At 39.2% G+C, this 144179-nt stretch overlaps 1 protein-coding gene across 1 annotated transcript; it reads right to left on the bottom strand.

Moving 5' to 3' along the window:
* Positions 1-22416: 22416 nt before the first annotated feature.
* On the bottom strand, positions 22417-115709 carry LOC149175308 (uncharacterized). Its single transcript, XM_089419593.1, has 2 exons — positions 115163-115709; positions 22417-22767 (listed from the first exon to the last, which is right to left on the bottom strand). Exon 1 carries the CDS (start codon positions 115599-115601, stop codon positions 115164-115166), a length of 438 nt encoding a protein of 145 aa, XP_089275719.1. The 5' UTR covers positions 115602-115709; the 3' UTR covers positions 22417-22767; position 115163.
* Positions 115710-144179: the final 28470 nt, after the last annotated feature.

The following is a 144179-nucleotide window of genomic DNA, read 5'->3' on the forward strand; positions in this document are numbered from 1 at the left end:
CGGACTGTTGCCAAAAGGGCCAGTAGTACCAAGATTTGCTTGGCTAAACTCATTGCTGAACCTGGGTCAGGCCCCACGTAGCCAACAATCCACCTCTGCACACAGTCTCGTAAATGGTGATATCAGATACCTATATGCTTGGATAAATCATGAAATACATGATTCTCAGAGAGCTTAGTGTAACTCTGATTATCATAGTATATCATAGTTGGATCCATCATATGACCAAAGAGTCTAAAAAGTATCTTTCTCGTCCATATCGCCTCGCATGTTGCTTGACTTGCAATCATGTATTTTGTTTCTGCCGAGCTAAGCGCCACAGATCTTTGCTTCCTGTTGTACCAGGAAACAACTGCAGACCCAACACTGAAAATTCCACTTGATGTACTCTTTCAGTCCTATGAGCTACTTGCCCAATCTGCATTTGTGAAGCCACACAGCTTCACTCTCTCTATCTATTTGTACCATAGCCCAAACTCGATAGTGCCTCTGAGGTACCGTAAGCATGCTTAGTTGCCTTCCAAAATAATTTGGTTGGCCTAACCATAGTTTTGCTCAAATGGTTGATTGCATAGCACATATCTAGTAGTGTGTTCACAAGATACATAAGTGAACCCACTAGTTGTTGATACATGGTATCATCCACTTCTTCACTTGAAGTGGCATCATCCTTCCTCTAGTTGTCTCCATGGGTTTGCAACTCTCCATGTGGAACTTCTTTAGTATCTCATTTGCATACTTTCCTTGAGAGACAAACAGTTCCCCATTGCCTTTCCATACTTCCAACCCGAGGAAGTAGTGCATGAGACCCATGTCCTTCATTTCAAATTCCCTTGTAAGGTCCTCCTTTCAAGATCTGATCAACTACTCATCACCAGTTAAAATTAAAGCATCGACATATAAGACAATAATAAGCAATTTACCTTCAATCAAGATATGATAGAGGCTTGCATCCGCTTCACTTTTAGCGAAGCCCAAACCGGTGAGATAGCTATCGATCCTAGTGTACCAAGCACTAAGTGCTTATTTGAGACCGTAGAATGCTCGCTTGAGTCTGCACACATGAGACTCTCGATCAAAAGTCTCGAAAACTTATGGTTGCTCAATATACACCTCGTCCTCAATAACTCCAACAATGTAAACTTTGAAACGGGAACTATAAGCTCAAAACGAGAACTCTGGCGAAAAAACCCTGTAAAAACATCAAAAACAATGCTAAAAACGAAAAGTGTTGATGCTGGAATAACACTTTTTTTTTCTAGGGTAAATTTTCAACATGTTTTAAAAATGGCGGTGAAAACCAATTTTTTGGGCAAAAATTTTCCAAAAAACACCCTCAAAACAAAAAGTGTTGATGTACGAGTAACACTTTTTTTTTCAATGGTAAATTTTCTGTAAAAAAACACCCTCAAAACAAAAAGTGTTGATGTTGGCATAACATTTTTTTTCAATGGTAAAATTTCAGCACTTCGAAATAATGGCGTAAAATATTTTATCATGACCCAGAAAAACATTAAAATTTCAAAAAAATAATGAAAACATAAAATATAATTAAAAAATTAAAACAATGGAAAAACACAAAACAAAAAAAAAAAAAGTTAAAAAAAAATAACAAAACATAAATTAAATTATATACTAAAAAAATAAATCATAAAAATGTAAAAAATAAATAAATAAATAAAATAAAATAACCTATAAAAGATAAGAACTAAAATACTAAAAAAAAGTTAAAAATTATAACAAATAAAAAGTTAAAAAAACTAATCTTGTAAACCATTAAAAAAAATTGGCAAAAGAAAAGAAAAACAAAAAAACAAAAATATGGAAAAATAAATAAATAAATAAAATAAAAAATAAAAAAAAATTACGTAGGTAAAAATAGAAAAATTTAAAACACACTAACAAAAGCCCACAGTGAATGTGTGCACTGTTAAAGCACTCCTTGTGATAGGCAACTGATTCAAATCCCCCGTGGGTGCTTACCTACCAAAAATAAAAAACATTAACAAAAAAAATAAAAATTAAAAACAAACTAGATTTAAAAAAAAAAAGAATTACTAAAATTAAGATTAAAACGTTGATTACTTAAAAAGCAAATATAAAAATATATAAAAAAGACAAAAAAATGTTTTATATATATATCATAAACCATAAAAGAAGTTGGAAAAAAAAAAACAAAAACAAAAACAAAACAAAACAAAATTAAAAAAAAATATATATATATATATAATTAAGTAAATAAAAATAGAAAAATTAAAAATAATAATAATAATAATAAATAAAAATTTAAAAAAAAAACAAAAAAACTCAAATATAAAAATATATATGTCTTTTCAAATTAAAAAATAAAAATAAAAATAAAAAGCATTTAAAATTTATAAAGAAATATGTATTTTTGATTAAAAACAACAACAAAATATTTTTTATTAAACTCACATTTTTTATTAAAAAAAAAAATTGTAAATTATAAAATTATAAATATTTTTTTAAACAAATTATATATATATATATATATATATATATATAAAATAAAAAAAGATAAAAAAGAAAACAAACAAACAAAGATTCTTTTATTAGAAAAAAAAACATTAAAAAGAAAAAAAAAATTACACCATTTTATATATATATATATATTTTAAATTTTAAATTTTTTTAAACAAACTTCTCTTTTTTTCTTTTTTTAACAAAAATATTCTTAAAAAATTTAAACACATTTCTTTTTTTTATTTTAAAAAATATATATTAAACTAGTTTTTTTTTAATTATTAAAAAAAAATTAAAAATCCTCTGGCCGCCCATGGTAGTGCAGCTGCCCAGCGTCGCGCCACCATGGGCGGTCGAGCGGGCGGAGGGACGATTCTACGGGCCCTCTGCCCACTCGACTGGAATCGCCAATCCACCTACCCAGCAGCCCGTGGTGGCGCGGCCCTAGGCGAAGGGTCTGCATGCAGGCCCTCCGCCCAGGGTCGCGCTGCCACGAGCAGCTAGAGGAGTTTTTAATTATTTTTTTAAACATTTTAATTATTTTTTAATAATTTAAAAATAAATCAATTTTTTAAATTTTTTTTAATTTTTTAATAATATTTTTGTTAAAAAAAAAAAATAATAATAATAATAATTAATTAAAATTTAAAATTTTTAATAATTTTTTTAAAATAAAAAAATGGTTAAAAAAATTAAAATTGTTTTAAAAAAAATTTAATTTTTAATTTTTTTTGTTTTTAAATAAAAAATAATTTTATTTTTTTTTAAATCAAAAAATACATGTTTCTTTATAAACTTTAAATGTTTTTTAATTTTTTTAATTTGAAAAGACATATTTTTAAAATTTAAATATTTATATTTATATAAAATTTGAATTTTATTTTTTTTTAGTTTTTTTAATGTTTTTAATATTAATTTTACTAGTTTTTTATTTATTTATTTTTTTGTTAATCTTCTATTTTTTTTTAATCTAGTTTGTTTTTATTTTTATTTTTTTCTTGTTTTTGTTAATGTTTTTTTTTTAATTTTTCTATTTTTACATACTTTATTTTATTTTGTTTTTTATTTTGTTTTTTTTTTCCAAATTCTTTTATGGTTTGTGAGATTATTTTTTTTAACATTTTATTTTTTTTTTTCTTTTTCTTTTTTTTTTTAACTAATCAACATTTAAAAAAAAAAGAAAAATAAAACAACCTGAAAATTCATTAAATAATCATAATTTAAAAAAATATTGGACATAATAAATTTTGAAGTGTGAAAAATAAGTCCTCTAAAAAAAGGGTATGCTGCATCAACACGTTTCAAAATTAGCATGAAAATCACGAACATTTAGAAACAAATATTTATATTTGATACATAAGAAAATTTAAATTGTCAAAAATATGCTCCCAAAAAAAAGAATTGTATTATGCGTCACCACTTTTCAAAATCGGGTCATGTTTTTACCACCCCTATGAAACGGGTAATCGTATTGGTTATTTAAAGTGCCAAAAACTATGTTCTAAAAAAAATGTGTTTTGCATCGCCCCTTTTCAAAATCAGGTCAATTTTTTGCTATCTCAACGAAACGAGTAACAGTATCAGTTCCCGTTTCAAAGTTTACGTTGTTCTCCATTGAGAAATATTGTTTTTACATCCATCTGGTGGATCTTCCACCCCATCTGCACAACTAGTGTAAGAATTGATCTAATGGATGAGTACCTTGCTACAAGAGCAAATGTCTCCTCATAGTCAACTCCCTCAACTTGAGAGTACCCCTTGGCCACAAATCTGGACTTATACTTCTCTATGTTTTTGTCTCCTTCCTGCTTCATCTTGAAGATCCATCTTGAACCCATAACTGATTTATCTGTTGGTCCTGGGATCACTTCCCAAACATTGTTCTTTACAATGGATTTATATTCCTTCACCAGTACATCAACCCATACATGTTTCTCTATTGCTTCCTCGAAAGAGGATGGCTCAGTCTCTACAAGCTCATTCATTAGAGCCATGTAGCTAGTTTATCGATCAGGTGACCTTCTCTGCTTGCGTAAATTTGAAGGAGCAACCACATTCTCCCTTGCATCTTGCCCAAGTTTATCATCTTCCCTGGTTCTTTTTCTGCCTTCTCTGGATGGTTAAATATGAGTGGATGTCTCCACTCTCTGCTCCTCAAATTGTGGTTGTTCCACAACTTCGTGAGGCTAATCCTTTGGAGCTAAAAGATCCTCTTCTGGTGGGATCTGAAGCTCCCTCTCAAGAGAGCAACGCATGGATAACTTTACATCCCTTCACACAAATGTCATTCTGAGAGATGGTAAGTACACATGGTAGTTATGGGGAGTTTCCTTGCAACCCAAAAGTACCCCCAATTCTGCTATCAGCTCAAGCTTCTTCCTATATTCTTTGGAGACATGGTAGAAAACAGAGGCTCCAAAAATCCTGAAGTGTGACACATTTGGCTTTCTCCCTGAGAAAGCCTCCTCCGGTGTAATCATACCAAGAATCTGATGAGGACTTTAGTTCTGCAAATAAATTGTTGGGTTGCATGCCTTAGCCCACAAATACAAAGGTAGGCTTTAGTCATGCAACATCGCTTTCGTTGCTCCCACAATTCTATGGTTCTTTCTCCCAACCACCACATTCTGCAGTGGGTTATGGGGTGTTGTTAAATCTCATTGAATGCATTTTTTCTCATAGAAATTTTTGAATTGATTCGACATGTACTCACCTCCATTATCACTCATGAGATCCTTCACCTTCTTTCCAATTTCTTTCTCAACCAGTGCCTTGAATTCTACGAACTTGGAGAATGTCTCATCCTTCTTCCACATGAGGAAGATCGAACACTTCCTTGAGAAGTCATCAATAAAAACGACAAAATATTTGTGTCTGGCAGTGGAAGCTTCGAGAAAGGTTCATAGACATCAGAGCAGATCCTTTCTAGGACTACATGTATTTTTTTGTCTCGATCATGGAATGTAGATTTTGTGTACTTCCCCAAAGTACATCCTGCAACTCAAGTGCTCATTTGGGGAGTCATGTGGTTATTTGTTGCATAATCTTCAAGGCACCATGATGCAAATGGCCAATTATTTTGTGCCAAATTTCACTGACATCGTGGCTTTGCACATTCTCTGCCTTTGTGCTTAATGCAACACAATCTTCCACATCTAGATTATAGATGTTCTTCACATGAACCACGATCTGCTTCACCTGTCTCCTAGCTATGTGTCTCAAGAATTCCTTTCCTTTGCGGAAGATAACATCATAACCACAGTCTTCCAAAATTGCAACAAAGATGAAGGCTTTCTTTAGGCCCATAATGAACATGACATCCTTGAGCCTGAGAAGGGAGACCGACTCCTTCTAAAAGGTGATTGTACCAATCTCAGTCGCCCTGCACCTTCCATCGTCCCCCATCTCAATGGGCATCTGCAATTCTTTCTCCTACAGGTCACTGAAAAAATCTCTACACCCTATCATGTGGAACGATGCATCTGATTCCAAGTACCATGCGCTCCCCATCACTATGTTGTCCATGCATGCGATAAGGGTAAAGTCAAGATCGAACTGTGACGCCAAGGCTTCACCTGTTGTTCCTCCTGAGGTCTTATTGCTTGCCTTTTTGTGTGGACATTTCATGACATAGTCCCTGAATTCATGGCAATGGAAGCATTTAATTTTGTACAAATCTTTCTTCTTGCCCCCTTAGCTGGACTTTGGCTTGGATTGAGATTTCTTCCCTTTTCCTTGCTTTCCCTTTCCAACTAATGCAAATCTTTCTTCATCCTCGCCCTTGGATGAAGTCCCATTTCTAGTATTCGGCCTTATTTCCTTCGTGTACCAAATCAGAGCATAAGCATTCCCAATTTGGTAGTTTCTCCCTCCCATTTACCGAATCATGATACCTGTGCCAGCTCTTGGGAAGGCCCAGAAAGGCTAGGCTCACCAAGTCATCTTCTGCAACATTAACACCAACCCCACCAAGTTCATCACGAAATTGTGTGAACCTGCTCAGACACTGTGGAATAGTGTCATTATTTTGCATCTTGATATTTCAAAGTTTATCCTTAAGCACCAGCTTCCTGTGGTCACTACTATTCTCGAACAATTGTGCCAATTCTTTCCACATTGCAAACGGAGTTTCTTTCCCGTGGAGATTTGAGACAATGTGATCCCGTACCCCCTCCAATATTATTCTCTTCACCTTGGCTACATATTTCTTCCATTGAGCAAGGTTCTAGGCATCAGTTGCTTGTGGTTTTGCAACATTTGTCTTGATGTATTCTAACAATCCATTGTCATCCAATATTGCCCCCATGAAATCCTTCCATGCGATGAAATTAGAGGTGCCTTCCAAGGCACACTCCAACCTTTACCCGTTGAAGGTCATCTTCTCAACTTTGAATAGATCCTACTACATTGAACTGCAAATTCGATCCTCTTGATAAATAACTTCAAAATTCTTGTTCTATTGTGAATCCTGCTTCGATACCATGTCGAAATTATGGTGTATATTTGCAACTACTCATGAAGTTTTAATCAAAATCACAAGACTCAAAACTAATCTACGACTCTGCAGAGGTTAATTCATAATTCAGAACAAAAATATCAAACATGCAATAAGAAATATCACACATGCACACAATATTTTTCCTGGGGAACGCAATCTGCTAAAAACCCCATTTCCTACTTGCATTAATCTGATGAATATAGATGTATTACAATTGCTTTGCTCAACTGAACACAACCTGCAAATGAATAATCTATCTCTCTGCTCACTAAGATGCTCTGACCTAGACTTAGTCAATTTCTTCCTCTACTTGAACCCCCATTTCCTTGCGCAATTCGTGAGAAATTATGCCCGTATTATTTAGGAATTTCTCCAAAATGCATTGCGCAATTCCCAAGGTTGATCATTGGACTCCATGCAACACTTGTACACTCAAGACTAGTCTACAACTGATGTTACACTACCTTAGAATCTCCACCATGGCTAGGGAACTCAAATTCTCTGCATGCACTAGCTATTTTGGGTTGATTGATTAGTTAACTGGATGATCATTTAGTTTGACTGAAGTCCCACTACACAGCTAACCTTCCACTAGCTCCTGCAATAGTTGGACCCAGCTTAACTGAAAACAACTAGAGGTAAATGACTTTGATTGCTACAAATTAGCAATCACACATACTTAACTGAACTCTAACTCCTCCAACTCGAATTTAATGAGTAAACTAGGTGACACAAGCCATGTCACACAAGTTAACTGCATCCAAGTTGTTTGTTGATGTGGAAATTCGAAATTTCTCAATTTAATCAAGGAAAAATCAAATTGAGAATTTCTTGCTGCATTTTTCAACATATATGTATAAAGAATATGATGGGAATATTAATTGATTATCAATACTTCATATTAATTAATAAATAATAGTATATTAATTAATTGATACAAGTTCAATATTATAATTAATATGTAGGTGTAGGAAAGGGATATTAATTAATGCTAATTAATTATTAGTTGTTCTATTTATTAATTAAGGGGAGGAAAATGATAGACCAAGACAGAGGTAAGCATAAAAAGAGGAAGGAAGAGAACCAAAGAATCGGGAGAAGGATTAGTTGGGGATTGTTCTTGAGGTGAAAGTGGGTATCCAATTTTCACTAATTTTCCATCCACCATCCCCGTTGAGTTTGTTGGGGTGCTTCTTGATTTCAATTTCCTCCCTAAATTTCCTACGATGATATTGATCAACCTGGCTAAGAGACTTGTATTTTCAATAAAAATGTGATGTTTCATTTTTACCGAATGTTCAACTAAGGCTAAGGAGCAGAAGCGATTGTGTTTTATGTTAGCACAATGTTCTTGTATTTTAACTTTATGGAATGATCAGTTTCCCCAACACAAGATTTACCACATGACCAAGGAATAAGGTATACACCTTTTTTATCTTAGGGATCTTATAGCTAAGATGTTAAGAACACCTATTTTCTGGGTGGGATGTTGGTTGTAATCAGCATGGATATATTGCTTAGTGTGTGTTTGTTTATAGTAAACTTATTGAGAATTGGAGCCATCATGATTCCTAGTAATAAGAATGCCCCTTTGAGACCCATTGTTAATACCATTGGGAAACCCACCTACCTTCTTGCCAAGCAACTAGCTAGGAAACCCGAGCCTCTGGCGGGTAATACCAGCTCCTTCATTAAAGAATCTATCCATTTAATTAATTAAATTAAATATATAAAACTTGAACAATGTGATCTATTGTTTAGTTTTGATGTAGTTTCCATTTACACAATGATTCCCATTGACGGTGCCATGGAGGTGATCAACAAAATTAATGATCCTAAAACTGCTAAGTTAATTGAAATCTATTAAGATATGGGCTCCTCTCTCTCCCTTGCGGTTGTCAACCTATTTATGGAATACCTCGAAACCAAAGCATTAGAATCTACACCATTCAAACCCAGACTTGAGAAGATATTTGTTGATGACACATTCATCAGTTGTCCCCATGGACGTGAGGAATTGGAAATCTTCAAGTAACACCTTAATAATCAATCTAATGTTATCAAATTCACAATGGAGATTGAAATTGATGGTAGCCTTCCCTATCTTGACGTTCTATTTACTAGGAATCATGATGGCTCCATTTCTCATAAAGTTTACCGTAAACAAACACACAGAGTAATATCTCCATGCAAATTCCCAACACCATCCCACCCATAAACTAGGTGTTCTTAACACCTTATCTACAAGAGCCCTGAGATCAAAAAGGTGTATGCCTAATTCCTTGCACTAAATCTTATGTTGGAGAAATTGGTCCCATAAAGTTAGAATACAAGAACATTGTGTTGACATAAAATAAAATAAATCCTCCTCCTCAAGCCTAGATAAATATCCCATAAAAACAAAACATCACATTTGTATTGAAAATGCAATTACTTAGCCAGGGTTGATCAATATCACCATATAAAATTCAGGGAGACAATTGAAATCAGGAAGCAACCCAACGACCTCAACAGATAAATGGATGAAAACTTAGTAAAAATTAGATTCCCACTCTCACCTCAAGAATTATCCCCAACTAATCATTCTCCCTATCCTTCCGTTATCTTCCTTCCTCTTTATATGCTTACCTCTATCTTGATGTATCTTTTTCCTCCCATTAATTAATAAATAGAATAATTAATATCCCTTTCCCACACTTACATATTAATTATAATATTGTACTTTTATTAATTAATTAATATTAATTAATATTATAGTAATCAATTAATATTCCCATCATATTCTTTATGCATAAATACATTTACTAATATGTATATTAATATTTATTTCTTATAATAATTTACCATGATTATAATTAAGTAGTACACTATTACGTTATAATATTATAATAATATATTGTACTATTATATCAATTATAATAAAGTATTATTATACTATTAATTAATCATTAATATGAAATACTAATAATCAATAAGTTTATTTTTCAGGAGGGAACCCCCTGATTCCACTCACCGTTGGACACGTAGCAAGAGGGTGGAGTGAGAATACCGCTTTATTGGGCAGGTATTCTCCACGCGATTTGCCCACCCGAAATCCCTGATAGTCATTGGATCTATCACAAGTCGATCGACGGTGGTGGAGTGTCGTGCAAGTTGATTGATCGGCATTCAGTGGTGTCCGTCAGATCTGAAGGAGGAAAATCTACGGTGGAGATTGAGCCTAATAAAGGTAAGCTTTGAAAATCGCGCCAAGGCTATGGAAAAGCGGAAAATGTTATTTCCCGTGTGTTTGTGTTTAAGTCTGATTTATCCAAAGTTAAGTGTGGGTTTATGGTTAAGTCCGCTTTATCCAAAGTTAAGTGCGAGTTTGGTTACTACGCGAGGCTTAAGGAGTTCAAGTCAAAATTTTGAAAGTTATCCCATAGCTTAGAACCACGACATCAACACTATAGTTTTTGAAGTTGTAAAAGTAGTTGTGGTGACTGCGCTCCCATTTTGCGCACTACTTTGAACCAACCCTCCTCTGAATGTACAAGGAACTAGCTTCCTTTCCCTTTTTTTTATTTTTTTTTTGCAATATATAAAAAGTAACCGACTATGCTAAAAAAAAATAATCAATAAGTTCCTTCCATATTCTTTAAATACATATACATTTTTTCCCCAAGGAAAAATCGTAATTTTCATTAAGATATTTGAAAATTACATTTTGCATATGCACTGGAGTGCATTCATGATTAGGTTGTTTTAAAGTACTCAACAATCCATCAAAAATAAATAAAAAACAAGTCTGAGAGCCTTTGTCCATATCGTTGTCAATCTTCATAAAAATATATATAAGAGCATAACCATAACTTATAAGCCTCCTTTCATCCAGGAGAGAGTATCTCATAAAAATATATAATGCCATAAAATGTTGTGCAAAAGAAAAGGATGGTTTTCAATCATATGCATGATCCACCTATATGCCTTCTATGAAAGGTTTAGGTGTTGAAGAATCTAGGGCATCTAGGTATGATGATATTCTTCTGACGATGATAACAATTTGTGAAGTACTTTTTACTTTTCTTATTAGCACAATCTTCTTTTCTTATTATTAGTGTGTGTTCTCTTACTTCATCAAAAAGTTTTCAAAACAAAAAAGACACGAACACAAGATATTGGCTCTCAGCGAGGGCAAAACCTCTCTCTCCTAGAGAGGAAAACCCTTCTGCAAATTTCTCTTATTGAAGCTTCAATTGACAAATGTCAAACCATAGACCCTTTACCTATAGATCCTCCAAGCACAAGACATAGTATCTCTTCCTTTTTTCCTTTAATCAATGCCTTCTTTTGTTGTACACCTTGATCTCTTCCTTCGCACTTCTTCCGACAACTGAGGGCTCTTTTCCAGCGACTGTAGAAACCCTAGGTCTTCTTAGAGACCTCTTCTTTGGAGTCTTCCTTTCCTTCTCTTCTTCGCTTGGAAATATTCCCTTTTCTTGGCACTTAGACTAGAGAATGAGACCTTCCTTGAGAGATACTTCCGAGTTGAGAGGTTGATCCTCTTTCATTCCAGAAGGTCAGAATTATTTGAACGTGTGGCTTATCTAGGGCTTGAAATGAGCCTTTTCGCTTGCTTGCTTCCTTCACTTTAGATGTCCTCTTCTTTGCTAGAGATGAAGGCTACATTCGATGTCTTTTCTTAGCCCAAACAAACTTGATTATGTTGCTGCACTTGTGGATCTGATGTGACTGCAAAACTGCCCTCCTTTCTTCGCACGTGTGATAGAATTAGGCCCTAAAACAACCCCAAAACTTCATATTTCTTTCTTCTCTTATTCGTTGTCCTAGAAGCACCTTTCTTGCTCTTTTTCGCACCTCTTTCTTGCCTCTTCTCTTCGTTGATTTCAAAGATCACTTGATGATCTAATGGCGAGGTCGTCCTGTCCTATATATAGGAGTTTGTCCCTCCTTTTAGGCCGACTTGAAGAGGAGACTTATCTTTGCTTTGGAGGATCATCCTTGCATAGATTTTACATAGTGTAACATGCCCACATGGGTCTTTTATAATTACATTGATTCTTTGACTTTCCTATAGCACTTCAACATGTGCTAGACCTATGCAAATGGGCAAGAAACCCATTCATGGTAATGACAAAAATAATAATTCTTTTCTTTTACAAGTACAAAGATCAAGAGTACATTTATGAAGACCGAACCTAGTTACACTTTCTTCAACACTCCCTCTTAACTAGGTAGGTATTCATAAATCATTACAAGGTGTTTGGACATTTTCAATATGAAGAATTCTCATAAGAGAAATCGGATTGGAAATCCATCTGTTATAACGTCATAGTAACCAACATTGCTTCCACAACAAGGCCTTGACTGACATCTCTATCTCTCAATAGATTAGAGCACAATGTTTGTGAGACCAATGACTATAGACACCTTCATCATTGTCTCTCAAGGTACATACCCACCCGGGTGCTCACTGAGTATGACCTTCTAGGACTATTTTTATCTTGGATTCCCAGCCCTCAAAGAATATCGGTCCTCTTGCCTACTCTTATCTTGGATGCCCTACACATCCTCAAAGAGCATCAGATGCCAAATAATTACCCAATCCTCCATTCTTTCTTCCCAAGTGAAGACAAGTATGTTATGTCTATCTCTCCCTCTCAATTAGGGAAGATATTCCCATTCTTGTGAAGGAATGTGCCCAAGCTCCCTCTAACCAGGAACTTGCCCAAGCTCCCTCTTAATTAGGGACTTGTCAGATCTCCCTCTCAAACCAGGGACTCTACTTTCCATCAACACCTTCTTCTTTGTGGGTCCTTCAGCTACTTGATCACTTTATTTCCTTGATGTGATGAAATTCAGTTAAGCTTCTGCTTTGTAGGGCATCAGCCATCAATCACTTTCCTTCTTAGTTCATCATGTCATTTCTTTCTTCACGGAAAGTGGCCTTTTTGATACATATCTGTAACCTCTGTCATATGGCTACTTCTTTATCATCATGTTTCTTTCAGGCAATTCCATCCACCACATGAATGCTAGTTGTACTTGCACTTACAACCCTTGTTTCAGTAGCCCTGCATGAATCCACCCAAATATTATTCAAGAAATCAAAACATAACATTAAATCAAATAGCACCTTATGAGATGGATTTCCATCATGACATCTTGTTGGCTTGGATCATCAACATCTTCCATTTTCACATCTCTGAGGCCTTTCCAGGTGTCAAGGGTCCTTTGATCTTTCTCTTTCTTTGTCAGAGTTCTCGTGCCTTCTTCTGACAGATGTCTTAAAAAATCAGTCAGATGTTTATTCCTAGTGTTCATGGTGTCTTTTTATCCCTGATCTCTTTTCCCATATGCTTCTTTATGGGCTTCCTAGTCAATGACCTCATACTCCATATCAGGTCATTTCTCATGTTGACTTTTATCAGTGTGTGAACCATGCCTTTGTGAATATTCTTAATGAAAGAGATCTACCCTATTCTTGACCATGCTTCTAGAGCAATTCCCCACGCTCATTAATACAAATGATGACATGACTTCCTGAAAAACATAGATGCATATGTACCTCATCTTTAGTGCTTTCCTTGATCATCTAAGCGTCCTTTGATAGCTTCCTAGATTAAGATTACCTCAATCCCCTTTGCTTTGCCACATATTTTCTTGCCTACATATCATCCTTTCTTGAATCCCCATAAGTGGAATTCCTATCGAGACATTTGTTTTTCCTGAAAGTCAAGAACCTTATATTGAAGATTCTACCAAAGGATCCTAGTAGTCCTCATCCTGCAAATGCTCCTTTATGTTGATGATAGTGGCCTCCCAAGATGATTCTTCTTGATCATGACCATTCCTTTATTCCTCAATGAGGTTGTCCAATGGATACATCCTTCCTACATGAATATCTTTATCTGAGTTATCTCTACATAATGCTCCTATATTCCTAAAGATACCATTCTCATAAATCATGCATTCTATCCTACTGCTGCATGTTCCTATGATACCCAAAACTTTAAAGAAGACTTATGTGAAGAAGTTGATCTCAATCATAGTAGAGATCCGGAGGGTCTTCTTTTCCCTGCTTCTTATCTTCTTCTTTCACTTCTTGGGTAATGTGGGCTTCTTCTCGTTTCCTCTTATTGTTATCCTTCTTGAACTTAGGACAATATTTCTTATAGTGTCCATACTTTTGGCAGCCAAAGCATTGGACTTTGGACATATCTCTTTTACCCTTTCTTTGTAGACCAAACTTGCCAAATTTCCCTTTTCTTTTGGCCATAGCAGCAAATGCCCACTCCTTCGATCCCACATCATCTTTGGCTTTCACTCTAGTCTCCTCAATTTTGCATGGAGACCAAATTTCATTCAACGGGGTAGCTTCTTTCTTGGCATATATACTTGATGTGAAGTTGCCCCATTCCTCAGGGAATGCATTGAGCACCACAGTTGTCATCTCCCTGTCTGACATAACTTCTCCTAGTTCTTGCAGTTGGTCTCTCATCTCAGAGACCTTCATGAAGTAGGGAGTTATTCCTTCTTCCTTGGATATCTTCATTTTGTATGGTTTATTGCACAACAATATCTCTTCTCTAGTTGTACTAGCTGAGAATAGCTCCACCATCTTATCATATATTTCCTTAGATGTTTCAAGTTTGGAAACATAAGGAATGAGAGGGTCTTTGATGGATTCTATCGGAATCCTTTGAGCCCTTGTTTCATCCTTATTACACTTTTCTAGGGCTTGAGTTTGTTCCTCAGCATGAATAGTGACACTCCCTTTGACGTAGTCTAGAAGTTCATTTTCTTTGAGAATTAGATCAGTGCTCTTTTTCCATGCAAGGAAATTAGCAGTCCCAACCAATTTGTTGCTTTCCTTGCAAAAAGACATTTTGATATTTTCAGAAGAGGACATAAAAATACTTACTTGAGAGTGTTAGTGATGAGGAGATATTGATGCTTCCTTAATGAATTGAGTCTTAGCTTCTTGGATCTTGTAGTTCTTCAAGATTCTTCCTTCAAGGTGCCTTGTGATAAATTTGCTTGATGAGGAAAACTTCGCAATGTGTAGATCTAGATATCTACAATGATGAGTCTGGATCTAAATACCTTTTTTTGAAGATGATGAGTTTTTTGATGTAAACCCTTCTTGGATGAACCTTCTTATAGATTCCTTTTGATGGAAGGCCTTCTTCTTTCTTTTTTCCCAGACTGGTAGTTCTTCTTGATGGATCTAGGAGAGAAGATAGTAATCCTTCTTGTCCTTGATGGATTTGGAACTCTTGCTTGTAGATCTGATGCTTCAATCTTTGTGTGCCCTTGGTTCTTGATCTAAATGCTTCAATCTTCTATGTGCTCTTGAGATGCCCTCCCCTGATGTGTCAAATTAGCTCTGATTCCATGTTGAAGAATCTAGGGCATCTAGGTATGATGAGATTCTTCTAATGATGATAATAATTTGTGAAGTACTTTTTACTTTTTTATTAGCACAAACTTCTTTTCTTATTATTAGTGTTTGTTCTCTTACTTCATCAAACAGTGATCAAAACAAAAGAGACAAGAACACAAGATGTTGGCTCTTAGCCAGAGCAAAACCTCTCTCTCCTAGAGAGGAAAACCCTTTTGCAAATTTCTCTTATTGAAGCTTCAATTGACAAATGCCAAACCTTAGACCCTTGACCAGTAGATCCTCCAAGCACAAGACACAGTCTCTCTTCCTTTTGTCCTTTAATCGATGCCTTCTTTTGTTTTGCACCTTGATCTCTTCCTTCGCACTTCTTCTGACAACTGAGGGCTCTTTTCTGGCAACTACAGAAACCCTAGGTCTTCTTAGAGACCTCTTCTTTGGAATCTTCCTTTCCTTCTCTTCTTCGCTTGGAAATCTTCCCTTTTCTTGGCATTTAGACTAGAGAATGAGACCTTCCTTGAGAGCTACTTCCGAGTTGAGAGCATGGTCCTCTTTCTTTCCAATAGGTCAAAATTCTTCACACGTGTAGCTAATCTAGGGCTTGAAATGAGCCCTTTCACTTGCTTCCTTCCTTCACTTTAGATGTCCTCTTATTCACTAGAGATGGAGGCTACATTAGATGTCTTTTCTTAGCCCAATCAACTTGACTATGTTGCTATGCTTGTGGATCTGATGTGACTGCAAAACTGCCCTCCTTTCTTCGCACATGTGACAGAATTAGGCCCTAAAAGAACCCCAAAAATTTGGATTTATTTCTTCTCTTCTTCACTACCTAGAAGCACCTTTCTTGCTCTTTTTCACACCTCTTTCTTGCCTCTTCTCTTCGCTAATTTCAGAGATCACTTGATGATCTAATGGTGAGGTTGTACTGGCATATATATAGGAGTTTGTCCCTCCTTTTAGGCCGACTTGGTCAACTAGTGATGCTGACTTGACATTTGTGCATAAAAATTCATTTCTTGAGCCGACTTGAAAAGGAGACTTGTCTTTACTTTGGAGGATCATCCTTGACATATTTCTTTGACTCTAATATATAGATTTTACATAGTGTAAAATTGCCACATGGGTCTTTTATAATTACATTGACTCTTTGACTTTCCTATAGCACTTCAACATGTGCTAGACCTATGAAAATGGGCAAGAAACCCATTCTTGATAATGACAAAAATAATAATTATTTTCTTTTACAACTACAAAGATCAAAAGTACATTTATGAAGACCGAACCTAGTTACACTTTCTTCAACATTAGGTAGTACTCATAAAAAGTGTCACCATTCTTTTCCTTGATCTTGCATATTCCCAATGTTTGTTGTGCACCCACTTTGGAGAGGTCATCTACCATGGAGTTCCTCTCTCTATAAATGTGAACACATGAAATCTGGTCAAACCCCCATTTCAACTGCATAACCTCTTACATGATGGGTAAATATGATCAAACCTCCATTTCAATTGCATAACCTCTTACATGATGGGTAAATATGATCAAACCTCCATTTCAATTGCATAACCTCTTACATGATGGGTATGAATTAGTGCACGTGACGTCTAGATACTTCATTAAACCAATTCGTGATGATCAAGGAATCCCCAAAGATCTATAACTGCTTGCGTCCCTTTTCCATAGCAAATAATACTAGAATATTTAGGCTGAGAAATTATGCATAATTATTAGAGCCCCCTACCCAAACCGCTTTGAAGTTTGAAAAAATGGTTTTCATTTAAATATAGGATTGTTCGTCCCCCACATTCGCCTCAAGCCAAGGATGCACCATCGAAATAATCCCAGGGAAAGAAATAATCCACTTCTTCAGGAGAAAAGCTTCTAGCACTATGTATAGAGTTTACATCCAGGATCAAGTCATACATGGCCAGCGAATGAGCAACCACCCTTTAAGGGGTTGTAGTTTTTTCTTGAAATATATCATTATTTTGTGTTATCCATATCGCCTAACTAATGATGGGTGGAAAGTTTCTAAGCGTTCTTGGAGAAGCATTTTCCCACCAAGATTTCCAAGCTTCGACATAGGATATACCCTGCCACAAGAAGTCTAATGACAAAGAATTACCAACATTGTTCAATAAAACACTAACAAAAGGGCATACCAGAAATAGATGGTCCACTGTCTCCTCGACAACTTTGCAAAGTGAGTACTACCTTGGCCCAAAGAAACATCTCTTTTGTAAATTTTCACTCGTGGGAAGCTTGTTTCCCAAGATGCACCATTGAGAAACTCTAGATTTTGCCGGGCAACTTAGTTTCCATAACTTCTTCCACCATTAGTCTAAGTCTCTAGGATCTTTGTCAACTATAATGAATAAATAACATGTCTTTGGTGTATATTCCTCATGAGTGAAATGAACCCATCGCAATATGTCTACCCTATTCCTCGGTCTTACACGGGATATATTGAGAGAGGTTGTATAATTATTCCATGACCAAACTAGGCATTTGGTAAGTTCAAATGATTTGCATCTAGCCATCCTTGAGCCTAAATTGTAGTATAGTTTGAGTCTGCCACCTGTTTCATTTTACTCATCCCATTTGCATTGAGGAAATCAACCATCTCCCATGACAGGATATAATTATCTCCACATATGATCCATGGGCTTAGCCTAATTCTAACTTTTTCACCAGAGCCAACTTTCCACGCTAGCCCCTTATCGATCACATTGAAAGACTCAATAACTACTTTCTAAACCACATAAACATTTGTCTTATGCTTGATTGGGCTTCTAGTCCAGTCTTCAATAGGGGATAAATGTATTTTTCGTTAAGCACTTATGTCCATAGGCTAGCAGTGGATATCAATCTCCAGCCTACCTTCGCTGCCAATGACTTTGAGAAAGAAACCAATTTTTCAAGTCCCAACTTCGCCAATTCTTTGGGAGAGTAATTTTATCCCATTTTACCCATGGGAAAACTTTGTCATCCTTTTAACCCAACTAAAGAAATCTGCAACAACTCTTACGAAAAAAATTAAGGATCCCTTTTGGAATCCAGGACAAAGACATCCAAAAAACTGGTGTGGCTTCTAAAACTAATTTAATGAGCACAAGTCTACGTGCCCAAGGGAGCCACATAAAACTCCATTCCTTTAATATTTTTTTGATCTTTGCTAAAATCCAATGCCAATCCACCTTTTATAATTGTTGGGTTTAAGGTGAAAACCAAATATTTGAGCCCTTCATAAAAAAATATTTGTATGGAGAGGAAAAAGATTTTGGGAATGTACATGCTCCTCTCTAGATAAACCCACTTCAATCAGAGTTGATTTCTGAAGATTTGTTATCATTCCTATAGATTTTTCGAACAGAGACGACACCGATTTGATAGATATTAGATCCCGCATGGACCCATCATAAAACAACATGATATCATCAACAAATAGGTGGTGTGTAATAGCCAAATCACCTGCTATTGTAGCACCTTTTAGGTCACCAATCCTTTTGTCTTCCACTAACAATCTACATAAACCTTCATCTACAAGAAGAAATAATAATTGCAACAACAGGAATCCTTGAGGGAGACCTCTCTCAGCATGAAAGAAAGCAGAAGTTGACCCATTTATAAGCATAACAAAAGATATTGATGTTATACAACATATAATCCAATTGATGAATCTTACCTCAAAGCCTAGGTGAGTCAGTAAAATTATGATGTAGATCCAGGTAACCCTGTCACAAGCCTTAGACAAATATATTTTGAGCACCATTCCTTTTAATTTCTTTGTTTTTAGACTATGAAAGCCCTCCTAAGCAACCCCAATGGCTTCATGTATATGTCTACCTTCCAAGAAAGCAAATTGCTCCTTTGATATATTCTGAGAAAGAACCAGCTTCAATCTATTTGCAATGATTTTGTAAATGTTGTTGCATAAAGAGATTGGCCTAAATTCATCAAGAGTGTGAGGGGAATTAGTCTTTGGAATAAGAGAAATCAAGGCAAAAATGAACGCATCATACATCCTTGCTGATTTTCTACAATCATCCACCACTTTTATGAGATCATCTCCTAAAATATCAAATAACTTAGAGAAAATTTTGACCAACCATCCATTGAGACTTGGACTTTTGTCCCATTTCAAACTATGTAGTACCTTCTGAAGCTCCTCCTTAGAAACCAGCTCCATGAGCGAATTATTTGTAGCAACATCATTGAAACTGGGAAAAATACCAACAAAGTCTATTACCTCAGCAAAAGAAGCTTCATGTGGTGCCTTAAACAAGTTACTGAAATGATTTATCCCTAACCTAGCAAGGGCTTCAAAATTTGAGGCTTGGCATCCATTTGGATCATCTAAATCCCATATATTGTTGATAGCTCAATGACCCTTTGTGAACTGTTGGTAAAACTTTCTTTTCTCACCCTCTCTTCAACTGTAACAATATACCTTTTAGCCTTCATGTCTCCTCCTTTTCCTCCAAAATTCTCTTTCGGGAGACTTCTAATAGAATCATCCACCACTTTTATGAGGTCATCTCCTAAAATATCAAATAACTTAGAGAAAATTTTGACCAACCATCCATTGAGACTTGGACTTTTGTCCCATTTCAAACTATGTACTCCTCCTTAGAAACCAGCTCCATGAGCAAATGATTTGTAGCAACATCAATGAAACTGGGAAAAAGACCAGCCAAGTCTATTACCCCAGCGAAAGAAGCTTCATGTGGTGCCTTAAACAAGTTACTGAAATGATTTATCCCTAACCTAGCAAGGGCTTCAAAATTTGAGGCTTGGCATCCATTTGGATCATCTAAATCCCATATATTGTTGATAGCTCAACGACCCTTTGCGAACTGTTGGTAAAACTTTGTTTTCTCATCCTCTCTTCAACCATAACAATGTACCTTTTAGCCTTCATGTCTCCTCCTTCTCCTCCAAAATTCTCTTTTGGGAGACTTCTAATTGAATGATCCATTGCTTGGATTATGTTGACAAATAAACCCCCTCCCCCTCCCTCCCCTTCAGATCTTCTAACTGCTATAGTTCATGCTCTACCTTTTTAAAGTCTCTTCATCCATTTGTTTTTAATCCTTTGACCACTTTTGATTGTTTTGAAATTTTCATCAAATTGCACCATAATTTATCCTTCCCCATCAAGGTTGAAGGGAATACAGTGCTTCACCATGAGGTTATGGAAATATTCATCCTTAAGCTAGACCAAATTGAATTTGAAGGGGGGCCTTGGCTTTTTTATTCCTCCTTTTAATTCAAGGAAGATACGTGGTGATTAGAGCTACCCCCCATACCAACCCACTACTTGAAAACTGAAATCCTTTCCAACAAAGATTCAACAACTAAAAAATGATCAATCCTTTAGGAAATCATCGTTTCTTCGATTCTTTGGTTTTGCCAAGTGGGTTTACACTCAATCAGATCAACATCACACAGCTTGTGCGGCTCCAAGAGATGGGAATAGAAATCATAAAGGGGATCGGGGTGAGTGTGCTAACGCCAAATTTCTAAGATGCCTAAGGAGAAATTCAAGTCACCCTTGACCACTATATTATCTGCATTCTTAAAAGAATGAGCCATAAGACTTTCCCAGAAATCATTTTTGTCTTGACAAGGCCCATAGATATTCACTATCATAATATCCATCGCCAATTCAGCGACAAAGATATTAGCGCCCAAGACCCCATTTAAGCCCCAAGAACTCAATATTTTTACAGATCTTTGGTTAAAACCCACCACTAAGCCTCCTGACCTCCCTCTAGCATCAACTGCTACAAATCTCCAGCTGAGAGTCAAACACTCCAATATCTTCACCATTATATCTCCATTTCCTTGATGTTCTCATATTGCAATAGACGTTTCACGGTAATTCTTTTCAAGGGTCCAGACAACCCTCATAAATTAAAAGAGAAAAATCATAGGGGTCTTAGGACAAGGACTTGCACTACTCTAAGAGTTGCGATGATGGAATTTTTTTTGCCTGCTACAACATCTTAGCAGGATTTCAATTTTTCTCTAGATATATGAGATTGGCGGGAAAATCTTTTGATTAAATCACCATAAATCATAGCTTTTAAATTTTTTAGGAGAGAAATTATAACTATAGACAACATTTTCAATTCTAAGATGTTGTAATGGAATGCTCAATTAGGAATTTATTTGTGTGACCAATATATGTTAAGCCTTACATTAAGGAATCTAATTTAAGGGTTGTATGTGATAGAACCCAATGATGTCATATGGCATAAAGTGTAAGAGCACGCAAGAGGTGCAAGTGTAAGGTATTGGGCATTCTCTTTAAAGTTAAAAATCTGGGGAAGGGCCCTCAAACCCATCGGTTGTCAAAAGACTTGTATTTGTATGTTTTTTGTGTGGCAATTTAATGAAATGATTTATTAAAGTTTCCTTTTGTCATGTTAGGTTGTAACTTGTACAGCTTCACACCAACATCGATATTTACATTTATAAATAAAAGACCTTGGCTACCTTCTTATCAAGTAAGACTATCCCTAAATTGAAGTGCATCATTTTATAAACAAGTCAAACTTCTTAATATGCAAACAATCTCTTCTAGAGATTAAAATCATCATATATTGCATCCAAGTGAAACCTCATTTCAATAGGTATAATATAGAAGTTTATAGAATTGATAAAGTCCATATTCAAGTGTTGTGGCATGAAACTAATACAACTTTTCCTTGTATATTTAAAACATATTGTAGACTTTCTAAACACTCTAATCTTATATTATATTATTGATTAAGCAAGGCCAAGGAGGATTTCCGTCTTATATTAATCTATATTTAAACTTAATTTTAACAACATGGTATTTATTCAGTATGTCTCTATCTTCCTCCAGTATTACCTCTAAACCCTCCTTATCATTTCACTTTTTTAACAACCATTAATTTATCTATAACAATAGTCTCCAATTTATCTATAACAATAGTCTCCAGTACACGCGGGTTCATGGAAATTTGCATGAACATTCTACTGATAAACAGGACGAGTATAAAAAGAAACCTACCAAATACAAATGGTATTCATTTCGAATTAGATATCAACCAGGTATGGTCCACACAAAATACACCTTCAAATTTACAAAATAGTAAAGAACATGATCTATAAAACTTGATCCATTTTTATAACAATTTGATAATTGATTAGGTGTCAACCCAACATCCTCATAGTGGTAAAACAAAACAGATCATAAAGCACTTTTTGGTACTACACTGACTTCTCTCCCCTACCATTCTCAGTATAGGAGTAATATGTCTGATGTTAGCAACATGTAGGCATGGTTATGTGCTAACAGATCCTATGACGAATATAAATCTGTCGCTACCAATGGCTTCCAAGTAGCCTGCATTAAAACATAGAGAAGGTCAAAACTAAATAAATGTAGTTAAAAACATTTTAAACAAGTGGAGCTGCAAAGCAGCAAGTCCCTGCCAGTGTCAATAAAATGTTGAGAAACATCACATTAGAGCTAAATGTCAATAAAACGTCAATAAAATGTTGAGAAACATCACATTAGAGCTAACTGAGGGCTCCATATTATTCCATAAGCAAGTCATAATTTGGGCATCATCATGGATCCATTCCTCCTCATAATTAGACGAACATTCTTTGGACTTATCTTTGGAATGATACGCCACTTTACCATGGGTTTTTAAGAAAACCTTTACAAAATTCGCTCAATAATTAGCCCCATTCAATTTGATACATGTAATTTGTCCACCAAAGGTCTCATTGTGGTATTGCACTCCAACTTTCGATTCCATTGTATTGATTCAGAAGATTCGATTCCATTGTATTGATTCAGAAGATTCAGAAAGACAAAGAAGGGTTCTCAAGAAATTCTGATATATCCAAAGAAAACAGTGGCTTACTCCTTTCATGACTCTGTTAACAGCTTTACCCATTTATCATACTAATTATATACAAAATGTTATGGGATATACTTCATGGCATACAAAGAAAATGTGCTTGGCATGCTTCTGTAGTTGCAGAAGATATTACTCTGGTCATTTGTGTCTATAATCACATTCAATATCAGAAAGACAATACGTAGGAGACTCCCAATCATTTTGCAAATCCGGTGGATATTCTCTTTTGTGCAATCAATTCTCTCCTCTCTAACTGATATCAACTCTGTAGTTGCATACAGGGAAATATCCACGGATGCATATATAGATTTCTTCACTTTATTATTATGCCTCATTTTGTTCTGTGTTTCTATTCGAGGAGACACTGGCATATACAGCTCCACATCAGAGCTTGAAGAACCACTTTTGGGTTCCACTGCAGTGAAGCATGCAGATACAAAGCCAGAATCACCATATGCCAAAGCGAGTATATTTGTTCTTGTCACATTTTCCTGGCTTGATCCCTTATGACATACCAAATGTTGCAAAGGACTTTGCTGATGATGTTTATCGTTCATTCCATGAAAAAAGTAGATTTTCTGAAACAAAAACATCCCTCAAAAAAACCATCAATGTCAAAAGCTGTTGTCCTGTTTATTTGCAACTCTGGATGCAATTTTTGCAGTTATAAATGCAACTGCATCTTATGTTGGTCCATACTTGATTGATAATTTTGTAAAAAAAATTACTAGAAAGCAGAGTTCTACACATAAAGGCTATATGCTAGCCTGTGCGCTTTTTGGTGCAAAGCTTGTTGAGACTATATCACAAAGGCAATGGGTTTTTTGGGCAAGGCAGCTTGGAATGCACCTGCGAGCAGCCCTTACAGCACATATACATAAGGAAGGCATTCATCTGTCAAGTCAGGCTCGTCAGGGTCACAGTAGTGGGGAAATAATCAACTATATGAGTATAGATGTCCAGCGTATTGGAGACTTTTCATGGTATTTAAACTAAATCTGGATGCTTCCTATACAGATTCTGCTTGCAATGTATATTCTTTATAAAAACTTAGGCATGGCATCACTTTCAGGATTTGCGGCTACATTGCTTGTGATGGTGGGAAACCTACCACTTACAAAAAGGAAAAATCACTTTCAGACAAAAAGCTACATCAGAAAAATTAAAAAGCATGAAAATACTCAAACTGCAAGCTTGGGAGATGAGATATTTGGAAAAATTGGAGGATTTGAGAAAAACCAAGTATGGTTGGCTTCGAAAGTCACTTCTTCAAGAGAAAGAATTACAAGCAGATGCAGTTGAAAGCATCCGTACACATTAAACTGAGTTAGAAATTGATATAAAAAATGGACATTTCAACTGGGATCCTTCTTTGGAACAACCAACTCTCAAAAATATACATTTGCAGGTCAAGAGATGGATGAGGGTGGCAGTTTGTGGCACTGTTGGATCAGGTAAGCCAAGTCTTTTGTCTTGCATATTGGGAGAGATTCCAAAAAAATCTGGAACTGTCAATGTCAGTGGCAGTAAGGCTTATTGTTAAAATTGGCAACTAGGGTCAAACTCCATGTGGGTCACCTTATTTATAACAGCTGACAATTTTCTTGGATTCCTCTCTCCGAGAGGTGTAGGATCGATCTAAAGATCATCCAATTCCAACATGTACAAATGAAGTTATGAATTTATTTGATTATGGTCAAATTATCAAGGTCAGCCTCTTCTATATGCCGCCTCACCTAATCCAATAGTCACGTCTTTTGACCCCCACTGATTGGTTTATATAGGGGTGCTTTCTCCTCATTTGACATATCGAAGTACTCATCCATGAGTAGTACGCAATGAAGCAAAAGGAGCTCGCTGGAGAAACTCAGATTAGCGCATTCATACTTCTGTTTCGGGCTGTAGGAAGACAGGTACTTCAACGAGGTAGAGAGGCTGTGGTTGGAGCCTTCGCATGATTATTTGAAGGGCAGTTGCACCTACAGGAAGGCCAAGAAGGAGAGGTATAACCACAAATCTGTTGGGGCATATTTGTAGGTGAGTATCCTTTGTCTCATGTAGGCTGCAGCACAGAAAGGAGATGTAGGTAGGCCGCAGGCCTTAATCACCTTATTGCAGGGATGTGTGGGTCTGTTTGAGGGCAAGAAGTGCCCAGATCAATCAGTGTGGACGAGAGAAGGGAGGCCGCAATAAAAGAGGGTTGTTCTGGGATAGTTATGGCTGGGAATTCTTCCAAATAGGGGACATACCTATGGTGAACTTGCCGCAGTCCTGTAGCAGTTGTTTAGAGGTCTAAACAAGCTTAAAAGGAGTGCAGGAGTAGTCTTCTAGGAGAGCGAGTTCCCAGATGTTATAAAGGGAAGGAAGCCGCATCAGATTATGTGAGTTTTGGTTGGGTTAGTGAGCTGCTGTAGGTTTCAGTAGAAGCCCTACCAGTAATCAAAACTCACTCCATGAACAACTGTGACCTGTATTCAGAACTGCAGTCCTTGGTGCCAGAATTGCAACTTCATTGTGTCATCTTCATGGTGAAGATCTTTGATGTCAGATCTCCTATTTTGGCAAGTCAGTATTGACTTCAAATCATTGTACTCTATCTCTCTCTCTCTCTGCTGAACTATTGAAGAATATATAAGAAGAATTGATGAAGGGTTTCCCCACATTGGGGTTTGGCCCTGGCTGGTGCCACATCTTGTGTCCTTTTGTCTTGGTTTGTCTTCTACTGTTTATGTTTATGTTCTATCTGCATTTTACTATCATATTGATGTGATTGCTAATCTGGATATGTATATTGGGCTAATAGAGAATTTGAAGTAAAATTGCTCTAAAGCATAGAACATACCATTGTTTCCTAAATTTAACATGGTCTCAGAGCCAGGTGAGGACAAGCCCAAGCAAAAGAGAATGCAATCACTGAACCAGAAGTAATTGACAAGTAATTTGATCTCCTCTTCTAAGGTCTGGCATGATATTTTCAAAGTCAGTTCTGTGGTGAAATGTGCTAAGGCTCAGTTGGATTCAATCCTTAGAGCTGCAAGGGATTGAATGTTGAAAAATCCCTTTCTCCCTCATTTAGAACATCACGATACCTCTGTGTTGGAAGCGCGGAGCTGAAGCAAGGATAAGGAGACAGGCAGTCAAGATTGGAGAGGGCTTTCTCTGTGTTTTGGTGCAGATTTCTCTGTGGAAAAGGCCACAGCCCTGAAGCAGCCAGGAGGGTGACATAAAGGCAGTTTGTGGACAGCGTGGCTATGTTTCCTTAACCAGATCAGGCCGCAACAAAACAAAGGTATGTAGGAGTGTTTTCTGTGCTATTCCGTAAAGAGTTTGTCTCTGTTTACAAGGCTGTAGGGAGGTGCAGCTACAGCAGCATGTGGAGTATTTCAAAGGGCCGAGAGGCCTAGAAGGAACCTCCCGCCCTAAGCTGCAGCCACCTCAAGCAGTAGCACTGTCACTCAAGCTAGGAGCATAAGTAGTAACATATCCAGCACCATTAGCATCAACAGAATGCTCCGTTTTCTATTGGATGGAATGGATAAGGGGAGCAAATTAGAGTTTATCATCGAGGACGATGTGATCAATGAAATTTCCATAGTCGAGGAAGATCTTCCAGATGCTGATGTGGAAGGCGAAGATGTGCAAAGGAGATTTAGACCTGTAGTTTCTTCAAGTCTCAGAAAACAAGATATCAGAGATGATGGGTATCAAGATTTGTATATACTCAATCTTCTTTACTGTTACATGCACTCTACATTACATATGACTGTCTCTGCTAAAGCAGCTCCTGTATGGTATTATTACATTCCAGCTATGTTTGATGGTCTCAGCACAATACGTATATATATATATATAAGGGCATGTCAGATACAACAGTACAGTGGATATATACTTCACTGTTTATGTACTGAGCTGACTCTGTACTCAGAGCAGTGAGAATCTCTTTAAATATTCAGGCTGCTGAGCTCAAGTTGTATGGCATCAGGAATCCCATACAAAAATGACACAGTGATGCTGCCATTATTGATCACTGTATTGCATGAGCAGTGTTAATTCTGATTCATTATCATGATGTATTCCTTCTACAGTGTCAGCACTTTGATCTTCATTCAGTTTTAAGGAGAATCAGTCATTTACCTTGATGCCCTAAAACAAGTGTTCTGAAGATGCATAAATCTGAAAATTGGAAGTACTTCAGTACATTAGCAATTATATTCAGAAACTCAACATCAAGCATGGAAGGTCATCAATGACAGAAGCATTGGCAATGGATCTTGTTCACAATCGAAGTTGTGAACAAGATGTGTAAGTTCAAGATAGTCTGATGAACTTAAGGACAGATCTAAGATGAATTACAAAAGTAGCTGCGTAACAAGTTTCGGGAGGAATACAACAAAACAGAATATCCTGGTTAGGAATGGCTTCATTTCATCAGATGATTTGAAACTGGATATCTTTGATATAGCAGCACTGTTTATCCTCGTGCAATAGTTGATGTTATACTTCCTCAATTCAAAGGAAGATGATGAAATCCTTATTGAGTAGTTTCATGCACATGGCAGAAATCATTTAACAATCTCATTGTTGAAAGACCATTTGACGTATGGCCTCAGAGGGAGCCATAGAGTATTTCAAGAAAGATAACCATGTCAAAGGGTGCTGATTCATGATAGCTGATATGATATCTGGTGACTCTAAAAATGATATCCTTGTTACTTAAGAGGCAGCATGTTTGGCTGACTTTGATGTACAGACCGAAGGATGAATAGCAGGGTGCAGATGACTTGATGGATATACCCTGAACAAGCATACATTTCCAATGTTTAAAGGGAGCCATGATGATTATTGAGATCCTCTCATGCAAGAGAGAGTTGACCTCTGAATTTGAGATGAAGGATCTAGGCACTACTTCCCAGGATTAGAGGTCTGGCAAAAGCCAGGAGAAATTTTCCTATCTCAAGGAAAATATGTTGTGAAAGATTTGGATGGTTGACTACAAGCCTGTGACTACCCCGATAGAACTTAACTTCAAGAAGTTATGTGATAGTGCTGCTGGACCGGAATTGAGAAATGCTTCTGAGTAGTCAACTCATAAGAGCACTGATGTTCTTGGTGAACTCCCTTCTGAACATATGCTTTGCAATTAACACATTGAGCCAATATATGGTTGAGCCTCATCACACACATTCAATTGGTGCCAAGAATCTTTTGAGATATCTTCAGGGCACAATCACTCATGGACTGAGATACACTATCGGAGATGTAAGACTGCATGGTTATTATGATGTTTCGCAAGAGCACTTCTGGGTGTTGTTTCTCTTTGGGTTCTGTTTCGATATCCTGGATGAGAAGGAAGTAGAAGTCGGTTGCTTTGAGCACCACTGAGGCCGAATACATAGCTGCAAGTATGGCCTCCTGTGAAGTTGTCTGATTGAGGAAGCTCTTCAGTGAGTTGTTTGGACATGTACTAGATACCAAAGTGATCCTCTGCGTCAACCAGAGTGGGATCTGATTATCAGAGAATCCCGTATTTCATAATCGCTCCAAGCACATCGATATTAGGTACCACTTTATCCAGGATATGGTACAACGAGGATCAATAAAGCTCCATCACAATGGGACTGATGAGCAGGTTGCCGACATTTTGACAAAGCCCCTGGGAAAGATCATATTTTGAATTTCCGAGAACGACTAGGAGTCGTGGAGAGACCCTCTTATGAGGGTCCTGTATGATATGGACATTGAGCTCTGGGAGCTCCGGGGGGCTTGGGGTACTTCTTGGAGTGATGAGCAACCATAGGGTGAGTGGTTCAACCTTCCCCTAGTGGTTTGTTGTGTACAGGGTGAGTGGTTCAACCTTCCCTTGTGATACCCCATGGCGACATGTAGGCAGGATGAGTGGTTCATCCTTCTCCTACTGAGACATCCTACCCATGCAATCTGGGACTCATGGAAAGTACCTCTCATCTGGCCAATGAGTAGGGAAGTGAGGATAGGGACCATAGTACTACCAATGGACACATCGTGTACTACTGTACTCCCTATGCTAGGATGATATTGATCTGGGATCAATTGGAACTAACATCGGGTCAGTAAGAGTGGTATGAGACACTCTCTTTTATCTGGGACTGACTTCGGGTCAGCAGAGAATGGTATGACACATTCTCGATCACTTTTTCTTCATAACTTAACAGAGCAATGCAGAGCAGTGCATTGATGACAAAGATAGTACCGACTGGCAGATGGAGTTCTCCCTAGTTGAGAGGGAGTGTTAAAATTAGCAAATAGGGCCAAACTCCATGTGGGTCACCTTATTTATAACAGCTGATAATTTTCTTGGATTCCTCTCTCCGAGAGGTGTAGGATCGATCTAAATATCATCCGATTCCGACATGTACAAATGAAGTTATGAATTTATTTGATTATGGTCAAATTATCAAGGTCGGCCTCTTCTATATGTCGGCTCACCTAATCCAATAGTCACATCTCTTGACCCCCACCGATTGGTTTATATAGGGGTGCTTTCTCCTCATTTGACATTTCGAAGTACTCATCCATGAGTAGTAATGCATGGAAGCAAAACGAGCTCGCTGGAGAAACTCGGATTAGGGCATTCATACTTCTGTTTTGGGCTGTAGGAAGACAGGTACTTCAACGAGGTAGAGAGGCTGTGGTTGGAGCCTTCTCATGATTATTTGAAGGGCAGTTGCACTTACAGGAAGGCCGAGAAGGAGAGGTATAACCAAAAATCTGTTGGGGCATATTTGTAGGCGAGTATCCTTTGTCTCATGTAGGCTGCAGCACAGAAAGGAAATGTAGGTAGGCCGCAGGCCTTAATCACCTTATTGCAGGGATGTGTGGGTCTGTTTGAGGGCAAGAAGTGCCCAGTTCAATCAGCGTGGAGGAGAGAAGGGAGGCTGCAATAAAAGAGGGTTGTTCTGAGATAGTTATGGCTGGGAATTCTTCCAAATAGGGGACGTACCTATGGTGAACTTGCCGCAGTCCTGTATCAGTTGTTTAGAGGTCAAAAAGCTTAAGAGTGCAGGAGTAGTCTTCTAGAAGAGCAAGTTCCCAGATGTTATAAAGGGAAGGAAACCGCATCAGATTTTGTAAGTTTTGGTTGGGTTAGTGGGCTGCTATAGGTTTCAGTAGAAGCCCTAACCAGTAATCAAAACTCAGTCCATGAATAACTGTGACCTGTATTCAGGACTGCAGTCCTTGGTGCCAGAATTGCAACTTCATTGTGTCATCTTCATGGTGAAGATCTTTGATATCAGATCTCTCAAAGTGTTATTCAGCACCAAATATCTTCAAGGGGAAATCTCACCCTTTCCTCGGTGGACCACAAGTGCCACCCTAGGGAGGTATTGCCATAATTTCACGGAGGCTTGGGGAGCAATTTGCAAGTGGTACGAGTTGCCTTTGCCTTAGTGGGAGAGCATTCCGGTGACAAAAGCACTGAGCCTTTGCAAGTCTTTTCCTTGGTCAACTTGCAACTTGCAGTGGATTTCCAAAGAATTTATATGTTGGGAGAGTGTGCTTTGCTTAGGTCAAAATTCCCTAGCAAAGGCCTGCGCAGTAGCTATCCTGGGCTGTGCAGTTCATGGTGAAGAAATTCGTGGGGAAGAATTTTGGGGTAGAATTGAGCTGGGGGTGTAAGAAGATTGATTGGGGATGATTTCTCAATATTTTGGAGGGGCTGCAGAGACAGAATTCCTACAGGCCGTAATTTTCTAGCAGTGGAGGAGTCCATAGGATTTGGGGGTGATTTTGGAGCGTCAGAACTAGATCAAACCCTTTCTGGGTTTTTCTAGGTTTTTGGTGGAGAGCCCAAGATTAATTTGGTAGAATTTTCTGGGCATTTTTGGAGGCTCAAATAGGGGTTCCTTTCCACTAGCAATGCAGAAATTCCAAGGCAAACTTAGTACCTTTTTGAGGAGTTGTTCCCTCTACATCCAGGCAGCATTTTCTCACCTGGGATTGTCTAGCTTGCCTTGGCAAGCCCAGGTGCACACATTTCATGCATTGTACTCCTCTTTATATATAATAAAATGGCTGAATTTTGGTGCAGTTCCGATGCAATTCTGGGTGTTTAATGGTTGTCTGAAAATTTTTGTTTGCATGTGTATTTTTGCTTAATATCACTGTCAATTTTCCTATTAGGAATATTACAGTGGTATCAGAGCATGTTCCTAGCCAGGGTGGGGAACAAGAGCAGGTGATGCCACCCAGATACCAAGGAGTGGTTTTCTAGAGGGGTCGTGGAAGAGGAAGAGGCAAGGGTCGATGTAGAGAGGGAGCTCCGGACCTATTTTCTGATACAAAGGTAGAAAACATAAGAGGAGACATAGAGAACTAGGAGAGCAACGAACAACCTAGATAGGGAGATAAAAATCGAGTCCTAAAGGAGTTGTTGAGGACCAACCAGCAAATGTTGAGGCAATGGCAGTTGATGATGGATATGATGCAGCAGGTGATGGGCCTGCAGGAGAATGGGAGGCCAATGGCAGAACCCCAAGGTGATGGGAGTTCCGAAGCAGGGTGAGGCAATCGTACATTCGAGCCCCCACACAACCCCCTGCGTCGCTAGGTAGGTCATCCTACAATGCCTCATTTTGTGGACGAGCTAGAGCATGAGAGGGAGCCGAACCCAGTTGCAGATTTAGTCAACTCAGTTGCATCAGGTATTGATGAGTACGAGGGACTAGACCCCAGGATCAAGAGAGTGATGTCCTTTGGGGAGTACATTCACCTCAAGGAGAGGCATACCACTGGAGCTGGGACTCACTATAGAGGGGGGCAGTCTAGTTAGGAGGTGCAGAAGATAGCGGGGAAGGTTACACTCCCCAACTATGATGGGTCGGCAAAAAGTTCAGCCAGGGCATGGGTTCAGAAGCTAGACACCTACTTTCACCTGAACCCCATGCGAGAGACAAACACAATCCGGTTTGCTACGCTACATCTGGAGGGAGATGCACAATTATGTTGGGGCACATTCACATCACCTCTTACACCGAGTTTACCAGGAGACTGATTGAGAGGTTCGAGAGGAAGGACCCTGAGCTACATTTCAAGGAGTTGGCCCACCTAAGATAGACAGGCAACATAGAGGTCTATATTTCAGAGTTCCAGAGGTTGGCCATGATGGTGTCGGATATCTCGGAGGCCCGGTTGATTATGTTGTCTATGGAGGGGCTTGTCGAGCCATTGTGTGGTTGGGTGAGGACATACAAGCCCACATCTTTATTGGACGCTATTTCCAAGTCCTGGGATATGATTGATGCAATGCCCAAGACTAGGGCCTTAATACCAGCGATTTTATCGCGATGTTTTGAAAAAATCGAGAGTTTTTCAAGAGAGTGATTCTATTGGCCGATGTTATCGAAGATTTTTTCAATTTCAAAAAATCGCGATCTGATCTTTAAAAATCGCGGGGGTGGTAAACAACAAACTTCTATAGCTAAATTTGGTTTCTTTTGCTCATTTTGCAGACAGAGAGCAAGAGTGAGAGCTAAGGAGGAGGAGAACTCATCTACAAGGGCAAGAGAGGAGAAAAGTGAAGGAATTTAGCATCCCAAGCAAAAAAAATCAAGTTTGGACCAAGTTTCTTCAGCAAAGCGTGGTTTTCAAGTATGGGCATCAAATTTGGCCCCTTTTTTTTGTTTTTTTCTTGTTTTTCCTTGGGTTTCTATCACCCATTTATTTTCCATGATTTTTTTTGGATTTGAGTGTGTTTTGTTTTCACTTTTGTTGCATATAGTGGAGAGGGTTTTTTTGGTCAAAAATGCAAAATCTTGATTGTTAGATTTATTTGTTTAATTTCTTCTTGTGCCCTAGTTTTTTTCCATCATTTTTGCTTGGGTTTGAATGTGTATTTTTTGCCATTATTGTTGCATTGAGTTGAGGGTTTTTTTTGGTCAAAAATTCAAAATGTTGTATGTAAATTTTAATTTCATTTGTTTAACTTGCAATTCTTCTTGTGCCCTAGGTTCAAACTTCAAACTTCAATATTACATTAAAACTCAAGATTCAACAAAGTTACAAACATGCCAAGGAAATTGGACCCTCTGTAGGAATTTGGTGAACCTGATAGAGGGTTTGATAGATCAAATTTGGCTTGCAAGTTATGTGGGCATCATATGATGGGGGGGTATACAGATTGAAGTACCACCTTGCACAAGCCCATGGACATAAGGTAGGGTCTTGCTCAAATACAAATCCAGAAATCATCCGAAGAGCCCTCAAATCATTGGAAGAAACAGAAACAACCAAATTGTCCAAGCAACTCTGAAGAGTCAAATAGCAGGGAGTAGAGTGTCAGGATTAGGAGGTGGTACTTGTTCTACTTCACCATCAACATCTTCACCCATATTAGAATAATGTTATTTAGTGTTTAATGCTCATTCTTATTAGTTGTTTCTATTTTTATCATATTAGCAGTTTCTTAGAAGAAACTGGTTGTTTCTATTTCCTAAAAGAAACTTGATGTTTCTATTTTTGTAAATATCTTTGCATTACTTATTGAGCCTCATTTGCTCATGAAAATCAATTCAATTCATTCATTCATTATGGTATCAGAGCTTAGGTTATTTTTCGAAATAAATTTTTCATAGGTTGAAAAATTTAGCGCTTTATTTCGAAACTGCTCTTCTGTGGAGGATTTCTTTTCTTCAGTTTTCATTGTGGTTGAATTGAACAATTCAGCGTGCGTGGAAAGTAGACAGCATTTACAGCATTTAGGTAACCTCCTGCTTCTGGAATTTCACGACAGCCAAGAGGCACGTAGTGGACAGCGTGCTTTGAAACGCTCGGCCATACCAGTGGACAGCGTGCCCTCAGACGGCAAGTTCCAAGTCAGCTTTGATGTCAAGAAATTTCTTGACGCATGGAAGGATACTGCATTATTTCACGTGTTGTATATATACTTGCATTTTTTTTGCGTGCTTTCCTGTCTGCCCCGAATAGATTCGAGTGATCCGAGCTCTTCACCTATGACGCGCGACGTGTAACCCGAGCAAGTAAAGGCGCAGAGAGCAATTAACAATTCGCAATTGCAGTTGCAGATTTCGATTCCCTTAAGCTCTATCTTGATCCAGCCATGTCGTCCGAGTCGAATCACCAGAATGAAGACACTTAAATACATGGAATTTTTCCAGGTTTCCGCTCAGAAGGTAACTACCCGCCTCTCTGTTATCTACGATTAATGCCAAGGACGCAGAATTCTTTTCCGCGTGAAAGAATTTGTTTTTTTCATGGATTAAAAGGTTACTCTGCACGTTGTTCTCCGGTTCGTTTTTGTCGTATTTAAAATTAAAATTTTCTTCTTGGCCGCATTCATTGCTTATTGCACCCGGACCAAAGTTTCTGGCAGTAAGTTTTCACCCACAGGTGGGTCTGAGTTCTCGTCAAAAGGGCCACACAGACTCATTTCCAGATTTTTTTTAGTGTGACTCATTTCCAGATTTGTATGGTGGGTCGTGTTATTTTTTTGTAGTACTGTGATATTTTTTCCAGAAGCTCGTGGAGATGGACAGCTACCAGGAAACAAGATATTAGTTCTTGTGACCATTGTTTACTTCCCAATTAACCAGAATTGGTGGTGCAACCTCAGATATTCCAATTCAGTAATTATCGTGCTTCTCAGTATTCGATCCTGCATTTGACAGATTTTTACACCAGCATCTGTCAGATTTTGTCTGGATTAGCGGGAACTCCTTTATTGTTTTCTGTGCCTTGAGAAACGTACAGATGGCCTCACTAACCAATCTGATGTTGGAACGCAGTCAGGGCTTTAATGGCACAAATTATAGCATCTGGAAACAAAGAATGTTGACCATTTTCGAGTATAGGTGTCTTGACCAACTTGTTCTAGGAAAAGAACTCAGTCCTAGTACACCTGGTACAGATCAAGATAAGTTTGATGATCGAAATCGATAAGCAGTCATGCTTCTCAAACTCTCCGTGACTGATGATCAGTTACCACAAATCCCTTCTGGCAAGACAGCTGCCGACATCTGGCAACATTTGAAGGAATTGCATGAGACACCCGACAAGAGCAGAGCTTTTTTTCTAAAAAATTAGTTGTTCTCCATCATGATGGAAGAACACATGTCTTTACAGGAACATCTTAACAAGATTAAAGACATTCGAGATCAACTCGAAGCCATTGGTTGGACCATGGAGGAAGAAGATATGGTAGTCATTACTTTGAAAAGTCTACCTAAACCTTATGAGCATTTCATAGAAACATTGAACATTACCTCCACTAATGTTGATCTCGAGTTTCCAGAATTATGCACCAAACTCATGCAGCAAGATCATTGGAAACAACAGTTTGGTAGTGGTGCTTCATCAGCCTCCTTAGAAAATGCTTTTGCTGCCAAATATAAGTCCTCTCAGTCCTTTCAGCAGAAAGGTTCTTCTCAGCCTTTTGATCCTGCTAGGAAGAAAAATGTGCAGTGTAATTACTGTCACAAGTTCGGCCACATGAAGAAAGATTGCCAACAGAAGATTGCTTCTGAACAGAAGAAACAGGGAGGTCCCCATCAGACAGCGAATGTTGCATAACATTCCGAGCAGACAGAATCTGCCTTTTACGCCTTTATGGCTAAAACGTCTTCAAATCATGTCCCGTCTTCGACCTAGTACATTGACTCTGGTGCATCACGCCATTTCTCTCACAGGCTGACTGGTTTATTAAATTCTCACCTTTCAGTGATTCTGTGGTATTCGGCGGAGGTGAAGAATACACAGTGGTTGGCAGAGGTACAGTTCAGATCCAGTCTGGTGGGTGCACACTCATCTTCCTGAATGTATACTATGTTCCTGGTATGGAAATTAATCTATTGTTTGTCAACCAGATTATGAAGAACTCTCCTCAGCTTGATGTAGTGTTCAGTGTGCACAAGTGCTCCATTATCGACAGGGAGACTAGTCTTACGGTTGTTGTTGGCCTAGAGGATCATGGTCTATACAGGCTTCTTGACATTGGTGATTCTCCAGAAGTGGCTCTAGCAACTCGTGTTTCTCCCATCAGCACTCTGTGGCATCAGTGATATGGGCATCTAAACATGCAGTATCTCTCTCAGCTCTCTCGGGAGGGACTTGTGTCAGGGTTACCTGATATTCAGACTCAGCAGTTGGGAGTATGCGACGCCTGTCACGCTCGCAAGCAACATCAGTCTTCATTCAAGGATGGAGAATCTTGGCGTGCATCTAAGGTACCCCAGTTAATTCATGTTGATATTTGTGGTCCTATGAATACATCTTCTATTACTAGTTGCAAATATTTTTTGCTTATTGTAGATGATTTCAGTAGAAAGATGTGGGTGTATTTTCTCAAATATAAATCTGATGTATTTAGTATCTTTCAGAAGTTTAAATTCTCAGTTGATAAAGAGTCTCGCTGTAATATCATAACTCTTAGGACAGATAATCGGGGGGGGGGGGAATTTGTTCTTCTGCTTTCTCCAACTTCTGTGATACTCATAGCATCAAACGCCAGTTAACTACACCCTACACTCCTCAGCAGAACAGTGTTGTCCAAAGCCGCAACCGTACGGTTGTTCGAATGGCTTGTTCCAAGTTACAACACAGGAGTGTTCCGAACAAATTCTGGGCTGAAGCAGTATTTACTGTTGTCTATCTTCTTAACCGATCACCTACTCAGGCTGTTAAGGGGAAGACTCCCGAAGAGGTTTGGTCTGGTTGTAAGCCTAAGATCAGTCACCTCAAAGTATTTGGCTCGGTTGCATATGTTTGGATTCCAGCTGCTAAGCACTCTAAGTTGGATTCCAAAAGCCAGAAACTCATGATGATAGGGTACAGTGATCATCAGAAGGCCTATAGGCTAATAGATATAGCCACTGGTCGTCTTAGCTTTAGTCGGGATGTAGTATTTGATGAAGACAGAGGATTCTTTCAGTCTCCTCCTTCTGAGCAGTGTTCTGAGGATCAGCCTCACAGTGTTCTTCTTCCAGTAGGTCCACCTAATGGGAGGGATGATGCAGCATCAATGTTTGATGATACACTACCTGAGCTTCCTCTGGAAAATAACCCTCCTCTTGCTGCTCATATTGTTCCTGAGCCTTCTCCACCTCCTCCTGATATTGGTTCCTCTACTCTCCGGCCTAAATGGTGGGCTAAGACCATTGGTGATCTCCGAGATAATGAGCTCCTAGAAGGTAGAACTTCTAGACATAAGAGCAAACAACAGTCTACCGTAAATTTTGCTCTTATGGCTAACCTGCACAGTATTTTTGAGCCTCAAACCTATTCAGATACTAAGGGTACATCTGAGTGGGAACAGGCTATGGAAGCGAATTCCAGAGTCTGAAGAAGAATCACACGTGGACCCTTTCTGATCTTCCTGTAGGGAAAAAGCCCATTAGCTACAAATGAGTGTATAAAGTGAAATACAAAGCTGACGGAACCCTACACAAGTATAAAGCTCATCTTGTTGCTCGAGGGTTCTCACAGAAGGAAGGCATCAACTATGAGGAGACCTTTGCTCCTACAGCTAAGATGAGTACCATACGGCTTGTCCTTGCCCTCGCAGCTCAGTTCAATTGGAAAGTTCATTAGATGGATGTAAAGAGTGCTTTCCTAAATGGTGACTTACAAGAAGAAGTCTACATGACGCAGCCTCGAGGATTCAAGGTTGCTGGTCAAGAACAGAAAGTGTGTAGATTAGTTAAAGCACTCTATGGATTGAAACAGGCTCCTCGGGCTTGGTACATGAAAATTGATCAGTACCTAACAGATCATGGCTTTCAACGGAGCCCATCTTATGCAAACCTGTATATCAACTTTCAAGCATACTAGTGATGATATTTTGTTTGTGGTTGTCTATGTGGATGACCTTATCATTACTGGCAGTTCAGCACATTTGATCCATGGGATCAAACAAGATTTGTGCAGCACCTTTGATATGACAGATTTGGGACTCCTTCATTACTGTCTCGGGGTTGAAGTTTGGCACACTGAGAACAACATCTTTCTCTCTCAGTCCAAGTATGCCAAAAATCTTGTGGACAGGTTCAAAATGCAGGATTGCAAACCTGCCACAACTCCTATGGAACCAAGGCTCAAACTTTCAGCTCAGTCAGCCTCACCCCTTGTGGATGAAACTTTATTCAGGAAATTAGTGGGCAGCCTCATCTTCCTTATTGCCACTAGACCTGACATCAGTTTTGCGGTGAGCTATATTTCTCGCTCCATGTCAGCTCCTAAGGCTGATCATTGGATAGCAGCGAAGCGTGTGCTGCGTTATGTGTGTGGCACTCCTGATTATGGACTTCTGTACACTCGAAGTTCCGATCCTATACTCAATGGTTACACAGATTCTGACTGGGCCGGTTCAGTTGATGACCATAAATCTACAACTGGGTATGTGTTTAGTCTAGGATCCAGCGCTGTCACCTAGACTAGTAAGAAGCAGCAGGCAGTGGCTCTCTCCTCAACAGAAGCAGAGTATCGGGGAGCAGTTAAGGCATCTTGTGAGGCAGTTTGGCTTCGACGTATGCTTGTGGATATGCATGTTCCTAGACAGGTCCTACTCCCTTGTTCTGTGATAATCAGGGAGTGCAAACTTGCAAAGAATCTAGTCTTTCATGAATTAACAAAGCATGTGGAAACCCATTGCCACTGCATTCGCCAGCTTGTTGAAGACGGATCCGTTCAGTTGTGATATGTTCCCACTACGGAGCAGCCCACAGAGATCTTCACCGAGCCCCTTGGTCCTGATAAATTTGTAAAATTCGGAGGGTCTATCGGTGTTGTAAATAGATTAAACATTAAGGGAGGGTATTAGAATAATGTTATTTAGTGTTTAATGCTCATTTTTATTAGCTGTTTCTATTTTTATCATATTAGCAGTTTCTCAGAAGAAACTGGTTGTTTCTATTTCCTAATAGAAACTTGATGTTTCTATCTTTGTAAATATCTTTGTATTACTTATTGAGCCTCATTTGCTCATGAAAATCAATTCAATTCATTCATTGATTAACCCAACCCTGTAGCTACCTTATTATTTTTATTCCTAGAACCACACTTGGTGCACAACCATCTATCTCGTCATTTATTAAAAAAAGGGAGAAGGAAGAAGTTGACAAGTTGTTGGGCAAGTTTCTTCTTTGGAGTGATATTCCTTTCAGCGTTGCCAAGAACAATCCATTTTTCCAGCCAGCGGTTGATGTTATTGCTATCGTTGGCCCGGGATATAAAGTCCCCTCGTATGATGACTTTAGAGGGTGCATTCTTCAAAATGAAAAGGTTGACTGCACTAAGAGATTGGAGGATTTTAAGGAATCATGGGCACACACAGAATGCACTGTGATGTCAGATGGTTGGCCCGATCAAAAGGGTAAAAGCCTTATTAACTTCTTAGTTAATTGTCCCAAAGGGACAACGTTTATGAAATTTGTTGATACATCTGCAGATATCAAATATGCACGGTTATTATGTGATTTCTTGGATGTGTTCATTCAAGAGGTGGGTCCACAACATGTTATCCAAGTCATAACAGACAATGCTGCAAATTATGTTATTGCTAGCAAGATTCTTATGGAGAGGCATCCTAACTTATTTTGGACACCTTATGTTGCACACTACATTGATTTGATGTTGGAGGACATAGGAAAAATTCCTTTTGTCAAGGATATTGTTGAATCATCAAAAAACATTACAAAATTTATATATAATCATGCATTTGGGCTTCATTTGATGAGAACATTCAACAACAACAAAGAGTTGGTGCGCCCTCCCATTACACGGTTTGCCACCAGTTTCGTATCTCTTCAATCCCTCTTGAATTCTATGTGGGATGTGAAGAGAATGTTTCATTCAAATGAGTGGCGTGCTTTGGTATATAGCTGCAAACTAGAGGGAGAGGCCATATGCAGGTTAGTTTCATACCTGGAAAGCTTCTAGGCAAGTGTGCAGATGGTGTGTAACATTACTGAACCTTTGGAAAAGGTTCTTCAATTAGTTGATGGAGACAAACCCACAATGGGCTACTTGTATGAAGCCATGGATAAGGCCAAAGAATCCATTTGGAGCTATTATGTTGATAGCGGGGATGATGGATTTAAGAAACAACTCCTATGGGAAGTGATTAATGAGCGATGGAACAATACACTCCATCGTCCCATTCATGCTGCAGGGGTCTACCTGAACCCCACATTTTCTTACTCCTATGGTTTCTTATTTGATGTTGAGGTCATGGATGGATTCTTCACTTGTGTCACAGGATAGTGCCATCTCCAACAAAACGTGCAGAAATCTCCAAAGAAATGGAGATATACAGGATGGCAAGTGGCACATTTAGCTTCGACATGGCTGTTGTGGATAGGAAGAATAAAATGCCAAGTAAGCTTTAGTTTGTTTCAAATTTCATTGCCTCTTCAAGTTCATATTTTGTTTCAACTTTCAAATTTCATTTTTTTTCTTATGTTTATCTTATTTGTTATAGATGCATGGTGGAGAAGCAATGGTGGCAAAGTACCCAATCTCCAAAATCTTTCCATTTGAGTGTTCAGCCAAACATGTAGCTCTTTGGGATGTGAGAAATACACACCAAGAAGCGCAACAGATTAAAATTTAAAATATTCCAAATTTCTAGTTAATTTTTTTAATTCATTAAATAATATTTTTATATAATTATTAATTTATTAATTTATGACCCTTGTACAGGTTGGAGTCCCAGCGACTTAATGACATGGTCTACGTATACTACAATCTTCGATTGGAGGTGAGGCAACTTGAAAGGACACCTGATGTGGAGGCCATCTCATTGGATGGGATTGACACCACTGCTGCATGGAGGGTTGAGGCCGAGAGGCCTATCATGGAGTCGGCCCCTGATTGGTTAGAGCAGGAGGTAGTGAACGGGGTAGAGGAGGAGGAGGAGGAGAAGACACCACCTAGCCCTGTCACCAGTAGAGGATGTGGTCTACCTCCTATAGCTCCTAGTTCTTCAGCTTCTAGAGCACAGCAGAGTCCACTGCCAGCCCCACCGCCTTCTTCATCTAGAGGGAAAGTTGTTACATTTTCTCGCAAGAGAAGACAAAGGAAATCAGTAGTATTAGTTATTTGGTTCATTTCATTGTATATGACATTATGACTCATGATATGAGATACATTATTATATTTTTGTTGATATTTTGAGGCTGAGTTGGGACTCAAGACTTAGTATTCAGGACATGATTCACCGTCATGTGTGACGTAGCACTAGACATGATATTACACATCTTATATATTAGTTCTCTTTTCATATTTATGTGTCAATGCATTTATTTTATGTTGTGGATGCTTTAGATATTAAAAAAATTGAAAAACAAATAAATATATTTGTGTTTGCCGATTTTTACCAATTTTTACATTTTTTTTCCGATTTCGAACCGTCATTGATTTAATCCCAATTGTGATGTTCACAACATTGCTTAATACCCACCAAACCCATTGCCCCATAGGAACTGAGACATTCGGCTACCTCAGAGGGATAGTGGACGTGGCCATTTGGATGAGGAGACTAGGAGGGATCTCAGGAGGAGGAAGCTATGCTTCACGTGCCAGGGGTTTTGGGCACCCGTGTTGAGAAAGGGCATCAAGTATTAGGTGATTTCTCTTCTTATGATAACTGCTTGTGAATGCTTTTTATTTTCTTAGATTAGGATCTTCTCTTTCTTAGATTATTAGTGTTCTTCATCAAATAGTTAACAAAGCATAAACAATAACGAGACAAGAGACACAAAATATAGGCGATCAGCTAGGGCCAAAACCTCTCCCACTTGAGAGGAAAACCCAAACGAATTCTTCTTCTTATAGAAACTTCAATTGATGAATACCAAGACCAAGACCCTTGACCTACTTGCCACTCCAAGACCAAGCCACAAAGCTTCTTCTTCCTTGAACGAAAGTCAAATTTCGTCCTCCTTTATTGCTACCTTCCACATCTCGGCTTCCTCTTCTTTGTTTCAGATCTACAACTTCTTGGCTTCCTTCAGAAATCCTAGCACATGTGAAGTGTCACCTTTGATCCCTTGATTCACTTCGCTTTAGGTGGAGATTGCTTGCTTGACAACTCAGATTGATGTCACCCTTGTTCTTCGCCTAAAATAGTCTCCTTATAGTGACTGTGATATTTCGGCCTTCTTCCTGCAATAGACAACAGAGATCTCTTGCACGTGTGGAGGTTTACAACCCTTAAAACAGACCCAAAAATGACCCTAAGGACTTCGCTCTTCCTTCTCTTTACTTCGTTGGTTGGGAGACTTCTTCCTTGACCTTTTTCGCACCTTCTGATTTTAGACTTGCTTCATCGAAATTGTTGCTATGAAATAAGGTCAAGCTGCCCTATTTATAGTTGTTTCCCAGCATAATGAGCCGACATGAGTGCATGTGAGCCGACATGTCCTTTGAGTAGGTTATTTACTCCATTTTGTAGCCGACTTGGAGGAGTTGTTTTGTACTTGGTCTTGGAGGGCTTACATATTGATTTAATGACTCATACAAAATGTAACATGCCCAAGAAGGGTCCTTCATACATGACATTGACTCAATTTGACTTTATGACCAATCCTAAGGACTCACAATGGGAGTCATACTAAAAATAAAATTCCTTGCTCATGAAACCCATGAGACAAGCATTACAATAATAATTTTATTTTTCTTCTTTACATCAATTACATAAAATCACAATAACACATGTCATTATGAAGACCGAACCTAGTTACATTTTTCAACACTCCCTCTTAACTAGGGAGGTATTCATAATGGTACTTGGTCATTCTCAATCTGAAGAATTCTCATAAGAAGAGTCGGATTGGTAACCCATCTGTATAGCATCATATCAACCAGCATTGTCACATAGCAAGGCCTTGACTAACAACTCTATCTCTCCACAAGATCAGAGCACAATGCTGGCGAGACCAATGATGTATAGACACCCTCATCATTGTCTCTCTCGGAACATACCCCGCTCGAGTTTTCAAGGTGTGATCCACCAGGACTATTCTTATCTTGGATTCCCAATCCCCAAAGAATATTGGTCCTCAACGACTACTCTTGTCTTGGATGTCCCAATACATCCTCAAAGAGCATCGGACGCCAGATGCTTACCCAATCCTCCATTCTGCCTTCCCAAGTAAGACAAGAATAATGTGTCTATCTCTCCCTCTTAATTAGGGAGGAAATATCTATTCCAATAAAGGAATGTACTCATTCCTACGAAAGGAATGTACCTAAGCTCCCTCTTGGCTTAGGAATTTCCAAGTTTCTTCCAAGTAAGAAACTTGTTTCGAGACTCCCTCTTAATTAGGGGCCTACAGTAGCTCCTCAGGTGAAGATGATGGGACAACCAGCTGCTTGAAGAACTCCTCTTCACGATGTCATGAATTTATTTTCGTTATCTAGGAGTCTTCATGTTTGGGACTTCTACATAGGGCACCAACCATCCATCACTTTCATCCATGAGTCAGTCGGATCATCATCGGAAAGTGATCCAGCAGTTCGTATTTGACCTTCCTTCATGCCATCTTTACTTAAGGATCTTTCATCCTACTACATGTGCATCGGTGGTGGAAGACATCCATAGATCTTCCCTTGGCAGCCCTGCGTAAACCCATCCAGATATTTGTTCAAAAATAAATAAATGAACATTAAATTCAACATTACCTTTGTGATGGTCCTTCATCATTACATATTCTAGTTTGCATCAGCATCCTGCATACATATCGACACATCTCCCAAAGATATATATTGTCAAGGGTCTCTTTCTTTTTCAGACTCCATTGTTGAAAAGTGTAACTAGGTTCGGTCTTCATAATGACATGTAATTATAATTTTTATGTAATTGACGTAAAGAAGAAAAATTAAAAGATTGTATGCTTGCTTCATGGGTTTCATGAGCAAGAGATTTTATTTTTAGATGGCTCCCATTGAGAACCTTTAGGATTTGTCATAAAAGTCATATAGAGTCAATATCCTGCATGAAGAACCCTTCTTGGGCATGTTACTAGTGTATATGAGTCAATAGAATGGTCTAGTAGCCCTCCAAGACAAGCACAAGGTATCCTTCTTCATGTTGGCTTCAAGAAGAAGTGGAGAACCCATGTCGGCTTCACCTAATGGAAACACACTTGTTCATTCACACATGTCGGCTTATTTATGTAGACAAGCCACTATATATATGCGTGAAGGGTCTTCGATTTACTACAGGAAAACAAGTTCAGAACTCTCTGAATTCGGGTGGGCTAGTGCAAGACAGGTTCGGATCTCTCTATGATTCGTATAGGAGGCTACAGTGACACAGTTCGGTGAAGAGACTACAGCTCGGTATTGAAAGGAGACTACAGTTCGGTGAAGAGTCAAGGGTGAAACTCTATTTCAATACAGCAAGGAGAAATTTGGTGAGATCACTGTGATCAAGGTTCGGTATTATCACAAGAAGGGTCTCTCTGTCTCAGTGTCATAACAAGTTTAGAAATACAGTCTTGATCACAATCCCTTGATGATGCTATTATGTTCCAGTACCATCTCAATGAAAAAGGCTTTGTAGGAATCAGTGTTATCAAGGACTTATAGAAGTAAGGTCTTGGTAATATGACAGTGAAGAGGTCTCACAGTAAAGGAGATCTCGGTGTCAAGACACTGATAAGATCCAGTGGAGATAATGTCTCGATGCTAAGAAGGTCAAAGTGGAAGAGGAAGAAGAAGGTTGACTGTCAAGAGAACTTGTGTCTTAGTCTTGGAGTGGCAAATAGGTTAAGGATCTTGGTCTTGGTATTCATCAATTAGAATCTCTATAAGAAGAATTTGTGCGGGTTTTCCTCTCAAACACTGAGAGGTTTTGGCCCTGGCTGATAGCCTACATTCTGTGTCTCTTGTTTATTTATGTTCATGCATTGGTAGTTGTTTGATGAAGAATAACATTAATAACTTAAGTGAAGAAGATCCTAATCTAAAGTTGTAAAAAGCACTCACAAGCAATTACTAATTAAAGAAAAATCACCTAACTATTGATGCCCTAGATTTCTCAACATCCATCAGAGTCTTCATATCTTTCATGGAGATATCCTAGTCAAATCTTCTTGGTCTTCCCGATGTTGATTGCCTTTACCATGGTTGCATATTCCATGATCTCTTCCTTCCTTTCTTCACAGAATTCATTCCCAGGAGCTTTTTATCAGAGTTCCACAATTGTAGTCAACCACCTCATACTTCATATGAGGACACATTATGTTGATTTCATCTAGTGAATGTGTAACCCATGCATTCCTGCATCCCTTTGAGGGAGGAGATCCTTTCTTTTGATCATGCTCTTAAGATAAAGCATTGGCCCATGTTACCTACAACCATATGACATGACTTTTCAATATAGACTATAAGCATACATACCTCATTTTCCTTTGGGTCATCCAAACTTCCTGCAGCAGTGTCCTTGATTGAAAGAACTTCAATCCCTTGATCTGCTTCATTTTGAAGTCATTATACCATCATCCCATGATTTCCACAAATTTAAAATTCTTAATGAAACACTTGCTTCCCCTCATGATTGGTGAACCTTTCAATGAAGATTCCATCAAAGAATCTTGAGGATCTAAAGTATCCCCATCAGCAGAGGTTTCCTTTTGACAGATGTATGATGAACCTTGTATTAGATGACCTTGCCACTTGTGTTTCCAATGAGATTCCCAAGACCTATATCCTTGACTTCCATAGATTCTAACCATCTTTCATGCTTCTCTTTGATGATGTCCCGCATTCTTGCTTTCAATGCTTCTATGATGCCTTGATGCATCCCATCATTTATTATAGTCATATCTTATAACAGAAGACTTAGGAACTAGGAAAGAACTTAGGCGAGGAAGACTATCACGGTCGTAGTAGAGATCTCTTACTTCCTCTATTTTGGATTTCTTCTTTTCAGCTTCCTCCACTTCTTTTTGGTGATATGAGATTCTTCTCTTCCTCTTTTGTTATTGTCCTTCATGAGCTTAGGACAATCTCCTATAATGCCCATATTCTTGACACCCATAGCATTGTATTTTATCCCTGTTCTTCTTCTTTTTCTGAGGACCAAATTGTCCCTTTCTTTTTGTCATTGCAGCATAAGCTTGATTTTGCTCACCTACTCCCACATCAGATTTGGCCTTTAGTCTAGATTCTTCAATCTTGCACAGTGACCATAGATCCTGGAATGGAGTAGCTTCTTTCTTCCCATAAATACTTGAAGTAAAGTTACCCCACTCCTCCGGTAGTGCATTTAATACAATTGTAGTCATTTCTCTATCAGACATGACATTTCCCAAATCTTGTAGTTGATCCCAGATTTCAGATATCCTCATAAAGTATAAGGTTATTCCATCTTCCCTTGACATCTTTAGCTTGTAGAGTTCTTGCCTTAATGAGATGACTTCTCTAGCAGTGATTACGGAATACAACTCTACTAGTTTGTCATAGATTTATTTTGAAGTTTTGAGTTTAGATACAGATGGGATGATGGAATCCTTGATGGATTCGATGAGAATCTTGAGCCCTAACTTCCCTTTTCATATACTTGGCAAGAGCTTGAGCATCTTCCTTTCTTGGTTTTTTTGACATGTTCCATAACCTCATTTTCAATGAGATTCAAATCTATCATTTTCTTCCATGCAAGATAGTTTGAAGCCCCAACCAATTTGTTGCTTTCCTTGCAAAAAGACATTTTGACAAATTCAGATGTGGACATAAATATACTTACTTGATAGGATGCTCCTTCTTCTCACTGCTTCCTTGATGTTGATGATTGTTAAGTTTAGGTATGTTCTATGCTTAGAGCAATTTATTTCAATTTTCATAGTAAGTTCAATATCTTTTCCAGATTAGCAATTACATCAGCGTTAAAGTAAACTGTAGATAGAACATAAACATAAATCGCAAAAGACAAGCCAAGACAAGAGGACACAAGATGTGGCGCTAGCTAGGGACAAACCCCAATGTGGGGAACCCTTGATCAATTCTTCTTATATGTTCTTCAATAGTTCAGCGCAGAGAGAGAGAGAGAGAGTACATTTACAACTGAAGTCAACACTTTGACTTATCTAGATGAGAGCATAGATCATCTCTAAGAAGATGATACATGAGATCAGTTGAAGACATGTTGCTTCAACTAATTTCTAAGGTGACTCCTTCACCTATCGTCGTGTTGCATCTCGTCATCATGTTGCGCCTCACCGTGCTGCACCATGCTGCACCCATCATCACAATGCTGCATCTCATCATGCTTCATTAATCATGACAGTACCCATCACTGTACTGCATCATGTGCCATTGCTGCACCATGTTGCCATATTGACCTATGTGTTTGTTGCACCTAGCTAGCTTGTTGTCCCTTGCTTGCTTGTTGTCCCTAGCATGCTTGTTGTCCCTGACATGCTAGTTGTACTTGTTGCACCAAGTATCATGTTGTTGTCCCAATGTGTTATACTAGCAGCACTATGAACTTGTTATATCATATTGTTGTACCTCACCATTGTGTTTCCCCTCATTATGCTATGATACACTTCATCGTTGTACCCATCATGCTGCAGCATTCATCAACATGTTGTTGCAATATATCTGTTGCTTGCAACATCATGTTGCTTCAATGTATCATCATTGTTTTCTCCATCCAAGCGACTGTACTATTATCAACACAGTCCTAACATATGTTGCGTTGCTGGACAGAGTTCAACATATACCCTTCAGCTCTCTTCTCCATGTCATACAAGCCGCTTTCAGGCCTTCCTTCCTCCATGGTTGTGACTGGGGCGTGCTTGAATAGTCTTCCTTTATATCACCTGGAGGACTGCAGTTAGGGAAACATAGAGCTTCTCCATAGGGTTGCGTATAGGGCAGCATAGGGCTCTCCATAAAGTTGCGTATAGGGCAGCGTAGGGCTCTCCAATAGAGTTGTATATAGGGCAGCGTAGGGCTCTCCATAGAGCTATGTATAGGGAAGCGTAGGGCTTTCCAATAGAGCTGTGTATAGGGCAACATAGGGCTTTCCAATAGAGTTGTGTATAGGGCAGCATAGGGCTCTCCAATAGAGTTGTGTATAGGGCAGCGTAGGGCTCTCCATAGACCTATGTATAGGGGAGCGTAGGGCTCTCCAATAGAGCTGTGTATAGGGCAGCGTAGGGCTCTCCAATAGAGCTGTGTATAGGGCAGCATAGGGCTCTCCAATAGAGTTGTGTATAGGGCAGCGTAGGGCTCTCCATAGAGCTGTGTATAGGGCAGCGTAGGGCTCTCCAATAGAGCTATGTATAGGGCAACGTAAGGCTCTCCATAGAGTTGTGTATAGTAGGCTTCCTTCACTGCATTAAAATCTCCTCCATGATAGCGTTAGGATCTAGGGCATCCTCTAGGGAAGTGTATCCTCTTTAGATCTCTCCTCCCACCAAAACCCAAAGACAAGTGGAGAGGAAGAGATCACCAAGAGGATGTGTGTCCAAATGAATTTCAAGGCACCTCTATTTATACTAAAACGTTGAGCACAAGTGGGGTTTATTTGGTTGCTCGCCGACCTTGACGAATTGTCTCATAACACAAATAAATTCATATCTCCATGAATACTTATCGGAATCGAATGATCTTTAGATCAATCCTACACCTCTCGATGAGAGGGATCCAAGAAAAATATCAGCTGCCATTAACAACAGGGAGACCCTCTCCTTCTTCGCACGTGTGACTGTCTTAGGTTTCTACCAAAAATTTGTGCTTTCCAACTCACAAACAACTCCCACATTAGTTGTATAAAAACAATGATGATCCATCCCATCTCAAAATCAAAGTTTCATAGAGGAAGCATCAAATCACCGACATACAATTGCCAAAGACCTTCAAAGCTTTGGTATTTCTTCCTCCTCCTTTGCTACACTTGGAGACCTCTTCCCTTGACTTTTTTGTACCCTTTACTCGTCCTCTTTCTCGTTGATTTCAGAGATGATGTTCTTCTCCTTTGAGGAGGTCGAATGGCTCCTTATATAGGAGTTTGTCTCCTTCTTTTAGGCCGACTAGAGGCCGACATGAAGACTTGAGGCCGACTTGCTTGACATAATTCAGATTGCTTCTTTTGATGGTGCCATTGCTTGGAGGAGGCTTATGACTTTGCTTGGAGGTCTTCTTATGACCCTAATACATATTATTGCATGGTGTAACAATCCCTTAAGGTCTTTAACCTTTACTTTTGACTATTTGACTCCCCTATAGCACTTTAACTAGTACTAGACCTATTTCAATGAGCAAGAAACTAATTGACATATATTATAAAAATAATATTTCTTTTCTTGAATAAGTACAAATATCAAAAGTACATTTATGAAGACTGAACCTAGTTACATTTCCTTCAACACTCCCTCTTAACTAGGGAGGTATTCATACAACATTACAAGGTGTTTGGCTATTATCAATCTTGAAGAATTCACATAAGAAAAACCGGATTTGCAATCCATTAGTTACAGCATCATATCCATCAGCATTGTCATAGTACAAGGCCTTGACTAACAGCTCCATCTCTTCATAGGATCATTGTTAGGATATTCCGACACATAGGAAATAGTTAAGTTCAACTTGGTCTAGTATAGAGTTAGGTATAGAGTTAGGTAAAGTATGTTTTTTTACCGTTGTACATTTTGTAACTTACAATCCGACGGTCACGATATGTAGTGATCCGACGGTTCACTCTCTCCTCGGTATTACCGACACGTGATCCGTGGCTTGACACCCGATTGGTCCATGAGTTCTATTTAAAGCGCATGGAGGGTCATTGTTCGGGTAATCCGTCTATGAGAGAAAGCTTATGTAAATTTTCATTCTTTGATTAATAAATTGCCTGAAGTGGCCACGTTGGCTCAGGCCGTGGACTGTTTCCCTCTTTGAGGGTTTTAACCACGTCAAAAATACTGGTGTATTGATTTGAGATCTAGTTGTGAGCGGTGTCCTTTTGATGTTCTTTCTGAGGAACTTACCCTGTAAATTCCTACATGGTATCAGAGCTATTTGAGGGCCGCGTCCGTTGGTGATCCAAATCTGAAGCCGGTAGAACTGCATGCGGCTGTCGTTTCCTAGATCTACTGTTTCTGACTGCTTTCGGGCCGAGAGGACTGCTCTGTTGTGTTCGGGGCATCTGTTCCAGTGAGGAACCCCTTTCGTTTCACGCGAAAAGGTTTCTGGTAGCCCTATCTGCGTCATTTTTAAGATCTGGAGGTATACAATGTTTATCTGCAGTTTACTGTTATTTTCTCTCTGGTTATTTCGGTTTCTGTTTATTTAGCTTTTTTTATTACCGGATCTATACCTTTCATTTTTGCGTATGCTCTTTGCCCTGCGATTCTGTGCGATCTGGGCAAATCAGAAACAGAAAGGAAGTTTTTTTTCTCATGCGTATGCTCTTTTTCCTGCACCTTAGTGTGATCTTGGAAAATCAGAAACATTGAGAAAAATATTTAGTTTCCGGCTAAAGCTAACTTTGAGCCGTAAGGTTCGTTTTTCTTTGCATATTCGTGTTGGGTTTTGTGTTTTTGTTTTGTAGGAAAAAAGAGCTTTCTCAAGGCAAGCACGCAACCCAAGGCCCCCCCCCTCTCTCTCTCTCTCTCTCTCTCTCAAATTTTTTGTATAGCTCAATTGATTCAAAGCTATTTTAAGAGAGTAGAGGTCTTGGGTTCAAATCTCCATTTTGTGGGGGCGTTTTTTTCATTCCCGCACATTCGCGCACTTTGCCGGCAACTTCAACAAATTTTTTTCAAAAAGCCATAACTTCTTCATCTGGAAGCCTTTTTCAGAGCCGTTTTTTTTAAAACAGCCTAATTTTTCGAGATCTATCCATTGGAACACTTACTTTCAGCATCTTCAGCTTCAGTTTTTTTTTAAAAAATGGAAAGTCCATGCCAAGTCATTCTTGACAGCACTAACTACTTCCAATGGATAGCCTACATGGAAGATTTACTTAGAAGTAAAGGTCTCTACAGAATAGCCACAGGCCAAGAGAAGAAACCAAAAGATGAAGACAAGGCTGCAAAATGGGAAAATAGACAAGATCAAGCACGTGGTTAGATAGGGATGTCTATTTCTCCTGATCTTAGATTCCATATTGCAGAACTTGATACTCCTCATGAAGCATTGGAACAAATCACTAAAGTTTTTGGGATTAAAAATGAAATTAGAGCCCATCAACTTGAAAATGAGTTGCTTACATTGGATCCTAATAATTTTTCTTGCATTGAAGATTTCTTGTCCAAATTCAAGACCCTTAGATATCTCTTGGAAGGTGTTAAGGTTAAGAAAGAAGATAGTAACCTTATTTATTCCATCCTTACTAAGTTGGGACCAGCCTACTCTGTATTTGTTTCCACCTTCCATTCTACAAGGGAAGCTTTCATTTGTCAAGGAAAAGACTACAAGGCCCCTTCCTTTGACTCTTTTTGTGATTCTTTAATAAGAGAACAAGAAAAACTCTTACACCTTGGTCTTCTTAATCTTAGAAACTCTTCCAAGAAAGCGTTAGCCGCCCAGCAGCAACCAAATTCAAAGAATCCTAAGAAGTCATATCCTAAAAAGAATGGTCCTAAACCAAACAAGGGTCCTAAGCAAACTCAGCCTCAAAATGAAAGATCATTTCAGCAAAATGATAGGACCAATAAAAACAAATGGAAGAAGACTGATAGACATTGTAACTTTTGTAATCGAGATGGCCACTTAGAATCTAAATGCTTTAAGAAGATGGAAGCCTTGGAAGCCGCAATGAAGAAACATAACATCCATGTGGAGCATTCTTCAACTTCAACTTCAACTTCATCTTCAGGAATGGCACTTTCTGCATGTCGTTGTCAATCATCTCAGTGTGGTTATGCATTAAATGTATCTTCTTCTTCTCATTCTCATGAGTGGCTCATTGATTCTGGAGCCTCTTATCACATGGCCAAAAACAAAGCCATGTTTTCTTCTTTAAATGATTGTAACACCAAAAATATATATGTTGGTGATGATAGATCTCTTAATGTTGTAGGGATTGGAACTGTTCATCTAGACAATGGTCAGTTTAATGATGTACTATGTGTTCCAACCTTATCCTGCAACCTTCTATCTGTATATCAGATAACTCATTCAGGTGAAGGTAAAATTGTTGAATTTTCACCTTATGATGTTGTAATCAAGGATCTAAGAGATCCTAAACAGATTCTAGCTACTGGTATTGCTGATGATTCCACAAGGTTGTATAAGTTTCACAACTTTGGGTCATCAAATCTTCCCTCAGTATTTGTTGCTCATAATGATGAAGTGAGCAAACTTTGGCATGAGCGATTTGGTCACTTAAACTATCGCTCCCTTCAGCATCTATGTAAAGAAAATATGGTGACAGGTCTTCCTATGGTATCTTGCAGAGATGGTGTTTGTTCCGGATGTGTACTCGGAAAACATCATCGGGACAGTTTTGAAAAACGTGCCTCTTGGCACGCCTCAGCCCCTTTACAGCTTGTGCACAGTGATTTATGTGGTCCACTTCCTGTTGCTTCATTCTCTGGCTGCAAGTATTTCTTAACTTTTATTGATGATTTCTCCAGACGCACTTGGGTATACTTCTTAAAACTCAAGAGCGAAGTATTTAACACATTTTTGGCCTTCAAAGCCTTTGTTGAAAAACAATCTGGACATCAAATTCTTAAGCTAAGAACTGATAATGGTGGAGAATATGTTAAAAACACATTCATCAACTTTTGCACCGAAAATGGAATTCAAATGCAACATACTGTTCCATACACTCCACAACAAAATGGTGTAGCTGAAAGGAAAAATCGCACCTTAAAGGAAATGGCTAATTGTATGCTGCAATCTAAAGGACTCAGTCTTAGTTTTTGGGCCGAAGCAATTAATTGTGCAAATTATATAATAAATCGCACTCCTACTAAGGTTCTAAAGAATATCACTCCAGAAGAAGCTTGGAGTTCCATTAAACCAGATGTAAGTCACTTTCGTTTTTTGGAAGTGAAGCATGGGCCCATATTCCAGATGAAAAGCATAAAGCTTTAGAACCTAAGAGTGAGAAATGTACTTTTGTTGGATATTCTGAAGATGTAAAAGGTTATAGACTTATTCCATTTAAGTCCAAAAATGTTATCATTAGAAGAGATGTAAAATTTGATGAAAATAAATCGGCCTGCGAGCCTAGTCCGGCGGATGTGCCACCTCTTCCTATCTCTTCTACTTTTGAAAACATTTCTTCTTCAGATGATGAAAGTGAGGATGACAATCCTCCCCCACCTTCTCAGGATCCTCAACTTCCAAGATGGGTCCGTGCTACTCGGGATGCAGCAGGTGATCTTGCCGGTGATCCTACAGATCAGCGACGTATACGTTCTCAGTTTGAAAGAGCCTCTTCTTTACTGGCTCAAGCTCCAGTAAATCATGATCCTGACTCTTTTGCAGAAGCTTAAGGCCATCCACATTGGGAAGCAGCTATGAATGAAGAATATCATTCATTGTTGGCAAATGATACATGGGATCTTGTTCCTCTACCAAAGGGACGCAAACTTGTTAGATGTAAATGGGTTTACAGAACCAAGTATGGACCAGATGGGAAAGTAGATAAACATAAAGCTCGTCTTGTTGCTAAGGGCTTTTCACAGGTTGAAGGCATTGACTACACTGAAACCTTCTCCCCTGTTGCCAAAATGAACTCTATCCGCCTTGTTCTTTCCCTTGCTGCCTCTTTAAAATGGGAAGTCCATCAGATGGATGTTAAATCTGCCTTCTTGCATGGGGACTTGCATGAAGAAATCTATATGGAACAACCCATTGGCTTCATCCAAACAGACTCCAGCCTTGTATGTCGACTTAAGAAATCCCTTTATGGTCTCAAGCAAGCTCCTCGGGCTTGGTATGCCAAAATGGATAGCTTTCTTTTAGAATCTGGCTTTTCTAGGTGTTATTCTGACAATACTGTCTACACCAAGAAAGTGGGCAACTCTCTTATCATCCTTGTTCTTTATGTTGATGATCTTATTCTTACTGGTAGTGATCCCAACCTTATAAACCATGTGAAGTCCAGCCTTAAAAAGAAATTTGAAATGACAGACTTAGGACACTTACACTATTTTCTCGGTCTTCAAGTCTTGCAATCCAAGGAGGGTATTTCCCTTTCCCAGTCCAAGTATGCTTGTGATATTCTTCGTCATTTTCACATGGAAGACTGTAAGCCAGCCCCTTCTCCCTTTCAGTCTGGAGTCAAACTTTCAGTCTCTTGTACTTCTCCTGAAGTTGATGCTACCTTATACCGTCAACTTGTAGGAAAAGTCTTGTATTTAACCCATACTCGTCCTGACCTTTCCTTTGCTGTTGGCCTTGTTGCTCGTTTTATGCAAAACCCCCGTGAAAGTCATTGGAAAGCAGCTAAAAGAATACTTCGTTATGTTCGAGGTACAGTACAGTTTGGGATTCATTACAGTGCCAAAGCAGCTCCTCTATTAGTTGGTTTCACTGATTCTGATTGGGCTGGTGACCCTGATGATCGTAAGTCTACTGCCGGTTATGTCTTCACTCTTGGTTCAGGACCTATTACATGGGCTTGTAAGAAACAGGCTGCCATTTCTCTTTCGTCAGCAGAAGCAGAGTATCGTGGTGCCGTGGAAGCTAGTAAGGAAGCCTTGTGGCTTTGTCAGATCCTATCAGAGTTTGGCTTTGAGCAGCAGCATCCAACCACACTTTGGTGTGATAATCAAAGTGCCATTCAGCTATGCAAAGATCCAGTCCAGCATCAGGGCAGCAAACACATTGAACTACACATGCACTTCATCAGAAAGCTCATTCATGACCATGTTCTTGAAGTGCAATATTGTTCAACAGATGATCAGGTTGCAGACATCTTCACAAAGGCTCTCACAGAGGCGAAGTTCACTAAACTTCGATATATGCTTGGAGTTCAGGAAGTTGTCACTAAGGGGGGATAGGCTCTAGTGCCTCCTTCCTTCTCCTATTGTGTCATATTTGTAAATCCTTCAATCCTATCCCAAGTTGTTCTTAAGGGGGGATGTTAGGATATTCCGACACATAGGAAATAGTTAAGTTCAACTTGGTCTAGTATAGAGTTAGGTATAGAGTTAGGTAAAGTATGTTTCTTTACCGTTGTACATTTTGTAACTTACAATCCGACGGTCACGATATGTAGTGATCCGACGGTTCACTCTCTCCTCGGTATTACCGACACTTGATCCGTGGCTTGACACCCGATTGGTCCATGAGTTCTATTTAAAGCGCATGGAGGGTCATTGTTCGGGTAATCCGTCTATGAGAGAAAGCTTATGTAAATTTTCATTCTTTGATTAATAAATTGCCTGAAGTGGCCACGTTGGCTCAGGCCGTGGACTGTTTCCCTCTTTGAGGGTTTTAACCACGTCAAAAATACTGGTGTATTGATTTGAGATCTGGTTGTGAGCGGTGTCCTTTTGGTGTTCTTTCTGAGGAACTTACCCTGTAAATTCCTACAATCATGAGCTACAATGTTGGCAAGACCAATGATTTATAGACACCTTCATCATTGTCTCTCAAGGTACATACCCACCCGAGTGTTCTCTAAGTATGACCTTCTAGGACTATTCTTATCTTGGGTTCCCAGCCCTCAAAGAATATCGGTCCTCTTGCCTACTCTTGTCCTGGATGCCCTACACATCCTCAAAGAGTATCGGATGCCAAATGATTACCTAATCCTCCCATTCTTTCTTCCCAAGTGAAGACAAGAATGTTGTGTCTATCTTGTGTCTACATTTCTATTCATGGCCTTCATCTAGACTTACAGTTGTTAGTCTTGGTCTAGTGCATGACCCATGAAATGGAAAAACACAATTTTCACTCCCTTGTAATCAAGGGTGATCCAAAACTCCCTCTTAATCAAGGATCTGTCAAAGCTCCCTCTTAACTAGGGACTCGTTCATCATCAACAACTTCTTCTTCGGGGATCCTTCAGCTACTTGATCTCCTTCCTTTCTTTTGATGTCATGAAGTCTTTGTTCGAACTTCTTCTAGGTAGGGCACCATCCATCGATCACTTTCCTCCCTGGTTTGTCACGTCATTGCTTCTTTCGTGGAAAGTGGCTTTCTTGTCATACATCTCGTTTTCTTGTCATCTAGCTACTCCTTTGTCATATGTCCATGCTTCGAAATACTCTTCTCATGGATGCATTGTTGTACTTGCTTGTTTACATGCTTCGACCTAATAGCCCATTATGACTTCATCCTGATATTGCTTCAAAACTGCTTTTTCTTTTGCTGGATGGATTCTTCATCACGACATCTTTGTGGAGTAGAATCAGTTATCTACATATTTCATATCTTAAAGGCCTTTATGGGTGTCAAGGGTCCTTCCTTTCTTTGTTAGAGTTGTCCTACCTTCTTTCGGGAGATATCTTCAAAGTATCATGTCAAATAGTGATTCTTGGTGATCATGGTGTTCTTCACAAGCTTGATCTGTTTCTTCATTTGCTTCTTCTTAGATAGATAGTTCAACCATCTTATGCTCCTTGTGAGAGCACTTCTTCATTGCTTGCTTCTTAGTCAGCGATCTTATACTCCTTATGTGAACATATTCTTTTGTTGACCCTCATTGCATTGTAATACATGCCTTTGAGCATGTTCTTGGTGAAAGAGATTCTTTCATACTTTATCGTGTTATAGAACTATTCCCATGACTCAATAATATACAAATGATAACATGACTAAACTTTGATGCATACATACCTCATCTTGATTCCCCTTTGATCATCTTAGCTTCATTTGGTTGTCCTTGGTATGGCCCTTCTTGCTTCATCTTAGCTTGCCTGCATATCATCCTTTTCATGAATCCCATGAATGGGATTCCCAATGAGACATTTGCTTTGGTTTATGAACCTTCTTTTGAAGATTCCATCATAGGATCTTAAAGACCCTTGCCTTGCAAATGTTTCCTTTCCTTTGATGATGGAGGTCTTCTAAGATTCTTAATCATGATCAATATTCTTTTATCATGGATGAGGTCCTATACTAGGTATACTCCTTCTATATGAATATCTCATGCTCCTATATTCTAGAAGATATTTCTACCCATGTATTTTTATTCTCATTATAAATGCTACATCTTCATGAGTATCTAGAACTTTATGTACTTCATGTTTCTAGATTCTAGAAGATGTTTCTAGCTATGAAATTTTATTTTATTCCTACGTGCTCCTATCCTACTCAAAACCTTGAAAGAAGACTTGAAGTAAAGAGCCTGACCTAGTCATAGTAGAGATCCGACCAATCTTCCTTCTTTTGCTTCTTTTCTTCTTCTTTCACCTCTTGAGTCATGTGAGCTTCTTCCCTCTTTCTTTTGTTGTTGTTGTCCTTCTTAAGCTTAAGACAATTCCTTTTGTAGTGTACATATTTTTGGCATCAAAAACATTGGATTTTGGACATGTCTTAGTTGTTTGTTCTTCGTGGACCAAATTTGCCAAATTTTCCCTTTCTCTTGGCCATGGTAGCGAATGCTTGCTCCTTTGATCCCACATCTTCCTTTGCCTTAAGTCTGGTTTCCTTTGTCTTGCATAGAGACCACATTTCACTGAGTGTGGTTGCTTCCTTCTTGGCATATATGTTAGATGTGAAGTTGCCCCAATCTTCAAGTAGAGCATTGAGTACTATAGTTGTCATTTCTCTGTCAGACATGACTTCCCCAAGCTCTTGAAGTTGATCTCTCATTTCAGAGATTTTCATGAAGTAGGGAGCTATTCCTTCCTTTTTTATCTTCATCTTGTACAATTCATTTCTTTTGATGTCTCAAATTTGGAGATATCAGGAATGAGAGAGTCTTTGATTGATTATATTAGAATCCTTTGAGCTCTTGTCTGATCCTTGTTGTACTTAGCTAAGGCTTGAGTTTGTTCCTTAGCAGGGATAGTGATATTCCCTTTGATATTTTCTAGGACTTCATTCTCTTTGAGAAGTAAATCAGTCCTCTTCTTCCATGCAAGAAAGTTATTGATACCTACCAATTTATTGCTTTTCTTGCAAAAAGACATTGATGTATATTCAAAAGGGGACATGTACTTGATAGATTTTGAGATGTAGTGGATTTTCTTTCTCCTTGAAGACTTGATGGCTTGCCTTCCTAGGATCTTGATATTCTTCAAGTTGCCTTCTCCAAGTAGACTTGCTTGATGATGAGATTTGCTTGATGACTTGTAGCTTGATGTAGGTCCTGCTTCGATCTGATCTTCTTTGTAGGTGGCTTTATGTAAGGCTCTTCTTCTTGCTATGTAGACTTCCTTGATGAATGATGGATTGGAGACTTTCTTGTCCTTTAAGTGATTGAGACTTCTAGGCTTGATGCTTCAACCTTGTAGATGGCCTTCCTTGATAAGTGTTCTTGAGTTTCCCTTTCCTTGATGTGTCACCTTAGCTCCGATACCATGTTGAAGAATCTAGGGCAAATATGTGTAGTGTGATTCTTCTTTACTTGATAACAATTTGTGGAGTCTTTTTACTTTTTCTTGTCAGCTTAATCTTCTTCTTCTTATTATTAATGCATGTGTGTGTACTTCATCAAACTGCTACTAAAACACAAGAACAAGAACACAAGATGTTGGCTCTTTGTCAAGGCCAAAATCTCTCTTTCTTGAGAGGAAAACCCTTTCGTGAATTTCTCTTATTGAAGCTTCTATTGATCAATGCCAAACCCTAGACCTGCTAAGAAGATCCTCCAAGCACAAATCAAGTCCTCTCCTCTTTTTTGCACTTTGTTCTCTGGCACATAGGCTTCCTCCTTCCGGCACTTTGCTCCTCAGCACTTCGTCTTCCTTCTTTGTTTCTTGTCCAAAGATAGACCTTCCTTGAGTGAGCCTTCTAGATGAGGTGTTCCTCTTCTATCCCTTGCTCAAGTAGACTTCTTCTTTGACCAACCGAGATCCTTCTTGAGATATGAGTGTATGACTGTACTGTTGTTCTGCTACCTTAGTTTCTCGCATGTGTGGGAGGTTCACTAGGTGTTGTATGCCCTTCTCTCCTTTGCTTGAGTGTCTTTCTTCTACACTTGAGTAGGAGGCCTTGTAGGCCTAGATTTAGCCCCAAACAAAGATAGATGGGTGACTATGAATTGTTGTTGTCCTAGCCGTAGGGACAACCCTCTGTTTCCTCGCACGTGTGACTGCAGTAGGCTTCAGAACAGCCCTAGTAACTTCGTTATTCTTCCTTGCTTCTTCGCTTGAGTGGGAGGCCCTTTAGGCCTATGTTCTTAGCCCAATTAATGAAGTTTGTGGGACTGTGATAGAGGGCTGCTATGACAGCAGGGAGACCCTCTCCTTCTTCGCACGTGTGACTGTCTTTTAGCCCTAGAACAGACCTTCAAAGCTTCGGTATTTCTTCCTCCTCCTTCGCTACACTTGGAGACCTCTTCCCTTGACTTTTCCATACCCTTTACTTGTCCTCTTTCTCGCTGATTTCAGAGATGATGTTCTTCTCCTTTGAGGAGGTCAAATGGCTCCTTATATAGGAGTTTGTCTCCTTCTTTTAGGTCGGCTAGAGGCCGACATGAAGACTTGAGGCCGACTTGCTTGAAATAATTCAGATTGCTTCTTTTGATGGTGCCATTGTTCGGAGGAGGCTTATGACTTTGCTTGGAGGTCTTCGTATGACCCTAATACATATTATTGCATGGTGTAACAATCCCTTAAGGTCTTTAACCTTTTCTTTTGACTATTTGACTCCCCTATAGCACTTTAACTAGTGCTAGACCTATTTCAATGAGCAAGAAACTCATTGACATATATTATAAAAATAATATTTCTTTTCTTGAATAAGTACAAATATCAAAAGTACATTTATGAAGACCGAACCTAGTTACATTTCCTTCAACAAGGTGTAGATTGCTTGCTTGACAATTTGGCTTGATGTCACCCTTGTTCTTCACCCAAAATACTCTCCTTATAGTGACTGTGATATTTTGGCCGCCTTCCTGCAATAGACAACAGAGATCTCTTGCACGTGTGGAGGTTGACGACCCTTAAAATAAACCCAAAAAATGACCCTAACGACTTCGCTCTTCCTTCTCTTTACTTCGCTAGTTGGGAGGCTTCTTCCTTGACCTTTTTTGCACCCTCTAATTTCAAACTTGCTTCACCGAAATTGTTGCTCTGAAATAAGGTCAAGTTGCCCCATTTATAGTTGTTTCCCAACATAATGAGTCAACATGAGTGCATGTGAGCCGACATGTCCTTTGAGTAGGTTATTTACTCCATTTTGTAGCCGACTTGGAAGAGTCGTTTTGTACCTGGTCTTGGCGGGCTTACATACTGATTTAATGACTCATACAAAATGTAACATGCCCAAGAAGGGTCTTTCATATATGACATGGACTCAATTTGACTTTATGACCAATCCTAAGGACTCACAATGGGAGTCATACTAAAAATAAAATTCCTTGCTCATGAAACCCAAGAGACAAGCATTATAATAATAATTTTATTTTTCTTCTTTGCATCAATTACATAAAATCACAATAACACATGTCAATATGAAGACTAAACCTAGTTACATTTTTCAACAACTTAGGCACACGTGCACCAAGGGCAAGGCCCATTACATTGAGGTATATTCAAATGGTGAGCCAGATGAGGAAGTTGAGTTACGCGCAGCTCAAGGAGATGAGGGGGCACAATCATCAGGAGGAGCACCACCACCACCCCATGGAGGAGGGCCATTCGCTCTATCTGGGGAGTTCTTGATTCACTTCGGGGAGTTCCGAAGTACTTGACACTCATGATCAGAGAGATAGTACAGGGGCAACAGGTGTCAGTTCTAGTAGACAATGGGGCTACCCACAACTTCATCGATGCTCAAATGGTGGAGCGAAAGGTTATTCACATAGAGACATTTGAGGGTTTCTCGATGCTAGTGCCAGGAGACCGAAAGATGCAATGCACGAAGTATGTTCCCAACTTGACTCTAACAATGGGGAACTACTCCATCACTGATCATTTCTTTATGGTTGATGTTCCAGAGAACAACGTGGTGGTGGGTGTCCAGTGGTTGTACTCATTGGGGAGGGTTACCACTAATTAGCAGAAGCTAGTGATGGAGTTCACGGGCCCATAGGGGAAGCACATCAGGAGTTGTTGACATTGGGGCACGTTAGGCCCAGTTCGAGTCCCTTTGCTTCTTTCATGGCATTGGTGAAGAAGAAGGATGGGACACTCTACATGTGTATAGACTACAAGACCCTCAACAAGAAGACACTGAAGAATAAATATCCCATCTCACACATTGATGAGATGATGGATGAGCTTAGAGGAGCGAGCTACTTCTCTAAGATATATCTGCGCTCGGGGTATCACCAGATCCGCGTGACGGAGCAGGACATCCCCAAGACTGCCTATCATTACCATTATGGACACTTCGACTTGTTGGTGATGCCCTTCGAGCTAACCAACGCACCAGCCACATTTCAATCCTATATGAACCACGTGTTCCATGGGCAATTGCAGCATTTTGTCCTTGTCTTCTTTGATGACATTCTTATCTATAGCCGGACTTGGGAGGAGCACCTCCAGCACTTGGAGGAAGTATTGCACATACTTGAGGAGCAACAATTGTATGCGAAGATGTCCAAATGTGAGTTTGGACTGACTGAGATGTTGTACCTTGGGCACGTGATAGGAGAGGATGGAGTGAAGGTACACCAAGAGAAGATTAGGGCCATCCTGGATTGGCCTACGCCCAAGAATGTGACTGAGCTAAGGGGATTCTTGGGCATTTGTACGTACTACAGGAGGTTTGTGAGGGGATTCTCACAACTTGCAGCACCCCTCACGGATTTGATGAAGAAGGGGGCTTTTGAGTGGACATAGGTGGCACAGGAGGCATTTGCCTCAAGAAGGTAATGAGAAATTGTCCCGTGTTGGCCTTGTCGGATTTCACACAATCGTTTGTGCTAGAGTGTGATGCCTCGGGTGAAGGGGTTGGAGCTATGTTGCCACAGGGAGGCCACCCTATAGTGTTCGAGAGAGGGAAATTGTTGCCCCATGAGCAGTTGTACTCTATTTATGACAAAGAGATGTTGGTCATGATGCATGCACTTGCCAAGTTTAGGCAGTGTTTAGTGGGCAACCGTTTTAAGGTGAAGACTGACCACGACAGTCTTCGGTTTTTCCTAGAGCAGCAAACTTTGCAGGAGAGACAGCAGAATTGGGTGAGTAAAATCCAAGCATACAACTTCGAGATTGAGTACGTCAAAGGCAAACAGAACGTGGTAGCAGATGCACTTTCTCGGAGGCCCACAACACTATCTCTGATGGTGCCACTCAGAATTGGAAGGCTCAACTCTTGGTTGAGTATTCCAAGGATAGGCAGGCTTGTGAGATATTGGATGGCATGTGTGGGGATGACAGGTTCAGGGTGATGGATGACGGGATATATTACAAGGATAGGATCTACCTGGTGCCAGGATCTCATCTCAGAGAGAAGATTATGCATGCAGCTCATGACTCCCCTCTAGCAGGGCACCCCGGACTCCTCAAGACGAACCGTGCCATCAGGGAGCGTTTTTCATGGAGTGGTATCAAGGGAGACGCACTAAGGCACATGCGGGAGTGCGTAGACTGTTAGAGGAACATGGAGGAGTTATCACACCTAGTAGGGCTACTTCAGTCGCTCCCTACCCCGAACAGGAAATGGGAGAGCGTGTCCATGGATTTCATCACGTGTCTTCCAATTGTAGAGCAGCGGGATTGCATTATGTTGTGGTGGATAGATTGACCAAGTTTATTCATTTCTTCGCCATCCCCTCAAGGTCTTCAGCCTCTCAGGTAGCAGAGTTGTTCTTTAGGGAGGTATTATGACTACATGGTCTTCCAAAGACCATAGTCAATGATCGAGACAACAAGTTTATGGGGGCTTTTTGGCAGGATCTGTTCGGATTGGTGGGGGCAAAGCTTACACCCAGTACTAATTATCACCCTCAAATGAACGAGTAGACCGAGATTATGAACAAGTGGTTGGAAGGGTACTTGCATAATTATGTGACCAGGTAATAGAGAGTGTGGGTGAAGTGGCTACAACTGAGAGAATTCTGCTACAACATCACCTTCCATATGTCGATTGGTATGTCTCCTTTCCGAGCTCTTTATGGTTATGATGCACTTTCTCTCTCTGACATGGCTTTTGGAGATAGCGGGGCCCCAGGGGCAAAGGATTGAGTCCAAGAGATCCTCGGGGCTCTCACAGACAATTTACAGATGACACAAAACTAGCCGAAAATGTATGCTAACAAGTGCAACGTGGAGAGCAAGTTTGAGGTGGGGGGCGTGGTTTATTTACGTCTCCAACCTTACTGGTCGTTATCACTGACGCAGAAGGGGGCCGAGAAGCTCAAGCCCCGTTTCTATGGGCCTTGCAGAGTCACCAAGAGAGTTGGGGAGGTAGCATATGAGCTAGAGCTACCCCCAGAGAATCGGATCCACAATGTGTTCCACCTCTCATGCCTAAAAAAGGCTTTGGGACAGCAGATTGCAACAGCCATTGAATTGCCTCCTTTGGATGACGAGGGGCACTTGGTACTGACAACAAAGACCATCTTGGAGACACAGGAGAGGAAGTTGAGAAGCAGGGTCAACAAGGAGTACTTGGTCAGATGGAAGGACTTGCCAGTTGAGGATGCCATGTGGGAGAGTGAGCGGATCTTGAGGACAAGCAACATTTGGGAGGGGAGGACATGTCCCTTCTCAATAAATTTTGCTAAGGGAAGGACTACAATTTTGCAATTTTGGAGCCAGCACAAATTTTGGACACCAACTTAGGAAAAGTGGGTCAAATATTTGAGTTGGTGGAATGTGGGGGCCACCCCTCAAGAAATACGCACCCCTTGAAGGGAAAATCGATTTTGCTAAGGGAGGTCGAAATATTTGATGGAGGGACCCACAAGAAAAGGGAAAGCAGCAAATATAAATAGGAGGATGAGGGCAACTATTGGGACCTTTTGCTAATTTGACAAACTATACCATTGTTGCTCAAGTTGTTTATCTGAGTCACAAAGTGTTGTTCAGCACCAAAGATCTCCGAGGGGAAATCTCACCCTTTCTTCAATGGACCACAAGTGCCACCCTAGGGAGGTATTTCCATAATTTTGTGGAGGCTTGGGGAGCAATTTGGAGGTGGTACGAGTTGCCTTTGCCTAAGTCTAGACACAGAAAAGGGAGCCATGTAGTCTTGTGGGAGAGCATTCTAGTGATAAGAGCACTGAGCCTTTGTAGGTCTTTTCCTTGGTCAATTTGTAGTGGATTTCTAGAGAATTTACAGGCTGGGAGAGTGTGCTTTGCTTAGGTCAAAATTCCCTTGCAGAGGCCTGCGCATTAGCTATCCTGGGTTCCGCAATTCATGGTGAAGAAATTCGTGGGCAAGGCTTGGGGAAGGATTTTGGGGTAGAATTGAACTGCCAGTGTAAGAAGATTGATTGGGGAGGATTTCTCAATATTTTGGAGGGGCTGCAGAGACAAAATTCCTATAGGCCATAATTTTCTGGCAGAGGAGGAGCTAGGCCATAATTTTCTGGCAGTGGAGGAGCCCATAGGATTTGGGGTGATTTTGGAGAGTCATAACTAGATCAATCCCTTTCAAGGTTTTCTTGGGTTTTTGGTGGAGAGCCCAAGTTTAATTTGGTAGAATTTACTAGGCTTTTTTGGAGGCTCAAACAGGGTTTCCTTTCAACCAGCAGTGCAAAAATTTTAGGGCCAACGTAGCACCATTTTGAGTAGTTCCCTCTGCATCCGGGCAACATTTTCTCCCCTGGGATTGTCTAGCTTGCCTTGGCAAGCCCAAGTGCACACATTTCATGCATTATAGTCATCTTTATATATAATAAAATCGTTGAATTTTGGCGCAATTCTGGTGCAATTCTGGGTGTTTAATGGTTGTCTGAAAAATTCTATTTACGTGTGTATTTTTGCTTAATATCACTGTCAATTTTCCTAATAGGAATATCACAGTTTGACTCATTTTAACTGCTCCCTTGGGATCCTTTAAAAACTTACAGTGATCATCAATGATTTTGGTAGGAATAGGGTATTCCTGTTGTTATCCTCCATAATATCCCAACGCTAAGAAGGGAGAACGAAGGAGGTAACCTCAAACCACTTGCGTTCAGCAGCTAGCCCTGCTAAACCAGAGAGAGATCTCTCTATGAATTCACAACCAATGAAGATTGGAATAGGGAAAGATGTTAGGCTAGATATGTTAGGCCCGGGGAGGGTTTTGAGTTTTTAGGTTTTGATGCTGGATAAGGGATGAAAACCAAGTAGTTAGGTCAAAGGATCAAAGGGTTACAGCGGCAAAGATATAGAGGAGAAAGGTAGCAATAATTTTGTGATGGCTTTAGGGTTTGTCGGTGTAGTGTAGTGTTTGGAAGAAGAAAAAGGTCTTAATGAGCATGTGCACCATGAATTCATTAAGTAAGAAGGAAAATTACACACAATGATATTCCCATCAAAACAAAGCTTTATGCAAAGAATTATGCTTATAAACTTTAAGGAAAACCACTGAAGAAATGATGAATGGAAGGGGAAGATGAATATCATTCATATAAAACTATAACAGAGAAAATACAACATCACAAACTTACTGCACATGAATTCATAGATAATAACTGCAAACTGCTCCTTTGATTTCCTAAATAAAATGTCCAAGTACAAGCTACAAGTTTTCTCTTCTCTGATGTCCAACTTGTTCTATGACTTTGGAAATGATATATGTAGACCAAAACAACACCTCCCTGCTCTCAGGGGTCGAATCCATGAGTCTAGGAACTGCTACATGAGGTGTTCCAACCAAACCCTAATGTCTAGGGAGGTTAAAACAACTCCAATTAAACTTTGACTCAAACCACTCTCATTAATGAAGCCTAACTTTACATAAAACAACTTTAACAAGACTATTTACTCATCATTATATCATAATTACATCAAGGTTAATCAATTACACCATAAAAAGTTGAATCCAATTGATAAAACTGAAGAAACGCTGTCACAGGCAAAAACATGGCGAAATCAGCCAAAAACACAGCGAGCCTGGAGAAAACGCAATGAATTTGGGAGAACTGGTTTTTGAAGGCCTTCCTGAAGTCCAAATTCTGATCTTGATGGCTCATTGGAAAGTTGTGGATGTCTGCTACATGATGGACTCTTCAGGAGCTGAAAAAAGGTTACTTCTAGCCCCTCAAAACTGCATTCTCCCACAGGTGCTCTCAGAAATGCAGCGTGGTCTTCAACAGGAGGGCAAAAAGGTAATTTTTAGGTAGTTTTTGGCCATTTCCACCTATCAAAACCTGCTGAAGGTCTGCTCCCAAAGGCTAGATATGGCATACAAGTCATGAGGAATATGAATATGCAAGCAAAAAGTCATTTCGAGGTCTCCATCAAAAGCTGACTCTCTCAAAATTGCCAAAACATTCCGGGTTTTTTACGAAAATACGGCTCAAAGATGGAGCCATATCTCTCTAACCATAAGGATTTTTGGAAAACTAAGAGAGGTTTTTTTTCTTTGGTATGTTAGGAAGAAAAACCTCCTCCAGTTTTCAAAAATAGTTTCCCATTTGTTCAGAATCGAAGTTTGAAGTTGGTCACTTAAAATTGGAAAAGTGCAACGTGCTCACAGCAAAAACACAGCGAAAAGTTTGGAGAGTGATTTGGAGGCCTTCCCAGAGGAGTTTTGGGCTGCAAGTGGTATGGTTGGAAAGCTAGGGATGTCTGCTACATAATAGAGTCATCAAGCACTGCAAACACCTTCTCCAAGACACCTAAAAATTCAATCTCCCAAGACTACTCCAGAAGTGCAACAACTCTCCTATAGCAACTGTATTTTGGGCATTTCTCCCAAATCATAACACCTGTGCATAAACTGAAGGAGGTTTTTGTTCCTTGGTCTATGATTGACAAAAACCTCTTTCACTTTTGTAAAATTCATCTCCATTTGGTTAGAAACATACTTTGAAGCAAAATTGTCCCTATGTGCAGCAAATGATTTGTCTCTTGGAATGATTTCTTGAGAAATGGTGAAGACATTATCTCATGTTGAAGTTGGCTCATATCTATTGATCTGACCTCCTTTGTGCCTCTTTTTCTCAATGGTCTCTGAATCCATAGCTAACCCTAGCTCAATGGAAGGGGAAATTAGGGTTTAGTGTAGGGAAAAACAGGGGATTTGGGCAGTTTTTGAAATTGAGTGAAATGGAGGGGTTAGGGGGTCTCTAAATTCTTGGGAAAATTTGGTGAGATAGGGAGGGATGTTAGGGAGTAGGGGAAAGTGGAATTTCAGGGAAAGGATGAGGGGAAGGGGTCCAAAAGAGAGAAAAACAGTCCTAGCCTAGGAATGTAGGGTCTAGGCTAGGGTTTTGGGAAAAAGGGAGTAGATGAGGGATAGGGGTGTGGGAATGTGTCTATGGGGATATGTGGAAGGTGTGGGGGGGTAATTGAGCTTAGTTTTAGGGATTTTTCTCAATAATTCCACCAAAGAGACTATGAAACCAAGCAAACCCTAGGAGAGGGAAATCTAATCTTTCCAAGCATGAACTGAAGTGAAACAAGGTATAAGATGACCCACTTACTTGCCAATGATAGTCTGGAACCTGAAATGATGATTTGGCTTTCCTTGGAAAAGCACAGCTCTTTCTTTTGTATGTGGAATGATCAAATGAACCTGTGTTTTGGTCTTTTATAGCTTGTAGAAATCAAATTCTTTATAATTGTAGAGTGGCCCACCATGTGTTTTCATTTTTGCTTCGAAAACTATGTATCTTTGGAACATTTGAATGCAGCTTTAGAACATTTCAACTTATTACATCATATTTTGAAATAAATTACACTTTGAAACAAAACCTTTGAGCAAATTCCCTATTACTACTCCTTCATTTGCCGAATTTATGAATGAAATGACAAATTTTGATGACTTTGACCCTAATGACCTAATGGTGACACTGAGCTGAATGAGGACCATGATGATGTAACTGAGATGATGATAATGACCTTTCAATGATGGCACATCCAACTAAGTGATGGCAATGACCGGAACATGAAAATTTGGAAGGAGCAGTAATAGACCTAGACACACTAGCCAGTGACCAAATTTTATTTTGAAAACCTAATGAAATGATAAAAAATTGACTTTAGACCCTAAAAAAACCTTGTAAGAGCATATTTGATCACTAGTGACAGGGAGAACTCACTGACACTAACACCTGTCAAACAATCAGATTTGCTCTTCCGCCTAGAATACCAAAATTATCTCATTCCACCTTCCATTATACCCGATTCTATTGAAAAAGTTTGTTATTGATGTCAAAGGCAATCAAAATGGAGGGATTGCGTCAAAAGGGATGGACAGTAGGAACAACCTGCTTAATAAGATATGTTTCAAATGCTAACACGGACCCAAAATTGCAGGTGTTAGTTTGTGTAGCTCGGACAAGTGTTCGAGTCTCAGATGGTGCCTATGAGGCTAGAAACACAAGAGGATTAATTATCTCCAATACCTAGAAAAAATTTCTAAGCGAAATGTCTTAATTAGATTTAATTAACCAGTTTAATTATTTTGTTGAGTGTAACTTGAGGAAATGGGTTAATTAATCGGGATTAATTGAGACAAATTGATTTCTCTCTAGTGACTTCTAGAAAAGTGATTAGAAGTCAAGATGATCTTAGCCATCACTTGGAGATAGATCGTGGTCGTTGATCATCAACAAAAAATTATAAGAGGAGATCGATGGGGCCTTTGGAGATCATTTGAACAGCAGATTTCAGTGATAACAAGGGTGCAATGATAGCATAGGAGACACCAGCAGCGAGGTTTTTAGCAGGAGAAATTCTTCATAGTGATTCTAGTTTTCTGAGAGCAAGGAGGAGGTTGAATTATTTTGCAAAAGGAAGGTTGAATTAGGCAATGCGAGTAGCCAGTTTATTCAGTGTTAGTTGCCATAGGCTTGTTTTTGTTGCCAGCTGTCAGAATGATATTCTGGAAGCAGTGCGAGTTGGTTAGACGTGTTGCAGGAGGCAAAATTACTCGCGAGATTGATTTTGTGGAGGCAATACAAGTTGCCAAGAAGGCCAATTCGAATTTCCAGTTTGTCAGTGGGTGTTGCAGGAGGAAGTGTTAATAGCCTATGAGAGGCCAAGTTGGTTTGTAGAGGGAGATTCTTGATTTCCCAGTTGGATTTGGTTAGCGGAAGTGAAGAAAATAATTTGTTAGAGCTTTGCCAGTGTCAGGCAAGCAGTGTATATAATCCTTGATTTGTTGAAGAAATAATATAAACCCTCATCTGCAGAACTAGTTTTCCTTTCAAGGTATTTCCAGGGACTATTTTGTCAAAAAATATTCATGTCCAATTTTTATGAGTGTGTTATTTTTCTCAGTTCCTGTGATTAACTTTTGGTGAAATTGCAATTGTGTTTTTATTTAGTATTTGTCATAAGCTAATTTACAAAAGAAAAATAATTTGTGAAGATAGAAGAATAGTAACCATTAACTGCAATAGAATTTTCACATGGTATCAAAGCTACTCAGTCAAGCACAGATCTAAGGGCAAAAGAGGCTTAGCGCAAGGCGCAAGAAGAGAAATTGAGGATTTATTAAACCCAGTTTGACTTCTTCAGATTTATTTGGGTTGTCTATTTTTCCGAGGGTTTTCAGAAATGGCTGCGACTGGTTTAAGAGATCAAGACAAATAAGATGGAGCTTCCAACTTTGGTGTCTGGAAAGCCAGAATTTCATTGTTGCCGGAAGAGAATAGTCTCAAAGAATATGCGACCAGTGTTGTAGCCACACCAGCAAATCCAACACAACTCATTGCATACAAGAAGATGCCAAGGCAAGGAGAATAATCCTAAATGGTGTTAAGGATCATATCGTTCCACATATCACAAATTTGGATACAACAAAAAAGATGTGGGATGTCATTCTAAAACTGTTCCAGGATGCTACCGTGAATAAAAAGTTGATTCTCAGAGAGAAGCTGAGAAATACCTAGATGAATAAGAATGAAAATGTTATTAGTTACCTCACCAGAGTTTGATTTGTCAAGGACGAGTTAGCAGTTGTCAGCGATCAATTAACTGATGATGAACTCGTAAGAACGACCTTGAATGGATTCTCAAAGCAGAGGGATTCTTTTAGGTGATCAATGGACGAGATACTCCACCTCGCTGGGATCATTTGTGGAGCAATTTCACTCAGAGGGAGCTTAGACCGAGTCTTGTAAGTGGCAGCAGTAGCAGCAAAATCCAGAAGCATGAGGATGGTGAGAACATAGCCCTAGAAGGAAAGGGCAAAGCCAAAAAGGGCTCTAGTAAAGGGTCTAACACCAAGGAAGAGAAGAAAATGGACTTGCATAAAATCAAGTTTTTTGGTTGCAGCCAACAAGGACACTATGTTAGTCTGTAGAAATGGCAAGAAATTTGCTACTGCTAATGAAATCAAACTAAAATCAAGAAACAGAAATTTATTCTACTATTCTGTGGAAAGGAAAACACACGATAGTAGCACATCCAATAACATGCAACCATCAAAACACAATGATTTTACAGGGGAACTGTTGAAGAATGTAACTAGGTTCGGTCTTCATAATTGTATTTGAGTCACAATAAAATGTACTTATGAAAATATATATATATATATATATATTATTATTATGACTTATTAAAGCATGGGTTTCATGCTTGGGTCATCACGTTTTAGGTCTGTCCCCAGTGAGGACTTCTAGGATTTATACTGTCATTAGAGTCATTGTACATTAAATGAGACCCTTCTTGGGCTTTTGGATCATGTAAAAAGAATTAATATTGAGTCAAATAAGTTATTTGTCACCTCCACACCAAGTCGACCTCAAGGAGAACAAGTCAGCCTCAAACTAGGTAATTCGACCTCACCAGAAGCCTCTATATTGGAACCTAAGTTGCACGATACGAGGAAACAGGTACGGGTATGAAACGTGACCCGCGCCGCCCCCCTCAAATTTTGGAAACAGGGAAACGCAATATATATTATATTAGGACATTTAAGAAATATGTGCAATCATAAAGCATACAAGATACATTATGATTAAATTGTCCAATGTCAATGTATAAACTATAGGTCTCTAAATTTACATCACATTTACTCATGAATGATCACATAATGAAAATAGCTTGATTGGGAGTCTCCTCCTGCATAGTCGAACAAACTTAGTGCTCTTGATTAAATACAAGTTCCATACCATAATACGCTAGGTGCTCTTGATTATTGGGAGTCTCCCATACATAGAGGGCTTGGTTCCCTTGATTAAATACAAGTTCCATACCCTAGTACATGACAAAATCCAATGGAAACATTGCAATCCCCCCAATCCTGAAATCCTGAAAAAAAATGATAATTTTGTTGGATTTTGAGTGAGATCTAAAATTCTACTTTCTCCATATGAAATCCAATGAGGGCGAAACCACTCTAAACATCCTGAGTCATTTACTTTTACTTTAAGAATTTAACAATACCATGAATTACATATCAACGCTAGGGCCATAGGCTTGAACATTAGGCTATCCCACTCAAAAAAATTGTTTCTAATCTTCAATAGCTCCCTCTATCACACTTGAATTGGCAGGGAGTGAAAATAAAATAATAAAAACGAAAAATCAAAAAAATACTGAAAAAAGGGCACTTTCTCGCTGAAACGTGGTTGTACGACCTAGAAACGTGTTTCAGGACGTACTGGGCCACGTTTCCCCCACGTGAAACGTTACAGTACTGCATGAAACACTTTTCCACACTGTACCAAATGCGTTTCCGTACCATTTCTACCTAGAAACGGGCTTAGGCCCAACATTTCCTGCAACATAGAGGCTAAGAAGTTCTGCGTCAAGCCTAGTGGATCTAACCAGGTATAGACAATTTATTGGCTTGTTGATGTACTTGGTAAATACTCGACCCAACATTTGTTTTGCAGGTAATGTTCTCAGTCAGTTCCAGGTAGAGCCCAAGCATGATCATTAGATCGCAACCAAGCATATACTGAGATATCTGCATGGAACAATCCAATACTGCCTAAAATTGATGAGGAATGATGTTTGTTACCCATCATTTTGTGGGTAATATCCCTAGGAGAAAAAAAAATCTCCAAGATGGTCACAGCCGGCAGCCCCTTGCAGCCATCAGCTAGCTCATTGTCCCATTTCTACGCCACCTGAGCCAACCATGTGGTCCCTCGCCCACTTGCTATGATCGTATGTTTGAAGGTGGACCTCCCGAATCTAAAGGTATGCCTTCTCATTTTGAAATTGAGAATTGTAGTTTGTTTATCATGGACACTTAGGGGCATGGATTAATGGGGGGATTCAGCGGAAAGAATGGGTTAGGTCAGTGCTTTTGTCCCCTAAACCCCTTTTTGGAATTAACCTTGGATTCTAATCCTGTGGGATCTTTGTTATTGACCATTTGGTTTCAGGGATGGTATTTCACGAGAAACCCTGATGTTGGTTGCATGGTCCCGCTCCCTTATCCGCTTATATTGCCCTCTTTCCATTCATTGTTACCTCATCCATCATTTCTCCCACCTGGGTCCACATCTCTCCATCAGGTCCACATAGGGTCAGCTCGCCCCTTCCACTTGCCCACACCTTGGGTCATATAGCCCGAAATGAAGGCCAGAGGTTGATGCAGCTGAAAAGAAAGTTAAAAGCATATATGGCCACATTCAATAGGAATAGTACCACAAGATGCAAAAGATGGTCGGGACAGAAACATTTAACACGTGGGCAAAAGCCAATACATGAGCTCTACCCCATCATCATGGCCATCACCCTGGTTCCAATAGGCTCTATGAGCCTTCTTCATCATATAGGAACTCATGATTGTCCCAACCCCTAGTGAGCGATGAACCGCCCCACCTTAAAGAGGGGAATTCACTGCTATATCTTATACATCATGCTCTGACCCCTTGAGCCCTCAGCAGTTAATCAAAGAAAATCATAAAAAGGCAAAAGGCATATAAAGAAGAGTGGAAACATCAAGCTCGGGGCACCTCATGTACCACGATTGCTCCCTCCTACACGTTATAAACCCAAGTGTGTGCTTCCCTCTTATTAGCTACCCTTGTACACCAGCGTGTGACCCAAGCCTACCCCTTCTCATCCCTACTTCATCCACCTATCTGTCGCATGCCAACACCTTTTGACAGATGTACCATGACTATATTATCCTCTTTAGAGGTAGAAACCACCTAATAGGATACTTGGTAAACCCCATTAGCAGTTTAGGAGACACTGGCACATCCCAAAGCCCATTATGGAAGGGCATGCCATTATGGAGTCCCCACCTGTGGTCCATGATTAGGTAAGCTCATTTACTCAATTTCTCTATTGACTTGTTGTACTGGAAGTCAAAGAGACACATTGGATCTTATGCAAGATTGCAGATGGTTTCCAATTGGGGTTTGGTCTCCCTATACGAGGTCCTGATCCTCCAGAGGGCTCCCTTGGCGCATATAGGGTGAGCATTAAGAGCCATGGGCCTCCACCACCAGCAGATTGCCCTACATGAATCCCCACAACCATTCAGAGATTGCTCGTGGTTCAGTTATTGGACGAGGAGGATGCACCTAACCCATTATGCCCAGCTGGACCCAGATCTACACCATACACTTGGAAGATGATCCAGGACTTGTATGATAATGTGGCATCACCTACATTATCATCCTAGCCCTTGCAGGCAACCTACAGGCATCTTCGATTTGTTTGGAGACCCACGAGGACACTTGTGTGCACCCACATGTCATTTGGAGCACCACAGGTTATTACAAGGGGCCAACCCCGAGTCCGCTGCTTTTGAGGGTCCTATTCTTCATTGTGGCACCCATGGACCTCATTAGTCGTTTTAAAGGGCCCTACAACATGCATAGATTATTATTTGACCTCTTGAGAGGCTTACTTTTTCGTTTATGAGCTGGTTTGGTGGGCTTGTCACCAAAAGTTGTATTATTAGCACATTATTTTTTTGGGGGGGCTTATGTAGGCCAAGGAGGCTAATTTGAACTCCTGAGATGTGTGAGGTGAGATCATTTCTCATCATCACTTTGGGATTGGATCTCTCTCATCTTTAGAGAATTTCGCACTTTTTTCAGGAGGATGAATTGGAGCATTTATGGATTAATTTTGATGTATGGTTATTGGTTTATCTTCTCTTGGAGCTTCTCTATTGTCATTTGTAAATGGTTGGATATACTCTATTGCATGTAAGTACAAAATTTTGATGTTATTCTTGTTACTTTTGTCATATATGCTGGATTGGGATTTTCGTTGTTTTAGGGCTAATTGTTGCATGCAAATTATTGCTTAATATTGTGGGATTGTCTCTATTATAACATTCTCTCCATGTATGGGCCATGTAGTGTGAGCGAAATCTCCTGGGGGTAAAGTCGGACCTTGATAAGCCATTCCTCTTGTGCATTTGAAGTATAAAAGCTGCAAGATTGCTTTCACTTGACGTAGAGGGTTTGTGAAGTAATTTTGAGGCCTCCTTGACTGGGAACCAAGAAATCTTACACATAATCAACATAGACTCCATTCTCCCAAGGATTAAGGCACTGATCTACCAAGGGTGGTCACCAAAAGTGTTTGTGAAGTAATTTTGAGGCCTCCTTGACAGGGAACCAAGAAATCTTACAAATGATCAACATAGACTCCATTCTCCCAAGGATTAAGGCACTGATCTACCAAGGGTGGTCACCAAAACTCTTATTCTCACCTTCTCCCAAATCTAGCCACATTGGGGTGTCTAGGGCATCAATTTCCTGATGTCTAGGGCATCAATTTCCTGACAAGCTAGCCACTGAAAAAATTTGAACTCCTACGGTCTCCTGCGTTGGCCTTTCTTCTAGCCCTCCTCCAAATTTGAAGACATTCTAACAGTGGAATTGGGAGAAAAGCCAAACCCTAGCTCTAGGACCAAAACTTGCCCTACCATCCCCAAGGTTAACACTCCCCAAGGTCAAACCAACATCTTTAACTAATTACATTTTCTTTGATCCTCTCTCCACCTTGTCTAGGGTAAGAATATCATTGATTACTACATTCCTTCCTCATACCCTAAACTGGGTCCACTTGGCCCCGTGTGGTCCCACTCCTTTGAAAGACCATTCTTCAAGAACCATCTGGGATACCAATTTTAACAAGGATTTTAGGGATTGGGAAACTCCTTCACACGTCTTATCCCATAAGCATAACCCTCAAATCCTCTCTTCCTTCCCCTAAATTACCTAGTACCTTGCTTACAAAGTAAGCAATCTTTATCCTTCAAATTCTAGGAAGGGGTTGTATAAGGTTGTTTGAAGACCCAGTGTTTCACGGAAAGACAAAACACATAAATAACAAGTATCACTACATTCAAAAGTTGGTGCAGGATGGAGTGTTGCAGATACAGTATCTCTCCATTGATGAACAGGTAGTTGACATCTTGACAAAATCTCTTCCTAACAAGAAGCTTGTGTACTTGAGAGACAAGCTTGATTTGGTTGATATATCGCCCCTAGTTGAGAGGGAGATAGACACATCATTCTTGTCTTCACTTCGTGAAGAAAGCGGTAAGCATTTGGCATCTGACACTCTTTGAGGATTAGGTAGGGCATCCAAGATAAGAGTGGTCGTAGAGGAAAAACCTTGAGAATGTGGTATTCCAAGATAGGAATTGTCCTATAAGGACATAGCCTGTGAACACTCGCGTGGGGTATGTGCCTTGAGAGACAATGATGATGGTGTCTATCAGTCATTGGTCTCGCCAGCATTGTGCTCTAATCTTGTGGAGAGATAGAGTTGTTAGTCAAGGCCTTGTTATGTGACAACGTTGGATGATTGGATGTTAAAAGATGGCTTACCAATCTGAATCTTCTTATGAGATCTCTTCAGATTGAGAGTGTCCATGTACCATTAATGAATACCTCCCTAGTTAAGAGGGAGAGTTGAAAAATGTGTAACTAGGTTCGGTCTTCATAAATATGAAATGTACTTTTGATTCTTGTATATTGTAAAATTAAAGAAAATTTATTATTGTTATTTTTGAAGCATGGGTTTCATGCTCAAAGTCTTTTACTTTAGAGGTCAAGCACCCATTGAGTGATTCTAGGATTTGTCCGAGGGTCAAGAAGTCAAAAGAGTCATTATATCGGGCACATTGTAACTTGTAAAAAGAATTATTTTTGTATTTTAAAGTGTCAAGACACCTTCCAAGACCAAGTCGTCTTGGCAGCTAAGAAGTCAACCTATTCTAGGGCATTTTTACCACCTTGAAGGCCTATATATAGGAGGGAACTCAACCTCCTTAGGACATCATTCATCCTCTCATCATTCAAGTGAAGGAGAAGAAGAAGTAGGCCAACAAATAAGGAAGGACGAAGACAAGTGTTTGGGTTATTTCTCTCTCTCTTTTCACTCGCGCAAAGGAAAAAAGGCTAGAGTTTTGCTACTACAAGATCAAATTTGAAGAAAGTGAAGAAAGAAGGTCGAAGGAAGGCTCATTAGGTCATTCTCAAGTGTTAAATTTAGGTATGTTCTATGCTAGAGCAATTTATTTCAATTTTCACTTTTAGCTCAATACCTTTTCCAGATTAGCAATCACATCAGCATTAAAGTAAACTGCAGATAGAACATAAATATAAATCACAGAAGACAAGCCAAGACAAGAGGACACAAGATATGGCGCTATCCAGGGACAAACCCCAATGTGGGGAAACCCTTGATCAAATCTTCTTTTATGTTCTTCAATAGTTCAGCAGAGAAAGAGAGAGAGATAATACATTTACAATAGAAGTCAACATTTTGACTTTCTATATCTTCATGAGATCAGTGGAAGACATGTTGCTTCAATTGATTCTCCAAGGTGACTCCTTCACCATTCACAGTGTTGCATCTCGTCCACTTGTTGCACCCCTCTGTGCTGCACCATGTTGCACTTATCATGACCATGCTATGCACTTCATGTCGCTACTCCTGTCACTGCGCTGCTCCAATTATTGAGCTGCTCTTTATCACGGATCTGTACCCAATGTTGTACTCATTGTTGATCTGCACTCAATGACTTCATCATACAACATCCATCATCACTTTGCTGCCCCCATCATGCTGCAACCATCACCATGTTGCATCCTTGTTATTTGACATTATACTATGGACCTGAGCTACATCATGCTGCTCCACTGCTGAGTTGTTGTACACAACTTTACTACTCTCCATCATCATGTTGCACACATCATACTAGCTGTCACTACTTTATGAAATAGGACATAGTCAGTAATGGATTTGCTGCTGTCATCATGATGACTGGTTAGGGCACCAAGCACAGTCCTCCAACAGTCATAAAACAATCTAGGACAACTTTTAGGTTATGTTGTTGATCTGGGCATATATACAAGCCCTCAAATACCCATACACAATCCTTGACTGTGGTGTTATGGCCTGCGGCCTAACACACAGTCTTCCTGTAGCTTCCAAGCAGCATAAACCTTACTCCTTGTCCTTCCAACGAGATCCCAACAAATCTATCCCTTAGCTCCTCTAACTCGGCTCTTCTACAAGAAGAGAACAGCTTCATGCAGTCACAAAAGGATACCCAAACAATCTTGTCTCTATGTCGGTGCTATCACCTACAGCAACTCGAAATTTTCTTCTTCTTTCACGCTGTCAACAGACCTCGTTTAGCTACATTAGTGTCTATCCTTGGAGTGCATATTATGCATATTCCTAGCTATGGATTAGGCCTCTCTTAACTGTGGTTAGGGCCTCCTTTGGTCAGCGAATATGGACTACTTTTAGACTGCGTATTAGGGCTTCTTTAGCCTGCGTATATGAGCTTCTTTAGTCAACGTATAGGGCTTCTTTAGGCAACATATTAAGGCTACTCCTTGACTGCGTATAAGGGCCTCTTGGACAGCGGATAAGAGCCTCCATTAAGTGTGGATTAAAGCTCTTCTTTCAGCAGATTAGAGCCTTCCTTAAGTGTGGATTAAGGTTCCTCTTGACCTACACCTAGGGCACCTTCTACTTAGCCCCACATATACTCTTTTGTGTCTCTCCTTCACCAAAAACCCAAAGACGTGAAGAGGAGGAGATCACATGAAGAGTGTGTCTCCCAAATGACTTCAAGTCCTCATCTATTTATACTAAAACGTAGATGATGAATATACATGACTATTGGGCTTCATAAGTTGCTGGCCGGCTTGACAATTTGTTTTATAACACCAATAAATTCACAACTACATGAATACTTATCGGAACCGGATGATCTTTAGATCAATCCTACACCCCTCGATGAGAGGGATCAAGATGACCTACATGGAGTTTGGCCCTAGTTGCCAATTTTAACACTCCCTCTCAACTAGGGAAAACTCCATCTACTAATCCAGATGTCCAACTATACTATCTCTGCCATCAATGCCCTGCACTACGCTGCTCGGCTCAGCTCTGTTCTGCTCTGCTCGAACTATGAAGAAGAACAAGAAGTGATCAAGGATGTATCATACCATCCTCCACTGAACCGAAGTCTGTCTAAGAGTGTGTACCACTGGTCCTAGACCAGTCCTCTACTGACCCGAAGTCAATGTCATAGTGGGTACCACTCTCACTAGTCCCAAACCAGTATCATTGATCCCAGATCAATGAAGGTCATCCTAGCATAGGGAGTACGGTAGATACGACGATGCGTCCATCGATAGATCTACTATGGTCCCTATCCTCATTTCCCTGCTCATTGATCAGATGAGAGGTACTTCCCATGAGTCCCGGACTGCATGGGTAGGATGCCTCGACAGGAGAACTAATCATCCTGTCCACAGGAGAACGAATCATCCTGTCCAGTGGATGCCACAAAGAACTAATCATCTTGGCCTACAGGAGAATGAATCATCCTGATCCACAATCGCCATGGAGAACGAATCATCTAGGCCCACAGGAGAACTAATCATCTTGTTCCATGGTCGCCACGGAGAACAAATCATCCTAGCCCATAGGAGAACTAATTATCTTGTTCCATAGTCGCCACGCAGAACAAATCATCCTGGCCCACAGGAGAACTAATCATCTTGTTCCATAGTCGCCACGAGGTGTCACAGGGGAAGGGTGAACCTCTCATCCTGTACATAGCGCACTACCAGGGGAGGGTGAGCCGCCCTGTCGTCATATGTTGCTCCAGTAGGTACCCCAAGCCCCTCAGAGCTCAATGCATGCAACATGCAAGACCTTTATAAGATCTCTCAACAACTCCAAGTCGTTTGGGAAAGTCACAGATTTGACCTTTCCCCGGGGCTTTAACAAAATGTCTGCGACCTGTACATCAGTCACAATGCGATGGAGCCTCCTTGCTCATCGACTTACCATATCCCAGATAAGGCAGTATCTGATATATATCTACTGGAGCAATCATCGAATATAGGATTCCTCAGTAATCGAATCCCACCTCTGGTTGTAACAGTGAATCACAGTGGCATTCATCATGTGTACAAATAGCTCACTTAAGAGCTTCTGCAACCATGCAGCTTCACACGAGATCATACTCGTAGCTTTGTATTCAATCTCGGCGGTGCTTATAGCAACCAATTTCTGCTTCATGCTCATCCATGATATCGAAGCAGAATCCAAAGAGAACCAGCACTAAGAAGTGCTCTAGTGATCCTCCACACTGCCTGCCCACTCAGCATTCGAATAATCATGCAGTGTTATATTTCCGGCAGTGTATCTCAATCCATGAGAGATTGTGCCCCAAAGATATCTCAGAAGATTCTTGGCACCAATCCAGAAAGGCTCAACCAAATATGAGCTCACCATGCTAACTGCAAAACATATGTCCGGACGGAAGTTCACCAAGAACATCAATGCAAATGAGTTCATGAAACTCAGAGGCATTTCCCAAATCTGGTCTGACATCACTACCATATAACTTCTGAAAGTTAATATCCTCGAGGTAGTCACAGGCTTGCTGTTTATCATTCCACATTCGGAATCCAACTCCCTCTTACTTCTGCAAATGAGAGGGTTTACACCTGTCAGAAATAGGTCGTCCTCATAAGGTGCCAGTATGAGAGGTCTATCATCCACAACCTTCGAGTAATGGTTTGGATCGGTTTCACTCCTAGTGAATCTCAACTTCATCTGACAGCTATCAATCCTCTCATACTATGCCAGGGGAGTTTTGCTTCGAGCCATAGAGGGTTGTCTTCCACCTATATACATGAAATTCCCGATCATGAATCTCAAACCCCTCAGGTTGTTCCAAACCTGTGGACATGCTACATGAGGGGAATGATCCCCTTGTAAGATTTTCCTTTGGTACATCTCAGACATGTACTTTCATGCTCTTTTTGAATTCAAGCATCCCTGTCACCATCTGACTCATAGACCTTCGGTGCTATGTGTCAATGGACATGGTCCCCAGTGGACTTCCTGCAACTTGATACAACCCTGAACTCAAAAACATCTTTGAAAATTCTATTTTCAAACACGTACCTTTCCATCGATGAGTGCCACCCTGAAACCTTTGACTTCCATTGCTGAAATGGACACCAAGTTCTTCTTGCGATCAAGTACATAAAAGAGATTCTATAAATGAATTGAGTTACCCTCATTAAATTGAGGGATAACATTCCCTACACCCTTTCCGGGATAGGTGGCATCGGCTCCAAGTATAATCCCACGATTGTTTCCATCTCTACCAAATTAGAGAGTGCACCCATCTATCCGATGAAGTGCCTTGAAGCACTACAATCAATAAGCTAGATTCCTAAAGAATCTAAAGGAGAGGGCCAATACAAGATAGCGCTTCCTTATCTTATCAGAAACAACATTTGATTCTCCATACCTGGGGTTCCTTGCTTTCTTTGAAGAGTCGACCATTTCCTTGATGACCTGCATTTCCTGTCATTCCTTTGATCATTGAAGATATCCCTAGAATGATTGTTATCTTCATCAAGAGATGTGTCTCTGCCATTCGGACACTTCTTTGCATAATGGCCGAACTTATTGCAACCAAGGCATCCGCCTTTCCTTCCACCCCTAGATCTGAACTTCCCAATGAAGTGATCTTTAGGTAGGCCATCAGAAACTTCCGTTGCGCCATTCTGATAATATTCTGTGCTTCGACTTCACCCTCGGTGAATTTGAAGATGGATGAGGAATCCACTAATCCTTTTGTCCTTTCCCAACTGTCTTCGGTGATTGCTCTTTCACTCTTGCTTGGGCATTGTCTTCACCTCAGCGCTGATACCATGTTAAATTTAGGTATGTTCTATGCTAGAGCAATTTATATCAATTTTCACTATTAGCTCAATTTCTTTTCCAGATCAGCAATCACATCAGCATTAAAGTAAACTGCAGATAGAACATAAATATAAATCGCAGAAGACAAGCCAAGACAAGAGGACACAAGATATGGCGCTAGCCAGGGACAAACCCCAATGTGGGGAAACCCTTGATCAAATCTTCTTTTATGTTCTTCAATAGTTCAGCAAAGAAAGAGAGACAGATAATACATTTACAACATAAGTCAACATTTTGACTTTCTGTATCTTCATGAGATCAGTTGAATACATGTTGCTTCAACTGATTCTCCAAGGTGACTACTTCACCATTCACAGTGCTGCATCTCGTCCACTTGCTGCACCTCTCTGTGTTGCACCATGTTGCACTTATCATGACCATGCTATGCACTTCATGTTGCTGCTCCTGTCACTGAACTGCTCCAATTATTGAGCTGCTCTTTATCACGGATTTGTACCCAATGTTGTACTCATTGCTGATCTGCACTCAATGACTTCATCATACAACATCCATCATCACTTTGCTGCCCCCATATGCTGCAACCATCACCATGCTGCACCCTTGTTATCTGACATTATACTATGGTCCTGAGCTGCATCATGCTGCTCCACTGTTGAGTTGCTATACACAACTTTACTGCTCTCCATCATCATGCTACACACATCATACTAGCTGTCACTGCTTTATGAAATAGGACATAGTCAGTAATGGATTTGCTGCTATCATCATGATGACTGGTTAGGGCACCAAGCACAGTCTTCCAACAGTCACTAAAACAATCTAGGACAACTCTTAGGTTAAGTTGTTGATCTGGGCATATATACAAGCCTCAAATACCCATACACAATCCTTGACTGTGGTGTCATGGCCTGCAACCTAACACAGTCTTCCTGTAACTTCCAAGCAGCATAAACCTTACTCCTTGTCCTTCCAACGAGATCCCAACATATCTATCCCTTAGCTCCTCTAACTCGACGCTTCTACAAGAAGATAACAGCTTCATGCAGTCACAAAAGGATACCCAAACAATCCTGTCTCTATGACGGTGCTGTCACCTACAGCAACTCGAAATTTTCTTCTTCTTTCACGCTGTCAACAGACTTCATTTAGCTGCATTAGTGTCTATCCTTGGAGTGTGTATTATGCATACTCCTAACTGTGGATTAGGCCTCTCTTAACTGTGGTTAGGGCCTCCTTTGGTCAATGAATATGGACTGCTTTTAGACTGCATATTAGGGCTTCTTTAGCCTGTGTATATGAGCTTCTTTAGTCAACGTATAGGGCTTCTTCAGGCGGCGTATTAAGGCTCCTCCTTGACTGGATATAAGGGCCTCTTGGACAGCGGATAAGGGCCTCCATTAAGTGTGGATTAAAGCTCTTCTTTCAGCGGATTAGAGCCTTCCTTAAGTGTGGATTAAGGTTCCTCTTGACCTGCACCTAGGGCACCTTCTACTTAGCCCAGCGTATACTCTTTTGTGTCTCTCCTTCACCAAAAACCCAAAGAAGTGGAGAGGAGGAGATCACATGAAGAGTGTGTCTCCCAAATGACTTCAAGTCCTCATCTACTTATACTAAAACATAGATGATGAATAGACATGACTATTGGTCTTCATAAGTTGTTGGCCGACTTGACAATTTCTTTTATAACACAAATAAATTCATAACTCCATGAATACTTATCGGAATCGGATGATCTTTAGATCAATCCTACACCTCTCGATGAGAGGGATCCAAGAAAAATATCAGCTTCCATTAATAAGATGACCCACATCGAGTTTGGCCCTAGTTTCCAATTTTAACATCAAGCCCTAGAAGAAGGAGAAACTCAAGCGAAGGGCAAAAGAAGCCTTGGAATCCCTAAATCAGCTCACACGTGAGAAGGCAGCAGTTGCTGGAGGGGCCGAAAATTTCAGACCTGCAGTAGAGGCCGAAATTTTGTAGTTGGGAGTCGACGTTGTGCTGCTAGAAGAGATTTGACTGGGTTTGACTTTAACAAAGGAAGCACATCATCAAAAAGGTTGGACTTGGTCTAGGACGAGTATTAGTCTTGGTCTAGAGGTCTTGGAATTCGTCAATTGAAGAATTGATAAGAAGAGAAGAGATTTGCCGGTTTTCCTCCCAGCTGGAGAGGTTTTGGCCCTAGCTTGCAACCTATATCCTATGTTCTTGCGTACCATTGATCTTCTTGTTGTGATAGTTGTTTGATGATAAGAATAACATAATAATAAGAGAAGAAGATAATAAGTAAGAAAAAGTAAAAAAGACATCACAAACAGTTATCAAGTATAAGAGAAATCATCCTAACTATTGCCCTATAGATTTCTCAACACATATCTCCTTAATGGCATGAGTTACAAAGGCATGCATACCTCCTTAAATGGCATATGTAACTCTCTCTCAAGGCATGCAAGTTAGTCCTCCTTCATGGTTTGAACTCCTTGCTCCTCCCATATATATGTGCCTCTCATCTTCACCACTCACTCACTTGTGTATTGTGAAAGGAGAATTCGAACTTGTGGAAGAGAGAGTTAGAGAGACTAGAGAAGGATTGGGAGAAAGAGAAAGAGACTTGGAGAGTAAGAGCAGAACTTGGTGAGCCAAAAAGATTCAATGTTTGCATCAGTTGTTGCTACTAGAGATTTTCTTGCTACAACTATTTCAGATTTGGGTGAACTTACTCATTCTCTTGATATCTCATTGTATTATGTTTCTCTGCTGAACAATTGATTTCTAATAGAAGAAGAATCTGGTTGGGTTTTCCCCTTGTGGGTTTTGTCCTGGTCATCGTACCTAAATTCTTTGTGTCTCATTGTGTTATTGGTTATCTTCTATTTTTCATATGGTTTATATGGTGTATGTTCTATCTACAATTGCTTAATTGATATTGCAGCTGGAAGAAGTTCCATTTTAAGTAATTGTTTCAGCATAGAACAGCAAGTTTCAACAATAATGGTAACCCTAAGGTGGCTCTAACCAGGTGATTAGAAACGTGGCTCTGAAAATACGGATGGATTATGCAATGGTTTAATGGCCAAAGGGTCGAATAACTCTGATAGATTATGCAGTAGATCAAAAGATTTCTGGAGAGAACAGATGAATTTCTCATCACTCTGATAGAAAGGCATGAAGATGAAATTGCAGATGAAAATTCTGACACGGCAGTCTATTTGAATGTTGTAACAGGAAAGGAAATCATTCATCTTAGTAATAATTTGATTCCTAGAGGCTTAATACCTTTAGAAAGATTATTTGATTCTAATGATGTAGCAGTGAAGCCAAGAACTCTGCCAATTGAGAGGGAGATGGAGGATTACAATTTGGGAACCAAAGGTGACCCAAAAGGTGTCAAAGTTTCTAGCACTTTGAAGAAAGAGCAAAAAACACAGTATGCAGAATTATTGAAGGAATTCATTGATATATTCGCCTGGAGGTACGAAGATTTGAAAATTTATGGTCAGTCCATTATCCAACATACTATACCACTTAAGGAAAATGAGAAACCATTCAAACAAAAGTTAAGAAGGATCAATCTGGAACTACTACCACTGACTGAGAAAGAAGTAAAGATGTTGTTGGCCGCAAAAATTATCGTTCCGCTCAGATTTTCCAATTGGGTACCAAACTTGGTGCCAATAAGAAAGAAAAGTGGGGAAATTCGTTTGTGCGTGGATTTCATAAATTTAAATAAAGTCCCAATGAAGGATAGTTATTCTTTACCGAAAATCGATCACATTCTCCAAAAGGTGGTTGGTTCAGAAAGGATTTCCATGCTGAATGGGTTTTCAGGATACAATCAGATCCTGATCAACCCAAAAGATCAGGAGAAGACTACCTTCACCACACCATGGGGTACATTCATGTATTCTAAGATGCCATTCAGACTCATGAACGCAGGAGCCACTTTTCAGTGCGCAATGGACATCACCTTTGCTGACGAAAGAGATAAGTTTGCGGTGATTTATCTAGATGATATTATTTTTTTCTCGAAGTCTGACTCTGCCCATATGAAACATCTTAGAATAGTTTTTAGTAAGTGCAAGAAATTCGAAGTTTCTCTTAATCCGAAGAAATCCCATTTTTCCATGAGAGAAGGCAAGTTGTTGGGACATATAGTGTCAAAAGACAACATCAAGATAGACCCCAGCACGGTGACAACAATCCAAAAAATTGAACAGCCAAGAAGTAAAAACGAAGTGCAATCTTTCTTAGGTAAAGTAAACTTTCTGCGGCGTTTTATTCTGAATTTTGCAGAAATCTTAAAAGTAATAATAGGAATGCTTAAGAAAGGGAGCGAAATTAAGTGGATTGAACAAGAAAAGAATTCTTTTAATGATATCAAGAGAGCCTTAGGCCAAGCGCCTCTACTCATTAGTCTAGATTTTTAAAAAGATTTCATGATTTTTTCTTTTGTTTCCAAACACACTATCTTCGCTGTGTTGCTTCAAAAGAATGATGTAGGACAAGAACAGCCCATCTCCTTTTTCAGCAAGGCATTGAGGGATGTTGAACTAAAGTAAAATATTCTAGACAAACAGGTATATGCATTGATCAAAGCACTAAAATATTTTAGAGTGTTTATTTTGCATTCTCATGTGATTGCGTATGTACCGGATACTACAATAAAGAGTATTTTAGCCAGACAGTGATGGCAGAAGAGGGATGTGGATTGCTAAAATGTTGGAGTACGACATGGAAATCAAACCTACCAAGTTGATTAAATGACAAGGTCTAGCCAAACTAATGACTGAGTCAAATCTTGATGTTGTTGGTATAAATTTTGTTTTTGAATTATCAGATTTGCCAGATGAAGAATCAGTGATTGAAGCTGAAGATTGTTTTAAACAATGTCCATGGTATGCTAATGTTGTTTACATTTTGCAAAATTTACAAGTACCACCAGGAATAGATAAGACATGGGCTAGATTTTTGAGATTGAAATTCGTTAAGTATTGTCTTTTGAATGGTTATCTATACTGGAAAGATCCTCAGGGTATTTTGTTGAATTGTTTGCTAGAAGACGAAGCTAAGAAAATGAGTAAAGAGTTTCATGAAGGAGCATGTGGAGGGCATCATTACCGGAAGGCCATAGCAAATAAAATCTTGATCGCAGGTTTTAACTGGCCTACTTTATTTTTTGATGTTAGAAAAGAAGTAGCAGCTTGTCACAAATGTCAGTTGTTTGAGGGTAAGTCAAAACTAATGTCTTTACCTTTGAAACCTATCTCTGTAGAGGCACCTTTCCAGCAATGGGGCCTTGACTTTATAGGTGAAATTCATCTGGCATCATCAGCACAACATCGATGGATCTTGACAGGGACAAATTACTTTACAAAATGGATTGAGGCACTTCCAAGTAGGCAAGCTACTGATCTTGTGGTTATTCAATTCTTAGAAAATATTCTTTCTAGGTTTGGTTGCCCAAAGAGGATAATTACTAATAATGCACAGTGTTTCAAGTCTAAGAAGTTAGTAAAATTATGTGAAGGCTACCATATCATACTCAGCCATTCCACAGCCTATTACCCTCAAGGTAATGGACTTGCAAAATCCTCCAATAAGAGTTTAGTCAAAATTATTAAAAAGTTGTTAGAAGATAACAAAAAGGCTTGGCACACAAAACTTAAATTTGCCTTATGGGCGGATAGAGTTAGCACTAAAAGGTCAATCAATACTTCTCCTTTCCAGTTGGTATATGGTGTTGATGCATTGTTTCCTGTTTCAATTGGAATGCCTATTATGAAATATTTGCAAGAGTTGGGAGAAGAACCAAATCAGCTACAGAGAAGGATAAATCAGCTAATTGAAGTGCAGGAAACTAGAGAAAGGGTGTATGAAAAATCTCAGGAAATACAAGATCAAATCAAAAAGGTTTTTGACAGAAAAACTAAAGAGGATGACTTCAAATGCCAAGACCTGGTTCTAAAATGGGATGCCCGCATTGAGGATAAAGGTAAACACAGGAAGTTTGAGAACATTTGGAAAGGGCCATACAGAATTGCAGCTTTCCAGGGAAAAAATAATTTCATCTTAGAAGGTCCACATGGAGAATCTTTACCAAGAGGTCCAGTCAATGGACGTTTCCTGAAGCATTATATTTCTTAAACACATGATGATTTTCAAGTTTCATTGTACATATCCATATATTTTGAAAAGTATCTTGCAGGTGTGGATGAATTTTCTAAAGGACTTGAAGCCCGAAGCGAAGGCCCTAAGGTTCTGCTAATATTCATCAGAAAAATAAGAATTTTTTTAGAAACAATTGTATTTTCTACTTCCAAGTTCAGAGTCTGTAAAATCATCTCTTAAAAAGATGAAGTTCTCAATCAGTTTTGCTTTTAGCTAAATTTTATAATGGATGAGGCAACTAGTCTATGGGAGGTTCTTGTTGCCATCATTGATCGATAGCATCCCCGTGGAGCCAACTGTTATCATAATAAACATTTCGCATTTTAAATTAATTTTTGGAAAATGTTGATAGTTGCAGTGTCAGCATTTAAAATTGTAATAAATAGGGAAAATTTCTTGATACTAGGGCTGTCAACGTTTTTTGGAAATCCAAGTAAATAAGCAGAGAAGTTGCAGTCATCTTCCAAGCAGCAGAAGGATTCAAAGCCTACATCGAACCCTCTCCATTGGAAAGTGCTCTGAACAAGCTTTCCAACGATATGTGGAAGTCCAAAAATGGACTCCTGGATCAAAAGATATGGTTTGCTGAAGTTTCAAGGATTGAAGCCTTAGGAAGGAAAGAGATATCGGCAATCGCATATTGGAGGTCCAGAGATATCGGCGATCGCATATTGGAGGTCCTGCATATTGGCGATTGCATATCAGAGGTCCAACATATCGGCGATCGCATATCGGAGGTCCAGCATATCGGCGATCGCATATCGATGCATCAACACATCAGAAGGCCGGTGAACCGAAGAATCAGAATTTCTTAAGGTGACAACCTTTAAAAAGTTGCGATATGCATAATGTGCCGATAGTGTTAAAAACCACCGGGGAACGCCGATAAAAGTTAACAAAGGATTTCATTGCAAAACAAAAGGTGGACGAGCCCTTTTCTCTCTCCTCTAGCGGTACACATGGCAGCATATGATTGGCTCCGATAAAGCTACAGTGGCATCTGACGTTAGCATGACATGGCAATACGACAAGACACGTGGCAGGCAGTTTTGGCATTATGAGGGGCCTAAGGAGACAAATCTGGGTGACACGTGTCACCACTCACAAGGTGCTGTGAAAATTCAGAAACCTCGAATCACTACTGCAACAACCGATTATATTTCTCCTACTGAATCAAGTTATTTACAATGTAATACGATAAACATAGAAATAAATACAACTACAGCCTTCACAACTTAAATAATAAGCGAAAACAAGAACTCAGCAAAAAAGAAATAGCACACACAAGTGACACCGTTGTTTTTGGACAAATGTCCCCAAAAAAACCCAATGCGGGAAAATCGGTGCAGCAGCTGAGGTTTTGTATTATTATGCAATAGTTTCTAAATACAATCTTTGGATGCCTTAATGGTTATCCGATACAGAGAATCTGACTGGCAGAGAATTAGTTAGAAATACCTCACACTATCAGTGGAGATCCGACACTGATCCAACCACTGAATGGTTAGCCCCACACTGCCTTTGCACAGCGTCTGCGCAATCACTGCGTTGCTCTACATCACAACTGATGGTGACTGCATCACTCCTTCTGGCTGATTGATTTGTTGGTTGGATGCTCAATCCTCTGGCCCTCTGGTCTCACACCCCGGCTCTTGACATTGGATCTGATCTGCTCCTCAGCAAAACTATGAATCTCCTCTCAGGCTCTGCACTACCTCAGCGTGGCTCTACATTGCCTCTTTTAGATCTCTCTCTACCTCTTCTGCAATGTATCCCCGGATCAGGAAACTCTCCAACTGAAAAACTATCCCTGCCCCTCACTACAAGAAATCTCCTCGATGACTTTTCCGGCAACTGCTGCGCTACTCTCTTGAGAAGATCAATCTGATTTCTCACCCAATGTATCTTCCAAATGCCCATCAAGCCTCTTCTTATAATCCTCTCATTGATCAATAATCGACCCAGATTAGATTCGAATCAATTGCTCAGATCATTTTGACTTGATCCTCATCTTCTTCTAGAAGTTTCACCCCCAATTTAATTAATACCCTTTAATTATTTTAATTTCCTAAGTTTAAACTTAGGCATCCATTAAAAATAATTAATTATTTTAATAAAACTGTCTCTGGGTGGAATTTTCCAAAACGATTTCTAGGTATTCTGGCATACATGTTTCCTAGCCTCCCTACAAATTTTGAGGCTTAGAGCACATCTGATGCTACCAGAAATCAACACTCCCTCTTAGCGAGGAATGTGATCTTAGTAATGCAACCTATTGAAGCATTACCCTGACTCTGTGACATCTCCCTCTGCGTTGTTGATGTCTGACATCACAGCCTACCAACTACTGCGCAAATGTTGCATCCGTGCTGTTGCTGACTCTGCATGTTGCTGCCAACTGCATTTGCACTGCAACTCTGCTCCAACTATTGTTGCTGCCTTCTGTAACAACTGCAACGGAAAAACATCCAAAATACTGAATAGGTGTTCAGCATGATGCATCTGTTGCTAGAGCTTTGACTGCTACTAGTCTCTGCATTGACCCTCTGAAGCCTCTATTTTGTTGTTGAATCTGCGCTGTGCCAACTGCACTGCTGCTAACTCTGCTCTGCATTGCTCAGTCTCTCGCGCTCCTAGCCACTACAATTGTCACTCCAGCACTCCTCTACACCAACTGACACTAGTCCATCCTGCTACTTCTAATATGGGCTCTCGTAGCAAGGTATTGATCCAAGAGGTGGACTCCTCAAGGATCCTGCCCATCTGCAGTTCTTTCGAACTAAAATACTAGATCAACCCACCTCTCCCCTAGAGGTATTTGGCCAATCATGGCAAACTCCTCCTCCTCGATATTTGCGGTTGCAGACTGCAAATCATGTTTCTCGTCCTTGTCCTTCTTCTTGAGAGGACACTGCGTAGCGTAGTAACCAAATTCACCACACTGGAAACATTTGATCTTTGAGACGTCCTTCTTCCGCCTCTGCTTCTCTTGCTGCCCCTTTGATGCAAGGGCTACATTCTCTTCCTCCTCCTTAGGCTTTGTCCCACTATTGCTGCTACTATCAAGTTTGCACTTGACTAAATCTCACCTCATCTCTTCCCGCTGAAGAGCAGCCCACATCCCTTCCCAATCCGGCAATCTCTCTCTCCCCAGGATACTCTAGACAAACACTTGCCATTCTTTTGAGACTGAATTCAAGGCCAACCTCACCATCTCGGTGGGCTAAGGCGTTGATCCTACAATTGTCAACGAGTCTCGAACCTCCTGAAGCTTTGATAGGAATGGACAATGCGTTCCTCCTTCTGCATCCTCGAGGATCTCATTTTCTCTTCCAAGTACATCTTCCGTTGCTCAGAAGATCCCTGATACAACGTAGCCAAGCCAACCCACATCTCCTTGGCAATCCCTTTGCTAGTAATGTGACATACAACATGATCCCTAACTCCATCGAGGATCAACCGCTTGGCCTTCGCCATTTCAACCTTGTACTTCTTGAGTGGATCCGCATCTACAGGTTCAGCTACCACACCATCGACATAGGCTTTGAGATAATACTCATCCAGAAGGCAGGGGATCCTAGCCTTCCTGGTCACATAGTTGGATGCTCTGCTCTGTCCAACCGATCTTGATCTCTCCGCCCATTAGCTACCATCTCTGCCAACAAAATGTCGAACTGCCTCCTCTCTCCTCTGTGATGCTGCTAGGCTGGCCTACGCACTCCCTGCTGGAGTTAGTAGATTTGTTCCTCTCTACTGTTGCTCAGCCACTGAGAAATCGAATTCCTTGGCTAGGAATTCTGAGGAAGAAATTCCCTCAAAAAGTGTCTCCTTCCTTCTTCTGACGTTTTTTTGCCCCAGCAATTGCTACAGAAAACTGTGTCTCACCTGAAGACTGCTATGCGCTAAAGCTTTTGCTACGTTGCTCCCTCTGCCGCTGACAAATCTCAATCGGGAAATCTTTCCTCTCTATCAACTCACTCAGAGAGAGATCTTCCTGAGAATATTGTCCTCCTGGCTTGGACTACGCAAACCCACTGGTATTCAATCTGCTGCCTATGCAGCACTTCGATCTCCTCCACTTCCACGCTCGGCTCTTCTAGTCTGTTCTCTTGCTTCACCTGCGCACTAGTACCATGTGAAAATTCGGAAACCCCGAATCACTACTGCAGCAACTTGTTATATTTCTCCTACTGAATCAAGTTATTTACAGTATAATACAGTAAACATCAAAATAAATACAACTGCAGCCTTCACAACTTAAATAATGCGCGAAAACAAGAACTGACCAAGAAATAAATAGCACACGCAAGTGACATTGTTGTTTTTGGACAAATGTCCCCGGAAAAACCCAATGCAAGAAAATTGGTGCAGCAACTGAGAATTTGTATTATTATGCAATAGTTTCTAAATACAATCTTTGAATGCCTTACTGGCTATCCGATACAGAGAATTTGACTGACAAAGAATTAGTGAGAAATACCTCACACTATCACTGGAGATCTGACACTAATCCAGCCACTGAATGGCTAGCCCCACGTTGCCTCTGTGTAGCTTCTGTGCAATAATTGTGTTGCTCTACGTCACAGTTGATGGTGATTGTGTCACTCCTTCTGATTGATCGATTTGTTGGTTGGATGCTCAATCCTCTGGCCCTCCAGTCCCACACCCCGGCTCCTGACACTTGATCTGATTTGCTCCTCAGCAAAACTACGAATCTCCTCTCAAGCTCTGCGCTGCCTCTTCTGGATATCTCTCTACATCCTCTGCAATGTATCCCCGGATCAGGAAACTCTCCAACCGAAAAACTATCACTACCCCTCACTGCAAGAAATATCCTCGATGACTTCTCCAACGACTGTTATGTTGCTCTCTTGAGAAAATCGATCTTTGATCTTTCACCCAATGTGTCTTCCAAATGCCCATCAAGCCTCTTCTTATAATCCTCTTGTTGATCAATCAACGACCCAAATTAGATTATAATCAATGGCTCAGATCATTTTGACTTGATCCTCGTCTTCTTCTAGATGTTTCACCCCTAGTTTAATCAATACTCTTTAATTATTTTAATTTCCTAAGTTTAGACTTAGGCATCCGTTAAAAATAATTAATTATTTTAATAACACTGTCTTTGGGTGGAATTTCCCAGAACGATTTCTGGGTATTCTGGAATACATGTGTCCTAGCCTCCCTAAAATTTTTGAGCCTTAGAGCACATCCGATGCTACCAGAAATCAACAGGTGCCACGTGGAGTGATGATGTCATATTGGAGATCGCATATCGGAGGTTGAGGATGTCGACACTTTATAACAGTTTGCAATTGGAAACTTCCAATAAGGGGGCTCCGATATTGGCCTAGCGCATGATTGTTAAGACTTAAAGAACCAAGGGCGCTAAGCATTTAACAAAGAAAAATGGCCCCCGACAAGAGCTAAATGCCCTAGCACCTTAAGGCTAAGCAGCAGGCCACAGCCCTTGGTCCTATGATGAGAAATGTTGAAAAGGGCTAAACAAAAGGAGCCTGGTGGCATCAGAACTTTACAATTTCATAAGGCTTTTGCAAATGAAGTTTCGATGAGTTACAACTCCGACATATTGGGCTCTAATAGTGTAACGCCTAAGTGTTAAAAGATGGATGAGTTGGCAGCTGCGAGATTGAGTGCAGGAACAAAGGAGTTGGTAGTTTGAAAGGGCAGCTAACAGGTTTTGTGAAAACAACTTCAACCACTCCAGATTCCAAGGCAGAGGATCAACATTAATGAACCAATTTCCAGATTTGAAGGCTAAAGATTTTCCAGCAAAATTGAAGAAGAACGAGAAAAACAAAGGAGCAATTTTGATGGATTGTTGCAGAGGGACCTGTTATGCTAGCAGAGATGCTAAACTACAGTTTAGGGACCTGTTCTACTTTCAAGGGAGGCAGTTGACCAGATATTTATTTTTGCCTAAATACAAGCATATTTTCCTATAGTTATTCTAGGAAAGACAAAATATTTTTAAGTTTATCTTTTGCATACATGAACTTGAAAGATATTTAAAATATCTCAATTTCTGTAATTATGTGATGACTATTATTTTGCAAATTATTATGTAAGCACTATATAAACAGTTTATGAATATTGAAACGAGGTTGGCTTTTATTGGAAAAACACTTGTAGTCCAAATATATTTGAGCAAATCTTGAATGTATTCACAGTGTTTAATGAGCAGTTAGTAGGAAATTCATGTGTTACTTCTCCCTGTCAGTATTTCTCTGTTATATAATTGTCTTCTTCAATGTCTGAGAATGTTAGTTTATGAGATTGGATTTCTTTGATGTTCCTTTCTTAAAATTATTAGTCATTAATATGTGTTATTCTAGCCATTTATAAACTTTGTTTTCCTTTAGTCATCTTTCTTCTAAATCTCCCAAACAGTCAAAGGACTTGTGACTTTTCATGCTTTGTACAACCTGCTCATTGGAGTTGTGATCTCATTTGTTTAATAGTTGGACTCCATGCCCAATGGTTTTGAAGATCACCCAACCAATTTATTCCTAGACCTAAATCTAGCCATCTGAACTCAATTGCACAAAACCTTCTACTACAGTGACCATAGGGTAGTTGATTTTTACGGAGAGATCCCTCTCCGGGTTGAAGGGCCAGCTTCAACCTAAAAAGGTTCTGAGGTTACTGTTACCCATCACTTTGTGGGTGATATCCCCAGAGGAAATTTTTCTCCATGATAAGCCTCAACCGGCAGTCCCTTGATGCCTCCTACTAGCTCGTTGTGCCATTTCTCTGCCACTTGAGTGAACCATGTGGTCACTCACCCACCTATATTGATCGTATGTTTGAAGATGGGCCTCCCAAATCTAAAGGTATGTCTTGTCATTTGGTAATTGAGTATTGGGTTTACTTATCATGGATACTTTTAGGTATGAATTGGTGGGGGGATTTGGCGAAAAGGGTGGGCTTACTTTGTGCTTCTGTCCCCTTGATCTCTTTTGGTTATTACCCTTGGATCTTAGCCTCGTGGGATCTCCTTTATTGACCATTCAATTCTAGGGTGGTACTACTTGGGAAACCTCGACTTTGGGTGTGTGGTCCCACTCCTTTACCTGCACATATTACTCCCTTTCCACTCACTATACCTCCATTCATCTTTTCTCCCACTTGGGTCCACATAGGACTAGCCTCCCCATCCCCTTGCCCCCACCTTGGGTCAGACCTAGAATGATGCTCCGGAGGTTGAAGCAATTAAAAAAAAAAGTGAAAAGCATAATTGGCCACATTTAATAGGAAATTGTACCACAAAATGCAAAAGATGGCTAGGGCAAAAATAATTAGCACGTGGGCAAAAGGCATTACATGAGCTCTATCCTAATCATTGGCCATCACCCTAGTTCCATAGGCCTTAGATGAGCCTCCTCTATCATTCAGAAACCCATGATTGTCCCAACCCTTCGAGGGAAATTAACCGCCCTACCTAAAAAGGGGTAATCACTGTTATATCTTACACATCATGCTCTTGTCCTTTGAGCCCTGAGCAGTTAATTAAAAAAATTCATAAAACGCAAAAAGTATATGAAGAAGGGTGGAAAAATCAAGGTCGGGGCACCTCATGTACTACGACTGCTCCCTCCTATACATTACATACCCAGGCGTGGGCTTCCCTTTATCTAGCTACCCCTATGCCCCACTATGTAGCCCAAGATTTCCCCTCATTCCCTATTCCATTCCACTTATTTGTCACTTGCCACCCCCATTTGAGGGATATACCTTGGACATAGTATCCCCTTTAAGGGCTGAAACCACCTAATAAGGTACATGGCTAACCCCCTTTGGAGCTTGGCAACACTTAGCACATGCCAAAGCCCACTACGGAAGGGCATGCCATTATGAAGTGCCCATGTTTTTATCCATGATTTGTAAGCTTTTTACCATATTACTTTAATGATTGGTTATACTGGAAGCCTAGGGGACGCATTGGATCTTACGCAGGATTGCAAGTGGTTTCCATTTGGGTTTGGCCTCCCTATATGGGATCCTAACACCAAAGGTCTACATTGGCACATGTAGGGTGTGCATAGAAAGCTATTGGCCTCTGCAGCAACAGACAACACTCCTGGGATCTTCATGGATGCTCGGATATTACTAACGATCCACTTTTGGGATGATGATGATATGCTTGGTACATTATGCCTAGCCCCACAGGAGCCCCACATTTTTGACAGGTGTCCCAGGACTTGTACGATGTCATGGCAGCATTCATTCCACCACTTGGACTATTGCAGAGGATCTACAGGCTCTTACTCATTATCATCTTTGACTCCATATCCCCAAGTGAATTAGACACTGGTTCCTAAAAGCGGTGATCATTTTAACCTTCCTTTTACCATTTTTCCCCTTTTCCCCAAGTTTAGCCCCATTAGGCCACTTAGGGCATCAATTTCCCGGGAATTGACCCAAGGAAAAATTTCGATCTCCTATAGGCTACTGTGCTAGTGGGTACCCTCCATCTCCTCTGAGGCAATTCTAACGGTGGAATCTCCGGGAATCCCAAGCCCTAGCTCTAGGATCGAATTTTGCCTAGGCATCCCCAAGGCTAGACCTCAATAGGATCAGTTCAACCTTTTGAACTAAATATTCTTGTTTGGTTCTTTCCCCTCACCTAGTCCAAGATAGTAACATCATTGGTTGCTACATTCCATCCCTAAATCTGGGCTGGGTCCACTTGGCCCCATGTGGTCCCACTTCTCAATAAGGATTATTTGTCAAGGACCATTTGGGAATCCAAGTTTCTCAACGATTATAGGGATTGAGAACCGTGTTTACAAACCTATCCTTTCTCCCTCAACCCTCCAAACCTCACCCCTTACCCTTGGTGGATCAAGTCCCTTGCTTAAAGAGCAAGCAAGTTCCATTCTTCACTTCATCCTCGGGAAAGGGTTTTCAGGGTCACTTCTCACCTATCCATTGACATATACTTTACCACTGATCCCTACACTATCGGGACTCCTCCCATCGGTGAAAGTCCGTAAAGAGCAAGGAGCCTTTACTGTGGTGACATTGGGCTAAGCCTCCACCATTGCCCTTGACTTAGCAGTTGACCTCTTAGGAACCCCTTTTAAGTCCCCTGTTGGTTTGAGTGGTAACAGTTACCTTAGGGTTTTTCCCTGCAGCCAGGGTTTTCCTTGAGTGATAACATGACGCATGATGATGATATCCATAAAGTGCCATAAATGGGGTCATTTTTGCTACATTATGGAAGGAAGTGTTATACCACCATTTAGCTCAGAGGTAACCACTTGACCCATTGTGTTTGTTTATTAGATACAAAGCAATGAAGATATCATTCCAAACATTTGTTTACTATCTCAGTTTGCCCATCACATTGAGGACGATAAGATGAGCTATGAGCTAATTGGGTACCAAAACAAGAAAATAATTTCGTAGAAAAATTTCCAGTGAAAATGAGACCTCTGTCACTTACAATAGTCTTTGGGTTTCCATGTAGCTTTCAAATTGTTTCCATAAATGTAGTGACAACCATACTGGCTTTAGAAGGATGAGATAATGCACAAAAGTGTGCATACTTGGTCACTGTATCAACTACCACCATGATGACACTCTTTCCTTCAAACTTGGGTAAACTTGTGATTAAATCCATTGACACCTCCTTCCAACACTGACTTGGAATGGCTAAAGGTTGTAACAAACCCATTATCTTAATTGTCTCAAATTTATTTTGTTGGCAAACCAAACAATCTGGCACAAACTTCTGAATATCAGATTGAAGATCATCCCAAAAAAAATTCTTCTTCACTATGTGGTAAGTTATAAAAATCTTGAGTGTCCTCCTAAGCGGGAGATGTGCATTTTCAAAAGAATATTTTGTTTGAGTTGAGAATTCTTACAGAGATATAAGCGATCTTTGTACCATAATGAACCATTTTTCCAGATAAATGTATTAGATGTACTAGGATCTTGCTGCAACTTTTGAATGAATGTCCACGCATCTTCATCATTCTTCCATTCATCCCTTCATCCCTTGCTTCATTTATCTAATCAGGTTGGATAATAGAAATGGCACAAAGCAATGCTTCCACTTCCTCATTCTTTCTTGAGAGTGCATTTGCAACAACATTTTGCTTCCCTTTTTTGTAGATGATTTCAAAGTCATAACCCAACATCTTAGTGACCCATTTATGTTGCTCTTCTAAAGATAATCTTTGTTCCAAAAGTATTTATGACTATCATAATATGTTTTTACCTTAAGTGTCTTCCCATTAGGTAAGGTCACCATTGCTTTAGTGCATATAGTATTGCCAACATTTCCTTCTCATAAATAGGTTTGTGTAAATATTTTCTCTTGATTGGACGACTTTCAAAAGCAATGGGTCTTCCTTCTTACATTAAAACAACATCAATTCCATTTCCTGAGGCATCGCGTTCCACAATAAAGGTTTTTGGGAAGTTTGGTGTAGCAAAGACTGGTGTGTGGCACATTGCCTCTTTAAAATGTTCAAAGGCTTTGGTTGCTTCTGGAGTCCAAGAAAATGCATCTTTTTTCAGTAATGTTGTTAGAGGCATTGCTATTCTCCCATAATTCTTAACAAACTTGCGATAATACCCTGTCAACCCGAGAAATCCTTGAAGATGCTTTAGGGTTGTGGGGATTTTCCATTCCTTAATGGATTTAATTTTGTTAGGGTCTACCTTAACACCCTCATGAGATACAATATGACCCAAATATTCCACCTCCTGTACTCCAAAGAAACATTTGGAGGTTTTTACATATAATTGTTTCTCCTCCAATATTTTGAACACCTTGTCAACATGTTGAATATGATCCTTCCAAGACTTGTTGTAGATTAGTATATCATCAAAAAATATTAACACAAATTTTCCAAGGAACGGTTTGAAAATGGAATTCATCAAACCTTGAAATGTGGAAGGTGCATTAGTAAGGCCAAAAAGCATGACCAACAATTCATAATGACCTTCATGAGTTCTAAATGTTGTTTTCGGAATGCCTTCAGTGTTCATTGTAATTTGATGATATTCTGAATGAAGATCCAACTTGGTGAAGTAAATTGTTCCATGTAATTCATCCAGCAATTCATCAATGACAGGAATGGGAAATGTATCTTTAGTAGTGAGTTTGTTGAGCTCCCTATAATCTAGACACATACACCATGATCCATCCTTCATGTGCACCAATACTATTGGAGCAGAAAAAAAAAACTTTAACTAAGTTGAATTCTACCGGCCTCTAGCATTTCTGCGACCATGTGTTTAATTTCACTATTTTGGGCATAGGGATATCTATAAGGCCTAATGTTTGGAGGAACACTTCCTGAAATCAAGTGAATAACATGATCATAATCACGAATAGGTGGCATACCTTTGGTAGTCTCAAATACCTTGGAATAATTATCCAAGACTTTTTGGAGATCTGGAGAAATAGTTGATTTCGATGTTTGAACCTCTGGTGAGCATAATTGTCCAATTACGCCTCGTTGTTCTTTCTTCAAAAGCTTTGTCATGCCATTAGAGTTGATTATCTTCCCTGGTTTCCCTGCGATACTCCTTAATTCAATTTCCTTTCCTTCCCAAAATAATTTCAAGAAAAAATCTTGAAAATTAAAAGCTATCGTCCCCAAAGATTGTAACCATTGGACTCTCAGTACAACATCAACACCACCCACTGGAATGGAAAGCATTGACTATTCAATACATATTCCCCCATGGTTAGTTTGATATTATGGCACTTTCTAGAGCAATTTATAGTTCCTCCATTTGTAACTATCACTTGACACTCTGGTGCTAGATATAGAAAGCAATTTAATTCTTTGGTTATCTTACAATGAATATAATTATGTGTACTACCTGAATCAATCAGCCCTACTACTTTTTTTTTCTTGATATATCCTTCTCTCTTGAGAGTTTGAGTGGTAATTCCGCTAATGCATTACAAGAAATGGTCGAATTCATTTCTTCTTTCTTTGGGGTTGGTTCATGGTGTATATCCTCTTCTTTTTTTGTTTCTTGTTCCTTTTCCTCCTTCTCTTCACAATCTATGTAAAATAATTTATTCTTCACACACGTATGACCTTTAGTGTATTTGTTATCACAACTGTAACAAAGCCCTTTTACTCTTTTTTCCTCCAATTGTTGTGGTGTCAACCTTGTAGGTTGTGGAAGGCTAGGAGCAACAACACTTCCATCTTTATAGTTGTGAAAGGTAGACTTCCTTGTCGCTATAATTTTGCTCTCAACTTTTCTTGCCACCCTAAATGCCTTCTCCAATGAATCAAGTTCCCAAAGGCAAACCTCATGTTGGATGTTATCCTTTAAAGTCCCTATGAAGACATCAATCCTATGCTCCTCTGGAATATCAATTACCCCGATATTCAATTTGTAAGTCCTCAATGTGCTCTGACATTGAACCCTTTTATTTGAGACTTATCAATTGGTTAAAGAAGGTATTGCTCTTTGTATCTTCATAATGTGCTATGATTTCCTCCGCAAAAATTGACTAAGTGACAAGAGGTTTACAAGAACAAAGTCATCAATACCATACAAATTGATTGGGTTCTAAATATAACCAACATAGATCCTGTCAGGCCAGGCAGTAACTCCTCAAAACAAATTGATTCGTATATTATTCCTTCAAGTTGGTCTTTATTATATACATGAGGGAGAGACTGTTCACTTCATCTCCCGATGATTGTTCATATTACTTATTATTTATTTACATTAATTATATTCACACAATCCTAATGATTAGGTGTCAACATTCCCTCCCTTAATCTGAAGGGATGTTGGTGAGTCCAAGCATCATTTTGAATCGTTCAAGCTTTTCTCTTCCAAGCGCTTTGGTGAAGATGTCAGCAATTTGCTGATTAGTGGAACAATGACGGAGATGGATTGTTTTGGCCTCAACATGATGTCGAATCAGATGATATTTACGATTGATGTGCTTCGTTCGATCATGGAACTTTGGGTTCTTGGCCAACTTTATTGCAGAGGTATTATCAATCATGAGTGGAGTTGATTGTACTTGTTTTACCTGCAAATCTTCAAGAATTTTCCTGAGTCACACAATTTCTTTTGTTGCTTCAGCTGCTGCCATGTATTATGTTTTTGTTGTGAAATCTGCTAGAACTAATTGTTTGCATGATCTCTAGGAGACAGCTCCTGATCCAAGACTCATAACATATCCTAAAGTAGATACCCCAGTTTCTTTGTCTCCATCGAAGTCTAAATCAGAGTATCCAATCAAGCTGAAGTCGTCCACCTGTGTGTACTTGATTCCAAAGTCTTGAGTTCCCTTCAAGTACCTTAGAACTCTTTTTGCAGCAGACCAATGTCTCTCACAAGGCTTTTGCACAAACCTGGAGAGGATTCCAACAACAAACGAAATGTCTGGTCTGGTAGTAGTTAGGTAGTTGAGAGTTCCTACAAGTTGTCTATACTTTGTTGCATCTTCAAATTCTTTTCTTTCAACAGATGTGAGCTTTAAGTTTTGTTCCATTGGAGTAGTAAGAGGATTGTATTCTGTCATGCCAAACCTGTTCAACAGATCTCCAATGTACTTTTTTTGAGAAAGAAATATGGACTTCGGATGTTAGGTTACTTCAATACCTAGATAGTAATGAACATAGCCCAAATCAGTGATTTCAAAACTTTTCCCCAATTCCTTCTTTATGGATGCAATGTAGCTTTCATTGTTCCCTGTCATCAAAAGATCATCTACATATACCATAAAATATACAACTGTTTTGCCAACTTTCTTGACAAATAAAGTTGCATCATCAAGATCATAATGTTTGAGATTGAGTTTCCGAAGATGCTCAGTTAGTTTTTCATACCAGGCTCGCGGTGCTTGTTTGAGGCCATACAAGGACTTCACAAGTTTGCATACTTTATGTTCATGTCCTTTCACAGCAAATCCTTCAGGCTGGGACATAAAAACATTCTCTTTTAGATCTCCATTCAAGAAAGCAATTTTTACATCCATTTGATGGACTTTCCAACCGTTCTGAGCTGCTAGGGCAAAGAGTGTCCGGATGGTAGCCCATTTTGCTGTGGGGGCAAAAGTCTCCTCATAATCGACCCCTTCCTTCTGTGCAAAACCTTTTGCCACAAGCCTGGCTTTGTGCTTGTCAAGTGAGCCATCAGCTTTATACTTGTTCTTGTAGACCCATTTGCAGCCAATTGGTTTGGTTCCTAATGGAGGATCAACCAGCTTCCAGGTGCCATTCTTTATGAGGGCATCATACTCCTTTTGCATCGCTTCTTTCCATTCATCATGAGAAGCAGCTTCTTTGAAGGAAGTTGGTTCAAAATCTGTAGACAAGTTCAATTCACAATCATAAGAAACATCCATATCAACAGGTGAATTAGGGTCATCTACATCACCTCCATTTTGCCAGTTTGAATTTCTAGTTCCTGTCTTTCCAACCTCATCAGGATGAACATTTTCAAGTGTCTTTGTCAACGACTTTGGGGGACCTTTCTCAGATGGTCCAGGCTGCTTCGCTGATTGAGTTGGGACTGAATCAAGGTTGAGTCTCCCAATTCTATAAATCACATCACTTAAAGCATCATCCGTTGTTGGAGTTTCATGCAGGGGAGAGTGTTCTTCAGAAGAAGATTCCACAGGTTGATCTAGTATAGGAATCCCCCCTTCAAGATGTGGAATCTGATTATCAAATTCTTGAAATGATTTTGCATTTGCGAATCTATCCAAGCGATCAAGTTGCCGCTCAACAACATTGTCAGTTTTGGATGATTCAAGAAAAATTACATCTCTAGATACAACAAACTTTTTATTGACTTCATCATAGAGACAGTATGCTTTGGAGGTGTTTGAATACCCCAGGAAGATACATTTACGACTTCTAGCACCAAGTTTGTTTCTATGTACCTTTGGTATCAAAGGCATAACAGGTAGAACCAAAGACCCTGAGATGATTTACCGAAGGAACATCTCCATACCACATTTCATATGGAGTCTTGTTTCTAATAGCATTAGATGGACATCTATTCTTCATATATGCAGCACATAGAACAGCGTCAGCCCAAAACATTATCTTTACATTTTTTAAGAAGAGCATGATCGTACCATATTTAAGATTGTCCTATTCATTCTTTCAGCTACACCATTCTGTTGGGGATTATAAGGCACAATTGTTTGATGTTTGATCCCATGTTGGCGAAGATAGTTTTCAAATTCATTGGATGTGTATTCTTTTCCATTGTCAGTGCGAATAGACCCAATATGAGATTGTGCATCATTTTCAATCCATTTATGAAAGTTCTTGAATGTTTGAAAAGCATCAAATTTGTTCTTCAATAAATAAACCCAACACATTCTAGTGTAGTCATCAATAAATGTCATCATATATTTATTTCCATTTGCAGAAGGAACAGGCATTGGACCACGTAAATCTGAATGAATGAGTTCAAGTTTTCTATGTGCTCTTGAATGTAAATCATGAAAAGACTATTTGCTATGCTTTCCTAGAATGCAAGCATCACATTGCTTAAGTTTCCTAGGAATTGTAGGCAAACCAGCAACACCATTTTTCTTCAACAAGCGGAGGCTGTCATAGTATAATGTCCAAGTCTAGCATGCCATAATAAACTTGATGGAAGTGTACCTTCTTCATGATGAGAATTGTATGAGAAATGTTGTGCACGAGCAGAGGTACTTTGCAACTCGAGAAGCCTTTCTTCTTCTATTCCCCTCATGACAAGTAAGTGGTCAGATGCTTTTCTCACCTCAAGCTTGCCATCAAACATATGAATGGAGTGACCTTGCTGACAGATGTAGACCAAGGACAGCAAGTTTCTCTTCAGCTGTGGGACATAGAGAACATGATGCAGAAGAAAGTCTGGAAGACCAAGCAATTTAACCCTGATTGTACCAAGCCCTGATGGCTTGATTTTCGATTGGTCTGCAAAGTATACTGCTCCATCAACATTGTCAGTAAATTCTTCAAAAAAATCTTTTCTATGAGTCATGTGGCAAGTTGCTCCTGAATCAAGCAACCAATCATTTTTCCAAGAAGCAAGTGAAGCATTAAATAAATCTTCATTTACTCCAATATTACATTGTGCCACAACATAGTGAGCGGATTCAGGTGCTTTACCTTTGTCTGTATCATCAATTTTACCTTTCTATTGGTTTCTTTGCTGCTCAATTTTGTCCCATGGTAACTTGCATGTAGAGGCATCATGTGATCCATTTTTTTTGCAGCGTATGCAGTGCAAATCTGCCTTTTCTCCTTGAGAGTGTCTGCCCCCCCTACCTCTGAAATATCTTCCTCTTCCTCTTCGACCACCTCTTCCACTTGAAGAATCTTGAGCAGGATGCTTTTCTTTATGAGCAAGGCACACAGCCTCTTCAAAAGATTCAGGGGCTATCTTCTTTCCAAAAGCTTTCTCTCTTTTAGCAAAAATTTTCACAAGAGAGTCAAAGGTAATGTTTTTAAGATTTCCATTTACTTGCAATGACTCGAGATAATTGGAGTAAGTAGGATAAAGTGCCTTGAGAAAAGCAATAAGAGGAATATCCAAATCAATTTTAATGGCTTGGATATCATGCATTATACATTTTACTTCAGATGCAAGAGCAAGAGGATCATTATTTTGCAGTTCAAGAGTGAAGAGTTTAATCATGAGTTGAACAACATCAAGTGCAAAATGTGAGTCATAGAGTTCTTTCAGCGTTTGTAAGGCTTCGAAAGCAGTTGAAAATGGCGTAATATGGCGACTCACCTCTTCACTTACAGATGCTGCGATTAATGCATAGGCTTTGTTGTTCTTGTTTTCCCAAATGGCGAGCTCTTTGTCTGATGTAGGTTGTTCTGGTTGTTTTTCTCCGTCTCCAATGCACACTCCTTTCCACAACTCATTGAAAATGAGGGTGTGTTTTATCATCCGGGACCACTCAGGATAGTTCTCCTTGCCAGTGAGAACTATTCCCACAATGGATATGATTGAATGCATTGTAAAATCTTGTACTGTAAAAAAAAACTGTGTACTGTAAAAGATACTTCTGCTGGCAAAAATGTGCTTCAGAATAATACAGCGTTATTCTTCCTTCTTGTTTAGGTAAGAATTTTATTTAATATACAAAGAGTAAAATTGTATTCTATATAGAATATCAACTGCTCAAACACCTATCATAACTTGAATTCTCATGTAATTGGAATTTGTCAAAAAAAATGGACGAATGCTTTTCTCAAAAGTAAATGGTATCAAAGCGTTCACTTTTCACCGCACGCAGGTGTGCTGATCATAGTTTATAATCTCAGAGCTCACGTACTCAGCAGCCGCACCATAAATATACAACTCGTCCTCAAACCCTAAAGCCGAAGCTTGGAAAGCAGTTCGTCAACATCATAAAGGAATTACAAACTTCACATAAAATAATGCATGAAAGATGAGCAGCAAAAGCGAAGTAGCCATAATCTCGGGTTCACAATCGAACCCTAAGCCTTCACTTGTCCAGGGTAGGAAAATTTAATTACATCTTAAAGAAAATCAGCGGAGGTAACCGCTTAAGAGGCAAGAACCCCAAATATAGCTTACACCAAGGTTGTATCATTTCTACAGCGAGGAAATAACAAAACAAAACCCTCAAGGAGCCGAAGCTTTGACCCCAAGCATCCCAAGAGTAATTCCTTAACTGCAGCACAGTAATCTGGTGGTAAACCTTACCCGGAATAATGATGCAACCCAGAGGTTGAGAAAGCGGCCTCACTTCGGACTTTGCTCTCAGAGCTCACGTACCATCAACACAACAGCATTTCACACCATTCACGCAGTAACTCTCGCAGCAGCACTCCCTCAAGGCATTCAATGCAGCAGCACGGCCCCAAGGCATTCAATGCAGCGATTCAAAAGGTTTTCAGGTCTGAGGCATGGCAAAAATGGCACAGAATTAATTATGGCAGACAGAGCGCAGAAGACAGAGTCCACAGGGGGACAAACTACAAGACAATGGCAGAAGGGAGTTACAACTAATTTCGGGAGCTGGCTCTGATACCATGTCAGGCAGGGAGTAACTCCTCAAAACAAATTGATTCGTATATTATTCCTTCAGGTTGGTCTTTATTATATACATGAGGGAGAGACTGTTCACTTCATCTCCCGATGATTGTTCATATTACTTATTATTTATTTACATTAATTATATTCACCCAATCCTGATGATTAGGTGTCAACAGATCCATTTAAGTATTGATCTAACATGAACCAAGAGGGATCAAATTTCTTCAAATGCAAACTTCTTTAGAGTGCAAAATACAATGTGTTATTTTTCATTGTTTAAATTGTATTTTTGAATGCTAAATATAGTATATATAGAACCAAATAAAGAATTTAACCATAAAAAATTCATTTTTTCTATATATAGATATGTATGAAGTTGATATCGACATAAATTAGTTCACATAGATCTTCAATAGTTTATTTAAATCTCTTGTTGAAATATTTTTTTAAAGTATAAAATTTCAACATAGACCTTCAAACAGTTTATTTAAATCTCTTATTGAAATATTTTTGAAAAGTATAAGATTTAAACTTATGATTCACGCATTTTTTAACTTCTAATTACCTTATAACATATTCAATTTTTTTAATTATAAACGGCATTATTTTTCTATTTAGAACATAATTTTTATTTTTTATTTTTATTTTAAAGGGGCACGGACGGACGGACAAACTTACACATCCCCTCATACTGGACTGTAAAATGAGCCTCTCGGCTCAAAGATGCAATGCGTACATTTTGTGTGTGTTGCACATCATGTATATCAAAATATTGCTCCATCTGTAGTATCCACGTTGTCGGATCATTGCCATCAAACTTCCTCATATCTATCTTTGGAATGTGGTGGTTCTTAAACCCCACATTGGAGTCTCTAAAATCATAATTCATATTCCTTTTGTCCTCATCATGATTATCATGGGTTACCTTGTCATCACTAGGAAGCCTTTCTCGCAACAACTTAGTCAACCCTTCCAACTTGACATTCATCACTTCCATGTCTACTTTAGAAATCTCCATGTTGCTTTTTATTTTTGCTTCTAAACCATCCATTTTAGATTCCAAATCATTTTTTGTTACTCTTTGCAAGAGCAAAATTTGTTGCACTTGGTCTTGTAATTTTGATATATTATGTTGCATTTCTTCCTCTTCTTTATGTGCCATAGTACAGTTTTCTGGTTGCTTACTAGGTGTATCCAATTTTTTGTTTGGAGGCATTTTGGAACCAAATAATGATATATATGTTTCACTATGCCTTTTGAATCACTTCAAACGGATTTTTTAAACAAAATTTATGCAAATAATTTTAAAAAAATACACATTTTTTCTTGCTTTTACGAGCATGATATTGAAATTGTTTTATCTCTGCAGTTTCGGCCTCTCAAGATCTGAAATTTCGTCTTGTGGTAGCCCTCTGAGTCTTCTTTCCAATTCCACAAGTCAAACCAAGACTGGATTCTTCAATATAAAGTTATGCCAAATTGCCCATGATGACCTGATTATGGACTGGTTTAGCAGAGTGAAATTGTATGGAGTGCCACGTGTCACTATTTCGAACCTTCGGCCCTGAAAATGATACACAAAAAACTACAGTCCGTGCACTTTCAGTCACTTTTTACAAAATTCAAACCCGATGCTTAGAGAGAAAGTTATGACGATTTTCCCTAGGTAACTTGTTTGAGATTGAATTATGGAGTCTGCAAAAACCTTAACTTCTTTAAACCATATCTAAGAAAATGTAATGAACCAAGCTCTGAAATTTTTACACGAACTTCACCAAGATTTTGTCTCCACGTGGTCGAAATTTCAAAGCTCCATAGAAAACAACTTATAGCGAAAATACCAAGATGACCTGTTTGTGTTGATTTGGGGTATCATTGGATGTGCTCTAGCCATGAAAATTGGTGGAGAGGCTAAAGCACATGAGATCTCCAAGACTCAAAAATGGTTTGGGGAAATTCCACCCGGTTAGACAGATATTAAAATAATTAATATTTTTAATAGAGTTCCTAAGTCTAAACTTAGAAAAAATAAAATATTAATGGGTATTAATACAAAACTGGGTGAGAATGTTCTAAATGACATGGATCAAACCAAATCTAATCTTAGCCGTTGATTAGAGACTTAATCTCGGTCGTTGAAGACTCAACAGGAAAATTATAAAAGGAGGCTTGAGGGTCAGTTGGAGACACACCAAGATTGATCAGTCAGTTCGATTTTCTGGAGCAGGATTTGCTGAAAAAATTCGAACAAGTGATCTGAGTTGCAGCGAGGGGCAGTGAGTACATAGCAAAGAGGCAAAGATAATGCCAGAGGGCCAGCACAGTGATTGATGAGGCTACACAGATCCAGCAGGAGCCACGCAGAGGCATTTAGAGACCCCGCAAAGGCTAACAGGGCCTGCGTGGGTGACGCAAAAGGCAGAGAGTAAACGCAAAGAGACAGAGGGCTGACGCAGGGGGTTCCAGAGCTACGGAAGGCTAGCAGGGCTGACGCAAAGAGATAGAGGGATGACGCGAGGGGTTCCAGAGCTACGCAGAGGCTAGCAGGGCTGACGCAGAGCCTTGGAGAAGTGCTAGAAGTATTTGTGTGGGGAAAACTTGCTAAATATCTGCTTCCGAGGATAGGAATTACTGCCAGATAGAAATCTCTGTTGAGTGAGCCAGTTTGGCACCCTAGTTGTACTCAAGAAAGATGTTTAATAATAAAACCCTCAGAACTGCTGCACCAGTTTTTCCAAGTTGGGTTTTTCTGGGGACGATTGTCCAAAGATAACAGTGTCCCTTGTATGTTTGTCTATTATTTCAATTGATGATCTGTAGATAAGTTGAGACTGCATTTGTGTTTATTTTCAGTATTTATATGGTTAAATAACTTGTTAAGGAATAAACAAGTAGGTGAAATAAACCAGATAATGTAGGAAAAATTTATGACGTGTTAGACTTAGAAATTTCAACATGGTATTAGAGCATTGTAGATCATAGGAGAATTGAAGGCACCAGCTGAAATCAGAAAATTTGCAGCACAAATCGCTGTCCCGAGAGACATAGTTATTCCTAAGCAGAAGGCAGCAGAGAAGGAGTGACGCAGAGGGCCTGCGTCATCATTTCGAGCCAGAGAGAGGGCCAACGCAGAGGCAAAGAGAGGCAGAAGAGGCTCACGAAGAGCCACGTCATCCTACTCAGCCAGGTAGGCTTGACGCAGTTGGCTAGAGGAGCGATTTAGCCTTGTCGGGATTGCGCAAAGCTAAGAGGCTCAATTTCTTCAGCTGTTGGGGCCTAGGGAGCTGTGGGCAGATTGTGGATTGGGAAGCTGGTGGGGTGTTGTTGCTGTCGAAGCAAAACAGTACCTAACGGGACAGAACCAAGGTAGAGGGAGTCGTTGCCTTGACGGATTTCTAGCCAAGAAATCCAGATCCGAGTTGCAGTTGCAAAGAGGATCAGAGAGGAGTGCATCGACAGTTGGCGAGAAGATTTCAAGCAGGGAAATCGAGAATCAGAGGGAGTCTAGGAGAGAACTTCCAAGAGGGAAGTTGAGACTCAGAGGGAGTCTAGAAGAAGAGTGGAGATGGAAATGAACGGACTGAGGGATCAGGACAAGTTGGAAGGGACCTCCAATTTTATCATCTGGAAGGCCAGGATCCTGTCTGTTCTGGATAGACATCACATCAAGGGTTTTGCCTTGAGAAACATGGCTATCCCAGTGGCCCCAGCTGAAAATGAAAGGTATGAAGATGCAATGGAGAAGGCAAAGTGCATAATCCTTGATGGGGTCAAGGATCATGTAGTACAGAATATTGCCAAGAAGAACACGGCAAAGGAGATGTGGGATACCTTGACGACATTGTATCAGGGCACTTCCGTGCAGAGGAAGATGTTGTTGGAGAATCAGCTGCGATCATATCAGATGCAGAAGGGGGAGCAGATAGATCTATACCTCAACAGGTTGTAAGAGATTCGGGACCAACTTACTCCCATAGGGGCCACGCCACATCAGGATTTCATGGTGAGGACCGCCCTGAACGCAATCTCCAAGGATTGGGAGACATTTGTCCGAAGTATTTTGGGCAGAGCTACTCTTCCAGGATGGGAAGATATGCGAGTAGCTCTTTGCCAAGAAGAGATCAGACGGCTGACCAAGGTGGGGAGTAGTAGCAAAGGAGGTCGAATCAAGAAAGAGGAGAAGGATGCGGCTCTGGCATCTACTGGACAACATGGGAAGAGGAAGAAGAAGGACATCTCCAAGGTAAAGTTCTGCCATTGTGGGGAGCTAGGTCATTATGCAACCCAGTATCCCAAGAAGAAGAATAAGGGAGAGGCTTCCGACTCCAAGGCAGCTCTGGCTCAGGGGGAGAAAGAATTCGAGATGGATGACGATTGTGCCATGAGTGCTCATGCACCAGTAGAGAAGAGGTGGGGAGACATCGAGCTGTAGTCAGGAGGAATACAGAAGATGAGGGGCAGGATCCTTGAGGTACCCAAACTCTTGGATCATATCCGGCTACATGAGCCCCAAGTGACAATAGCAGGATGACGAATGTCAGTAGAAGCAAGATGCGGATGGAGCAACAAGACATTGCTAGAGTGCAGAGGTCTGTAGCAACGTAATGGGGGTTGCAACAGTGCGAGAGGCATAGGGATGATTGCAGCAGTGTAGAGAGGCACAACGGTGGTTGCAACAGTGCGAGAAGCACAAAGGTGTTTGCAGCAGCGCAGAGGCAACAGAGGGAGCATAGCATAGCTTCCAGACCAATAAGGATGTCAATAGTTGGGTAGATCAGTTACTTACTTCTCGCTAACTGAGTTGCAGTGCAGCAGTTAGCAGTGGTAGTGCTATGGGCAGCACGATGCAACATGTTGAGAGAGAGTTGCAGTGCAGATGCAGTGTTGGGAGGAAGGACCAGCAGCAGCACGGATGCAGAGGGAGCTGCAGTACAGATGTAGCAGTGGCAGTGGCAGAGCCATGGGCAGCAGTACAGGAGGCAGCAGTGCAGTGGATGTTCGGCAGCAGGCCAAGAATCAGCACAGATACTGGTGTTGGATGATCAGAGTGATGTTCAATGGTGGAACATTATTGGAGCACATTCCTCGCGAAGAGGTTGAATGGGGGTAGAATCGGATGTGCTCTAGCCATGAAAATTGGTGGAGAGGCTAAAGCACATGAGATCTCCAAGACCTAGAAATGGTTTGGGGAAATTCCACCCGGTTAGACAGATATTAAAATAATTAATATTTTTAATGGACTTCCTAAGTCAAAACTTGAAAAAAATAAAATATTAATGGGTATTAATATAAAACTGGGTGAGAATGTTCTAAATGACATGGATCAAGCCAAATCTAATCTTAGCCGTTGATTAGAGACTTAATCTCGATTACTGAAGACTCAACAGAAAAAGTATAAGAGGAGGCTTGAGGATTAGTTAGAGACACACCAAGATTGATCAGTCAGTTCGATTTTCTGGAGCGGGGTTTGCTGAGAAAATTTGAACAAGTGATCTGAGTTGTAGCGAGGAGCAGTGAGTACATAGCAGAGAGGCAGAGATAGCGCCAGAGGGCCAGCGCAATGATTGAAGAGGCTACGCAGAGCCAGCAAGAGCCACACAGAGGCAGCTAGAGACTGCGCAGAGGCTAGCAGGGCATGCGTGGGTGAAGCAGAAGGCACAGAGCTGACGCAGAGAGGCAGAGGGCTGACGCAAGGAGGCAGAGGGCTGACCCAGGGGGTTCCAGAGCTACCAGAGCCTTGGAGAAGTGCTGGAGGGATTCACACGGGGCAAACTCGCTGAATATCTGCTTCCGAGGAGAGGTATTACTGCCAAATAGAAATCTTTGTTGAGTGAGCCAGTTTGGCACCCTAGTTGTACTCAAGAAAGCTACTTAATAATAAAACCCTCAGAACAGTTGCACCAGTTTTTCCAAGTTGGGTTTTTCTGGGGATGATTGTCCAAAAATAACGGTGTCCCTTGTGTGTTTGTCTATTATTTCAGTTGATGATCTATAGATGATTTGAGACTGCATTTGTGTTTATTTTTAGTATTTATAATATATATGGTTAAATAACTTGTTAAGGAATAAACAAGTAGGTGAAATAAACAAGATAATGCAGGAAAAATTTCTGACGTGTTAGACTTGGAAATTTCAATAGTTTGAAGTAGTGAAACCCTAGAATCCAAAGCTCTTATATCAAATGTTATGCAACCAGCTCACAAAATAGAAGAAAAGATAAATCAACGACTTAAAAATTATCCTCTTCGAGAGGGAAACCTTATTTTCATTATATAAATGAACAATTATTGGATTATACAAATGACAAGACCTCCTTGGTATATATAGGAGTCTAAGGGGTCATAGTATAATTAGAGCCTATATAACAATAATAATGTAAGGACACAATAATAACAATAGTGGGCTTCTATGGGGCACAACAATAACAATATGGGGCTACACTAACAATTAACAATAAAGCCGCTACACTAGTATTATAGGGACCTAACATAACAGTTCATCGAGATTGTGAGCCGACAAGGATCTCGAATATGCCATCACCTATGACATGCAACCTTCTAAACTCTAACTGCTAAAAATAGTAGAATCATCCAAAATTGATTAAAAAAAATGGTTGTGACATGTTTCTAACTCTAGACTAGGCTCAAATCATTAAAAATATTTGCATCTAATCTCCATGAGAATTGTGTTTGACTTGTGTGGACGCTAAATCCGATAGCAAACTTTGAGAGCTAACTCTAAACACCAGCCTGACAAAAATTGGTTAGCTCTTAACATTCCAGTTTGCAAGGGGCAAAAATGAGGGTTACCAAGAAGGAAACACATTTCTTACCTACCTAGGTATCAAGAACTTAATCAATGAAATAAAGAGCAAAAAAGTCTTTTAAAGTGGCTTTATTTAATTTCCTTTAGTCAACACAAATGCACCACTTACTATTTTTCTTACATATTATTACTAATGGCGAGATCCATTGGCTATCTAAGATAGGATAAATGAAATTGACATTCAACATGTTTTGTAATTCTTTCTTCACTGTATCTATAAGAGAAGGGTTTATTCGTCATTGAGGCTATCGAATAGGTTGAGATTCATTCCTAATGTAGATATGATGGGTATGAAGATCAAAATGAATCCCTTTCATATCGTTGTATTCCCAAACAAATGCACTAATTTATATTTGTAGTAAATTAATCCATCATTCACTTTGGGAGGCCTCTAACCTAGGATTGATATTGTCTTTCCCAAGCTAATTTCCATCGATGTACTAAGAGATTTTGCCATGGCATATAGAGAAGGCGTGGAGTTTGATTGTATATATAAAGCAGCCAATGAATAATTCTCTTAGAGACACTAACCTAAAATATGTGTGAAAAACTAAAATTGGTGATGGAATGAGTAGGAATTGGTTATGAAATTGTTGATCAAATCATCCTCAATCTCATCCTTGAAAGTGAGAACTTGGTCAAGTGTGAGTGTTTGTTGAAAATGTTCATCATTACTATCCTCATCCCCCACCCACATAGGCATTTCTTGACTTGTAGAGGACTTGCTAGGGGATACAAGGTAAGACTCTTAATGGACTTTCCATGAGAAAGGGTCATATCCTTGAATTTGCAACCAATGTAGGCATCCGCAGTGCCCAACCATGGTCTACCCAAAATCAATGGGTAGCCTCCAAGGTTGGTTTTTGGCTGCAACACCATCAAATATGTCAAGTATTTCCAAGAGTCCACAGAAAATACTACATTTTCTAGTATCTCTTCTAGGTTTACAAGAAATTGATCAACAACCTAAAAGACCATTGGAGTTTGGAATAAGTTGGCCAACTGGAGTTTCTCCATGGTTTCCTTAGTCATAACATTGATGGTAGGCCCTACATCAATTAAAATGTTTATAATAGGAACATTGTTGGTGTGAACATTGACAATAGCGCTTCCTGGGTCAATGTACTTGATCATAAAAATTCTCCCAAGTTACCTAGTTCACCAATAACATGCATAGTTTATGGATCCTTCTTCCATTTTGAATCCATATTTTTTTAAGGCCATCAATTGTTCAAGTAAAGAGTAAAACACTTTGTTCTTAAAGAACCAGTTCTATGAGGCCATTGTCAAGGTAGGGCCAGCCAATAACAATTTATGCATTTAACACAAAATCGTATGATCCTACAACAAGGAGGAGACCTCCTTCCCCAAACAGAGAAGTGGTGAAAGGATTTATAAATGTTGTTCAAGTAAGTTATGGTCTTTCCCCAATTCACATGGGCAATGTGTATTTGGCACACATGCTACTTTGAAAGATAGGAATACGAACAGGGATCCAATTGATTGGTGGTGACTACATGGTGTTAATGCTCCAAAGTTGCGAGTATTTGCCATAAGGTTACTCTCACAGGTTACTCTCACATGTGGTGAGTTACTCATCTTGTTAAAGAAATTGAAGCCCTTATTCTTCATCCACTCAGTGAAGAGAAACCGTTTAAAATTACGAAGGCGGATAACTTAATCTACATCCATAGCACACTTTTCAACTCATTTGCCCAAAAAGACCCAGGATATGTGTGGACAAGAAGCCTTGTTGAGATACGTCTAGTTGCCATGTAGATAAGAAGACTCTGTTTAAAACAATAATTACCAAGAGAGACTATTGACTATGGACCTTAGCGATGATGACCAAAATGCAACATAACGTTTTTTATGCTTCATTTTTTGAAATGCCATCTAGCAATTCTTCAACGTATCTGATTTAAGACGCAAGAGCTGTTAAAGACAATGACAAGTTTAATGTTTTACTAACCGCTGTTCAATGTTGAATAAGAATCCTGAATGTCAAACATCAATTGAGGAATGGCAAACGTTTGACTTTGAAATTCAATGAAGAATCTCATCCGAAAATGAATATGAATAATTGCTTTATCACTTATTTACTTTTATGTCTGTACCTTTGACAGAACCATTCCCCGTTTCAAAATGTGTCATATACATACCCGCAGCTTTGCAAAATAGGAAAGTCTTTCTATATAATGTTTCCTGAAAAAATTAATGAATCAAGTGAAGTAAGAGGATATAACACCGGCATTCTTTCCAGCGAAATTTATAAACCTTTGCTCGCATAGGTTCAAGTTCAGAATGCTATTAGGTGACAGAAATCACAATGTACAGGGATAATAATAAAAAGAAAAATCCAAAAGAAAAAAATAAGAAAAAAGAATAAGCACCATATAATGCCTAGTGAATACATAGAAAGAACAGCGACTGGTTCAATCCTGATTTGGAGTTTCCAGTTTAATGTTTAGTGGCTTAGGATATATGGTTTTGAGGGTTAGGATTTTGTGGCTTAGGGTATACAGTCCATGGTTTAAAGCAATTTATTTACCTTATAGAGAGAAGTCGTCCCCATACGCGAGAAAACGATAGCGTTCCTCGTAGGTTCCCTGGAAGTACAGAGCAGCCTCCAGCCACTTGGGGTATCTGACGAGGTCACCTTCGTAGAACCAGGCCTCGTCCTTGCAATCGCGTGGAACCACCCGAACACATCCCTTGGCGATGTAGACGAGCTGATCGACATGCCATTCCCATTTGAGCTTGCATTTCCCACTCTCCCATCTCGACCATCTTTTGACTCCCAGCTCTTCCAGCCGTTCTTCGGCTACGTTCTTTTCCACGCGGATGTTGTATAGCTCCTCCACTGGCTTTTTTATCCGGGCGGTTATTGCTGTGGGGATTCTTCTGGCTCCGAATTGAGAAGGAAGGGGAGCACCTTGACGTGTTCGAACCCTCGCTGGTGCACCACTGAAGCATGGAACAGTCGCCATGACTGAAATGCCTTATCCCAAATAGATATTCATTGGATTTTGCCAGACCTGAAAAGCTGTCTACCAAATAGATATTAAACAGATATTCATTGGATGGATTTTGCACATGAAAAGCTGCCTCCTCCTCTTATTATTATTATTAGCGGCGTTTTAAGGCATCTTTATAGTGTTTTGGTTTTTTTAATATTTCGAACATATATATATATATAAGTATTTAAAATAGAAAGGTTCTGATGTCTCACCAAACGTCGAGTATTAAGGATGGGTTAGTCTAAGGGTTCACAAGTCTGTGAGTGGGTTTGGACGTCAGGTATCTTTTTTAATGTCCAATATGTCCAGGGTTTTCATTGCCTCATGTTCTTTGTTCCAATGCCAAAGAAAGAATCTAAAGGTGAACAGTAAAAATGTGAACAAACAAGTTGAGTGGGTTTGGATGTCAAGTATCTCTTTAAAAGTCCAATATGTCGAGGGCCTTCATTGCCTCATTTCATTTCTTTTGATTTAGTGTTAGGAAATTTTTAAAAGTGAATATTAAAAAGTGAACAAAAATGATGGTTTTTAGATATGGAAGATATTCAATCTAGTATAAAAACAAGTGATGAGGTAGTGGTATCATTAGATTTTGGATTACACTATTGTTTAGAGTGATCACTTTAAATAGTAATAAATACAAACGATTTACATAGGCAACAATCCATTTAAAGTTGGATAGAGTATTCAAAATGTTGCAATATGTGAATTGTGTTAATGTGAAAATTACATTCCATCATAATAGTTAAATCAATCAAAAATGAAATATATAAATTTAATAATTGTTTTTTTTCTTTACATAAAAATAAGATTAATATATAATTTTACGAAATTTTAAACAAATGTTTCAAAAAAATAGTAATTAATACAAATTCAAGAAGCATTCACTTCGTGCTCATGGGATCTTGGATAGACATTGATCGAGTGTGTTGTTAAGGCACTCTTAGATGTTAAGTCACTGGTTCAATTCCCCATCATACTCGGGTGTCATTCTTGGACATGACCATGATGTAACCGCACCAATGTCGAACTTACCAAAAAAAACATTCACTTCATAACAAAAAATACAGTCCCCAACTAAGAGGGACTAATAATATTTTTTTATGATTGCCTTTTTTAATCATTCTAATTATTAATTGTAAAATAATAATATGGTAAGTTGTTTGTTTTTCCATGACACATTTCATAACCTTTTAAGAGTCATTTTGATGTTGGCACTCAAGAAAGATATATGCTTTATTACAAGTGGTACACAGGTTCATTTGTGCATTGTTTTCGAAAAGCTATTTGTATCCATTTAACTTTTTCACATTATATTAATAATGTAAAAGCTGAGTTTGTCTATTCATCCAAAATCTCATTGGAAATTTTTAGAATGGTAAGTTTAAATTTTGTAATCTATGTAATGTGAGTGCCCTATGATTTTTCAAGGCCTTAAATCCATTAGCTTTCAAAAGTGCATTTTAAGAAATGAAAATTCACAATATCATAAAAAGGTATTTCAAAAGTGCATTTTAAGAAATGAAAATTCATAATATCATAAAAAAAAAGTATTTCAAAAGTGCATTTTAAGAAATGAAAATTCACAATATCATAAAAAAGTATCATCAAATTCTAGTGAAATAACAATAACTTCGAATAGTTAAATTGCACCTAATGTAAATCCTAAAATAACATTTTCAATGAAAATTGTAAAATTAATAGATTTTGTTATTAATTAGATTATATCACAAGGACATGGATTTCTCTCTTGAGTGGATGCAAAAGAGGGAAAAAAATCACGAGTTGGCATTTCCTCGCAGAGTATTTATCTCCCCATTGTGCCCTAATATGTGCATGGGTTGAGCACGATCCCAACGAGGAAATGTGTTTGTTGAAAACTGCAAATGAATCTGCAAGTAAAACAAGTAAATTTATCTTGGATAATATCGTAAGTACACATATTTATGGTTGGCATTTCCTTCATTTACGAGGAATATTCAAAAATTAGGCTAGAAAAAATTGTTTCAAACTTAAATGAAGTGGAAAAGACAATTTTAGACTCAGTCCCACTGTAAAATATTTTGAGACCCTCAACTACCTTGACATCTCAGCTCTAACTAAATAATCCCCCCACATCCAAGTTTGAACATCACATGCTTCATGTGCTCCATTCATCTCTTTGTCCAAGCAATGTAGAAGTACTCCTCCATTGAACTGTCCATGTGGAGCGATGCATCAACTCCATTGAACTGTCCATGTCGAGCAATACATCAACTCCATTGAACTTCCCATGTGGAGCAATGTGTCAAGTCTGCAACATGTGTCACTCCACATCAAGGTCTACCCCACCTCAGCTATGTGATCATCAACCCAAACTTAAAAATAATGTACAACAGAAAAACCTGAAACCAAAAATCATGATCGGTTCACAACAGCAGACACCCTTTGGAACTAGGTCATCTAAAGCATAATTAAAGCTTGTAGAATGATTGATTCAACCTTTGGAGTACATTATAGACTTAAAAAGAGAGTAAGGATATAATATGTACCAAACCCATGTAGCTAGTAGACTTTTCATCGCCCAAATTTGCAAAGTAGTAGCTCTTCAATTGGTCAGGTTTGAGTTGCCCTTTGTATACAATTGTGTTGTCAAATAAAAAGACATAAAAGTGATTGAACAGTTGTGCAAAAGACACGACTTGTAAAAGCACAAGTAGAAAATGCATTGGTAAGGAAAAAATTGTTTCCTTGTGTGTGTATTCATGCACATTTAGTTTCGTCTAGTAGTATCATGTGCTTATGTAGTTGTCTGTACACGTGCTTCAGTTATATGAATGCATGCATTTGCAGTTCAAAAAAATATCTAAGTCATAGTATATTTTTCCCTTGTAAGGTTAAGGATGAATTATTAATTCAGGTATCAAACCCTTAGGTTATATTATTCGATAATTAATTATAAAATACTTAATGATCATTCCACTAGGGAGATAATAAGGTTAAAAATCCCTTATGAAAAATAGAAATGATCAATTAATGGCCAACATCAAGTAAAAAAACATGAGTTCTTCAAAGTTTTCATTTGTGTTGTTAATTTTTTTCAATATTGTGAAATGCGGTGAATAGATTTAACCCTCATAACATAACTGTCTATCATAACCTCACTAATAAAATATCCAACAACATTCATCAACTACCACAGGAGTCAGAAGGCATTTGTGAACACTTACCAACCATGTAAAGTCAGATTGCCTCAAATTTCCCCAAATGGAAATGTTATATGGTTATGAAGAATAATCATTTTCTAATGCTCACAAAACAATAACCACTAACCATACATGATACACAACCAATTACAATTAAAAACCTATCCCTGGAAGAGAGGGAGCACGCATAGGAATCTCGTACTCAAATATCTTGTAGGTTTAATGCAACTTTAATGGCTACCATTGAGCTTCACCTCAGTATATGCATTTGTAAAGGATATAACAGATTTCTAATTAAATAAAAAGAAAACAACTATATATGACATGAACAATAGATTTACCATTATTGCTCCCCTTAAATCATTTAATAATGCTTATTGCATGACACTGGTCTCAAATAGAAATAAAAAGGAGAAATTGGTTTACAAAAAATGGAAGTTGTAATAATACATGTTCCTCGAACTCTACATTATATCAAGAACTTTCTGTAAGAAACACATGTTCAACAACATGCTCTGTTTAAAGAGTTGATTTATTCATCTAGGGGATCAGAAAAATGCTCAAAATTGAAAGTGTTCAAAATTGCTCATAACTAGCATCAAATTGTAGTACTCGTCATTTTGAATCCAACGCCGCTTGAATCACCTCAAACTGACATCGTATGCTCAAGTTATGATGTTCTGAAGTGTTGGCCAAATAGCCAAAAATTGTGCAGCAGGGTTGAATGGGCTGCTGATTGGGCAGACCGTATGCTGACATTAGCAGTTGACTAGGCATGCATAGTGGCTTGTACAACCCAATCCAAGTGAGACATGTGGTGGGGTCGTATTACAATAGATGGTATTCTTTCATTGGTTCGATGGCTATGAAGTGGACTAATTAAGAGGCGCCATGTGGCCCAATGAGAGGGTGCCCTGTGGTTGGACAAAAATTTGCAAAGAGGCCCAAGGGCCTCGGCAGGGTTTGACCCATCGACATTCCAGACATCAATTTTGTGCCTTACCACTAGACAACGCACAAGTTCTTATTAGTCATAAGCGTCAAGTTATATTTAAATTTTATGTTTAGCATGTATGGGGGAGAGGGTCTAGGCATTAACCCTAGCCCCTGGTCATAACATAGTGCACAAGACCATGACAGAGGCTCAACAGAGGGGGTGGGGACTCATCCCCATCCCGGGTCCCATGGGAGGCCATACGACCACGACGGGAGTCTCAGTGGTGGGGGCGAGCACATAAGCCTAGCCCCCAGTCACAATGCATGACCATAACCAATGGCGAGAAGGTTGGGAGTTGATCCCGCAGGGGCGAGCAGTTAAGCCCGTCCCCCAGCCACATGGCTCCATGCGACCATATCCAACGCTTAAGGGATATTGGCGCAATTAAGGAGGCGACAAATTGCCCTAATTGCAGCGGGAATCCTGTCAGCGCTAGGCGAAATTATCGCTCGACAGTTGGTAGAAAGGTGGAAATCATAGAATGATTAGCCAGAATTGGAGTTTTGCAAAACAATTAGCAGAAATTGTTGAAGGAGGCATATCTTGCTCAATTTTTAACCTTTTTTAGCTTAAGAAGAGCCTAGGTAGGGGTTTTTTAGCATTCTGAATCCATTGGTAGCACTATTTTTGCATTTTGAGCACTATAAACTAATGCAATTACAAAATTACGCACATAATTAAAGAGGCCCAACATTGGAAGTTGGACTTGAATATGTAGCGCAAGAAGGGTGAACTTTGTTATCAATTGTTGTTTTGTGTTATTGTGTATGGTTAATATTTCTCTATTTTATTTATGCAGACTAAGTTTTAAAAACACTAAAGTTTATGTGTTTTTGCAACTTGATCCATTGCCCATAAGACATAAACTTACTTGCAAATATTTAATAGACCTCCAAGTTTTTAGTTTCAGATCAGTTTGGTATCAAAGCATGGTTGTTTTGAAGGTTTGATTGTGTTTGCAAGTGTTTTTTATGCTTAGAAGGTTAAAGTTGAAAAGAGGAGAAGGAGTTATTGAAGAACCAAATCCTCAAATTGGTTCAAGGAGGTCACAAACCTCTCAAACTTCACTAGTCATGGCACATGAAGAAGTACTTGAGATGATGTTTGAGGATGAGAAAGTTTTCAAAAAGGCTTTCTTTCATATGTCTGAAATGGTGAAAGTTTTGTTTGAAGAGAGGACTACAAGGTTACAAGGAGAGAGATCAAATCAACCAAAAGGTAATAGAGGAGATGGGAGCAAGCCTCCACCTCCTCCTTCACCTCCATCTTCACCTTCACACTCTTCTACTCCATCCCCTTTATATACTCCTCCAAGGTCTCCAAAAGGATGTACTAAGTCTCCTTTGTTAAAGCTTGATGCAAATTTGAATTGATATGTACAATGGAGAAGTAAATGTTGAAAAGTTGGATAATTGGGTTCATTAGATTGAACTTTATTGCAGGATTCAAAGGATTAAAGATGATGTGACCAATATCTAGCCTTGCTTCTCTTCGATTAGAAAGTGCAGCTCTCATTTGATGGGAGGCCAAAACTCAAGAAGACTTGAAGAAAAGTGGTAAAATTATATCTTCTTGGAATGATTTTGTAGCTGCATTAAGATGGCAATTTTATCCATTAGCTTACATGCAAAAGGGAATTATGGATTAGCAAAATTTTCGACAAGCTAAAGGGCAGAGTGTTCAAAGTTATACACAAGAATTTAGAAGAAGAGCTTTAATCTTAGGTGTAGATTTATCTTCACAAGACACTATCCTTATTTGTATAGGTGGATTACATAGTTATTTCAGACATACAATTCTCATGTTTAATCCCACCAATCTAGATGAAGTATGTGTTCAGGCAACTCATTTAGAAGCAAGAGGGAAGAATGTTCCTCAAGAGACTAGCAAGAAGCCATTCAAATCTGGAGACAAAGGAAAGGGGAAGTTTAAAGGCAAAGGAAAAAAGAATGCTACAATCAAGAAAGAGGGAGAAAAAATCACATGCAAACATTGTTCAAAAGAAGGCCATGATGAAGACCATTGTTGGAAATTACATCCAGAATTGAGACCAAAGAATTTTAACAACAAGGGGAAACAAAATACTGCTACAACAACTCAACAAGATCTAGGATCTAATTCAGGTGATGAGACCAAAATCACAGCCATGGGAATGAAAGGTAAAGCTTCTATTGCAAGTACTAGTTCTTCTAGTAAGCCTATTGAGCCTCAAAATGATAAAGAAAGAATTGAACTTTTCCATATTAGGGTCATTACAAAACATACCAAAGTTGATACTTTGTTTGATAGCAGATCACAAGTTAATCTTATTTCTGAAGCTATTATCAAGAAACTAAACTTGGAAACTATACCTCATCCTAAACCTTATCATTTAGGTTGGGTATTTGACAATGCCAAATTGCAAGTGATAAGAAAATGTAAACTTAAATTCGTCATCACTACAAACTTTATTAATGAGGTAGAGCTTGATGTTGTACCACTTGACATGTGCGGGATTGTTTTAGGAAGTCCATACTTGTATGAACGGAAAGCCATATTCTATCACCATGAAAACAAATATCATTTGTTTAAAGATGGACTTGAGTATATTGTTAGATCACATCACAAGAAAATGAATTTAACTCTTGTAGGGGTTGGTCAAATGAAAAGACTTGTAAATGCTAGTAGGAATTTTGTATTATTGATGATAAAACCCAAAGATGCTACTGAATCTGAAGCCTTCTAAGGATGTGATGTAAAAGTCAAGCATGATTAGGTTGAAGTTGTTAACAAATATGATAAGAAGTTTCAGGAACCTCAAGGGTTGCCTCCTAAAAGAGGAATCCAACATGAGATTCAATTGCAGCACGATGCAACTCTCCAAATACTGGCATGTATAGAATGTCGGTCTTGGAGAATGAAGAGATCAAGAAGCAAATTCAAGAGTTGCTTGACAAATGGGTCATTAGACCAAGTACATCTCCTTGTGGGTCTCTTATTGTTTTGGTTCCAAAGAAGGATTGTAGATGGCACATGTGTGTGGACTTTAGATATTTTAACAAAATCGCGATAAAGAATCAATATCCTCTTCCTCATATTATGATTTGCTAGATCAATTGAAGGATGTTGTTTATTTCACTAAGTTGGACTTGAGAAGTGGTTATCATCAGATTAAGATTGTTGAAGGTGATATTTGGAAGACTACTTTCAAAGCAAAACAAGGTTTGTTTGAATGGTTAGTTATGCCATTTGGGCTTTGTAATGCACCTGCAACATTCATGAGAGTTATGAATGATGTGTTGAGACCATTCCTTGATGATTTTGTCATAGTCTACTTAGATGATATTTTGATTTTCAGTAAGACTCGTGAAGAGCATGTCAAGCATGTTAAGCAAGTTTTAGATGTCTTAAAGAAAGAGAAATTGTATTTGAAGATGTCTAAGTGTGAATTTGGGAAAACCTCTTTAGTTTATTTGGGTCATATTGTTGGAGGGGGTGAATTGAAGATTGATCCCTCAAAGGTTGAAGTCATTGTGAATTGGCCTAAACCCAACAATGTAACAGAGATTAAGAGCTTTTTGGGATCAGTTCAATATTGGAGAAATAGTATTGCTAACTTCTCATCTATTGCAGCTCCACTAGATGATTTTACAAGTTTGAAACAGGTCTTTGAGTGGGTAGTCAAGTAGCATAAATCCTTCTATATTAAAAGAGAAAATCAGTACAACACCAGTTCTTGCACTTCTAGATCTTAAGCAACCATTTGAGATTCAAACTGATGCAAGTGATTATGCCATGGGAGCAATTTTGATGCAACATGGTAAGCCTATTTGTTATCATTCTGAAACCTTTACCAATGCAGTAATTAACTATCCAACTTATGATAAAGATTTGTATGCTTTGGTACAAAGCGTGAAGAAATGGAAGCATTATTTGATGGGTAAGGAAACGATTATTCATACTGACCATCAACCTTTGCAATATTTACAATCGCAAACCAAGCTACAACAAGCTAGACATTTCAGGTGGATGGGATTTCTACAATAGTTCCATTTGGTAATCAGGTATAAGAAAGGTATATACAACAAAGTTGTTGATATGTTATCAAGACCTATTGTTAGTGCATCTGTCATTATTAAGCATAATTCTATCATGCATGAGAGCTATGTTGAACAATATGCTAAAGATGAAGATTTCAAAGATGTTTATGCAACTTTGTGTCAAGGAAATCATGTTGAAGAATTGGATTATCATGTTCATGATAAATTGTTGTATCATCTTGGCAAGTTATGTGTTCCACAGGGTGAAAGAGTCAACATCATAAGGGAAGCTCATACTTCTCTTATTGTTGGCCACTTTGGTGTAGGAAAAATAGTGGCACAATTACAGAGGTATTGTTATTGGCCTCATATGAATGAAAGTGTGTCAAGATATGTAAGAGGTTGTTCTATGTGTGCTACTAGTAAGCCTAACAATAGAAAGTTGGGTTTGTATACTCCACTTCTTGTTCCTTCCCGTCCTTGGGAAAGTGTTTCTATGGATTTTGTAGGAGGAATACATATGTCTAGGAAAGGTCATGATTATCTTTATGTTGTTGTGGATCGTTTCAAAAAAATGTGTGTTTTGATGCCTTGTAAGAAGCAGGTTACAACTGAACAAAATGCATAGATGTTCTTCCAAAATGTATGGGTGCATTTTGGGTTACCCACTTCTATTATTTCTAATCGAGATTCTCGATTTGTCGGGAAATTTTGGTCAAGTTTATGGGAACTCATGGACACCAAGTTGAAGAAGAGCACAACATTTCATCCACAAATTGATGGCCAGACAGAAGTAGTGAACAAAATAGTAGTACATCTCCTTTGTGGTTACTGCAGCAAGCATCCTAAGATTTGGGATGAACACTTACATTACATCCAACATGCCTACAACAGAGCCAAGCATTCTTCGACTCAAACATCTCCATTTGAAGCATGTTTAGGATACTTACCAAAATCTCCCTTAGATTTTATCTTTGGGAAAGATGTTGTAGTGGATGGACAAAGTGACATAGATAAGGCCAAGCACTTCATTAAACATATTTAGTTGGTGCATAAAATGGTACAAAAACAATTGAAAAAGAGTCAAGCCAAGTACAAGACAAGACATGATAAGCATCGTGTTGACCACAACTTTCAGGTGGGAGATCAATTTTGGCTTTATATCAGCAAGGAAAGGCTCCAAGGAGAAGGTAAAAAGCTCAAACCAATTAGATATGGACCCTTTAAAATATTGGAAAAGATTGGTAATAATTCCTTTTGGTTAGATTTACCTCCATACATGCAAGTTTATGTTGTTGTAAATGTGGAGAACTTAAGATTATATGAGCCTCCTTTGATTGAAGATCAAGGAGAGAATGTTCAGATTCCAACAATAGAATATTTCTCTCCTGAATAATTAGAATAATTGCAACAAGATACTATTCTTGACAAGAGGATAAGGACTTCACATAGAGGCAATGTGGAGTACCTTCGTGTGGGGCTCAAGGGAACTAATCCAAGTAAGGCCAAATGGATTGAGATTGGAAGGGTGAGGGAGTTGTACCCTCACCTACTTGTTGAATTAAAATAGCCTTTTGGTGGTCCAAAATATTCTGGTGGGAGGAATGATCGAAGGGATCAAAAAAATTCTCAAAACTACTCGGAACCAATGCTAGATCATAGTGCTTGTCGTTCTAAATCCAACGTCGCTTGAATCGCCTCACACTGACATCGTATGCTCAAGTTATGCTGTTATGAAGTTTTGACCAAACAACTAAAAATTGTGTAGCGGGATTGACTGGGATGCTGACTAGGAAGATCGTACGCTAACATCAACAGTTGACTGGACATGCACAGTGGCTTGTATGACCCAATCTAGGCAAGACACATGGTGGGGTTGTACTACAATAGATGGCAGTTTATCATTGGTTCGATGGTTATGAGGTGGACTAATCAAGAGACGCCACGTGGCCCAATGAGAGGGTGCCACGTGTTGCCCCATGGTTGGCCAAAAATTTACAAAGAGGCCCAAGGGCCTTGGGCGGGTTTGACCCCTCAACCTACCAGACATAAACTCTACGCCTTACCATTAAACCACGCACAAGTTCTTATTAGTCATAGGCGACAAGTTATATTTTAATTTTATGTATGGTGCATATGGGGAGAGTGGTTGGGCGTTAGCCCTTGCCCCTGGTCATAACATAGTGCACAAGACCACAACAGAGGGGACAAGGACTTATCCCCAACCCCGGGTCCCATGGGAGGCCACACGACCATGGTGGGAGGCTCAGCGGCGGAGTCAGGCGGATAATTTGGGCCCTGGTCACAACGCATGACCATAACCAATGGCGAGAAGGTTGGGAGTTGATCCAGTGGGGGCAGGCGGTTAAGCCCGACCCCCCGCCACATGGTGCCATGCGACCATATCCAGCGCTTAAGGGATATTGGCGCAATTAAGAAGGCAAAAAATTGCCCCAATTGCGGCGAGAATCTTGCCGACGCTAGGTGAAATTATCGCTCAATGGTTGGAAGAAAGGCAAAAATCGTAGAATGAATAGCTAAAATTGTAGTTTTGCAGAATATTTAGCAGAAACTGTTGAAGGGGGCATATCTTGCTCAGTTTTTAACCTTTTTGAGCTCAAGAAGAGCCTAGATAGGGGTTTTTGAGCATTCTGAATCCATTGGCAGCACTATTTTTTCATTTTGAGCATTGTAAATTGATGTAATTACATATTTGAGCACATAATTGAAGAGGCCCAACATTGGAAGCTGGACCGGAGATGTAGCCCAGGAGGGGTGAACTCCATTATCAATTGTTGTTTTGTGTTGTTATGTATGGTTCATATTTCTTTGTTTTATTTATGCAAACTAAGTTTTAAAAACACTAAAGTTTATGTGCTTTTGCAACTTGATCCATTGCCCACAAGACATAAACTTACTTGTAAATTTTTAATAGACCTTCAAGTTTTTAATTTCAGATCATTTACCCAATCCAATATTGTCAGTTATGAAATGCCTCCACCCTAACACAACAAGTCCCAGTGACTTTGCAACCTACACTTTTAATAAGTTAGCAATCAACAACTTATAAGGATCTAATCACCCACTTCTACTCAAGCAGATGAAGACCAAGTAGCAAATAAACATTGCAAAAGATACACTCATAAAAGAGATGAATGGTAAATCTCATTTGTATTGAGAGAAAGGAAAATCACCCATTTAGAGTGATCCCTTCCTAGTCAAGTAAATGAAGAGACAACTACAAATGAGATGAACGGGTTGAGTAAATATACTGATGAATAAAAAAGGGATTACAAGTCTGTCCATAAATTTGTTCTTAGCTAAATAAAAAAGGTTGTTGAGGAATCCACCAATAATCAAATTATTATAGTCAATAATGTCACAACAAAGAAAATACTAGAGACAAAGGTCTACTGATGATGCTTGTCCATTATACGAACCAACAACTATCACTAGAGTTCGAAGCCCATGTGATAATCGACCACTAGTTCAATTGACATACCCATATGCAACACACGAAAATTATTTCACCACCCTACTCCATCCCACATACAAAGATATTGCAAACATGAAATATTAACATGTAAAGACATAAACATATGTGATAAATATATAATATACGAAAATGCAAATACCTCAATCGAGAACTCATGAGGGAGAGCAACGAGAATTCCAACACCATCACCAATATTTGTCTCGCAGCCACACGCACCACAATGTGACATGCATACCAACATTTCAATGAGATATGTAACCTGCAGCCCAATGGACAACCAGCTCAATCTTCGAGAGCAAAGCGAACCCACATGTATCCAAGCTAATCTATAGCGCAAAGCATCTCTAACAATAATAATAAAATCCTGATAGACAAAATAAACAATCCTTCGGACTTGTGGGTGAACAAATGGACTAAAGAAGAGACAGGGAATAGAAAGGTAGGCATTAGTAAGGGTGTTATAGTTGAAGAAGAAAGCACCATAGCGACTGGCATGGATGGCTTTTTCTCGACCCCCTGTTTGGAACCACTATCCCTATTGACCCATGTTGAGCACGACGAATCCTTGCATGATGTCATCTAAATCTCCAAAGTGGCATACGATGAATCTCTACAGTGTCCATAAGAAGAACCTCACAATAAGAACACCTATCAATGTAATTAATACTCTAATTAATTTTCAATAATAATAATAATATTAAAATTTAATTTCAGAATTTAGCGTACATGCATTTTCTAAAATTGGTTAATATGTTTCCTCATGTTAGAGTGGAATCAATATGAGAAATCTTGTTTAGAGGTTTTCTTGGAGGTTTTTCTAGAGTGAATCAATCTAAGAAATCTTGTTTGGATTAGAGTTTGAGGAATAGGTTTCCGGAGATTTGCCCACAATAATCATTTTTGCTCGACATTTCGAGTCCAAACCTGGACCCATCATCACGAGAAATCTTGATGAGAGAAAGGATAGGAGAGGAGGTGCTAATAAATAATAAAAATAGGAAAGAAAAAGACTGAGAGATGATTTAAAAAAAAACAAAAACATTTTAGAGGTAATTAATAACTTAATAGTATCATTAATTAACCAATATTATTAATTAATTAATTAATTCACCTAATTAATAATTAGTTACCAAATTGATTAATTAATTTATTATATGTATCATTAATTAATAAATTAGTTAATAAATTAAATAATATCATTAATAACCAAATTAACTAATTAATTAATGTAGTTAATTAATTGGTTGAATTAATATAGTAAATTAATCATAGTAGAAATAAAAATAAAAATATTAGAATTATTAAATGCGCTAGAGGTTATTAATAACTTAATTAATTAAGTAAATCCTCTAACTAAATAAATAATTACCAAATTAATTAGTTAATAAAGCTAATTCATTATAGGTATTTAAGTATTGAGGGGTTTTCACAGTGCATTATGTTAGATCATGCACTCATTGCATGAGGTGATGCTCACAGGGGTGAAGAAGTGGGATTGAAACTAGTTAAATGAATCGCATAACGCCAATCATCACTTCTGGGGCTTGCACCTGGTAACCAAGACTTCCGAGGAGGTCATCCATCCCAAATCGCCTCCAGATCAAGTGCGCTTAACTGTGGAGTTTCCCCCACAATCAAGCCCACTTAGCTTGCTACCCCATTTGCAAAACCTTAGCAAGTATTGCGCCTCATTAACCATTCAACTGGAGTTCCTTAATATTATTAATAACAAAATCAAATAATTAATATAATTAATAAATTAATAATGTAAATTAATTAATAAAGCTAAATAATTAGTTAATTGGTTATTTTAAATGATAAATTAAATTAATTAATGTAATGTAATTGTTAATTAAACCTAACTAGATTAGAATAAGTTAGAGGGGGAGGGAACAAACCTTAAAATTGGGATAGTACACGGAGCCAACTTTTACTTACATCAAGACCTCCACCCCGATTAAGGTTATTAGGATGTTTCAGAATCTCCAAAGCCTCTCTAAGTCGTCTTTTGAAATAGTGATCTTCCTTGGAAATGATAGCATCCTCCATGTAGATGTGATGTTTAGTGTGAAAGGCATGCTCTGCAAGAGAAGATGTCCGAGATCTTTGTTTTCTAATATCAACACAATGCTTCTTAATTCTTGTTTTGAATGATCTTCAAGTTTCACCGATGTAGCTTTTTCCACAACAACAGCTGATCTTGTAGACTCCTTTTAACTCATTTTGATCAATGTTATCCTTCATCGATTTCATTTTTTGTCTTATTGTTTCAAATGGCCTAAACACTGAGCCGATGTTTCTTCTTTTTAGAATTTTAACAGTTTTGTCAGTGACGCCTTGGATATATGGAAGGTGTGCTCTTTTGACAGAAGGTTGAGACATCCTTTCCTTTGTATACAATCTCCTTGAAAACTTCACTGAGGTGGCACAATTCCTGCTCCAAGTGATCTTTATCTGATATTTTAACAACTCTTAATGCCAAGGTGTTTAAAACTCCAAATTTTTGAGATGGGTAATGATGGGAGTCTGCATGAAGATAGCTACCAGTATGTGTCTTCTTTCTAAAAACTTGATGTCCAAGGTTTCCATATATATATATATTTTGCTGGTAACTAATACATCAAGGAAAGGAATACAATTGTTGTCCTCTAGTTCCATAGTGAATTTAATGTCTTCTAATATACTATTAAGATGATCCAGGAATTTAATAAGCTCATCTTTGCCTTGTTGCCAATTCACATTAATATCATCAACGTATCTTTTCCATCTTCTAGGCTTAAACGGGTAGGAGTTTATAGCCTTCTGTTCAAAATTTTCCATTTATAGATTTGCTACAATATGAGAAAGGGGGATCCCATTGCCACCACAATTATTTGCTCATAGTATTATCCTTGGAAGCTAAGGAATGTATAGTGGAGACACACTTCCGCAAGTTTTGCAGTGTCAGGGTCAATTACCTCAAAGAGAACTTGGATAGCATCTTCTAATGGAATCTTGGTAAATAATGAAACAACATCAAAACTGGAGAATATATCATCTTTGTCTAATTTTTCCTCCTTGATGAGTTTGACAAAGTCATATGAGTCTTTTAAGAAATCTTGTTAAATTGGGTTCGTTAACCTGTGCGAGTCATAAGTAAAATTGTATTGAGGAAGGATGAAACTCTTAAAAGGTTTTGATTAAATGTATGGTCTAGGGTTATTGATTGATATGGCATGATTTATTTTATTAATTTTAATTAAAGCATTTTGTAATGTGATGAGCATTAAGTGGTTTATTTGTTCAAATGTAAGAAGAAATATTATTTACTAGTGAATGAAGAATGCTTATTGGAGATGTATTCATGACAATGAACTACTTAAGTATTAACTACTTTCTAAAAATAATATTTTATAATATGGGAAAAAAATTAATAAAATGATATTTTTTAGTAATGGTTTGCAAATGGCTCATAATGATTTATTTAAAATGATACCATTTTTAGTAATGGTTTGCAAATGGGATGGCAAGATAAACAAGTTTAATTACCAAGGAAATCTCTATGGTTAAATGTGCTTCAGCCAAAATCACACATGGATGACTAACTTTTTTGGGGAAGACTTGATTGGTACATGTGAGTAGTAAACATTTTAATCGATGTTATGCAATTTATTTAACGAGTTTCAATCTTATCTTTTGACCCCTATGAACATCCCATAATGTAGTTCCTAGCAAATGAATTATTTAAGTTCATGAGAAATTGGTTACCTTTTGAATGATCCTTATGGTTAGTGGGTTGTAACATTAATAACTTGACTATAAGATGCTTAAAAGTAGGCATCTCCAACAAAAATTGGGGGAGGGTCTACAACGATGTGTGCTAGGGTTTTTGTCTGCATCGAAAAATTCATTGTCATGGAGCTTCAGCTGGCCTCGAAAGTACTTGGTGATCTTAGATCTGGAGATTCCTTGCTTCATCGAGACTTCATTCGTGGTCGTGACTATTTTGGAATTCTTTTGGAATGGGTATGGCTACCTGTATACTATTTGAATTCAAAATTTTGCACAGTCGACGTGGGAAGGGAGGCGAGGTTTTCTTGGCTTTCAAAGTTGCGGCGACTTCTATTCATCGCACATTAGAACGTGGATAAGATTACAAAGGTGGTATGGCCCGCGAAGATGAGGTTTTTTTACTTTTTTATTTCCGCAAGCATGGAGATCGTAGGAAACATGAGATATTTTTGCCTCACATTCATACACAGGCACATATTCGCTCAGTTGATCATGCATTCGCTGAAAGAATCCACTTTTGCTACAAATTTTCCTTGTATCTCTATGGATCTGGCAGGAAATCATAATACAACTACAAATCTAGAGGAATTTTTTTCAGATCCTTGATAAAACCCTAAAGGATCTTTATTTTACAAACTTGGATCTGCAATTTTACACGGAACTCATCATAGACTACTAGATCTTGTCTATCATAGCCAACGACTCTTTATAGGCAACTATGGACATAATGGACTCGTGGTTCATGAAATTCACAATTGCCTTCTTTGAGGGTACATGATTAATTTTTTACCACATTTATATTATAGGGTCTTTGCAATTTGGTTTTCTAAACGAGGAGTACTCAATAGATCTTAGCCTCAATGGGGTTTTTTATTCTCCATGCCATTTCCTCCTAGATTTGGATGCTCCCAAAATAGATCTGGATATAGAGGAGCCCTTCCAAATCTTTGTGAAAACCCAAAATAAGAAATCTATCCTCTGTAGGGTATGGGTCATGGATTTTTTAAAATATTTGAAGCAAAATATTCACAATATTCTTTGAATATTATGAATTTACAAAACTTGATCTATGAGGGTAAATCACTTTCGATTACTGCATCAATTGTAATTCCTCTATTATCACAAATTAATTCCTCCATTATCATAAATTTGAGGCTACGAGGAGGCTCTCCAGGAAATCCATATGGACTGGTGAAGTATGGACTAGCTTCACCTGCTAAATCTCCAAATGGACCAGCCTCGTTCAAGGATTCCTTAAAAGGGAAAGTTGCCATACTAGATGGACATAATACACATCTGTTAACCCCAGGTCCTTACATTGTTGAACAAATAGAAAAAGTACCAAACATAATAGTAAATAAGCCAGAGCTAATTGGTCTTTTCACCACCCTCCAAGCTAGATCCCTTATATGTAGATGTAATGGCTTATAGTCTGTTGATGGTGTTGGACCTGCCAATATGTCTGGGGATCTCCCTTGTAAGAAGTCCCAACTAGACCTTAGACTGTTTGGTGTAGGAGTCCCAGTAGTGGGTTGTACGGTATCTCCTTGACCGCAGTTGCGCACAAAGGCAAGTAAGATGTCCTTGTTGGTAGCAAGGGTGTGACATGCATAACAAGTCAAGGAAGGTGCTTGAACGGTTCTAACACATAGAAAGTGAGGTGAGTGCGCCCCTTGGAAAGCTATGAAAGAACACAACTAAGAAGGGAACACACGAGCAAAGATGCATCACAGACTGGAAATCAAGTACGCTAACAATCCAAAGTGATGGTTAAACCAACAACACATCTCAATAAGATCCATACATACTTATACAGAAAGAGTCCATACATGCATGCGTAAGCAAACAGATACATATATCATTAGAGTAAACAAGATAGTTGAAATACAATAACAACATATGCATGAAACATGTTGGCTCTATTATATTAAGAAGTGAAATTTCCAGTCATATAGTACGACCATGACCAACCAGTAGTCCCGATAGCAGAATGTTACAGTCACTACCACCTGCTCCTCCAAACAGATGTACTAGCTCAGCACTGCGGAGAAGCCAAGGCTCATTACAATACTCGCCAAGCTTTCTATAAGATACTCCTATCAGAAGCTTGGCTGACCAAAAGCCCTTACAATGAGTTATGAGGTACTATAAATAACAAAGGGTGGGGTGACCCTTGACATTCCCCTTTGTGATTGTTCACCTACCCTCATGACTCTACAACTACTCTATGATTGTTACATTAAACTATTGACACTTGAACTTCCACTTGACAAGATGTTACATACAATCTGCACATGTACCCATATGAGACAAAATAGGCTTGATCAAGCCATGGAAGACATCACTAACACTCGGACAATTGTGGTTATTGAATGATAAAAAGGTGTCTTTTAACCCCTATTTACCCTACATTAATTATCAATCCAGGTACAATTTTTTTATCTCAAGAGTGTACTCAATCTGAGGCGGTCACTTGTTCAAGAGTAATGTTTGTAGTATAGTGCTTGCAAAAGTAAATGAATGCTGGAAACAAAATCTAATTGTAATGGAAAGAAACTTAAATGCTCTGTAACTAAATCATTCACTCAGGAAACTACAACAATTATCAGTCAAGGATGCAGTAATGATAATTCTTTCCTATGTAAACTGATGTAAATGAAAATCAATCACAGACAAGATCTTCAATCTAAAAACTTAGACAGCAGTAGTCAATGTTTGTTACAGTTGTAGATCTTTCTATCCACACCAAAGCAAACACTGGAAATAACAATTCGATTAACAGAAAAGGAACAACAATTGAATCTATTGAAAAAGTCGAACAACAAAGCTTAATCTACAAAACTGAATTGAGCAGCAATCTTAATCGAAATGTATTGAACAACAACCTTCAACTAATAAAGGAATTGAACAACAATCTAAGAAAGGAACAACAAACCGAATTAAGTGTAACCACACAATAAATATAGGGTAATTGAATCAGTAATCTTATTCTAGCATAATGGACATTAACCACAGGTATAAAGGAACGACAATTGCAACTGTAATTGAACGACAGTTAAATGAACAACAATCACAACTGTAAGTGAACCGTAGTTAAATGAACAACAATCGCAAATGTAAATGAACAACAATATTAATCTGTAAATGAACAACATAACATTTCAAGTTGTGAATAATAATCTCGCCATCCAATTATGATTTCGATATACAGAGCAATTCAATGAAATGTTCAGGAATAGAAGATTAATGAATAAAGCAAATTAAATAAATGCAAAGGAAATCAAACCACACACGACTGTAATTGTAAAATAATGATACAAGAAGCAAGTGGATCCACTAGGGCCGGGCCCTTAGCCACCAGGGAAGCACTGCTGCATTTACTCCAGGATCAAATAATGGAACAGCAACTGAGTTATATATTAATCATAAATGGCAGAGTTACAGTTATCGCTCTTCAAAGAGAGTCGATGATCAAAGTTAAGATTACAACAATAAGTTCTACAAATTGACAATAATATTCGCCCCCTGGGCTACCAGCGCTGTCCCTTTTTATAATGGCCAAGTGGAAGTATCAAGAATATAGATAAGTCTTTGAAGCAGTGATCCCTTAGGATCAAAGGATCATGGATTCGCTATATCTTTGATCTCCAGTTTATCGTTTTGTCCTCTTGCGCTGATGCCGCGTTTTCTCTTCCTTTTCCTGGACCATGCGCTTCGATCTTGATCTCCTCGTCTGGATACGGCTTCCTGTCAAAGGGACAATAGTTTCTTCTACTTTGTCTTTTCCTCCCGAATAGTGATTTTCTATTTCATTCACTTCCTGTATAGAAAAAGACAATAAATAGTTATTTTGTATCAATCATAAATCTCCTTAATTCTATCATAATTCTTTAACATATTACCATATTAGAATATAAAGAAGTTATGATTCAAAGGAAAAGATAAAGAAATAAATGGTAAACACATACCTTTCCCAATGCTCAACACACCCCCCTACTTACCCTTTTTCATGCAGTGGTATAAACCATGATGTCTAGCTAAAACTTCAAAAATATGCCCTATCTGGCCTTCAGGCAACTCATATAGGGCCTTATATCCTGCTGTAGGATACCATATAATTGGACTTCGAAACCTACAACCTGGCCAATACGGCCCTTCTCTCAAGATGAGGTTAGTATAGGTAACGAGGCGACCAACAACTAACTTAAAATTTTCGTAATTGAATGGCTCTCTGTCCTGCACATTCCGATTGGAAGTCTTCCATCGGAGTTTACCTATTGCTATGGCAAGGTCTTTGATGGATAGGAAGTATTCTATGTTGGACAACTGCTTTGTGAATGGGTCCCAATGTCTAGATCACACCCTTCTTTCTCATTAAGCTTCTATGCTTATCCCACAGTTGTAATGGGTTTCTTGGTTCACCCCTTACCCACAGATCTAATCCGTTCTCATGTCTCTGAAAGGTATTATGGGCTTTAAGCCACTTTATATAGTTAACAAAAAAAGAGATGAATGCTTGAAGCTGGATATCACCCACAAAAGGACTAAGGTTCTCCTCCGTTTCACCGTCCAACACAAAATTATGCAAATAAAACTCACATAGTAATCGTTGGACTTTCACCCCATAATGTTTACAGCAATTTATAAAATCATCAATAGTTTTTAACTCTATAGGCACCCCCGCCTTGATAGCCTTAATTTTTAATTGTAAGTACCTTTCCATAAAAACAAAGCATAATTTTTGGCAGGTGCCTACATGCTAGAACATCAGTATATAGAGAACAGAGAGTATCCATTTGACTCATAACTGTGTCTAGTCTATTGGTTACCTTTTTAACTTTTTCTTCTGCCCTTCGACATCTATCGAAGGCCTCGCTCTCCGATGCATTGATGTTCTTTACTTGCTACTATAGCTTTTGATATTTCTCCTGAGGAACAGTTTCTTCTATGAGCTTTTCTATCGTCTGCTGGGCATGTGCTAGATCCTCTTGAAGTCTCACTATCCTAGGATCATTTTCCATCAAATCATTTTTGTGCTGGAGATCTACCTGGATCTCCTTATTGCGACATCTAGCTCCTATAGTCTGTGTTTCCTTCTCATGAATTGTCCGGTTGGTTGTGACGCTAGAGGACAATGCCTCTATCTGAATGTCCTTATTAAAGACTGGTGTGTCTTTTGTTTGGGCCTCTGCGTTTGTAATAGCCGCATGTTGTTTCTTGTGGTCCTGAATGATAATGGGTTTAGTTTGAGTTCTTTTGGTCTTCATTTTATGGGGTTTCGTTTGGGTGGATGCATCCCTTGTTCTAGGGGTTCTTTTTGAGATTCTCCCCATTTTTAGGACCCTTATTTGTCTGAGTTGTTTTACTACATTTAGTAGCCTTTGTTGTTTCTTTTGCAGCCTTTTGATTTCATTCGTTTTCTTCGAAGGAACAATTATTTCTTTTCTCGGGCCTGGGATTTGTTATTTAGGGATTATACCCTCGCCTTGGCTTATTTCCATATTCTCTGCTTGGAATACTTCTTCAGTGTTCTCATCCTCCTGATTAGGTTTTTCACGGGAGGTAACCCTAGGTTGATCTGCTATTTCCTAGGCGGCTTCTTCTTCTGCTTCTTCCTCGTCATTCATTTCTTCAGATGCACTCTTGCTGTGAGTAGAGTGTTCCTGTGATGTTCTTGCCTCAATATCGAGGTTGAGTGGGCTATGGGGCTAGATATACTCCCCAATATTGGCCAAAATTGGGGCCAATTCATCTTCTTGCGGAGGGTTTTGTAATGGGCTTTCGTTGGGTGGCTCTGCTTCACCGGAGCGCTCAGTTTCCTCTTCCGGTTCCTCTTCTACATTTTCTTCTAATTCTTCTTCTTCATTTCCCCTCCTTCAAGTTGTGGGGGTTTCTCATCCTCTGAGTCATATATCTCTAATGGTTGGCTACACTTTTCTTGGGGACTTCCCAACATTCTCCTGCTTCTCCCCAATCTGGCGGATTGTCTTCGTTTCTGTGGTCTAATTGATGTGCTAGCAGTTCTTTTTCGTTTTGGGGCTGGTAAGGCCAATCCCCCATCTATTGAGAATACCAATTCTTCCCAAGTAATCTGTTGTTGAGCGAGACTATAACTGACTATTAGCCGAATTAAGCCGTGATGACTTACTACTGTTTCTACATGACGAGATTCTCTTATACTCCGAGCAGCATCATGCAATAAAAAATTTAAGTATGTGGGCAAATTCGCAGCACATTTTTGTTTTAATGCAGCTAACAATTTGAGATGGCGTGGTCTTATCACGTCTTTTCTCCCATCGCATGTGATGTATCTTTGCACAATTCTGGCTAATTCTGCCCATGGTTCTCCTAGGGTTGCAGGTAGGAATCCTTTTCCTTTGACGGTAAGGCTCTATCCTTCGTCCTGGAAGATGGTTATGGAATCTTGAAGTCTCAATTTTTTTTGGGTCCATACTGGTCCAATAGCTGGCAATGCGGATACTTCAATGATTATTGCATCTGTTACTGTTATTTTCCTCCCCTTCACCATGGAATGATCTTCCTGCAAATTCTGCAGAAATTAAATGGCCACCATTTCAAGAGACTGTTGTAGTTGGTTAAGGTAGGCAATCCATCCTGCTCTCACTAAAATTTCACGTGCAGCGTCGGAGATTATTAACACCTGTGGTTCGCTGCGTATTGATCTGCCTCCCATTTTGTTCAAGCTTAGCACATAGTTAATTTTTACAAACACAGAAATGATAATGGAACAACAAGCTGTGCATATTGGGAAATATCAATACCGTTAAACTTTTTATTCCCGAGTTCTTATGGAGTCATAGTACCTCCAGATAAGGAGTTGACACGTATGCCAGTGTATTATGGAGGTCACCCGCGCCCCCCTGAAATGTGATAGGCCGTCCTTGGCCGGAAAATAAAGGAGCGGCATGTTGGACTGCAGTCGTATAGTAAAATAAAGGAACGGTGTATATATCCATGACATGATTACAAAAAGCAGCAATACTGAAATCGAGGCTTATGATGGAAATCACGAATAGATATGGAAATGTTGTGAAATGATGCGAAAAATATAGGAGAGGACATCTGACGTAAGTAAAAATTCTTATGCAGTCATTATGCACTTTCACTATTATGATTGATTTATAAATGATTTTTCATGTGTAAGAGGTTCGAAAAGGTTATATAACATAATCTCATTTGAAATCAAGATAGAGATATAAGAAAATGGTTTATAATGACTATTGGTGTATGAAAGTATGACTTCAATACCATCAGCAAAGCTCTATTGCCCACAGGTGTCCATAACCTTGACAGAGTTGCTTGTTTCACCCTTGGAACCATAATCCTTCATGTATGCCTAGGAAAGTGCTGTGTGATGTTAGAGTGGAGGCCATTGTGCTGGCTTGGTAACCAGATGAATCACAATGCCATTCACCAGGAAGGAGTGAAAGGTGGGCAGGCCGGCTCGTGATGAGACCTCCTGTTCCAAGGACTTTTTATTTTTCTGATATGCCTCTTGGATCATATCCCTGATGTGGTGGCCATAGTGGGAATGCCACTTCACTGCTTCCTTATGATCATGGTAGGTTGGCTCTTGATGAGACACCCTATCCTTCATCTGACAAATCATGTTAGTAATCATATAGATATATATTTTTCTCCTTTTTGTTTTTGTTTTTCTTTTCTTTTATATAACACTTTCCTATTTATATACAAAGGATGGCTCAACACTCCTTAAGAGTAGGGATGGTGGAAGAAGTCTGAACATCTCAATAGAGGAAAATATGCCCTTATTCTTATTCAATAATAATGATTGAAGAGAATTATGAAGTTTTTTTTTTTTTTTTAAAGAACCAACATGATAAAAATAATCAATCAAATTGGTTTTAATGAAAATAAAGACAGCGAAGTGATACAAAGCAATTTCTCTAAAGATAACGATTTTTCTTTGGTTTGTCGATTTCAGTATCCTCTAGTTTTTGTATTCTTGCATAAATGTATACATGTGCCTTTAAAGGGATCATAAACAGTGAACCATCATTCACAAAAATCCTCTAAATGAAGCTCTTTAAGAAACACACACACACACACACACAAAATGCACTCAAAAAGTGTTATTCCTTAGATGGAATAACTGTTGTTCCTTAAGAGGGACAACAAAAGAACATCTGTACGCAAAACCGTGGTTCCTTTAAGAGGAACAATAAACAAAAGAAAAAAATACACTCGAAACTGCTGTTTCTTAAGAGGAACAACGGTTGTTCCTTAAGAGGAACAGTAGTTGTTCCTTAAACGGAACAACAAATAAAGCAAGTGCAAGATAAAACACTGATCCTTAGCGGAACAGCCTAAGATCATCTGAAATCGAAACTGTTGTTCCTTCAAAAAGAACGGCAAAAAGAAAAAATGCGAAAGAGAGTTGTTCCTTTAAAAGGAACGACAAAACAATCTAGCGGAAGTGTTGTTCCTTCAGAAAGGAACGGCAAAACAATCCGGCGGAAGTGTTGTTCCTTCGGAAAGGAACGACAAAAAATGCGGGAATGGTGTTCCTTTAGAAAGGAACAACAAAAATGCGGAAATGTTGTTCCTTCGGAATGGAACAAAAAAATGCGAAAGTATTGTTCCTTCGGAAAAGAACAGCAAAAATGCGAAAGTGTTGTTCCTTAGCAAAGGAACAACAAAAAGGTGGAAATGTTGTTCCTTCGGAAAGGAACAACAAAATGCAAAAAGTGTTGTTCCTTCGGAAAGGAACAACAAAAAGGCGGAAATGTTGTTCCTTCAGAAAGGAACAACAAAATGCAAAATTGTTGTTCCTTCGAAAAGGAACAGCAAAAAGGTAGAAATGTTGTTCCTTCGGCAAGGAACAACAAAATGCAAAAGTGATGTTCTTTTGGAAAGGAACAGCAAAAAGGCGGAAACACTGTTCCTTCGGAAAGGAACAACAAAATGCAAAAATTTGTACAAAAAGTAGTTTATACAAGTAGAAAAGAAAAAATTATGTACAAAATTTAAGAACAATGGAATTATTTAGTGAACCAATGCCGAGGAAGGATTATTTTCCTCAGCAAGAATCTGCATATCAGAATCTTCTCAGAGCTATGGGTAAAAGGATTCCCGAGTAAGCGGTTTATGGTACAGTCGCACTCGGTGGCCATTTGCTTTAAAGGTATGTCCGGATCCGTCAATAGTAGTCAAAGTAATGGTGTCATTGTCATGCGCTTTCAGTATTTCATACGGTCCAAGCCATCGAGTCTGAAGTTTTCCCGTAAGATCCTGAAACCTGGAATCATATAGGAGTGCCCAATTTCCTTCATGGAAGATTTTATTTTTGATCAGGGAATTGTGCCATTTTGCTCTCTACTATTGAATTAATGCAGTGTGTTGAATAGCCGAGAGCCTAATTTCATCTAGCTCGTCAATTTGCTGTAGTTTTTTGGTCTGGGCCTCATTTAAATTCAGACCGATCTCCTGTGATATCCTTAATGTTTGTATTTCGAACTCTATTGGAAAGATGGGTTCTTTTCCAAATATTAGCTGATATGGTGAATAACTGGTGGTGTTTCTCTACGTTGTTCGATATGCCCACAAGGCTTCAGGCAATATTGAAGCCCAATCACGCCTGTGTGATGCAACGTTTTTTGTCAATATTTCCTCTATCACCTTATTCGTGCTCTCTACTTGGCCATTTGCCTATGGGTGATACGGAGTGGTAATTTGTTGCTAAATGTGATAATTTTTTAATGTTGCAGCAATTTTATTACCTACAAACTGCGGTCCTTCGTCTGTGATTATGTCCCTCGGGAGGCCATATCGCACAAATATTTGGAACAGGAAATGAATCACAGAGTCCTCTGTAGTTCTTGGAAGTGCCTCTGCTTCAACCCATTTGGTAACATACTCTGTTGCCACTAGAATATATGTTTTCTGATTTGATGATGGGTTGATCGAACCAACAAAATCGAGCGCCCAACTCTCAAATGGTTTGATTACTAACTGTGGGTTTAAAGGAATTTCGTCGGACTGTCCAGGGCGTCCTGCACTTTGGCAACTGTCACAGGCTTGAACAAATTTTTTAGCGTCTTTAAATATTGTGGGCCAGTAATAACCTGTTTACAAAACCTTGTGACCAGTCCTGCGATCTGCGAAATGTCTGCCACACGGTTTGTCATGAAAAGCTTTTAGAATTTCAAATATTTCGTCTGTGCGGATGCATCTTCTGATGTGCATATTTGCCTCTGTATGAAATAGGTAGCCCCCAATCCAAGAAAATCAGGTACTACATTGCATAATCTAATTTTGTTCATTGGGGGTTAGATGCTTTGGTAATTTACCTACTGCTAAATAATTTGCAACATCAGCATACTAGGGTGTCTTGACAGTAACAACAAAAAAATGTTTATCTGGGAATTGATCTTCGATTGCTGCTGGTCCGCTAGCTTCAACATTCGTGAGAGAAAATTAGCTACAGGATTCTCTTTCCCAGGTCTATCTTTTATTGTGATGTCAAATTCCTGCAATAAAATCAACCATCTTGTTGCTCCACCATTTGTAATAGGTTTATTTGCTAAGTATTTTATGGCAGAGTGATCTGTATATAAAACAACAGGACATCTAGTGATATAATGCCTAAATTTATTTATAGCATGTATTACAGCTAAAAACTCTTTTTCAGTTACGGTATAGTTTAGCTCATCAAGAGACAAATTCTTGCTAATATAATAGATTGCATATGGTTTTTTGTCTTCTTCCTGCCCAAGGACTACTCCAATAGCTGTGTCTGAAGCATCCGATGAAATTTGAAATGGCAGGTCCCAATTTGGGCCTCTGAGCACTGGGGCTGTTGACACAAGCTTTTTCAGATCCTCAAAAGCACGGTCGCATTTATCTATCCAAACAAAATCAACATTCCTTGTCAGTGCGTATAGAGGTGCAGCTATTTGAGAAAAATGTTCTATGAATCTCCTATAATAACCAGAAAATCCTATGAAATTGCGTACCTCTGTTTGTGTGGTAGGAGTAGGTATTAACAAAATTATTTGAATTTTGGCCGGATCTACCTATATTCCAGCTACTGAGATATAATGACCTAGGATGAGCCCTTCGGTCATCATCATATAGCACTTTTCATGGCTCAAGCAGAGCCTGGTGGCAATACATCGTTGCAGCACCTTTTCCAATGTGTCCAGCGCTGGCTCAAAATCATCTCCATATGGTGTGAAATCATCCATATATACTTCGAGCCCTTCATTTATTAAATCTGAAAAGATGTTGAGGATGGCCCTCTGAAATGTGGCAGGGGCATTGCATAGGCCAAAGGGTAGGACTCTGTAAGCAAATGTTCCCCAAGGATAGGTAAAAGTAGTTTTATCCTGGTCTTCAGGGGCAATCTGAATCTGATTGTATCCACTGAAGCCATCTAAGAAAGAAAATAATTTCTTTCCTGCTAATGTGTCTAATACCTAATCAATGAATGGAAGGGGAAAGTGGTCTTTTTGGGTTGCTTTGTTTAATTCTATGTAATCTACACAAATCCTCCACTTTCCATTCTTCTTTGGCACCACTACTAGTGGAGAGACCCACTTGCTATCGGAGATTGGATAAATAAAGTTTACATCCAAAAGTTTTTGTAATTCAGCTTTCACAATATCTCTCAGGCGAGGGTTGAGTCTCTGTTGGGGTTGGCGAACGGGTCTAATATCCTTTTCTGTATAAATGTGGTGTGTACACAGTTATGGATAAATTCCCTTCATGTCCGGATAATCCCATGCAAAAGCTTCCTTATATTTTCTTAGTAGTTGGACCAGCTTTTCTTCTTGATCAGGAGTTAGGTTTTTGTTAATGTTCAAGGTTTTTCCTGGCTCAATCTCTATAGTTTTGCTGTTTGAAACAGAGGTAGTGGGTATTAATTGATCATGAGTGTCTTTGAGGGGATCTTCTTCTAGTTCATTGTCAAATGTTGCCTCTATCATGTGACATTGTACATGGGATTTGGATTCAGATTGGTTAATGAAGTTGTTAATAACGTCATCCTCTGTTTTGGTATTTAAAATTGAGGGCATCTTCTATGGTTAATGGGGACCTAATGTTTTATGTGAGGTACGATACAGGTTGTTTGTTAGTTTTTATTATTGTCAAACTTGGCTGGGCTGGAAGGTATAGAGCTAGATTCTTGATATTACTCCCTCTAGTTATATTCATACTCCCTTGTCGACAGCCAATGTAAGCATCAACAATCGCAAGCCAAGGTCTACCTAAGATTAAAGGGTGTCCATCATGTCGGTTTTTGGGGTTGATTATCAGAAAGTCGGCAGGGTATTCCCAAGAATCCACGGATACCATTACATTGTGTAGTGTAACTCCTGGCCTAACTACCGATCGGTCAGCCAGTTCCAATAAGGTGGAGGTTGGTTCCACTGATGTAATGCCAAGTTTTTGACAAGTGGTGGTTGTTAAAATATTAATTGCAGTCCCTAAATCAACTAGGGCATTTGAAATGGTTTGTTCATTGATTTGCACCGTCACTATAGGATTCCCTGGGTCTTCATATTTGACAGGTGCTTCTCTTCCTGATAATAGATCAGATGGGGTGCCAACTACTTGGATGGTTGGGTTAGTTGTTATTCTCCTCTTTGGCTTTCTTATACATAACTCTTTGATGGTTTTTGCATATATTGGGATATCTTGGATAGCTTGGAGGAGTGGGATTTTTATACACAAATTTCTTAGTTCTCCTAGAAGATCAAAGTCAAGATGTTCTATAGGGCATGGTATAATTAATTGTTCTGGGAATGGGGGAGAAGACATGGTTGCTTGGTCATGAGTTCGTTGTCTGACCACACCCTCTTCTTGTAGTGGTTGTTCTACGGGTAACTGATTTTCAACTTGAGCATTTTTATCTCCCTCGGTTTCTATTATGCGCCTAGACCTTAATTGAAGGTCGTTGCACTCCCTTACATCAGTTTCTCGTTCTGGTGTTTCGATTATTTGAACATATTGAACCGGTTTATTATTTGGGTTCGGGTTGGGTTGGGCTGGAAGTTGCAGTCTTAAGTTGGACTGGGGATTTTGTTGTAGTGTATA

Source organism: Pinus tabuliformis, chromosome 4_1 (genome assembly GCF_031772625.1).
Source record: "Pinus tabuliformis cultivar Carrire ecotype Pingquan chromosome 4_1, CPIR1, whole genome shotgun sequence".
In the NCBI taxonomy this organism is placed as follows: Eukaryota; Viridiplantae; Streptophyta; class Pinopsida; order Pinales; family Pinaceae; genus Pinus; species Pinus tabuliformis.

Coding starts and splice junctions, on each gene's coding strand:
- LOC149175308 (XM_089419593.1), bottom strand. CDS start 115,601: ATGGCGACTGTTCCATGCTTCAGTGGTGCACCAGCGAGGGTTCGAACA.